Raw genomic sequence first — 144,179 nt, 5'->3', positions numbered from 1 at the left:
CGGCAACCGGATGCATCGTACCGGAACCAAACCAGACGAAGTTTTGCGAACTTTCCGGTTTGCCGCCCGGTTGACCGGATGCCACGCCAGCCGGCCCGGTCCCTGGCCCGGTTGACCGAATTCTAGATCGGATTTGTCTGAGTCTGTCTCGACCAGATCTATTCTGGGTCGGTTTTACTTGTATCTTTCGACCAGAACTCGTCCCGTATAAGTGCCTTGGACGACCCCCTAGCGGTTTTAGACCAAGTTCAAGATAAACCCTAGTTCATAGTTGTTTGCTAAGCAAAACTATTGTTTCCCAACTCTCCAATTCATTGCGATCTGGAGTTTTATGCTACTGAAAGTTTGTGTGATCTGCTGTTCCATTGGGGATTAGAAGATTGCAATCTACCGCTTCGTGGTCGGCGGCTACGTGCGCAAGTGTGTGGAGTTGCGAATATCTTGCGGGGTTGAGAGTCTGTTGCATTGGCATCAGGAATCAATCGAGAGACTTCGTCGGCGTCATACTAGTTATCCTCCTCATCATCATCGATTCCATCCGCTGCTACCATCGTGTGTTCATCACCACCCGTCGCTTACTGAGAAGATCGGGCCACCCCTTATCATCTTGGTATCAGATTTCCAGTTTTCCTCGGTAAGCCATCCACAATCCACCCCATAGTCGAGTTGTGAGTGTTTCCTATCCAGAAAAAGCCATAAAAAGTTAGGGTTAGGGTTTGCCATAGCCTTAGATTGCACTAATTTCGAGTTTTAGTTGCTTTTCGTAGTTGTTTTTGCGTATCTTTTCTTTCCATCTCGTATTTTAGGGGTTGAGTTTACTCTATTATCTTGTGTTTACTTTGTCGTCTAGTGTCAGTTTTTGTTTCTCCGAGTCCACATAGCGTACAGTGTGCTTGTTCCCAACCATAGACACAACCTATCGATATAAAGTGACTAGGAACTTCCCCAGAAGAGACTAGTTTTACCGCTCGACAGGCAGCTCGTTAGGTTATCGGTGCTTTGCATATTTCTGTTGGCCGTGTTATCAAGGAGTTGTGTCATCAAATAAAAAAAAATTTGAAAAGAAGCAAAAAGAGCTACATGGCTGCGTGTGTTATACAAAAAGAAAAATCCAAAATGAAAAGTGAAGTGCTAGTTGAATCAAGTGAATGCCTAAGTTTACTTTACTGCACCCGTAGTTGAGCAATCTTGTGCCTGTCTCGTTGAGCTTTGCTAGCGTCTCTCTAGTGCATTGCAACCGTTCCTACATATAGTTGCATTGCCCCATTATATCGCCTTGTGTGAGTATCATTGGTTGTCTACGGTCAGCGCTAGAGCTTGTTATTGGTGCAAATAGGTAGCCCACCTACAGCCCCACATATATCCTGCTTTGTCGTGTGATTTTTTCTTATACCCTTGATATTCGCTTCACTACATCCGTGCACTAGTCCGTCAATCCAAGTTGGTAAGCAATACTAATTCACTTTGGAGCGGTAAGATTTACCTTTCTTATCAGTTTTGAGTGAGTTGTGAGAGTACCACCAAAGATTTTTGTTTAGTGCACTAACCTACTAATCATTTCTATTGAGGATGTTGATGTGATGCAGAAGAAAGATGAGGCACTACGTGATCACCTACAACGTGAAATCCGTGTTGCCAATGACACGTTGGACAAGGATATTCGGAGTGTACACTTGAAGGTCGATGAGACTACTACAGCGGTTAATACCGTTCAAACATCGGTGACGACTCTTCAAGCATCCATACAAGCTTTGACAACCGCCGTTGGTGAGATACGTACAATGGTGCAGCAACAACCACCACCTGATGAAGATGGCAGTGTGCAAGGTGACAATGCTGATGCTGCTAATGCTCAAGGGCGTGGTGTTGGTCGTGGTCTTGGACGTGGCGTTGGTGATGCGTTCCGTGGTCGTGGTTTTGTCCCCGTCGGAGCCCAACGTGTTCTACAACAATAAGACGATGGTTTGGGTAAACCCAAGTTCTCAATTCCCAGATTTGAAGGAGGTACTGATGTTGAAGAATAACTTACATGGGAGCTGAAGATTGAGAGATTATGGCGTTTACATCCTGACTATACTGAAGATAGGAAGATCAAGCTTGCTTCCTCTGAATTTGATGGTTATGCATTGCGTTGGTGGGATGGACTTGTGAGTGCTCGAGAAGAAGATGGTTAGCTGCCTATTATTACATGGCGTGCTATGAAGGCGGCAATGAGAGCTCGTTTTGTGCCTACCAATTACTTGCGTTCCGTCTTTGACAAGTTGACCCAATTGAAGCAAGGAGTGTTGACGGTTGATGCTTACTACATGGAGATGGAGATGCTTATGCAGCTTGCCCGTGTCCGTGAGTCTCTTGAGATGACACTACATCGTTTTCTGAATGGTCTGCGGTTTAATATCAAGGGCATTGTGCGTCATCACAGCTACGCTACTATGAATGAGCTACTATATCATGCAAGAGAAGCTGAGTCACAGTTGGCTGAAGAACTGCAAATGAAGGGCCGTGCTACAGGCGCTGGGCGCTACACACCCCACGCGCCGCCCTCCATGGCGCCATCATTGCCCCTTGTGGATGTCTCTACTTCGTCTAGCAAGCCGGTCTCCAATGTGTCTAACACAAAGAAGCCCGTCCCTGCAGCAAGTGCAACTAGTTCTAATATGTCGACAACGCGCAACCGTGATATGCTTTGTCATACATGTGGTGGCAAGGATCACTTCAAGCGAGATTGTCCTAATCGCAAAGTTATGATAATTAATGAGGACAAAGAGTATGAAACTGGAGATGATGTTGATCCAAATGCTCCAGATGAGGATGATTATGATAGCGATGGTTATGATGCTTTTCCTTCTGAAGCTCAAACTATTGTTGTCTCGCAGCCTGTTCTTAATGTGCAGTCAAGTGCATCTACACAGTGCTGTAATTTGTTCCAAACAAAGGCACTAGTTGGTCACGACAAGGCTTGCAAGGTTATTATTGATGGCGGGAGTTGTCGCAATTTAGCAAGCAAAGAGTTATGTGCCAAGCTGAAGCTGAAGTATCTACCGCACCCGCATCCATATTATATTCAGTGGTTGAGCAATAATGGTGAGATGAAGGTGAGCCACATGGTGCGAGTTGATTTTGAGATTGGACCGTATAAGTATTCCATTGATTTTGAGGTGGTTCCTATGACGGTTTGTCACCTGCTGTTGGGCCGGCCATGGCTCTATGACCGTTCTTTGCAACACAATGGCCGCGCCAATACATATCACTTGGAGTTCAAGGGCAAGAAAATTAACTTACAGCCTATGTCACCGCAGCAAATTGTCAATGAGTCTCGTCAGAAGATTGAAGTAAACTTGGAGGATGCATCTATAGATAGGCGAGAGAATTGTAATGCCGTGAGTGATATAACGAAAAGTGAGAGAGTGAATTCCTTAGTCTCATTAGCCACCAAACAAGACATGAGAGAATTTTGTGAGGATCCTACAGCCATGCCTATTGTGCTCATGTACAAGGGTACGGTTTTGGTTTCAAACGACATGACCCCTCTTCCTCTTGGTGTTTCTAATGTTTTGCAGGAATTCCATGACGTGTTTCCGGAGGAGGTACCCGCGGGACTACCACCGTTACGTGGTATTGAGCATCAAATAGACTTGATCCCCGGCGCCTCGCTGCCCAATAGGGCGCCATATAGAACGAATCCCGGAGAGACGAAGGAGATACAGAAGCAAGTACAAGCGCTACTCGACAAAGGTTATATCCGCATAAGCCTTAGTCCTTGTGATGTTCCGGTTATTCTTGTTCCTAAGAAAGATGGTACATGGCGTATGTGCGTAGATTGTAGAGCGATAAACAACATTACTATTCGATATCGTCATCCTATTCCCCGTTTAGAGGATATGCTAGATGAATTGAGTGGTGCTTGCTTGTTTTCACTAAAATTGATTTGCGTAGTGGTTATCATCAAATTAGGATGAAATAAGGGGATGAGTGGAAAACCGCCTTTAAAACAAAATTTGGTTTATATGAGTGGTTAGTAATGCCTTTTGGTTTGACTAATGCACCTAGCACTTTCATGAGACCGATGAACCATGTTTTGCGTGATTTTATTGGCAAGTTTGTGGTTGTGTATTTTGATGACATATTAATCTACAGCCGCAATGAATCTGATCATACTATACATATTAGACATGTTTTGCAAGTGTTGCGTGATAGTAAACTCTATGGTAATCTTGAGAAGTGCACATTTTGCAAAGATAAGGTCATATTTCTGGGTTATGTTGTCTCTAAGCATGGAGTAGAAGTAGATGTGTCTAAAATTGAAGCTATTCAAAATTGGTCTACTCCCATGAATGTGAGTCAAGTAAGAAGTTTTCATGGTCTAGCTGGGTTTTATCGCCGTTTTGTGCCCAATTTTTCTACTATTGCTGCACCTTTGAATGAATTGACTAAAAAGGGTGTTGTCTTTGAGTGGGGCGTTGCCCAAGATCATGCTTTTGATGAACTGAAACGATTGTTAACTACGCACCGTTGCTTGCACTTCCTGATTTCAATAAGCAATTTGAGATTGAATGTGATGCTAGTGGTATTGGAATTGGTGGTGTGTTGATGCAAGAGGGTCGCCCAATTGCATATTTTTCGAGAAACTTTACGGTTGCTAAGTTGAACTATCCTATTTATGATAAAGAATTGTATGCTTTAATTAGAGTTCTTGAGGTTTGGCAACATTATTTGTGGCCAAAAGAATTTATCATACATTCGATCATGAAGCTTTGAAATATCTGAAAGCCCAATCTACTTTGCATAGGCGTCTTGCTAAGTGGGTTGAGTTCATTGAGTCTTTTCCGTACATTATTAAGCATAAGAAGGGAAAAGATAATATTGTTGCTTGATGCTCTATCTAGGAAGACTATCTTTGTTAACTCATCTTGATGTTAAAATTCCTGGACTAGAGGTGCTATGTGATTTATATGCGTCGATCATGATTTTGCTGAACCATACCGCTTGTGTGTTATTGGTAAATCATGGGAAAAATATCACATACACGATGGGTTCTTGTTTAGAGCTAACAAACTATGTGTTCCAGAATCGTCTGTGCGTTTGCTCTTATTGCAGGAATCTCATGCTGGAGGTTTGATGGGTCACTTTGGGCGTGAGAAGACTCTACTCATGCTCGCTGCTCACTTCTATTGGCCAAAAATGAGGCGGGACGTGGACAGGTATGTGAAGAGGTGCATTACTTGCAACAAGTCCAAGTCCAAGCTGAAGCCTCACGGTTTGTATACTCCGTTACCGGCACCTACTACACCTTGGGAAGATATTAGTATGGATTTTGTGTTGGGTTTTCCGCGTACTAAAAGAGGCCATGATTCTATATTTGTGGTAGTGGACAGATTTTCTAAAATGTCACACTTTATTGCACATACAAAAGCGACGATGCGTCGCATATTGCTAACTTGTTTTTCGGGGAGATTGTTCGACTACATGGAGTCCCGAAGACTATTGTTTCGATCGTGATGTGAAGTTCATGAGCTACTTACGGAAGACACTTTGGGGAAAGTTGGGGACAAAGCTACTATTCGGTACTACTTGTCATCCCCAAGCCGATGGTCAAGCCGAGGTGGTGAATCGAACCTTGTCACAACTGTTGAGATCCATGATCAAGAAGAACCTGAAGGAGTGGGAAGAGTGTTTGCCGCATGTAGAGTTTGCTTACAACAGGGCGGTACATTCTACCACGGAGCTGTGTCCTTTTGAGGTGGTGTCTGGTTTCAAAACCATTACTCCACTTGACTTGTTGCCTTTACCCATACATGAGAGAGTAAATATGGAGGCATCCAAGAGGGCAGATTTTGTGCGTAAGATCCATGTGAAGACTAAAGAGTTGATAGAGAAGAAAGGCAAGAGCAATGCTGCAAGGATGAACAAGAAGCGCAAAGAGATGTTGTTCAAGCACTGGTGATATGGTGCGGGTACATTTTCGCAAGGATAGGTTCCCGAAGCTGCGGAAGTCTAACTTGAAGCCTCGTGGTGCTTGGTCCTTACAAAGTGCTTGCCAAGATCAATGATAATGCATACTCGATAGATCTTCCGAGTTGATGAGTTTGGTGTCAGTAATTCTTTCAATGTTGCTGATTTGACACCATATGACGAAGAAGACCTTGGAGCGTCGAGGTCGACGCCTTTTGAAGGGGGGGGGGGAGATGATGAGGACATCCCTACTACACCACTACCTCCGTCATTGATAAATGAAGATGAACCTGCTGTGAAGCTCAAGTCCAATGAAGTTCGGATTGGACCAATTACAAGGGCTCGTGCGAAGCTACTTAAACAACGTGTGAACTTGTTTCTAAACGATACTTTGATTGATGAGAACTTTATACTGCCTAAGTCCTATTACTTATGTATCATCGGGTATCAAGAGGAGACGAGCATCGCACGAGGAGTAGAGGAGCAGCTGGACATGAAGACGGACGTCAAGATGGACGTGAAGCTGGACATGGAGCTGGACATGAAGATATCTCATGGACGCGCGAGGGAGGAGTGGGAGGCATGCGCGAGAGGAGAAGTCGACGTCCAGGCCGGTCCAGTGCCCGGTTAGACCGGCGTCCAGACCGGCCAGCCCGGTCCCTGGCCCGGTTAACCGGGCGGCAACCGGATGCATCGTACCGGAACCAAACCAGACGAAGTTTTGTGAACTTTCCGGTTTGCCGCCCGGTTGACCGGATGCCACGCCAGCCGGCCCGGTCCCTGGCCCGGTTGACCGGATTCCAGACCGGATTTGTCCGAGTCTATCTTGACCATATCTATTCTGGGTCGGTTTTACTTGTATCTTTCGACCAGAACTCGTCCCGTATAAGTGCCTTGGACGACCCCTAGCGGTTTTAGACCAAGTTTAAGATAAACCCTAGTTCATAGTTGTTTGCTAAGCAAAACTATTGTTTCCCAACTCTCCAATTCGTTGCGATCTGGAGTTTTATGCTACTGAAAGTTTGTGTGATCTGCTGTTCCATTGGGGATTAGAAGATTGCAATCTACCGCTTCGTGGTCGGCGGCTACGTGCACAAGTGTGTGGAGTTGCGAATATCTTGCGGGGTTGAGAGGCTGTTGCATTGGCATCAGGAATCAATCGAGAGACTTCGTCGGCGTCATACAAGTTATCCTCCTCATCATCATCGATTCCATCCGCTGCTACCATCGTGTGTTCATCACCACCCGTCGCTTACTGAGAAGATCGGGCCACCCCTTATCATGTAGTGTGTTGGGACAAAGCGAGCTTGCATCTCTTCCTTCATCTCTTCCCAAGTGTCAATTGGAGGTTCACCCTTTTCTTCTCTTAGAGCGAGGACTTGCTCCCACCAAGTGTTGGTGTAGTCTTCAAACTCAAGAGATGCCATGGCCACTTTCTTGGCACCGGAGTAGTTGTGGATGCGGAAGATCTTGTCAACCTTGAGTGCCCATGAGAGGTAGGCCTCGGCATCGTCTTCACCTTTGAACTTGGGCATGTTGAACTTGAGTTTGCCATACATGTTCTCTTCATCTTCCAAATTCCTTCGGCGAGGACGGATGCCTTCATCTCTTGCGGCTTGAGGTGGTAGAGGAGGTCTTCCACGGCCAACCATAGCATTGGGTTGGCGGTGGAGTTGAACACTAGCTTCACTTGGTTCACGTTGATGATGTTGTTGAGGATCTTGACGAGGTTGTTGTGGTTGTGGACGGTGTCCGAGTATGGCCCTCTCATCTTGATCATGTTGCGGTTCTCCTCTTCCCCGGTGGTCATGGCGAGGGTGATTTCGCGAGGTCACGCCTCGGTGGAACTTGATGACCTTGGTCTCGAGCGTCAACATGTGGTTCACGATGAGGTGTCGGGTCCATATTGTGGATGACGTTGTCGTGGGGTTGGTCGTCATGCCCATGGTGGGCATGGCGAGCCGCTTGATGACGATCTTGGTGAAGAACTTGTTCTTGTGGAGGACTTTCATGGGGACGAGCATGGCGATGGAATTCTCCTCGCCTTGAGTTGGAGCAAGAGTCTTCTTGACGAACATGCGGGCGACGAGGTCGATGATGGTCTCCATGCCTTGAGTCGGAGCTTGAGGACGTATGGCGATCATGAGAGTAGTAAGCTTGTGACGAGGTTGATGATGACGAGGAAGTAGAACGATGTCGATGGCGGCAGCCCAAGTTGTTGATGGCGCGCTCGAGACTATCCATGTGCCGCTCCATGTTTGCATCATTGGCCGTCACTTGGCCACGCAAGTTGTCCGTAGTTTCACGAAGTAGAGATATGTCTTGGTTCACTTGGGAGAAGTTGTGGGCCACTTCTTCATATTGCTCGTCGATGCGTGTCTCGAACAAGGTGAGTTGCTCCTTGAACTCTTGGCGTTGTGTCCATAGATTGTGTTGGGTAGCCAACCGCTCGGTGTTGCGTAAGACTTCATCCTCCCGAGCTTCGTCTCCGTGCCTATCCATGATAGCAAGACAAGAACTATGTGGTGGTGGTTAGTGGAGAAACGACCTTCGGGTCTTACCTTGAAGTGATGGAATTGGGTCAACTAACGATACCAAGAGCAAATCGATTTGTGTTGGGTTACACACACAAAAACACACGCAAAAGCTAGCAAATATGGTGGTGGGTGTGGTGGTGGAAAACCAAATGATGAAATCTGAGATCAAGTGTATTGTTAAAAGTGGGTAAGCTCCAAAAATCAAGTGTCGAAGTGGAGATCACTATAAACACGGAAAAGTTGTGGAACGCACACACGGGATAAGCGGGGTTAGTGCAACCAAAAAGTGAGCGGAAAAAGGAAAAAAGCAATGCTCGATGTCACACTAACACAAGAAGAGATCAAAGCTTGGTTGCAACTTGAGAGACAACAAGATTCACACGCGGCCTCTCTTCTCTTCTCTCTCGTTTGCTTTTCACTCTTTTTGTATACGGTGGCACTTGCACTCTTTTGTATGTATGGTGCTACTTGCACTCTTTTTGTATGTATGGTGCTACTTGCACTCTTTTTGTGTTTTTCTTTCTTTTTCTCGCACTATGTTAGCGTTAGCCTCGCTTTTACTCTTTTGCCACACGAGCTCGTGCTTATAAGCTTGACTCCACACTACACACACACCTCACAATCGGCGCCACGTGCAATGTCTCGCAACACTTGATAAGCAATGCTCAATAGGATAGATCGCAAAAGGAAGAGGGGTTACAAGGGAAATGCAAGTTATACCTAAGATGTATAGGCGGTGATGAACACACAACTTGCGATGATGGTGGTGGTGGTCGGCGGTGGTGTTAGCAGTCGTGCCCGGTCCTGTGGCCGGTCTGACCGGGCCTGGGGCTGGCGTCTCCGGTTTGACGCCCGGTCGGCCGGGTGCTGGGCCGGCGGGTCCGGTCAACCGGTTGCTCAACCGGTGTAATATCCCAGGTATTGGGGTTACAAAAATAGAGGAAACAGATGTGTGCATTGCATTCATGCATAGAAAATCTGGGGAATTTTCGCGCTTTAAAGTAAAACAAGTCACGATGGACCGAAGTTTCACTTGACCTTGGTGGAATTGAAGTAGCTCATCAAGTCAAGCGCTATAAACCTCAATGTGACTTTGTTAAAACCTTGTTTTGGGTAGAGATAATTTGATCTAAGGGATTATATCATATGGAAGTAAAATAAACATAAGAACTTATTAATCAAGGATCAATTATTTGATCTTATTAAAGATCACAACATGGTAATCCTTGTCATAGTATATGAACACCAATTCAATTGCAAATCAAGTAACAATATAATGGAGAACTATTCTAGACTTATCTTTCTCATGTCTTAAACTAATCCTTGATTCTACCATGAACCCCATGGTATTCATTTTACTTCATTCATGGAATCATGACAAGGAGATCAACCCTAGGAATATATATTCTTCTCTATCCCATATTATTATCCATCAAATCTAGAGAGGTGAGACTTCTATATTATTTGTTAGAGAAGCAAAGATAAACCTTAAGCTACAACTTGGATATACATCCATGTAATCAAATAACCATATTTAAAAGGAATCCTAGGGTATTATTCAAGCCTTCCCAAATGAGAGAGACCATTTACTATAAGCCTAGCTTTACCTATTAATGAACAAAGGACAACCTTTGAACTAAAGTATTAGGTTGCAAACCATTTCCTCTTGGAGTGGTGAGATAACCTAATATTAAGTGAAACAAGATTATCTCCATGAATTGATAAAGTAAGAATGAGATTAATCCAACTAAGTTAGATAAATGGAACCTTAACCTAGATACCTAAGGAGATATTAGGAGTACACCATAAACCCTAGAATAACTATTCTTAAATGAGAGAGCTCAACCTATAGTGTTATATTCAAGATAATGGAGACAAACATAACCATGCCCATTCAAGAAACTATATAGGAAAGTGCTATACCTTAATTGATCAAGGCAATGCTTGATCATGGAAGTGAGAAACCATCCATCCATATGACCAAAGTTAACTATAAAAATAACTATAACCAATGTAGTTACTTAAATGATAAATTGAGGTTAATAATAGAAGCCAATTGGTAGAAGATAAAACCAATTCTCAATATCATAGTAACTAGAGGAGAACATAAAATGTTAAGTAAACAACCACCTTATCATGGTTAGGGGAAATTAAACCCTAGCACATGCAATATGGTGTCATACCTTATCTACAACCTAGAATTAGATCTCAACCCTAGTTTGTGTATCACCTGGGTGATCACAACTAAAACTTAAGTCACAATTAAATTCCAGACCCTATGCCATTAAGTGAATATAAGTAGAACCTTATAATTGCGCACAAACTAAATCTTAGGCTTCAATTATTGAACCTAGGATTATCCTAGTGCTAAATACTATAATTAAAACCATATTTGTGATCAACCACTTATCCTTATAATTAAACCAAACCATGAGGAGAGTAGTACTTACTCTAGGTAATTTTAAAAGTGTTATTAAACCACAATTTTAATACTAAACTTGGAAGGAGTTTAAGCAGAGTTTCAAATGCAATAGCACATAGTTATGCTCATAAGATAATAGGCAAGTGACACAATCTTCTAATAGGGGTCAAATCCTTAGAGATATTTTGACACATGAACTCATGCCATTAATTCATCCCTTATTGAAATTCATTAATAAGTATTACCTTGAGAATGTTCTTGCCAAGTAATACCAACAAAACTCTATATATCACTAAGTAAGAAAACTATCATATGTAAAACAATTTGACATTCTTCAAGATAATATTCAAATTCAAATACCAATCATAATAATTAAACCAATGTTATGGTGCCATATTAAATTTGCAAATACACCACTCAACACCTTGCGGTATCTTGGGCTAATCCTTGAATTGCTCAAATAAGAAATACCTGCAAATAGAAAAGCATTCAAAATAGAATTAAAAAACAGAATACAAAAACGAGAAAATAAGAAGAAAAAGAAAACGGGGAAAAAAGCTGGAGAAGAGCCTTACACGGTCGAGCAGCCCACCGGCCACAGCCCAAGCTGCCGGCCCAACCGCACCAGCCCAGCACAGCCCATAGTGGCCAGAGTACCCCTTCGTCTAAAAAAATGAGAGGAGAGGGTCATCCTCATCCTCTCCAGTACGCATGCCGGCCAGCTCGACGCCGTGCCTCCCTTCTCTTCGTCGCTGGCGTCCTCTCCTTCACCGGTAGTGTGACGAGGCGCGCCCTAGCGCCATATAAAGGCCTGCGACGAACCCTAGTTCCCGGTTTCTTCCTCCTCTGCTCCATTTCTTCCCAGACGGAAAACCCTAGCTCGTCGGTCTCGTTCGTCGCCGTCGATTGGAGAACCACCGAGCCACACCGTGAAGCCCTGGAGCTCCGCCGGACCTCCCGACAACCTTCTCGCGGAGGCACGCTTGCCGGGAAGCCTCGTGGTCCTACAATTGCAATCTCAATTCCCCGCCGGTCATCTTCAATCGCCGCCATTCGCCGTCGACACAGACCTTTCCAGGCCTCGCCGACCTCACCAACGCGCTCCTGGTGAGCCTCTTGACCCCATAGCATACTTAGCCAGCTCGATTACCGCTCATAGAGTCGCCGCGTCGTTCACCTATTTCCGCCGCCACGGCACGTCGTCGCCGGTCACGTTCCGGTGACCTTTTTCTAGCGGCGCCGCCACCTAAGTGTTCATCTCACTCACGCGCGTCGATTGTGCTAGACCGCATCGTCTCTCACTCGCCAGAACGACGGATTCGCCCTCGACTGAGCGCCGGCGGTGAGCTCCAGCGCCAAGTCGTCGATTTTGACTTCGGTCAAAATACGCGTGGCAGGCTGATGTGGGCCACTGGCCCACCGGTTAGTGGCTAGGGGTAGCTTAGACCGGGTGTATTTAGTAGATGTCGGTTTTAATTCCAAATTCAACAAATTCTGAAACTTTCAAATAATTATGGAAAATTCATAAAAGCTCAGAAAAATACAAATAAGATATCAAAATTCTTAAAAAAGAAAAATCTATCCAATAAAAATATAAAATGAAAATTATATTTTTTAATAAAAATTCAATTATTTAATATTTGTTATTTAAGCCTTATTTATTAAATTCTAAATTCAAATAAAATTCAAAATTTAGGAAAAAGGTATAAAATAAATAAAAACCAGTAAATAAATAAAGAAATCATTAAAAGTAAATTATCTTTATTTATTATTTGTTAAATCCTTATTAGAAGGATTTAAACCCTGATTAATAAATACCTTAATTATTAATTGTTTAAAAGTAATAAAATAGCAAATCTTATATTGTTTTTATTTCCAAGTTACTAATAACTTCAACTTTACCATGAAGTTATTAATCATTGAACCATAGGGTAAATAGCAAACCCTAATTCCATATGGAATGATATTACAACCCTATCATTTCATTGGAAACCCTAAACCCTAAATTCATTTAGAATCTAGTTCCATTATTACATGTGAACCCTAATTTGCTTCTAACCTAAAACCAAGGTTAGAACAGGTGATCATGGTACTTTATTTCAAATAATAGAGCCATCATTAGCAACTAAAAGACAAACCTATGTCCACGCAAAATGTAGAAACCTATCACTAGCAATTTAGTATTACATGTATGTATATCACTAAACCTAGTTGATCAAGTAGGATCTACCAAGTTTAAACCCTAGCTTCTTCGACAAAACAATCATCCTTATTCATTCCTATTTAGCATCACACCATTGTGATGAACCCTAATAGCAACCATACCTACTATTTGACATTACATAACCACTGTCCACTAAACCCTATCGAGTATGAGATAATTACTAATCATCCTATTTAGGAAACCACCATTCTTTACTTAGTGAATCCAATAGCAACCCTAGACAACCTCAACCTTAATTGTAATACTTCTTATTAATTAAGAAGTATGTTCTTCAAAAGTTATTCTTTTGAAGAAAATAAGGAATCATCATCAACCCTGCTTATAAGGACCTATAAACCCTAGTCAGCTATCACTAGCAAGATAAACCAACCTTGACAACAACCATGTATAATGAATTGCTTAGGATACCTAGGATTATCTTAACCTTACAAGCCCTAGGTGTTAATGAATCCAACCTTGTTGGGATCCATCTACTACTTACTCCAGAAACCAATTAGAACCATAGAATACCATAGAACCCCATCAACCTAATTATCATACTTGTTCTTTATTAAAGAACATGTTCTTCAAAAGTTATTCTTTTGAAGCATATGATAATTAATCATTAACCATGCCATGTAGTGTTAAAACCAACCACTATTCATTACATGTTAAGATTATACCAAATGTTTTAGTTGTGTGCTATTAATCTTATTGTTATTATATATTGCAGCACATGTTCATGATACCATGTAACCACACCTGAATAAGAACCTTGTTTGCGAATCACTCTAAAAGTGCAACACACCCTAAACAAATCATTTCAATTCACTAATCCTAAATCATCGGGGTTAGGTCACGCTTAGAGCGATTGCATCTCATCCTTATGCATTATTGCATTCTTGCCAATCTTTTAAACATCGTCCTTACCGGACGATGATGCTATTTCAGAATTTGGAGTTATTGCGTATCGAAGACCTTGCCTGCATAATCTTGCAGTCAAGAAAGGCAAGTTCATCACTTGCTCATGTCATTTGAGTATTTCTATCAAATTACTTGCAAAGTATTATGGTTATCACTATTGCATAAAAATCAAAACCACTACTTTCATAACTATGAATATGACTATGTGGTGGGCAATGGAACCATGGATTGTGTTGATATGGTGGAGGTTCCATTGCACGGGTTTATATCCATCTAGGATTAAACAACAAATGTCGCTAGTGATTCTTGTGCCGTAATACCCGTGTTAACCATAAGATCCGGAGTGGGACGGAGTAGTCAAAAGTGTTTCCACCTCTCGTTCATCAACGGATGCGCTTTACCGTAGTACACTTGTAATCCAAGGGGCAAGCTGGTGAGGCTGGGGAGTCCTAAGTCCCCACGGCATAGTCCGTAGTACACTTGTCGCCCGAAGGAGCAAGATGGTGAGGTCGGGAGTCCTAAGTCCCCACGGTATTGCGGTCTAGGATGGGTTGCAGCTACCGGCGTAGGAGTGTATGGTAGAGCCCAAGCACCGTTGTCGTGGTCGGGGTCCACCTTGAAATCTACAGGAATAATGGGACCGACGTGGACCCAGGGTCGGGGCATGCAACAACGGGTGGGTGTTCGAGGTAGCGGAGGAACATGATTGGCTAGACCTTATACCGGGCCTCACACCAAAGGAAGTGTGGACGAGCACGCGGCTCGGTTGGCACCAAGGTTAAGATCTCTTATGGGTAAAGCAACACACCTCTCGCAGAGTGTAAAGAACCGTGACCTGTCACTCCCTGTTCCGGGATATGGAGCTCGCGAACGCGGCCGGAAAGGAACTCCATGAAGTTCTAGTAAACCGGTGAAGGCCGACGGACATAGCTCTTCCGAATAAAAGCAACCTCTTGAAGAAATGATTATGAAAACCTGCATTGGTATTAGACTTTCCGGTCTAATGCCGTAGCTAGTGCATTAAACACCTCTTTCCTATAATGAACTTGTTGAGTACGCTCGTACTCATCCCACTCTTAAATCCCCTGCTTAGATATGGAGGCATCGAAGGAGGATCTACCGTGCAACTCAAAGGCCGAGGAGTCAACAACTACTTCAAGAGAAAGGACCATGTCAGAAGAGTCAGATACCACATCCAACAAGGAGAAAACCTAGATTAGCAATAGAAGGGGACTAGCTCCCTAAACCTAGCTCCTATTTAGCTAGAATCTATTCATAACCTCTGTAGCTAGTTAATTACACTACAAATAGAGTTCGTGTTAGGATTAGACTACGAGTCGATCTTCTGGATTTTATTTGCAGTTTTACCTCATTGTAAAGTAGGAGGCTATGATGATCTTATGTAACAGAGTCGGTGTTGTAATTCTATAGACATGCCTTGGACCCGCATATGTTTCTGTTGTACCACTCTGAGCGATATAATACTAGTGGAACGGTGTTTCATTGGTGTTATATCAGACTTGCATACTACACCATGCAGTGGTATGCCGGGTCACCACAGTTGGTATTAGAGCAAATTTTTTGACCTTAGGATTAAAAACCCTTTAAAGGAGACCTATAGGATTGGTAGTGTCTATAGGAAGTTGTCTTAGGTAAACCAAATATTTCTTATGACTTGAGATGGATATTCACTTGAGAATAATCCTGACACACTTGAGTCAACATTTCCTACCATTTCCTAAGTAATGTTAGCTAGCTAATCTCAAATTATGTAGGATACTCTTAAGACCCTAAAATAATTATGAGTAGACCACAGTTGGTATACAATACATGGTAGTCCAAAGAGAGGATACAACCATAAGGAAGATATCCTAGTGGAAGATGTGTACTAACATATGTTATGATTAAGTAAGAATTATCCAGACTGGTAATAAGAGTTATATCAATTGATGAAGATAATTAAGATATCCTAATAGAATAGGTAGACCAAGTTAAGTAATGAGTAAGTAAAACTATCTAGACATGTGAAACAATTGATAGTAAGTGATAACTTTGAGTCATATGAGGTAGTATATACCATGATGAGTCAATCATGGAGGAAATAAAGAGGTATAGGAATAATGTATACCTACTTACATGGTAGAATTGTTAATCATAGATGATTCACTTGAGAGTCATTATGTGATGGACTAAAACATCATAAATAATTAAAATGAGTACAATAAGAAGCCAGTTGTTCAACAATAGTGCAAGAACTGTGTACTAAAAATATGGAAGTGTGCCAAGCACATCATGACCATATGCTTATAATAGAAACACTTGGAAGTATAGGAGTTATATCTTAATAAATATGTGTTCAGAGTAACCATATTAGAACTAGAGGTATCATACAAAATAGTCCTCAATAGCACTTATATATGGAATAATACTAAGTTAAGTAGTACTTCCAAAGAAAATTAGGTTAACCTTAACCATCCCAAACCACTTTGTTTCAAGTTTATCTCATTGCAAATGTGCAACTCAGGTAAAAGTTGAGACAAATAGTAGAATCCCATCTATTCGTGCTAAGTATCACGATATAAACCTATCTTATGTGGTGTTTTATACTACACATCTCAGCCTGATGTTTAGAGATGTCTTACTCAACAATCATATTCAGGCTTATTATGATGTGTATTATAAGCACAAAGCTGAATCTTCTTGGATTTTATTGGATTTTCATTGTTTGAATAGATCCATACATGAAGTTTGACTTTGATATGCAAATGCATGTTGCTATATCAAGTTCTTACTTAATGCTATAGATCTAGAGGGTAAGGGTATTCATGTGAGGAAGTGACGAATTCTGAAGATTCTGAAGACAAGATGAAGGTTCATCAGAAAAAGGAAGTAAAGTTGTGGGATTTAACCACAATACTCCGAATGAAGTACAATTAGAAACTCATGCTTACCTCAACAGAGGAGTACTTTTGTACGAAAGAAGCATGAAGGTGAGAAATATAATGATTATGGTGAAGCTGAAGCAGATCCATAGTTAATAAAAAAGAGGGAATGCATGGGAAATCACTCAGGATACTATATTCATAGTGACAGCTAGTGGTTTTCTTGCAAAATAAACCCTGAATGAAGGAAGGTGATATATGAAATCATAGCAGACATAAGAAGACCATAAGTCGATATCAGAAGACCACAATTGGTATAATATCAACACTACGAGATAGAGTAGAAGATGTCTCGTCCAGTTGATCAGAACCTATAATAGAAACCATTTTTAGATATCAAATAGCCACAGTTGGTATAATAACCACAGCTGGTATCAGTTGGTATTACAAATAGTCCACGATTTAATTATTTGTAACAAAAATTGTGAACAAATAAAATTTTGTTAGCCAAATAATTAAGATCTATAAACATTTAGTAGAAGGATCCACATGGGATGTCCACAATTGAGTGGATACACCACAAACATTCTTCGCGAGACCTTAGAAGGAGCACAAACCATAAGTTTGACCCAGACCAATATTCCAACCATAAGTCCAATAATTGGAAGAATAGGAGTTGAAGACCATAAGAAAACTCTAAGGGGTAGAGTAAAGATTGAGCTGGAAGTACCAAAAACTCAATATTTTGAGCAAGATAGATGAAGAAGGTCTGAACTAAGAGGAAGTTCGATCTTATTTTCATAAGATTATTGGAACACTACTTTCAGAAAGATGTCAGACCAGAAGCCGAGGTTTATACCTCGAGGAAGTAAGAAGTGGACTAAAACTTGAGAAAGTGAGTAGTATTTACTCGGAAGTACAAAAGCTCAAGAAAGTTAAGCATAAAGAAGTTGGACGAAGAAAATACCATAGACCAAATACAACTCAAAAAGGCCAAAGACTGAAGTAGATCGACCATACCAAAACTAAAGTCAATTTGAAAGATTCCTTTCATGGAACCTAAAGGAACCAAAATAGTTAGAGGTATCAACCATAAACCATGATTGGATGGACTAAATGAGTCTAATCCATTCCTAGGAAAATAAATCATCACAACCATTTCCATGGTAAGTGCCTTACCAAGTACCACTACTGCACTTTTGGTAGTAAGGGAAAAACAAAGACCTATTTTATCAAATAGGAGAATGTTATCCAATTAGTCCTCAATTAAGACTGTCAGTACAAGAAGAAGTCCCAATCATTGAATATTCAATGAGAAAGGAAACAAGCTTATAATATTGGAGGAAATCATGGAAGTAAAGGAAGTAATAGTTGTTTGATGTCAAACCCTAATGGATTCCAGGAAGAATCTGGACAAGGGATATATTCAATTATATCCTGTGAGATCACCAAGGAGTTTGAGAAAAGATGTAGTCTGCACAAGACAGATCCACCCTCCGAAACGTGAGAGATATCAAACTTCGAGGACGAAGTTTAGTTTAAGGGGTAGAGACTGTAATATCCCAGGTATTGGGGTTACAAAAATAGAGGAAACAGATGTGTGCATTGCATTCATGCATAGAAAATCTGGGGAATTTTCGCGCTTTAAAGTAAAACAGATCACGATGAATCGAAGTTTCACTTGACCTTGGTGGAATTGAAGTAGCTCATCAAGTCAAGCGCTATAAACCTCAATGTGACTTTGTTAAAACCTTGTTTTGGGTAGAGATAATTTGATCTAAGGGATTATATCATATGGAAGTAAAATAAACATAAGAACTTATTAATCAAGGATCAATTATTTGATCTTATTAAAGATCACAACATGGTAATCCTTGTCATAGTATATGAACACCAATTCAATTGCAAATCAAGTAACAATATAATGGAGAACTATTCTAGACTTATCTTTCTCATGTCTTAAACTAATCCTTGATTCTACCATGAACCCCATGGTATTCATTTTACTTCATTCATGGAATCATGACAAGGAGATCAACCCTAGGAATATATATTCTTCTCTATCCCATATTATTATCCATCAAATCTAGAGAGGTGAGACTTCTATATTATTTGTTAGAGAAGCAAAGATAAACCTTAAGCTACAACTTGGATATACATCCATGTAATCAAATAACCATCTTTAAAAGGAATCCTAGGGTATTATTCAAGCCTTCCCAAATGAGAGAGACCATTTACTATAAGCCTAGCTTTACCTATTAATGAACAAAGGACAACCTTTGAACTAAAGTATTAGGTTGCAAACCATTTCCTCTTGGAGTGGTGAGCTAACCTAATATTAAGTGAAACAAGATTATCTCCATGAATTGATAAAGTAAGAATGAGATTAATCCAACTAAGTTAGATAAATGGAACCTTAACCTAGATACCTAAGGAGATATTAGGAGTACACCATAAACCCTAGAATAACTATTCTTAAATGAGAGAGCTCAACCTATAGTGTTATATTCAAGATAATGGAGACAAACATAACCATGCCCATTAAAGAAACTATATAGGAAAGTGCTATACCTTAATTGATCAAGGCAATGCTTGATCATGGAAGTGAGAAACCATCCATCCATATGACCAAAGTTAACTATAAAAATAACTATAACCAATGTAGTTACTTAAATGATAAATTGAGGTTAATAATAGAAGCCAATTGGTAGAAGATAAAACCAATTCCCAATATCATAGTAACTAGAGGAGAACATAAAATGTTAAGTAAACAACCACCTTATCATGGTTAGGGTAAATTAAACCCTAGCACGTGCAATATGGTGTCATACCTTATCTACAACCTAGAATTAGATCTCAACCCTAGTTTGTGTATCACCTGGGTGATCACAACTAAAACTTAAGTCACAATTAAATTCCAGACCCTATGCCATTAAGTGAATATAAGTAGAACCTTATAATTGCGCACAAACTAAATCTTAGGCTTCAATTATTGAACCTAGGATTATCCTAGTGCTAAATACTATAATTAAAACCATATTTGTGATCAACCACTTATCCTTATAATTAAACCAAACCATGAGGAGAGTAGTACTTACTCTAGGTAATTTTAAAAGTGTTATTAAACCACAATTTTAATACTAAACTTGGAAGGAGTTTAAGCAGAGTTTCAAATGCAATAGCACATAGTTATGCTCATAAGATAATAGGCAAGTGACACAATCTTCTAATAGGGGTCAAATCCTTAGAGATATTTTGACACATGAACTCATGCCATTAATTCATCCCTTATTGAAATTCATTAATAAGTATTACGACCTTGAGAATGTTCTTGCCAAGTAATACCAACAAAACTCTATATATCACTAAGTAAGAAAACTATCATATGTAAAACAATTTGACATTCTTCAATATAATATTCAAATTCAAATACCAATCATAATAATTAAACCAATGTTATGGTGCCATATTAAATTTGCAAATACACCACTCAACACCTTGCAGTATCTTGGGCTAATCCTTGAATTGCTCAAATAAGAAATACCTGCAAATAGAAAAGCATTCAAAATAGAATTAAAAAACAGAATACAAAAACAGAAAATAAGAAGAAAAAGAAAACAGGGAAAAAACTGGAGAAGAGCCTTACCTGGTCGAGCAGACCCACCAGCCACATGCCCAAGCTGCTGGCCCAACCGCACCAGCCTAGCACAGCCCATAGTGGCCAGAGTACCCCTTCGTCTAAAAAAATGAGAGGAGAGGGTCATCCTCATCCTCTCCAGTACGCATGCCGGCCAGCTCGACGCCGTGCCTCCCTTCTCTTCGTCGCTGGCGTCCTCTCCTTCACCGGTAGTGTGACGAGGCGCGCCCTGGCGCCATATAAAGGCCTGCGACGAACCCTAGTTCCCGGTTTCTTCCTCCTCTGCTCCATTTCTTCCCAGACGGAAAACCCTAGCTCGTCGGTCTCGTTCGTCGTCGTCGATTGCAGAACCACCGAGCCACACCGTGAAGCCCTGGAGCTCCGCCAGACCTCCAGCAACCTTCTCGCGGAGGCACGCTTGCCGGGAAGCCTCGTGGTCCTACAATTGCAATCTCAATTCCCCGCCGGTCATCTTCAATCGCCGCCATTCGCCGTCGACACAGACCTTTCCAGGCCTCGCCGACCTCACCAACGCGCTCCTGGTGAGCCTCTCGACCCGATAGCAAACTTAGCCAGCTCGATTACCGCTCATAGAGTCGCCGCGTCGTTCACCTATTTCCGCCGCCACGGCACGTTGTCGCCGGTCACGTTCCGGTGACCTTTTTCCAGCGGCGCCGCCACCTAAGTGTTCATCTCACTCACGCGCGTCGATTGTGCTAGACCGCATCGTCTCTCACTCGCCAGAACGACGGATTCGCCCTCGACTGAGCGCCGGCGGTGAGCTCCAGCGCCAAGTCGTCGATTTTGACTTCGGTCAAAATACGCGTGGCAGCTGATGTGGGCCACTGGCCCACCAGTTAGTGGCTAGGGGTAGCTTAGACCGGGTGTATTTAGTAGATGTCAGTTTTAATTCCAAATTCAACAAATTCTGAAACTTTCAAATAATTATGGAAAATTCATAAAAGCTCAGAAAAATACAAATAAGATATCAAAATTCTTAAAAAAGAAAAATCTATCCAATAAAAATATAAAATGAAAAATATATTTTTTAATAAAAATTCAATTATTTAATATTTGTTATTTAAGCCTTATTTATTAAATTCTAAATTCAAATAAAATTCGAAATTTAGGAAAAAGGTATAAAATAAATAAAAACCAGTAAATAAATAAAGAAATCATTAAAAGTAAATTATCTTTATTTATTATTTGTTAAATCCTTATTAGAAGGATTTAAACCCTGATTAATAAATACCTTAATTATTAATTGTTTAAAAGTAATAAAATAGCAAATCTTATATTGTTTTTATTTCCAAGTTACTAATAACTTCAACTTTACCATGAAGTTATTAATCATTGAACCATAGGGTAAATAGCAAACCCTAATTCCATATGGAATGATATTACAACCCTATCATTTCATTGGAAACGCTAAACCCTAAATTCATTTAGAATCTAGTTCCATTATTACATGTGAACCCTAATTTGCTTCTAACCTAAAACCAAGGTTAGAACAGGTGATCATGGTACTTTATTTCAAATAATAGATCCATCATTAGCAACTAAAAGACAAACCTATGTCCACGTAAAATGTAGAAACCTATCACTAGCAATTTAGTATTACATGTATGTATATCACTAAACCTAGTTGATCAAGTAGGATCTACCAAGTTTAAACCCTAGCTTCTTCTGACAAAACAATCATCCTTATTCATTCCTATTTAGCATCACACCATTGTGATGAACCCTAATAGAAACCATACCTACTATTTGACATTACATAACCCTGTCCACTAAACCCTATCAGTATGAGATAATTACTAATCATCCTATTTAGGAAACCACCATTCTTTACTTAGTGAATCCAATAGCAACCCTAGACAACCTCAACCTTAATTGTAATACTTCTTATTAATTAAGAAGTATGTTCTTCAAAAGTTATTCTTTTGAAGAAAATAAGGAATCATCATCAACCACCGCTTATAAGGACCTATAAACCCTAGTCAGCTATCACTAGCAAGATAAACCAACCTTGACAACAACCATGTATAATGAATTGCTTAGGATACCTAGGATTATCTTAACCTTACAAGCCCTAGGTGTTAATGAATCCAACCTTGTTGGGATCCATCTACTACTTATTCCAGAAACCAATTAGAACCATAGAATACCATAGAACCCCATCAACCTAATTATCATACTTGTTCTTTATTAAAGAACATGTTCTTCAAAAGTTATTCTTTTGAAGCATATGATAATTAATCATTAACCATGCCATGTAGTGTTAAAACCAACCACTATTCATTACATGTTAAGATTATACCAAATGTTTTAGTTGTGTGCTATTAATCTTATTGTTATTATATATTGCAGCACATGTTCATGATACCATGTAACCACACCTGAATAAGAACCTTGTTTGCGAATCACTCTAAAAGTGCAACACACCCTAAACAAATCATTTCAATTCACTAATCCTAAATCATCGGGGTTAGGTCACGCTTAGAGCGATTGCATCTCATCCTTATGCATTATTGCATTCTTGCCAATCTTTTAAACATCGTCCTTACCGGACGATGATGCTATTTCAGAATTTGGAGTTATTGCGTATCGAAGACCTTGCCTGCATAATCTTGCAGTCAAGAAAGGCAAGTTCATCACTTGCTCATGTCATTTGAGTATTTCTATCAAATTACTTGCAAAGTATTATGGTTATCACTATTGCATAAAAATCAAAACCACTACTTTCATAACTATGAATATGACTATGTGGTGGGCAATGGAACCATGGATTGTGTTGATATGGTGGAGGTTCCATTGCACGGGTTTATATCCATCTAGGATTAAACAACAAATGTCGCCAGTGATTCTTGTGCCGTAATACCCGTGTTAACCATAAGATCCGGAGTGGGACGGAGTAGTCAAAAGTGTTTCCACCTCTCGTTCATCAACGGATGCGCTTTACCGTAGTACACTTGTAATCCAAGGGGGCAAGCTGGTGAGGCTGGGGAGTCCTAAGTCCCCACGGCATAGTCCGTAGTACACTTGTCGCCCGAAGGAGCAAGATGGTGAGGCTGGGGAGTCCTAAGTCCCCACGGTATTGCGGTCTAGGATGGGTTGCAGCTACCGGCGTAGGAGTGTATGGTAGAGCCCGAGACTTGTTGTCGTGGTCGGGGTCCACCTTGAAATCTACAGGAATAATGGGACCGACGTGGACCCAGGGTCGGGGCATGCAACAACGGGTGGGTGTTCGAGGTAGCGGAGGAACATGATTGGCTAGACCTTATACCGGGCCTCACACCAAAGGAAGTGTGGACGAGCACGCGGCTCGGTTGGCACCAAGGTTAAGATCTCTTATGGGTAAAGCAACACACCTCTGCGAGTGAAGAACCGTGACTGTCACTCCCTGTTCCGGGATATGGAGCTGCGAACGCGGCCGGAAAGGAACTCCATGAAGTTCTAGTAAACCGGTGAAGGGTCGACGGACATAGCTCTTCCGAATAAAAGCAACCTCTTGAAGAAATGATTATGAAAACCTGCATTGGTATTAGACTTTCACGGTCTAATGTCGTAGCTAGTGCATTAAACACCTCTTTCCTATAATGAACTTGTTGAGTACGCTCGTACTCATCCCACTCTTAAATCCTCGCTTAGATATGGAGGCATCGAAGGAGGATCTACCGTGCAACTCAAAGGCCGAGGAGTCAACAACTACTTCAAGAGAAAGGACCATGTCAGAAGAGTCAGATACCACATCCAACAAGGAGAAAACCTAGATTAGCAATAGAAGGGGACTAGCTCCCTAAACCTAGCTCGTATTTAGCTAGAATCTATTCATAACCTCTGTAGCTAGTTAATTACACTACAAATAGAGTTCGTGTTAGGATTAGACTACGAGTCGATCTTCTGGAGTTTATTTGCAGTTTTACCTCATTGTAAAGTAGGAGGCTATGATGATCTTATGTAACAGAGTCAGTGTTGTAATTCTATAGACATGCCTTGGACCCGCATATGTTTCTGTTGTACCACTCTGAGCGATATAATACTAGTGGAACGGTGTTTCATTGGTGTTATATCAGACTTGCATACTACACCATGCAGTGGTATGCCGGGTCACCACAACCGGCTGCTCGTGTTTCTCTCTCCTGTTCTTCCCCAAACCAAATCCAAGGGATCAAATCGAAGGGAAACGAAGGAATTGGAGCCTAAACGGTGGGGGAAATAGTAGATCAACACTAACAACACCAAATCCACGGATCAAAACCACCAAAAACTCAACAAAATCACAGATCTGACCAAAGGCAATTTAGGGCTATTTTTTGGGAAATTTTTTGGAAAAATTTTGGGGCGAAATTGGAGGGATGGAGGTCAAATCCGGGCTAACCAAGAGCTGCTGATACCATTTGATAAGGCCTAAGGGCTAGGGTATGCCCAGATCCCACGAATTTGACCAATAGGGTGGATGAATGAGGGGAAAGAGGGTGAAGAACACAAGATCCAAACAAGAACACACACACACAACCCAACACAAACCACTTTACTCCCTTGGTAGGTTAGACCAAGCCAATAGAACCACTTCTTAGAGAGACCCTTGGGTAGAATCTAAGAAGTGAGAGATTGGTGAGGAGATCCAACTATAACTTGGATGAAAGAGGTAGAAGCCTTGAATCATCCATGAAGAGTAGAAATCCACAAGAGTGCCTTGATACAAAGGAGAGAGAAACACGAGCAGCCAGTTGAGCAACCGGTTGACCGGCCCCCAGACCGGACCAGCCGGCCGCCAAACCGGAGACGCCGGCCCCAGGCCCGGCCAGACCGGCCTGTGGACCGGATAACACTACTAACACCACCACCACCACCACCATCATCGCAAGTTGCGTGTTCATCACCGCCTACACATCTTAGGTATAACTTGCATTTCCCTTGTAACCCCTCTTCCTTTTGCGATCTATCCTATCGAGCATTGCTTATCAAGTGTTGCGAGACATTGCACGTGGCCCCGATTGTGAGGTGTGTGTGTAGTGTGGAGTCAAGCTTATAAGCAAGAACTCGTGTGGCAAAAGAGTAAAAGCGAGGCTAATGCTAACATAGTGCGAGAAAAAGAAAGAAAAGCACAAAAAGAGTGCAAGTAGCACCATACATACAAAAGAGTGCAAGTGCCACCGTATACAAAAGAGTAAAAAGCTTTTAAGCAAAAGAGAGAGAAGAGAAGAGAGGCCACGTGTGAATCTTGTTGTCTCTCAAGTTGCAACCAAGCTTTGATCTCTTCTTGTGTTAGTGTGACACCGAGCACCACCTTGCATATAGTTTTTTGTTTTTCCGCTCATTCCTTGGTCGCACTAACCCCGCTTATCCCGTGTGTGCGTTCCACAACTTTTCCGTGTTTATAGTGATCTCCACTTTGACACTTGATTTTTGGACCTTACCCACTTTTAACAACATACTTAATTTTGGATTTCATCTTTTGGCTTTCCACCATACTCACCTAACACCATATTTGCTAGCTTTTGCGTGTGTCTTTGTGTGAGTGCCCGATACAATTGTCTTTGCTCTCGGTTTGTTGGATCACCCCGATATTATCATACCACGGTAAGGTTGCGAGGTAGTCTTCTTCCACTAACATACACAACATAGTTCTTGTCTTGCTATCATGGATAGGCACGGAGACGAAGCAAGGGAGGATGAAGTCCTACGCAACACCGAGAGGTTGGAGACCCAACACAACCTATGGGCACAACGCCAAGAGTTCAAGGAGCAACTCACCTTGTTTGAGACACGCATCGACGAGCAATATGAAGAAGTGGCGCACAACTTCTCCGTTGTGAACCAAGATATATCTCTACTTCGTGAAGCTACGGACAACTTGAATGGCCAAGTGGCGGCCAATGATGCAAACATGGAGCGACGCATGGATAGTCTCGAGTGCGCCATCAACAACTTGGGTCGCCGACATCGACATCGCTCTACTTCCTCATCATCATCAAGCTCGTCACAAGATTACTACTCTCATGATCGCCATACGTCCTCAAGCTCCAACTCAAGGCATGGAGACCATCATCGACCTCGTCGCCTGCATGCTCATCATGAAGACTCTCGCTCCAACTCAAGGCGAGGAGAATTCCATCGCCATGCTCGTCCCCATGAACGTCCTCCACAAGAACAAGTTCTACACCAAGATCGTCATCAAGTGGATCGCCATGCCCACCATGGGCGTGACGACCAACCCCACGACAATGTGATCCACAACATGGAACCGGCACCTCATCGTGAACCACATGTTGATGCTCAAGAACAAGGTCATCAAGATCCACCGAGGCGTGATCTCCGAAATCACCCTCGCCATGACCAACGTGGACGAGGAGAACCGCAACATGATCAAGATGAGAGGGCCATCTTTGGACGTCGTCAACAACCTCGTCAAGATCCTCAACAACATCATCAACGTGAACCAAGTGAAGCTAGGGTTCAACTTCAACACCAACCCATGTAGGGATTCGTTGCATAGAAAACAAAAAATTTGCTCGTGCAACCATCTATGCATAGACACGGCTCTGATACCACTGTAGGGATTCGTTGCATAGAAAACAAAAAAAATTCCTACCGCGAGAACGCAATCCAAGCCAAGATGCAATCTAGAAGACGGGAGCAACGAGGGGATGAACGAGACTCACCCTTGAAGATTTCCAAAGCCTACAAGATGAGGCTCTTGTTGCTGCGGTAGACGATCACTTGCCGCTTTCAAAAGCGCGTAGAAGATCTTGACGGTGCCACAATCGGGCAGCACCTCCGTACTCGGTCACACGTTCGGTTTTGATGAAGACGACGTCCTTCTCCCTGTTCCAGCGGGCAGCGGAAGTAGTAGCTCCTCCTTGAATCCGGCAGCACGACGACGTGGTGGCGGTGGCGATGGAGATCTCCGGCGGAGCTTCGCTAAGCGTTGCGGGAGAGGTGGAGGAGGTGGGGCGGCTAGGGTTTGGGAGAGGGGGTGGCCGGCCACTATGGGGTGTGGCCAAGCAATGGCTTTGTTGTGGCCGGCCCCCTCCCCTTGTCCCTCATTATATAGGTGGAACACCCAAGAGTTGGTCTACAAGTCTTCGAATAAGACCCCAAACCAAAACCTTCCATATGACATGAAACCTACCCAAGGTGGGATTCCCACTTGAGGTGGGATTCCCACCTTTCCTTGGGAGGGGTGGCCGGCCCCCTTGGTGGAGTCCACTTGATACTCCACCCCTCTAGGGTTGGCCGGCCATGGGTGGTGGAGTCCCTTCGGGACTCCGCCTTCCAAAGTGATTTCTTCCGGACTTTTCTAGAACCTTCCATAAATGCACCGGATCATTTTCAAACTTATAAAATGACTTCCTATATATGAATCTTATTCTCCGGACCATTCCGGAACTCCTCGTGATGTCCGGGATTCTATCTGAGACTTCGAACAATACTTCTAACTCCATTCCATATTCAAGTTCTACTAATACGACATCAAACCTTAAGTGTGTCACCCTACGGTTCGCGAACTATGTAGACATGGTTGAGAACTCTCTCCGACCAATAACCAATAGCGGGATCTGGAGATCCATAATGGCTCCCACATATTCAACGATGACTTAGTGATCGAATGAACCATTCACATACGATACCAATTCCCTTTGTCACGCGATATTTTACTTGTCCGAGGTTTGATCATCGGTATCTCTCTATACCTTGTTCAACCTCGTCTCTCGACAAGTACTCTTTACTCGTACCGTGGTATGTAGTCTCTTATGAACTTATTCATATGCTTGCAAGCTAATTAGACGATATTCCACCGAGAGGGCCCAGAGTATATCTATCCGTCATCGGGATGGACAAATCCCACTGTTGATCCATATGCCTCAACTCATACTTTCCGGATACTTAATCCCACCTTTATGTTTGATGTAATCAAAGTACCTTTCCGGTATAAGTGATTTACATGATCTCATGGTCGAAAGGACTAGGTAACTATGTATCGAAAGCTTATACCAAATAACTTAATGACGTGATCTTATGCTACGCTTAATAGGGTGTGTCCATTACATCATTCATATAATGATATAACCTTGTTATTAATAACATCCAATGTTCATGATTATGAAACTAATCATCTATTAATCAACAAGCTAGTTAAGAGGCTTACTAGGGACTCATTGTTGTTTACATAACACACATGTATCAATGTTTCGGTTAATACAATTATAGCATGGTATATAAACATTTATCATAAACATAAAGATATATAATAACCACTTTTATTATTGCCTCTTGGGCATATCTCCAACAACCCAATGCTATAGTTGGCCGTGGAAGACCTCCTGATAAGGGGTGGCCCGATCTTCTCAGTAAGCAACGGTGGTGATGAAGATCACGGGGTGATAGCAGCGGAGGAACACGACGATGAAGTGGATGATAACTTGTATGACGCAACGAGATCTCTCGATTGGTCCCTGTCGCCAATGCAACAGCTCTCAACCCTGCAAGATATTCGCAACTCCACACACTTGCGCACGTAGCCGCCGACCACGAAGCGGTAAGTTGCAACCTTCTAGTTCCCAATGGAACAGCAGATCACACAAGACTTTAACAGGATCTACACAATATCAAGCAATATGGTGTAGGGAATTCAATAGTTTTGCAGAGCAAACAACTAAGAACTAGGGTTTATCTTAAACGTGGTCTAAAGCAGCTAGGGGGCATCATATGGACTTATATAGGCGTCCAGGATGACTTCTGGTCAAAAAACTATGAGAATAACCGACCCAGAATAGATCTGGTCGAGACAGACTCGGACACGGCCGGTCTGGGGGCCGGTCGACCGGGCCTGGGACCGGGCTGGCCGGTTCAAACCGGACCAGGGACCGGGTGACAACCGGGCTCCGAAATTGTGGCGCAGTAACCCGCCCGGTTGCAGTCAGCGTGGCGCCCGGTTGGCGCCGGGGTGGATCCGGCCTGGCGGCCGGTTGGACCGGGCCAGAGACCGGGCGCGCCGGCGTGGCGGCCGGTTTGACCGGGTGCTGGGCCGGCCTGGACTTCATCTTCTCGTCTCGCGCATGCCTCCCGCTCCTCCCTCGTGCGTCCATGAGATATCTTCATGTCCAGCTCCTTGTCCAGCTCCACGTCCATCTTCACGTCCAGCTGCTCCTCTCCTCCTCGTGCGATGCTTGTCTCCTCTTCATACCTGATGATACATAAGTAATAGGACTTAGGTAGTATAAAGTTCTCATCAATCAAAGTATCGTTTAGGAACAAGTTCACCTGTTGTTTAAGTAGCTTCGCACGAGCTCGTGTCATTGGTCCAATCCGACTTCATTGGACTTGAGCTTCACGACGAGGTTCATCTTCAGTTGGTAATGACGGAGGTAGTAGTGAGGTAGGGATGTCCTCATCATCTCCCCACATTCAAAAGGCGTCGACCTCGACGCTCCAAGGTCTTCTCCGTCATATGGTGTCAAATCAGCAACATTGAAAGAATTACTGACACCAAACTCATCCTCTGGAAGATCTATCGAGTACGCATTATCATTGATCTTGGCAAGCACTTTGTAAGGACCAGCACCACGAGGCTTCAACTTAGACTTCCTCAGCTTCGGGAACCTATCCTTGCGAAAATGTACCCAGACCATATCACCTGGCTTGAACAACATCTCTTTGCGCTTCTTGTTCTTCCTTGCAGCATTGCTCTTGCCCTTTGTAACATCCCAAATTTCAAATAAAGGAAGAAGAACATTTCCAAGTATCCAAAATTCAGAACCAACAAAAACTTTTACTTTGCATATAGTACCCAGCATAGGACTTGTGCATTTTGAGTGATATGCCATGATGATTGTTACTTTGTGTTTGTGTTGAACTCCAAAACCCTAGAGTGATCTAGTGATCATTATAAACCAAACTCACCACAAAGAGAAAGAAATCAAATATTAGAAAAACCCTAAAAACTCTAACATATGGTTTATACCATTTTTGTAAATTTGATCCTAGACCCATTTGATCTTCACCAATAGTGGTGTTATGTTATTAAGGAGTATTTACAACTTTGAGAATCAAAGATTTACCTTTCAAACCAATTTCAAATTTGAAAATATGATCACATGAGATAATGGTCATTTCTGACTTTTATATTCTGGTCACCACTTTGAGCCTCTCTATTTCAAAATTTCTAAACCAAACCAATGCAAGTCTTTGCATGTCATCCAAGTACTCAACAAGGTGAACAACTTCTGTAAAGATCATCACCCCAAATTCATCTTGGATCAAAAGTTAGAAGCAAGCAAAGAGGAGACTTTGAAACATTTGGAAGATCCCCAATTTTCAAAATGTGATCAAACCAGGCCATCACTTGACCCTCACACACCCTAGCCATGAACAATGATCACTCCTACACCTAACCCAAGGAAGAGCACGCCATGGACACGACCAAAGCATGGCCAGCCATGGCCATGCCGGCCACGTTCCACCTCGACGCCCACCTCTCTCCCTCTGCTGCTCCAGCCCGAGCCACCTTGCCAAACACGTCGCCCATGATCTCAGGAGATCGCCCGTACCCACCGTTGAACGAGAGGAAGACGACACGACCCGGACGGAGTGCGCCCAGGACGCTCCAGGTGCGCCGCCAACGGCATGGCGACGTCACCTGTGCACGGACGCGCGCGACACGGGCACGCGTCGATCGCCGTACCCCGCCGTACCCCGACCACCTCCGCGCGCCACGGTACTCGCCTCGCCACGTGGAGCTCGCCGGACATGCTCGCGTCACCCCCTAGCGCCTACGGCCGCCGGAGAGGAAGCTTCCTTCCGCCACGGCCTCGACAGTACGCGCACGGCCCCGACCACCGTACGCCTCGCATTAACTCGCCATGGACGCTCGCGGATTCGCCGTACCCTCCCGATCGTCGCTGCGTCACCACCTAGCCCTCTAGCTCGCCGGAGACGCCGCGCCCACGATGACCCGCACCCTGCCCCGCAGCACATCCTCCCGCCTACAAATAGAGCACTCCCCGGACCAAACCAAGCACACCACCACCCTCCCCTCTTCTTCCTCGACCTTCCCAGCACCTCGCCATGCTCGATTAGCCACTGCCGCCGCCCAATCGACGCCTCACCGCCGCGGAAGCCCTGCGGCAATCGCCGGAGAAGGAGGCCGCCCACGACGACGCCGCTGCTACGAGGCTGCCTCGCCGTCGTCTACAACCTCGTCAAGCACACTGCCAACCCTAGGCTAGAGCCACCGTAAGCCCTCCGACCCCCTACTGCGCCGCCGGCGAGCTTCTCTCTCGCCGTCGACGACGACGCACCAGAGCCGTTAGATCGCGTTCTAATCCAACGCCCCACGCTAGTCCATACCGATTCGGCTTTTAAGAGTCGCTGACAGGTGGAGCCCATTGTCAGGCGGCCCGCGCGTGCACAGATGCGTGGTGGGCTGGCCTTGGGCCGTTTTTAAACGTTTGGGCCCAGTTAGCTTTCCCGCGTAGCCCAGTAATTCAAATTCGAATTATCCAAATCCATTTAATTTCAATACTGGTTCCAACTTTGAAAATCAATAGAATCTGTTTGGCTTGGCCAAATTTAACAAACTTTATATTGTTAGAAAGCTAAGTAAAAGTTCTACAATTTGCCACTGGTCTCACCTTGAGATCTGTTGTAGAATTAATGTGACAAAAATATCAAGCCAGAGACTTTTGCACATTCAATTAATTATTAAAAATCAACCAAAATAGATATTAAGTTAATTCCAACTCCTATAGCTCACATTTCACTTCCACTAATTGTTTCTGCAAGAAAATGGTGTGGTCACTTTGCATGATCATGCCCTAGTTTAATTAATGGACAATATGGCTAGTTTAGTAAGTGATATTGTCCAAAACTATTATGTAAATCTTATGAAGTATTTTTACTTCATTTAAATCTTTGTCTCAAATGAATTCATGTGATGTTTGGACCCCTGGTCCCAACTCTCTTATATGAATTACTTGAGATTTAAATCAAATGTAGTGTTATTTAAATAGTATGAGGTGGTCTACCTCATTTAAATCATTTTCTCCAATAATGATGATGAATGTTTGACTTAGGTCAATATGAATTCATGCATGATTATGGGTGAGAAATTAAATCTTAAGAAGATATCAATGAGAGGAAACAAATCCTCAAGCATCATATGAAAGTTAATTGTCACATATGAATGAGAGGAAAATATTTTCCCCAAGTCACCCCACCAATGCACCTACTTATGTTATGTGTGTGCTTAGTATAGATTGTGTGAATAATGATGTTTTTAGTATAGCCTTTGAGCTTGTTTGGTGATTATACTTCGTATTCCAAATTTAGACGCTAGCACCGGAGATTATCAAGAAGAAGGAGAATTCTACCCTGAAGAAGAAGGAGAAAACCTAGAGAACTACCAAGGCAAGATAATACTCTTGCAAAGTGCAAAGCTCTCCTTGAGCAAGGCACCATGTTTCTTACCTTTCTTTATACAAGCCTATCTTATGTGTACACCATACAAGTTATACTTGTTGTGTTTTCCAAGGATGGACTAAAATTGGTATAGAGAACAAGATTACTAGATGAGTAGAGATAGCAAAGCAAAGTAGCACCCCTCATGATTAGTGCTAGTGCTAAAATACTAAAATTTGACTATATTAGATGGGAGCATGTGAATGGTTGAATTTGAAACCTTGGAATGATGAAGCATTCCATTGAAGAGTTGGAAGTTGAATGTGAACAAGAGAAGATGGTGATTTTTGATAAAAACCTGATATTGGTTTGAATGCGATACCTTTCCAATTTTTGAGTACCCCCACAATACCTGATTATGGGTAGGGCTTAAGCTGGAAGTTTATAGATTTTAGTATGAGTTCCCTCTGAACACACATCATAGGGGTTATGCTTGAGGCTGCCTCCGTTGTTGAGAAAAGATGTGAATTGAGGTGAAATTGTACGGCCGAGCCCTGTGCAGTTCCCAGGTTAACAGTTGGTTTTCATTGGGAGGCCAAGCTCATGGGGAGAGGTGCTCATACTAGGATGTGTAAGTGAAAGGTTATGGTTGATGATCCGCGTACTGTGTTACGGTGACTCGGAGTTATTCCGACGGATGAAATCAAATGTTGTGGCACAAGTGTGCAACCTCTGCAGAGTGTTAAATCTATTCGAATAGCCGTGTCCACGGTTACGGACGGTTGGAAGGGCCATACGGTTTCCGGTGTCGGATTTTTGAAAGCTTTAGTAAATGTGAATGGTGACTTGGTGACTCTTTGGGTATTGAACCAATGATGTGGGAATGACACTAATGTTTCCACTTAAGATAGATAGTACATGATCCAAGCTTGTGAACTAAAATTTGGCTTACGCAAGTTAAATTAGAGCTTAGTATCTTTCTTTGGCATTTTACAATAGTATTAGTTTGCAAGTACTTGAAGTACTTACGGCTTTGTCCCTGGCTATTCAAATGGCCAGAGTACGAGGAGGAACAGAGCTATCACGAGGATGACCAGCAGGACGCCTACGACAACTAGGGGTTTCTGACGTCAAATGTTGGCCTGTGGATTAGAGAATCCCGTTACTATTACGCTTCCGCTATGTATGAACTTATGTATGTTGTTGATTGAGAGATCAACTATTTGTGTAATATGAATCCGGTGATTCAAGATTGTAAGACATTATGGCTTGTAATAAATAATGACTGTGATATTCAACTATTATGCCTCGCAACAACATTATCCTGGGATTGCGATGAATGACATAATAGGCATCTGGACTTAAAAATCCGGATGTTGACAAGTTGGTATCAGAGCCATTGTTTGACCTTAGAAGACCCTAGTTAGAATGGACGTTCATGAAAACTTAACTTTGAAATCAAATGAAGTGAATATTTATGAAAATTTACTCGCATTCTTGCCTTTGAGACTATTTCGAAGTTTGATGAATAATGTGCTCTTCTTAATTGAATCTACTTAAAATTTTTTCCACACGTGGTCACTCTCTAACTTACTCATCCATTTCACTTTCAGATGGAGCCAAATGAACCCATCAACGCGAAGTTCTATCAGCTCGGGAACGGTGGGAGCCTCGTGTTCGAACACGACCTCACCGCTATCTCAACCTTCCTTGGGCGACTTCCCCCTGAGTTCCATGGAATTCAGGTGAACGATCAGCCCGGGGGAGAACTCCAGTGGATCATTACTGCAGATGTGCGAGGCACGATGGAGTCTCCCAACCAGGAGAGGATCCTGTTTTCGTTCCGTGAGAGCAACTGGCTCGACGGACTGGCGAGAGCTCTTCAGGAGGCATTGGCACGCCTCTGCGGACAGAATGTGGTACGCCTGCTTGCGTCCCGCTTCGCTCACCTGGTGAGGCGTGATGCCTCAGGAGCACCCATGACTCTGCAGTCGCATCCAGAGCTGCGACACCACGCCGAGCACCTAGACTTTATGCTGTATCATACACAGCAGGATCTAGACAACGCTCGGGTGTACACGAACCAGACGCACCTCGCCCTGGCCACTCATGGCGATGCTATCAAGATGCTGTCCAGGGACCGCAACAAGCTTCGCCTGAGGTGCGCGAAGAAGGATGCCACCATCACACGCCTTCGCGCTCGGATAGCGTCACTTGAGGCCACGGTGAAGGCTCGGGAGGAGCAGATCCAGGAGATGGAAGAAGACGAAGCCGGTATCGATATTCAGGGAGGAGGAGCCTTCTTGAGTGACGATGACGACTTCGAGGAGGACGAGTTCACTGAGGAGGAGGACTACGCTTTTCTGGAGCCAGGACCTGATGACGTCGTTCCTATCGACGTTGAGGACGAGGGTAGCTGCACTTGAGTACTGATATAGGCATGAGTTGTATCCCGACCGTTGTATCGTAGTATGTGAAATGGTTCTTAAAACCATTGGAGTGTTGAAATACGAGATTGTAATATGTGATGTGGTATGAATGAATGAATGTTTGTGTGTGTCATCCAAAGCATTCAAGTTTTTACAAGTTTTTGAACTTATTCAAAATAAACCATAGAATTTCCATCTTACCTTATAATCTTATGTACATTCAGATGGCCCCTCCCAATCGCAACAACAACGATGCTATGATGCAAGCTGCTGCAAACCCTGACGGCAGACAAGGAGACTGAAAGAGCTGAACGTCAAGCCAACATCACCGCACTGCAAAACCTCGCAAACCAAGGCCATGGAAACCATGATCACCCGGGATCCAAGCTCAAGAACTTTCAGAATACCAACCCTCCGGTGTTCAGCAAGACGGAGGAACCCCTCGATGCCGATGAGCGGCTTCAGACCATGGAGAACAACTTGGAGGTAGGCTGGAGTGGAAGCCAACGAGATGGTCCTGTTTGCAACCCATTACCTCGTCTGGACTAGCCCGAGCCTGGTGGATTAGCACCCGTGCCATGAATGGAGGTCAGTTCATGACTTGGGCAGATTTCAAGCTCAAGTTCAGCAAGTACCACGTACCCCCGGGTCTTATCAAGAAGATGAGGGATGAGTTCCGTGAACTGAAGCAAGGTCGCATGACGGTGGTAGAATACCGCGACAGGTTCCTTACCCTGTCAAGGTACGCCCCCGATGAGACCGACACCACTGAGAAGAGGCAGGAGAGATTCCTGAACGGACTGCATGATGAGATGCAGACTGTCCTTGTCAACATTCCCTTCGCCGATCTTGAAGCCCTTGTTGACTCCGCCATCCAGATGGACGGCAAGCTGAACCAAGCCAACGAGAACCGCAAACGTCGCATGATGCACCAGAGTGGGCCTAGCAATGCCCCGAAGTATCGTCCCAGCTCAAGCGGAGGTTTCACTCCGAGGAATAACAACAAGCCACCGATGCAGAACTCGCGCCCCGGTTATCAGAACCGGAGTGGAGGAAACCCCAGGCCAGGAGGCCACAACAACAACTACAACCACAACAACAACAACTTCAACCACGCTCCGCCCAGAGCTCCCAATCCAAACAACAACAACAACACCAACACCGCTCCAAGGACTGGAAGCAACGCTATTCCTGTCGCAACCAAGGACAAGTCCACTATCACCTGCTATGAGTGCGGAGTGGTGGGACACTACTCCAACGAGTGCCCCAAGAGACTCGCCAAGCTCGCCGGCAACAACTGCTGCACCTGCTCAGCGGCAACGCCGCGTTTCCCTTTGGAAAGAAGTTCGCCCCCAACAACCCCAATAACCGCAACGGCCGTCTCTTCCACATGAACGCCGAAGAAGCTCGGGAAGCACCAGATGTTGTACTGGGTATGTTTCCTGTCAACTCAGTACCTGCCAGAGTGTTGTTTGATTCCGGAGCATCTCATTCTTTTGTCACCGAAGACTTTGCATCAACAAGGAAAATTCAACCTCTCAGTTTGAAACATGTCATGATAGTTCAAATCCCCGGATCAACCACTAAAGCCAGAAAATTTTGTAAAAATGTACCCATCGGAATACATGAAGTAGAGTTCTATGCCAACCTGATAATTTTGGGAACCAAAGGTTTGGAAGTAGTACTGGGAATGGATTGGATGGCAAAGCATCATGGAATGATTGACTGTGCCAAGAAAGCCATCACCATGACCAGTAGCACCGGTATCATAGTAGAACATGTCTCGAAACTGCTACCCAGAAAATTTACCTGCAACCAGAGCTTAGCCAAGCCAACTCTGGATCAAATCAGGGTCGTTTGTCGATATCCTGATGTGTTTCCGGATGGTTTACCCGGTATGCCCCCAGACCGGGATATTGAGTTTATCATCGAGTTAATTCCCGGAACCGGACCTATAGCCCAGAGAGCCTACAGCATGAACCCAGCAGAGCTTGTGGAGCTGAAGAAGCAAGCTTGGATGAGCTGTTAGCCAAAGGTCTAATTCGACCAAGTGCGTCACCTTGGAGATCCCCGTTTTGTTTGTGGATAAGAAGGATGGTGCCAGTCGTTTATGTACGGACTATCGTAAACTTAACGATGTCACCATCAAGAACAAATACCCCTTGCCAAAGATAGAAGATTTGTTTGACCAGCTGACCGGTGCCATAGTTTTCTCAAAGATTGACCTCAGGACTGGATATCACCAGCTGAAAATTCGTGCATCGGACATTCCCAAAACTGCCTTTACCACCAGATATGGATTGTACGAGTACAATGTCATGTCATTTGGATTGACCAATGCCCCCGCTTATTTCATGAATCTCATGAATAAGATCTTCATGAACTTTCTGGATAAGTTTGTTGTCGTTTTCATCGACGACATTCTAATCTACTCCAAGTCTGAGGAAGAGCATGAACAACACCTAGAAGCTGTCTTGGAGACCCTTAGGGAGCATAAGCTGTATGCTAAGTTCAGCAAATGTGAGTTTTGGTTAAAGGAAGTTGGATTCCTGGGACACATCTTGTCTGCAGGAGGAATTGCTGTAGATCCCGCCAAGATCAAGACTGTTGCCGAATGGAAAGCCCCAACCACCCGAGACCGAGGTCCGCGCTTTTCTTGGATTAGCCGGATATTACCGCAGATTTGTAGAAGGCTTTTCGAGTATCGCTCGACCAATGACCCAACTACTGAAGAAAGATAAGAAGTTCGAATGGACGGACAAATGTGAGGAGAGTTTCCAACAACTCAAGCTTAGACTGACCTCAGCCCCAATTCGATCATGCCGGACATCACCAAACCCTTTGATGTTTACTGCGATGCATCCAAGATTGGTCTCGGATGTGTGCTTATGCAAGAAGGCAAGGTGATCTCTTATCTGTCCCGGCAAGCTGAAGCGAGCATGAGCAGAACTACCCCACCCATGACCTCGAGCTCGCGGCCGTAGTTTTAGCACCGAAGGTGTGGCGTCATTACCTCATGGGTAATCGCTGCGAGATCTATTCGGATCACAAGAGCCTGAAGTATATCTTTACCCAGAAGGAGCTGAACATGAGGCAAAGAAGATGGTTAGAATTGATTAAGGATTATGATATGGAGATCCACTACCACCCCGGCAAGGCCAATGTGGTAGCGGATGCGTTGAGTAGACTGCCGTGTCAGTTGAACTCAATGATAGCAGAAGAACAACCCAGCTTGTACCAGGAGTTTGAACAGTTTAGAATGGAGTTAGTCAGTGAAGGATTCCTAGCCAGCATGGAGCTACAACCCACCTTGATTGGTCAGATCAAGGAAGCTCAGAAGGGAAATGCCAGCATTGACGGAATCAAGACCCAGATAGTCGCAGGAAAAGCACCAGGATTCACGGTAGATGAATCCGGAGTTCTTTGGTACAAAGAACGTCTCTGCGTACCATCGGACTCAGACCTGAAGCAAGTCATTCTGAAGGAAGCCCATGACACCCTATACTCTATTCACCCCGGAGGTACCAAGATGTACCAAGATTTGAAGGAACAATTTTGGTGGCATGGAATGAAGAGGGAGATCGGAAGCTACATCGCCAAGTGTGATATCTGTCAGCGAGTCAAGGCAGAACATCAGCGACCCGCAGGACTGCTGCAACCCTTACAGATTCCGGAATGGAAGTGGGACTCGGTAGGAATGGACTTTATCACAGGTTTGCCCAAATCCAGCAAAGGCAACGACTCTATATGGGTAGTGGTGGATAGATTGACCAAAGTAGCCCATTTCATCGCCGTCAAGACCACCTACCAAGGACCAAAGTTAGCTGAGCTGTACATCTCCAGAATAGTCGCCCTGCACGGAACCCCGAAGTCGATAGTGTCGGATAGAGGATCACAATTCACCTCACGATTCTGGCAGAAGGTGCATGAAGGATTAGGGACCCGTTTGAATTTCAGCACCGCCTATCACCCGCAGACCGATGGACAGACCGAGAGAGTCAATCAGATTTTGGAGGACATGTTGAGAGCATGCGTACTGGAGTACGGATCCAAGTGGGAAGATTGCCTGCCTTACGCAGAATTCTCCTACAACAACAGTTACCAAGCCAGCCTACAGATGGCCCCCTTTGAAGCTTTGTACGGAAGGAAGTGCCGAACCCCCCTGAACTGGTCGGAAGTCGGAGAAAGTCAAGTCTTTGGACCTAATGTTCTTCGTGAAGCCGAAGAGAAAGTGCACAAGATCCGCGAGTATCTCAAGACGGCACAATCACGGCGTTAGAGTTACGCCGACAAGAGACGCCGAGAGATGACCTTCGAGATCGGAGATTTTGTCTATCTCAAGGTGTCCCCCTTGAAAGGAATGCAGAGATTTCAGCTGAAAGGAAAGCTTGCACCTCGATATGTCGGACCCTTCAAAGTTCTCAGTCGCCGAGGTGAAGTGTCCTATCAATTGGAGTTACCTGAAGAAATGTCGGCGGTGCACGACGTATTTCACATCTCACTCCTTCGAAAGTGCCTGGAAGTCCCCGAGAAGACGGAAGTGTTCAAGAACATCGATCACCGTTCGGTGGATATCAACCAAGACCTGACATACCGCGAAGTGCCGATTCGCATCTTGGAAGAAGCATACAGAACCACCCGCACCCGAAGCATCAAGTTTACGAAGATACAGTGGAGCAATCATACCGAAGATGAAGCCACTTGGGAGCGAGAGGAAGATATGAAGAAGGAGTACCCAGATCTCTTTAGTATCTAATTTTCTTTAAGATCTCGGGACGAGATCTTTTGTAAGGGGGAAGGGTTTGTAACATCCCAAATTTCAAATAAAGGAAGAAGAACATTTCCAAGTATCCAAAATTCAGAACCAACAAAAACTTTTACTTTGCATATAGTACCCAGCATAGGACTTGTGCATTTTGAGTGATATGCCATGATGATTGTTACTTTGTGTTTGTGATGAACTCCAAAACCCTAGAGTGATCTAGTGATCATTATAAACCAAACTCACCACAAAGAGAAAGAAATCAAATATTAGAAAAACCCTAAAAACTCTAACATATGGTTTATACCATTTTTTTAAATTTGATCCTAGACCCATTTGATCTTCACCAATAGTGATGTTATGTTATTAAGGAGTATTTACAACTTTGAGAATCAAAGATTTACCTTTCAAACCAATTTCAAATTTGAAAATATGATCACATGAGATAATGGTCATTTCTGACTTTTATATTCTGGTCACCACTTTGAGCCTCTCTATTTCAAAATTTCTAAACCAAACCAATGCAAGTCTTTGCATGTCATCCAAGTACTCAACAAGGTGAACAACTTCTGTAAAGATCATCACCCCAAATTCATCTTGGATCAAAAGTTAGAAGCAAGCAAAGAGGAGACTTTGAAACATTTGGAAGATCCCCAATTTTCAAAATGTGATCAAACCAGGCCATCACTTGACCCTCACACACCCTAGCCATGACCAGTGATCACTCCTACACCTAACCCAAGCAAGAGCACGCCATGGACACGACCAAAGCATGGCCAGCCATGGCCATGCCGGCCACGTTCCACCTCGACGCCCACCTCTCTCCCTCTGCTGCTCCAGCCCGAGCCACCTTGCCAAACACGTCGCCCATGATCTCAGGAGATCGCCCGTACCCGCCGTTGAACGAGAGGACGACGACACGACCCGGACGGAGTGCGCCCAGGACGCTCCAGGTGCGCCGCCAACGGCATGGCGACGTCACCCGTGCACGGACGCGCGCGACACGGGCACGCGTCGATCGCCGTACCCCGCCGTACCCCGACCACCTCCGCGCGCCACGGTACTCGCCTCGCCACGTGGAGCTCGCCGGACATGCTCGCGTCACCCCCTAGCGCCTACCGCCGCCGGAGAGGAAGCTTCCTTCCGCCACGGCCTCGACAGTACGCGCACGGCCCCGACCACCGTACGCCTCGCATTAACTCGCCATGGACGCTCGCGGATTCGCCGTACCCTCCCGATCGTCGCTGCGTCACCACCTAGCCCTCTAGCTCGCCGGAGACGCCGCGCCCACGACGACCCGCACCCTGCCCCGCAGCACATCCTCCCGCCTATAAATAGAGCACTCCCCGGACCAAACCAAGCACACCACCACCCTCCCCTCTTCTTCCTCGACCTTCCCAGCACCTCGCCATGCTCGATTAGCCACCGCCGCCGCCCAATCGACGCCTCACCGCCGCGGAAGCCCTGCAGCAATCGCCGGAGAAGGAGGCCGCCCACGACGACGCCGCCGCTACGGGCTGCCTCGCCGTCGTCTACAACCTCGTCAAGCACACTACCAACCCTAGCTGGAGCCACCGTAAGCCCTCCGACCCCCTACCTGCGCCGCCGGCGAGCTTCTCTCTCGCCGTCGACGACGACGCACCAGAGCCGTTAGATCGCGTTCTAATCCAACGCCCCACGCTAGTCCATACCGATTCGGCTTTTAAGAGTCGCTGACAGGTGGAGCCCATTGTCAGGCGGCCCGCGCGTGCACAGATGCGTGGTGGGCTGGCCTTGGGCCGTTTTTAAACGTTTGGGCCCGAGTTAGCTTTCCCGCGTAGCCCGAGTAATTCAAATTCGAATTATCCAAATCCATTTAATTTCAATACTGGTTCCAACTTTGAAAATCAATAGAATCTGTTTGTCTTGGCCAAATTTAACAAACTTTATATTGTTAGAAAGCTAAGGAAAAGTTCTACAATTTGCCACTGGTCTCACCTTGAGATCTGTTGTAGAATTAATGTGACAAAAAGATCAAGCCAGACACTTTTGCACATTCAATTAATTATTAAAAATCAACCAAAATAGATATTAAGTTAATTCCAACTCCTATAGCTCACATTTCACTTCCAATAATTGTTTCTGCAAGAAAATGGTGTTGTCACTTTGCATGATCATGCCCTAGTTTAATTAATGGACAATATGGCTAGTTTAGTAAGTGATATTGTCCAAAACTATTATGTAAATCTTATGAAGTATTTTTACTTCATTTAAATCTTTGTCTCAAATGAATTCATGTGATGTTTGGACCCCTGGTCCCAACTCTCTTATATGAATTACTTGAGATTTAAATCAAATGTAGTGTTATTTAAATAGTATGAGGTGGTCTACCTCATTTAAATCATTTTCTCCAATAATGATGATGAATGTTTGACTTAGGTCAATATGAATTCATGCATGATTATGGGTGAGAAATTAAATCTTAAGAAGATATCAATGAGAGGAAACAAATCCTCAAGCATCATATGAAAGTTAATTGTCACATATGAATGAGAGGAAAATATTTTCCCCAAGTCACCCCACCAATGCACCTACTTATGTTATGTGTGTGCTTAGTATAGATTGTGTGAATAATGATGTGTTTAGTATAGCCTTTGAGCTTGTTTGGTGATTATACTTCGTATTCCAAATTTAGACGCTAGCACCGGAGATTATCAAGAAGAAGGAGAATTCTACCCTGAAGAAGAAGGAGAAAACCTAGAGAACTACCAAGGCAAGATAATACTCTTGCAAAGTGCAAAGCTCTCTTTGAGCAAGGCACCATGTTTCTTACCTTTCTTTATACAAGCCTATCTTATGTGTACACCATACAAGTTATACTTGTTGTGTTTTCCAAGGATGGACTAAAATTGGTATAGAGAACAAGATTAATAGATGAGTAGAGATAGCAAAGCAAAGTAGCACCCCTCATGATTAGTGCTAGTGCTAAAATACTAAAATTTGACTATATTAGATGGGAGCATGTGAATGGTTGAATTTGAAACCTTGGAATGATGAAGCATTCCATTGAAGAGTTGGAAGTTGAATGTGAACAAGAGAAGATGGTGATTTTTGATAAAAACCTGATATTGGTTTGAATGCGATACCTTTCCAATTTTTGAGTACCCCCACAATACCCGATTATGGGTAGGGCTTAACTGGAAGTTTATAGATTTTAGTATGAGTTCCCTCCGAACACACATCATAGGGGTTATGCTGAGGCTGCCTCCGTTGTTGAGAAAAGATGTGAATTGAGGTGAAATTGTACGGCCAAGCCCTGTGCGGTTCCCGAGTTAACAATTGGTTTTCACTCGGGAGGCCAAGCTCATGGGGAGAGGTGCTCATACTAGGATGTGTAAGTGAAAGGTTATGGTTGATGATCCGCGTACTGTGTTACGGTGACTCGGAGTTATTCCGACGGATGAAATCAAATGTTGTGGCACAAGTGTGCAACCTCTGCAGAGTGTTAAATCTATTCGAATAGCCGTGTCCACGGTTACGGACGGTTGGAAGGGCCATACAGTTTCCGGTGTCAGATTTTTGAAAGCTTTAGTAAATGTGAATGGTGACTTGGTGACTCTTTGGGTATTGAACCAATGATGTGGGAATGACACTAATGTTTCCACTTAAGATAGATAGTACATGATCCAAGCTTGTGAACTAAAATTTGGCTTACGCAAGTTAAATTAGAGCTTAGTATCTTTCTTTGGCATTTTACAATAGTATTAGTTTGCAAGTACTTGAAGTACTTACGGCTTTGTCCCTGGCTATTCAAATGGCCAGAGTACGAGGAGGAACAGAACTATCACGAGGATGACCAGCAGGACGCCTACGACAACTAGGGGTTTCTGACGTCAAATGTTGGCCTGTGGATTAGAGAATCCCGTTACTATTACGCTTCCGCTATGTATGAACTTATGTATGTTGTTGATTGAGAGATCAACTATTTGTGTAATATGAATCCGGTGATTCAAGATTGTAAGACATTATGGCTTGTAATAAATAATGACTGTGATATTCAACTATTATGCCTCGCAACAACATTATCCTGGGATTGCGATGAATGACATAATAGGCATCTGGACTTAAAAATCCGGGTGTTGACACCCTTCTTCTCGATCAACTCTTTAGTCTTCACATGAATTTTCTTCACAAATTCTGCCCTCTTGGATGCCTCCATATTGACTCTCTCATGTATGGGCAAAGGCAACAAGTCAAGTGGAGTAATGGGTTTGAAACCATACACCACCTCAAAAGGACATAGCTCCGTGGTAGAATGTACCGCCCTATTGTAAGCAAACTCCACATGCGGCAAACACTCTTCCCACTCCTTTAGGTTCTTTTTGATCATGGATCTCAACAGTTGTGACAAGGTTCGATTCACCACTTCAGTTTGACCATCAGTTTGGGGATGACAAGTAGTGCTGAAAAGCAGCTTTGTCCCCAGTTTTCTCCATAGCGTCTTCCAGAAGTAGCTCATAAACTTCACGTCACGATCAGAAACAATAGTCTTCGGGACTCCATGTAGACGTACAATCTCCCTGAAAAAAAGGTTAGCAATATGCGACGCATCGTCGCTCTTGTAGCGAGCAATAAAATGTGACATCTTAGAGAATCTATCCACTACCACAAATATAGAATCATGGCCTCTTTTAGTACGCGGCAAACCCAACACAAAATCCAAACTAATGTCTTCCCAAGGTGTAGTAGGTGCCGGTAAAGGAGTATACAAACCGTGAGGCTTCAGCTTGGACTTGGACTTGTTGCAAGTAATACATCTCTTCACATATCTATCCACGTCCCGCCTCATCTTTGGCCAATAAAAGTGGTCAGCTAGCATGAGTAGCGTCTTCTCACGCCCAAAGTGACCCATCAAACCTCCAGCATGTGATTCCTGCAATAAGAGCAAACGCACGGACGATTCTGGAACACAGAGTTTGTTAGCTCTAAACAAGAACCCATCATGTATGTGATATTTTTCCCATGCTTTACCAAGAGCACATACGCGATATGGTTCAGCAAAATCATGATCGATGGCATACAAATCACATAGTATCTCTAAACCAGGAATTTTAACATCAAGTTGAGTTAATAGCATATTCTTCCTAGATAGAGCATCAGCAACAATATTATCTTTTCCCTTCTTATGCTTAATAATGTATGGAAAAGACTCAATGAACTCAACCCACTTAGCTAGACGCTTATGCAAAGTAGATTGAGCTTTCAGATATTTTAAAGCTTCATGATCGGAATGTATGATAAATTCTTTTGGCCACAAATAATGTTGCCAAACCTCAAGAACTCTAATTAAAGCATACAATTCTTTATCATATATAGGATAGTTCAACTTAGCACCAGAAAGTTTCTCAGAAAAATATGCAATTGGACGACCATCTTGCATCAACACACCACCAATTCCAATACCACTAGCATCACATACAATCTCAAATTGCTTATTGAAATGAGGAAGTGCAAGTAACGGTGCAGAAGTTAACAATCTCTTTAGTTCATCAAAAGCATGATATTGGGCTGCGCCCCACTCAAATATTACACCCTTTTTAGTTAATTCATTCAAAGGTGCAGCAATAGTACTAAAGTTGGGCACAAATCTGCGATAAAACCCAGCTAGACCATGAAAACTTCTTACTTGACTCATATTCATGGGAGTAGGCCAATTTTGAATAGCTTCAATTTTAGACACATTTACTTCTACTCCATGCTTAGAGACAACATAGCCAAGAAATATAACCTTATCTTTGCAAAATGTGCACTTCTCAAGATTACCATAGAGTTTATTATCACGCAACACTTGCAAAACATGTCGAATATGTATAGTATGATCAGATTCACTGCGGCTGTAGATTAATATATCATCAAAGTACACAACCACAAATTTGCCAATAAATTCACGCAAAACATGGTTCATCAGTCTCATGAAAGTGCTAGGTGCATTAGTCAAACCAAAAGGCATTACTAACCACTCATATAAACCAAATTTTGTTTTAAAGGCAGTTTTCCATTCATCCCCTTCTTTCATCCTAATTTGATGATAACCACTACGCAAATCAATTTTAGAGAACACAGCAGCACCACTCAATTCATCTAGCATATCCTCTAAACGGGGAATAGGATGACGATAGCGAATAGTAATGTTGTTTATAGCCCTACAATCTACGCACATACGCCATGTACCATCTTTCTTAGGAACTAGAATAACAGGAACAACACAAGGACTAAGGCTTATGCGGATATAACCTTTGTCGAGTAGCGCTTGTAGTTGCTTCTGTATCTCCTTCGTCTCTTCGGGATTTGTTCTATATGGTACCCTATTGGGCAGCGAAGCTCCGGGAATCAAGTCAATTTGATGTTCAATACCTCGCAATGGTGGTAGTCCTGCGGGTACCTCTGCCGGAAACACGTCGCCAAATTCCTGCAAAACATTAGAAACACCAAGAGGAAGAGGGGTCATGTCGTTAGAAACCAAAATCGTACCCCTGTACAAAAGCACAAGAGGCATGTGATGGGGCCTAAGGCCACGTGGGTTGCCCGATCTCATGAATTGACCGAGGGAAAGGCGGGGGACAGAAAGAACACAAAGAACACGGCGATGAATACGATGAACACACGCAAACGCACACCAACCCGATACAATTCGGTTTAGTCCCGATAGCCCGAACCACTATCCCGATAGAATCTCTCAAGAGAAAGACACACGGTAGAATCCCCGAGAGGAAGATCGGTATACGATCGGTAGAATCACACGAGTGAGAGACCGGTGGTACAATCACAAGTGTGAGAGACTAATCATATAAGGTGTGCCTTGTACAATAGATTTGGGTAAATCTAAGGAGGCGGTTTCCCTAATCCCAAAGGGATGGTGGAGGCATGAGCCAAATTCTAGTTCATCAACTCTAGTCATGAAGGGGGGAGGGGAAGCCTATATATAAGGAGGGGTAGTTTAGGCATACAAGGAGATACATGGGCCTTGGGCCTATTTGACTTGTGGCAGGCGCCTTCTCTTCTTGGCGACCTCGGACGCTCTTCTTCCTTCTTCTCTTCCATGCCTCCGTGACCTCGGCCTTGAGTGTGGTTCTTGACGTTGACGCACATGATGAAGCAAAGACCGTAGGTCGGGCTGCATCATCTCCCCCCACTTGAAAAAGAGTCGTCCTCGACGATGAGTCTTCATGAATGTGTAGAGGAGGTAGATGAAACCAACGCTTGAATGTCCCTTCACTTGTCAAGAGCCCTATGAATAGCACAAGAAAAGCAAAGGAGCAATCAAAGCGTAGCCAAAGTTCAATGTATTTAGGAAGAGGACGCAAGTAGAAGGAGGTCACCTTATCAAAGTGTCGGTGTGCTCTCATTGAGAGATCTTGTGTAGTGGAAGTGTGCGGGCAAAACCACTCATTGGAGCTCACTTGTATCATGCTCTCAAGAGCTCTTTTTGTCAACTCGTGCTCAATCGAGGTTGACATTGGATTTTGGGTACCTATACACATGTTAGACAACAAGAACAACGTGTGTGCATGGTATATGAACACCATCATCCATCATGATGCGCCATTTCTTTTGCACATCACCATTAGCTGATACGGGGCGACTTTTGGTCTTCACCGCATCATGTGCTTCTTCGCCAAGATGGCACGCAAAGGTGAATCTTCTCCTTTATGCGTGCCTACAATCGCCTATGTGGAATGTTATACTACTTCATACTCCGTCACATCTTGATGATAGGAACTTAATGATGTCTACGGGTGCTTCTATTCTTGTAGACAGTGTTGGGCCTCCAAGAGCAGAGGTTTGTAGAACAGCAGCAAGTTTCCCTTAAGTGGATCACCCAAGGTTTATCGAACTCAGGGAGGAAGAGGTCAAAGATATCCCTCTCATGCAACCCCGCAACCACAAAGCAAGAAGTCTCTTGTGTCCCCAACACACCTAATAGGTGCACTAGTTCGGCGAAGAGATAGTGAAATACAAGTGGTATGAATGAATATGAGCGAGTAGTACGGTGCCGAGAAAAGTGCTTGCCGGCGTGCGGTTGATGGTAGTAATATTGCAGGAAGTAAAGATGCGAGTAAAACAAGTAAACAAGCAGCGATAGCGATATTTAGGAACAAGGCCTAGGGATCATACTTTCACTAGTGGACACTCTCAACATTGATGACATAACAGAATAAATAGATAGATGCTAGACTCTACACCCTCTTGTTGGATGATGAACACCACTAACCGTGTAGGATTACACGAACCCTCAATGCCGGAGTTAACAAGCTCCACAATATTCAATGTTCATATTTAAATAACCTTAGAGTGCATGACAGATCAACATAACCAAACCAAGTACTAACATAGCATGCACACTGTCACCTTCACACTACGAAAGGAGGAATAGATCACATCAATACCATCATAGCAATAGTTAACTTCATAATCTACAAGAGATCACAATCATAGCCTACGCCAAGTACTACACGATGCACACACTGTCACCATTACACCGTGCAGGAGGAATAAACTACTTTAATAACATCACTTGAGTAGCGCGCAGATAAATTGTGATACAAAACACATTGCAATCATAAAGGGATATAAATAAGCACTTCACTATGACATTCATAACAGTGAATAAGTATTCTGTGAAATATAGCCTAAGAGACCCACACGGTGCACACACCTGTCACCTTTACACACGTGGGACAAGGAGTCTCCGGAGATCACATAAGTAAAATCCACTTGACTAGCATAATGACATCTAGATTACAAGCATCATCATATGAATCTCAATCATATAAGGCAGCTCATGAGATTATTGTATTGAAGTACATAGGAGAGAGATGAACCACATAGCTACCGGTACAGCCCCGAGCCTCGATGGAGAACTACTCCCTCATGGGAGACAGCAGCGTTGATGAAGATGGCGGTGGTGTCGATGGAGAAGCCTTCCGGGGCACTTCCCGTCCCGACGGCGTGCCGGAACAGAGACTCCTGTCCCCCAGATCTTGGCTTCGCGATGGCGGAGGCTCTGGAAGGTTTTCTCTGGTTTCGTTCAACATGGTAGGGTTTTCGCAACGGAGACTTTAAGTAGGCGGAAGGGCAAGGTCGGTGGAGTCACGAGGGACCCACACAACAGGGCGCTGCGGGCCCTAGCCTGGCCGCGCCGCCTTAGTGTGGCGCCACCTCGTGGCCCCACTTCGTATCTCCTCCGGTCTTCTGGAAGCTTCGTGTGAAAATAGGACCCCGGGCGTTGATTTCGTCCAATTCCGAGAATATTTCCTTACTAGGATTTCGAAACCAAAAACAGCAGAAAACAGGAACTGGCACTTCGGCATCTCGTTAATAGGTTAGTGCCGGAAAATGCATAAATACGACATATAATGTGTATAAAACACGTAGATATCATCAATAATGTGGCATGGAACATAAGAAATTATCGATACGTCGGAGACGTATCAGCATCCCCAAGCTTAGTTCCTGCTCGTCCCGAGCAGGTAAACGATAAGAAAGATAATTTCTGGAGTGACATGCCATCATAACCTTGATCATACTATTGTAAGCATATGTAATGAATGCAGCGATCAAAACAATGGTAATGACATGAGTAAACAACTCGAATCATAAAGCAAAGACTTTTCATGAATAGTACTTTCAAGACAAGCATCAATAAGTCTTGCATAAGAGTTAACTCATAAAGCAATAAATCAAAGTAAAGGTATTGAAGCAACACAAAGGAAGATTAAGTTTCAGCGGTTGCTTTCACTTATAACATGTATATCTTATGGATAGTGTCAATGTAAGGTAATATAACAAGTGCAATATGCAAGTATGTAGGAATCAATGCACAATTCACACAAGTGTTTGCTTCTTGAGGTGGAGAGAGATAGGTGAACTGACTCAACATAAAAGTAAAAGAAAGGTCCTTCAAAGAGGAAAGCATCGATTGCTATATTTGTGCTAGAGCTTTTATTTTGAAGACATGAAACAATTTTGTCAACGGTAGTAATAAAGCATATGAGTTATGTAAATTATATCTTACAAGTTGCAAGCCTCATGCATAGTGTACTAATAGTGCCCGCACCTTGTCCTAATTAGCTTGGGTTAACACTGATCATCATTGCATAACATATGTTTCAACCAAGTGTCACAAAGGGGTACCTCTATGCCGCCTCGTACAAGGGTCTAAGGAGAAAGTTCGCATTGGATTTCTCGCTTTTGATCATTCTTCAACTTAGACACCCATACCGGGACAACATAGACAACGAGATAATGGACTCCTCTTTTAATGCTTAAGCATTCAACAACAGTTAATATTCTCATAAGAGATTGAGGTTTTATGTCCAAACTGAAACTTCCACCATGATTCATGGCTTTAGTTAGCGGCCCAATGTTCTTCTCTAACAGTATGCATACGCAAACCATTTGATTGTGAAAACCGCCCTTACTTCAGACAAGACGAACATGCATAGCAACTCACATGATATTCAACAAAGAGTTGATGGCGTCCCCAGGAACATGGTTATCGCACAACGAGCAACTTAATAAGAGATAAAGTGCATAAGTACATATTCAATACCACAATAGTTTTTAAGGCTATTTTGTCCCATGAGCTATATATTGCAAAGGCGAATGATGGAAATTTAAAGGTAGCACTCAAGAAATTTACTTTGGAATGGCGGAGAAATACCATGTAGTAGGTAGGTATGGTGGACACAAATGGCATAGTGGTTGGCTCAAGGATTTTGGATGCATGAGAAGTATTCCCTCTCGATACAAGGTTTAGGCTAGCAAGGTTATTTGAAACAAACACAAGGATGAACCGGTGCAAGCAAAACTCACATAAAAGACATATTGTAAACATTATAAGACTCTACACCGTCTTCCTTGTTGTTCAAACTCTTTACTAGAAATTATCTAGACCTTAGAGAGACCAATTATGCAAACCAAATTTTAGCCAGCTCTATGTATTTCTTCATTAATAGGTGCAAAGTATATGATGCAAGAGCTTAAACATGAGCACATCAATTGCCAAGTATCACATTATCCAAGACATTTTATCAAATACTACATGTAGCATTTCCCGTTTCCAACCATATAACAATTAACGAAGCAGTTTCAACCTTCGCCATGAACATTAAAAGCTAAGAACACATGTGTTCATATGAACCAGCGGAGCGTGTCTCTCTCCCACACAAGTATTTATTCAAACAAAAACAAAAACAAAAACAAACAGACGCTCCAAGTAAAGTACATAAGATGTGACCGAATAAAAATATAGTTTCAAGAGAAGAAACCTGATAAATTGTCGATGAAATATGCTTGAGTCTTCTTGAAATATGCAGGGATGAACCACGGGGGCATCCCCAAGCTTAGACTCTTCACTCTTCTTGATCATAGTATATCATCCTCCTCTCTTGACCCTTGAAAACTTCCTCCACACCAAACTTTAAGCAAACTCATTAGAGGGTTAGTGCACAATCAAAAATTCACATGTTCAGAGGTGACACAATCATTCTTAACACTTCTGGACATTGCACAAAACTTCTGAAAGTTAATGGAACAAAGAAACTCATTCAACTTAACAAAAGCGGCAATGCGAAAGAAAAGGCAGAATCTGTCAAAAACAGAACAGTCCGTAAAGACGAACCTGGAAGGGGCACTTAACTTGCTCAAATGGAAAAACTCAAAACTAATGAAAGTTGCGTACATATCTGAGGATCACACACGTAAATTTTCAGATTTTTTTGATTTTTTTACAGAGACTTCTGCGCGAATTCGTGACAGACAGCAATGCTGTTTCTGCGCAGCAATCCAAATCTAGCATCAACTTTACCATAGAGACTTTACTTGACACAAAAACATGATAATGAGAGGTTGCTACAGTAGTAAACAACTTCCAAGACTCAACAAAACAAAAATTGCTGTAGTAAAATAAACACATGGGTTATCTCCCAAGAAGTGCTTTCTTTATAGCCATTAAGATGGGCTCAGTAGTTTTAATGATGCACTCGCAAGAAATAGTAGTTGAAGCAAAAGAGAGCATCAAGAGGCAAATTCAAAACATATTTAAGTCTAACATGCTTCCTATGAAAAGGAATCTTGTAAATAAACAAGTTCATGAAGAGCAAAGTAACAAGCATAGGAAGATAGAACAAGAGTAACTTCAAAAATTTCAGCATATAGAGAGGTGTTTTAGTAACATGAAAATTTGTACAACCATATTTTCGTCTCTCATAATAATTTTCAGAGGCATCATGAACAAATTCAACGATGTAACTATCACATAAAGCATTCTTATTCACATGCATAAAAGTATCATTACTCTCCACATAAGCATAATCAATTTTATTAGTTGTAGTGGGAGCAAATTCAACAAAGTAGCTATCATTTTTATTCTCATCATGTGTAGGAGGCATAGTATTATCATCATAAAAATTACTCTCCATAGTAGGCAGCACTAAAAGACCAATATCATTATAATCATCATAAACAGGAGGCAAAGTATCGTCAAGGTAAATTTTCTCATCAATGCTTGGGGGACTAAAAATGTCATGCTCATCAAAGCCAGCTTCCCCAAGCTTAGAATTTTCCATATCATTAGCAACAATGGTGTTCAAAGCGTTCATACTAATGTGTTCCATAGGTTTTTTAATTTTCACATCAAACCATCCATGTCTTAAATCAGGAAATAGAATAAGAAGCTCATTGTTGTCCATTATGCCTAACTAGTGTAAACAAGAAACAAAAAGATGCAATTGCAGGATCTAAAGGAAATAGCTTCGAGCACTTACAACGGCAACAGAAACTTAGTTACCTGAGACCGGAGTATGAGTGCTTTTTACCTTTCTTCCCCGGCAACGGCGCCAGAAAAGTGCTTGATGTCTACGGGTGCTTCTATTCTTGTAGACGAGTGTTGGGCCTCCAAGAGCGAGAGGTTTGTAGAACAACGAGCAAGTTTCCCTTAAGTGGATCACCCAAGGTTTATCGAACTCGGGGAGGAAGAGGTCAAAGATATCCCTCTCATGCAACCCCTGCAACCACAAAGCAAGAAGTCTCTTGTGTCCCCAACACACCTAATAGGTGCACTAGTTCGGCGAAGAGATAGTGAAATACAAGTGGTATGAATGAATATGAGCGAGAGTACGGTGCCGGAAAAGTGCTTGTCGGCGTGCAGTTGATGGTAGTAATATTGCAGGAAGTAAAGATGCGAGTAAAACAGTAAACAAGCAGCGATAGCAGTATTTAGGAACAAGGCCTAGGCATCATACTTTCACTAGTGGACACTCTCAACATTGATGACATAACAGAATAAATAGATAGATGCTAGACTCTACACCCTCTTGTTGGATGATGAACACCACTAACTGTGTAGGATTACACGACCCCTCAATGCCGGAGTTAACAAGCTCCACAATATTCAATGTTCATATTTAAATAACCTTAGAGTGCATGACAGATCAACATAACCAAACCAAGTACTAACATAGCATGCACACTGTCACCTTCACACTACGAAAGGAGGAATAGATCACATCAATACCATCATAGCAATAGTTAACTTCATAATCTACAAGAGATCACAATCATAGCCTACGCCAAGTACTACACGATGCACACACTGTCACCATTACACCGTGCAGGAGGAATAAACTACTTTAATAACATCACTAGAGTAGCGCGCAGATAATTTGTGATACAAAACACATTGCAATCATAAAGGGATATAAATAAGCACTTCACTATGACATTCATAACAGTGAATAAGTATTCTGTGAAATATAGCCTAAGAGACCCACACGGTGCACACACTGTCACCTTTACACACGTGGGACAAGGAGTCTCCGGAGATCACATAAGTAAAATCCACTTGACTAGCATAATGACATCTAGATTACAAGCATCATCATATGAATCTCAATCATGTAAGGCAGCTCATGAGATTATTGTATTGAAGTACATAGGAGAGAGATGAACCACATAGCTACCGGTACAGCCCCGAGCCTCGATGGAGAACTACTCCCTCCTCATGGGAGACAGCAGCGTTGATGAAGATGGCGGTGGTGTCGATGGAGAAGCCTTCCGGGGGCACTTCCCCGTCCCGACGGCGTGCCGGAACAGAGACTCCTGTCCCCTAGATCTTGGCTTCGCGATGGCGGCGGCTCTGGAAGGTTTTCTCTGGTTTCGTCCAACGTGGTAGGGTTTTCGCAACGGAGACTTTAAGTAGGCGGAAGGGCAAGGTCGGTGGAGTCACGAGGGACCCACACAACAGGGCGGCGCGGGCCCTAGCCTGGCCGCGCCGCCTTAGTGTGGCGCCACCTCGTGGCCCCACTTCGTATCTCCTCCGGTCTTCTGGAAGCTTCGTGTGAAAATAGGACCCTGGGCGTTGATTTCGTCCAATTCCGAGAATATTTCCTTACTAGGATTTCGAAACCAAAAACAGCGAGAAAATAGGAACTGGCACTTCGGCATCTCGTTAATAGGTTAGTGCCGGAAAATGCATAAATACGACATATAATGTGTATAAAACATGTAGATATCATCAATAATGTGGCATGTAACATAAGAAATTATCGATACGTCGGAGACGTATCACTTAACGACAAGTACGGAGGGAAGGAAGGATGGCACGGAGACCCGAGGACGCAAGACCGTAGTTGTTTGGTGTGTTGACGGTTGATGCTTACTACATGGAGATGGAGATGCTTATGCAGCGTGCCCGTGTCCGTGAGTCTCTTGAGATGACCCTACAGCGTTTTCTGAATGGTCTACGGTTTAATATCAAGGGCATTGTGCGTCATCACAGCTACGCTACTATGAATGAGCTACTACATCATGCAAGAGAAGCTGAGTCACAGTTGGCTGAAGAACTGCAAATGAAGGGCCGTGCTACAGGCGCTGGGCGCTACACACCCCGCGCGCCGCCTTCCATGGCGCCATCATCGCGCCCTGCGGATGTTCCTACTTCATCTAGCAAGCCGGTCTCCAATGTGTCTAACACAAAGAATCCCATCCCTGCAGCAAGTGGAACTAGTTCTAATATGTCAACAGCGCGCAACCGTGATATGCTTTGTCATACATGTGGTGGCAAGTGATAGGGCAAAGGTGGCCGATCTTTCGATGAGACGAGGATAATTCGATTTGTTGGTGGAGTTCGTGCTTGACGATCCGACTACACGTGCAAAGCTCGTGCGCCAATGCAATCGCTAGGACAATCTCCGGGAGTTACTGATCTTGCGGAAGCATGATCAGCCTGACCAGCAAGGGTCTTAATTCCTACCTGAAATCGAGAACAAGTAAGAACTAAAGATGCAATCAGAATATTGCGAATAGAGATGAAAGCTTGATTGATAATGGTGGGATTCCGAATAGTCGGTCTTGTTCCGGGCGTTGGCCTCAAAAGAAGTACACGTAGTTGCGGCAATTGGCTAACTTTTAATCTAATAAAAATCCAAGTTCTAATGACGGCTACGAGAGGGATATATATGGGGGAAGTGAAGGGATTTTCGTCCAACCAGCTAGGGTTGGCCAAAAACACCCCTAAATGGGCCTTCCTCCACTTATATGGCCTCTTAAAATCCCCTAAAATACCTAATCCGAAAATACATGGGCCTGGCCCATTAAATAAGGTGACGCAGCACCAAAAATAACTCTTTGGACGAATTTTATGATGGAGTAACTTGTATAATTCATCCAAGCATCATTGCTTCACTATGGTGGCTTCAATGTTCTGAAATCCTCGCTTTCAACGCCATCCTGAATCCTTGCAGGTCTGCTGCCATCTCCATGCGCGTTCCTAATCCAATACTTGGCGTCCATGCTAGATCCATTCCTAAATAATATAAATACGTTTGATTTAGGCAGCATCATATTCTCATATATATTAGGAAGGATTCCTAGTAACGAATGTACCTGAGATGTGGTTGTAGGAGTATTGGTTGTATCTATCATAGTGATGTCCTCATCATCCTCCCCTTCTTGAATTGAAGTCGTCCTCGACGTAGTCTCATCTTTTTCACCAAAATATGCCTTCAAATCGCAGGTAATCAGGTCCTCATCATCCTCCCTTTCTTGAAAGAAAAACCGTCCTCGGCGATGTTTATTCTGTAAACATGCTAACAAAAGAGACAAGGTATATGCATGGTATATGTATATGTCATCCTTTTTAACAGCTCTGTCATGTCGCCCATTGAAGTTTGTACATATACCAGTATTGTAGTATCTTAGCAGATCATTAGTCCCCATTAAACATTCATGACAACTCAGTTTGCAGATATAAGTGAAGCACATATTAACTCCTTCCAAATTGTAATGCTCATCATTAAACCATCCTAAAGTTGGTAAGCCAAAATTTAATGTCTCAAATTTACTAGCTACGCCATGCGGATTTAAACAATTTTGCAGCAAGTTATTTGGCATAGAATGAATACCAACATTGGAGGTCATATCAAAATGAGAAAGCATATACACAAATTCAGTTTTATTGGAACTATAAGAATCATCACACATGATGCAAATCCTATGTACCATAAAAACATTGGTGCTGACATACTCCCCAACCAAATGAAAAGTAACATCAGGGGCGTAGACACTCTTTAAACAAGGAAGTTCATCAAGTTTGTGTCTAGCATGTGAAAAAGATATAGGTGGATCCATCGCAACAGAAAACAAAGAATTAGCATGAGAAATCTTAGCCAACACTTCATTGTTCATAACCAGTTTTATATGATCCATACTAGAGTCATCTTTCAAATCACAAGGTGCATTATCAGGAGCAAGAATTTCATTTTGTACACTCATATCAATAGAGGAGCGAAAAACAGCACATGGTACACACAAATCTGTAGGTCTCTCAAAACTAGAGTCAACCAAAAGATTGCTAGTCATATCAATGATAATTTCAGTGGTATGATCACATGGTACTTGCAAATCAGTAGTATGATCCTCTAATATAAGCGGTGTGGCCAAATCATCAGCGAACTCATCACATGGTATATTAATATCAACATTGCATTCATCAATCTCATGTGGAGGGATAAAATCAGTACCTTCATTTTTACCTTGTGACTCCAACGTAGAAGATGTTCGCAGCGACGTGTCACAAGTCTGTGGCTGGGCGACTCGCACTACAATATTCATGCGTGGCACGTTGGAAGAAACAACCGGTGCTAGTGTGCATGACTTGAAGGAGTTGAAATGGTCCACCGTGTTTTCCTGTATGTGTTTCTCAAAAGCACAAGCGCGAACATATATACCAATAGTAGAACGAGGAATATACTTAAACATAACCTTAATATCAGGGTTTAAGCCGTTGAAAAACATGTTTCTAGTACTTTCCTCAAATTCCTTTATATCACAACGGTACATGTAAAATTTAAATTCCTGATAGTAAACATGCACGGTGTTACTACCTTGTTCTAACCTTTTAAGTTTTCGGATCATTTCCCGTTCATGAGAAAGAGGCACAAATCTATGTCGCAAAGCAGATTTTAAATCTCCCCAAGTAGTAGGTTTCTTATCAACAATTTCTTTGTAAGTCATATCCCACCAAATGGAAGCAAAACCCGTAAAAACTCTAGCAGCAGTTCTTACTTTCTCATGTTCAGTAAAATCATGGCATCCAAAAATATTGTCAACTTCAAACTCCCAATCAAAATAAGCATCAGTATTATATCTACCCTCTTAAACTGGTAAAGAAATAACCTGAGCATGATCTCCTGTAAATGGTCGCACATGCATCTCCGTAGTCTTCATGGTCTTCGGGTCGGCGGATTGGTCCTCAATTCCTGGCATGGTTAGTACCCAAAAATCACAAGTGTATATGCCTACAAGCTACGCAAATATGGTGGTATCGCGCGCAATTCATCAAGCAAAATACAAATCTCTTACAAGTTCTTACCAAACAGGAGGCGGCGATCGGCAACCAACAGTATCAAGTAACTCCAAAGATTGAGCGAAGCGATTGCCAAGCACACGTATACCGCACGATGTAGAAATATGTATAGCTGTAGGTAGGCTCAAAGTATGTGGAACTACCACCACGATAATCAATGTAAAGCTGAAAATTCATTCAAAGTTGTCAATTGCTGCTCGTAGGCTAGACCGTACTAGAGACGCGAGCCTAAAACACAAATAATATATCACGCAGAAATAAGATATATGATGTGTGGACAGCGCGGGACTAGCGACCGGCCACTCGGCTTGGAAACCGATGCGAATCAACATCCCAGCTTAGCTTGGGTTCAACGCCCGTGCGTATGGCAGCAAAAGAAAATACGGAGTGTGCTTTGAACCTATCGAAAGGAAGGAGGCCAGATGATGTGACGAAAAAATAGCAGCTGCTTCCGGACCTGACCAACACAGCAACATGACCTGACCTGCCTAAGATGAGATGTCACAATAACCAAATTGATTCCTCTTTCCGAAGTATCCAACAGATCTGATCGGTCCTTTTTTTTCTTTCTATAAATCTCTCTCCACGTATCACTAACCAGATATGGAGCAAGTTCCAGACTTCCAAGCTAAGCTAGGAAAAGGTTCCAAACGAAGCAACCTGAAAGATCTATTTGTGTAGAGATTCAATGCACAACTCCCAAGAAGATATACAGGGAAAGAAAAGTTGATCAAACGACAAGATCGATCTGATCGGTTCTCTTTTTTTTTTACCGATCAGATATCTTTCCTTGATATGATTCAATTCTATCTCTCTTTTTGTTATAACGGACCAACTCCTCCGCATATATTCCAAACAGACTCGGTCTTCACAAGACGAAATATTGATACAGCCAAACCAAAACTAGCTTTTCGTTTCCTTTGATATCTCTCTACTCAACACGGATCAAGCTATGAGGTAATGATAAAAGCAAACTGATCCGAACAACCTTTCCACGATCTGCACTCCAGTCCGCGGGTTGTTTTTTTTCTCTTTTTATTTTGGATCTAATCTGCAGACGCTGGTACTATGGAAATTGGAGGCCAACAAAAGATGTGGAGAAGTGGTGGCGGCGGCGTGGATGCTCAATGGTTTGATGCGATGAGAAAAGCAGATGGTAACGACAGCGGTATATGGCGAGGCGGAAGGAAACACAAGATGGCTGGAAACAAAGACTCAACAATGTAACGTGGCTAGAACTCGAAACTCTAAAAGACTAGTAACTAGAAACCAGCAACTCGACACACGATGCAATGAAAATTCAACCAAACAAAAACAAAGTGGTGATAGCGAAAGGCTAAGACTGGTTTTAGGCGAGGATGAACTAATCTAACTTCTTTTTGTACGGCTTTTTCTGGGTTATAGGTAAACAAATCTACACTAGGAAAACTGTAAATCTCACCGAGCAACCTGAAATCTGATACCACTTGATAGGGAAAAGGTGGCCGATCTTTCGATGAGACGAGGATAATTCAATTTGTTGGTGGAGTTCGTGCTTGACGATCCGACTACACGTGCAAATCTCGTGCGCCAATGCAATCGCTAGGACAATCTCCAGGAGTTACTGATCTTGTGGAAGCACGATTAGCCTGACCAGCAAGGGTCTTAATTCCTACCTGAAATCGAGAACAAGTAAGAACTAAAGATGCAATCAGAATATTGCTAATAGAGATGAAAGCTTGATTGATAATGGTGGGATTCCGAATAGTCGGTCTTGTTCTGGGCGTTGACCGCAAAAGAAGTACACGTAGTTGCAGCAGTTGGCTAACTTTTAATCTAATCAAAATCCAAGTTCTAATGACGGCTACAGAGGGATATATATGGGGGAAGAGAAGGGATTTTCGTCCAACCAGCTAGGGTTGGCCAAAAACACCCCTAAATGGGCCTTCCTCCACTTATATGGCCTCTTAAAATCCCCTAAAATACCTAATCCGAAAATACATGGGCCTGGCCCATTAAATAAGGTGACGCAGCACCAAAAATAACTCTTTGGACGAATTTTATGATGGAGTAACTTGTATAATTCATCCAAGCATCGTTGCTTCACTATGGTGGCTTCAGTGTTCTGAAATCCTCGCTTTCAACGCCATCCTGAATCCTTGCAGGTCTGCTGCCATCTCCATGCGCGTTCCTAATCCAATGCTTGGCGTCCATGCTAGATACATTCCTAAATAATATAAATACATTTGATTTAGGCAGCATCATATTCTCATATATATTAGGAAGGATTCCTAGTAACGAATGTACCTGAGATGTGGTTGTAGGAGTATTGGTTGTATCTATCATAGTGATGTCCTCATCAGCAAGGGTCACTTCAAGCGAGATTGTCCTAACCGCAAAGTTATGATCATTAATGAGGACAATGAGTATGAAACTGGAGATGATGTTGATCCAAATGCTCCAGATGAGGATGATTATGACAGTGATGGGTTTGATGCTTTCCCTTCTGAAGCTCAAACTATTGTTGTCTCGCAGCGTGTTCTTAATGTGCAGTCAAGTGCATCTACACAGTGCTGTAATTTGTTCCAAACAAAGGCACTAGTTGGTCCTGACAAGGCTTGCAAGGTCATTATTGATGGCGGGAGTTGTCGCAATCCAGCAAGCAAAGAGTTATGTGCTAAGCTGAAACTGAAGTATGTACCGCACCCGCATCCATATTATATTCAGTGGTTGAGCAATAATGGTGAGATGAAGGTGAGCCACATGGTGCGAGTTGATTTTGAGATTGGACCGTATAAGGATTCCTTTGATTTTGATGTGGTTCCTATGACGGTTTGTCACCTGCTGTTGGGCCGGCCATGGCTCTATGACCGTTCTGTGCAACACAATGGTCGTGCCAATACATATCACTTGGAGTTCAAGGGAAAGAAAATTAACTTACATCCTAGGTCACCGCAGCAAATTGTCAATGAGTCTCGTCAGAAGATTGAAGTAAACTTGGAGGATGCATCCATAGATAGGCGAGAGAATTGTAATGCCGTGAGTGATATAACGAAAAGTGAGAGAGTGAATTCCTTAGTCTCATTAGCCACCAAACAAGATATGAGAGAATTTTGTGAGGATCCTACAGCCATGCCTCTAGCTTGTGCTCATGTACAGGGGTACGGTTTTGGTTTCTAACGACATGACCCCTCTTCCTCTTGGTGTTTCTAATGTTTTGCAGGAATTCCATGACGTGTTTCCGGAGGAGGTACCTGCGGGACTACCACCGTTGCGTGGTATTGAGCATCAAATAGACTTGATCCCCGGTGCCTCGCTGCCCAATAGGGCGCCATATAGAACGAATCCCGATGAGACGAAGGAGATACAGAAGCAAGTACAAGAGCTACTCGACAAGGTTATATCCGCATAAGCCTTAGTCCTTGTGCTGTTCCTGTTATTCTTGTTCCTAAGAAAGATGGTACATGGCGTATGTGCGTAGATTGTAGAGCGATAAACAACATTACTATTCGATATCGTCATCCTATTCCCCGTTTAGAGGATATGCTAGATGAATTGAGTGGTGCTTCTGTTTTCACTAAAATTGATTTGCGTAGTGGTTATCATCAAATTAGGATGAAAGAAGGGATGAGTGGAAAACCGCCTTTAAAACAAAATTTGGTTTATATGAGTGGTTAGTAATGCCTTTTGGTTTGACTAATGCACCTAGCACTTTCATGAGACTGATGAACCATGTTTTGCGTGATTTTATTGGCAAGTTTGTGGTTGTGTATTTTGATGACATATTAATCTACAACCGCAATGAATCTGATCATACTTGATAGGGCAAAGGTGTCCGATCTTTCGATGAGATGAAGATAAATCGATTTGTTGGTGGAGTTCGTGCTTGACGATCCGACTACACGTGCGAAGCTCGTGCGCCAATGCAATCGCTAGGACAATCTCCGGGAGTTACTGATCTTGCGGGAGCACGATCAGCCTGACCAGCAAGGGTCTTAATTCCTACCTGAAATCGAGAACAAGTAAGAACTAAAGATGCAATCAGAATATTGCGGATGAAAGATGAAAGCTTTATTGAATAAGGTGGGATTCCGAATAGTCGGTCTTGTTCTGGGCGTTGGCCTCAAAAGAAGTACACGAGAGTTGCAGCGATGGCTAACTTTTAATCTAATCAAAATCCGAGTCTAAACGTGACGGCTATGGGGGTATTTAAAGGAGGAAAAGGTGGGGTTTCGGCCAGCCATGCATATGGTGGCCGAACCAAACCCTAGAAGGCCTTTCCCCTTCAATACGGACTCTAAAAAGTGGCTGACTTAAATCCTGCGAAAATTACATGGGCCTGGCCCAAAACTAAAGGTGTCGCAGCACCATGAACTCATGTGGACGAAATTATGAAGTGGAGAACTCTATATTTCGTCCATGCCTTCATCTCCAATTATGGTGGCTTCAAAGTTATGAAATCTCCACTCGCAGCGTCTTCTTCAATCCTCATATGTTTGCTGCCATCTCCTCCATGTGTGATCATGCTCCAATGCTTGTCCTCCTCATCCATGCTTGGTCCATCATTCCTAAGAGTAACAAACATATCTGATTTAGGCAGCATCATATTCTCGTGTATGTGAGGAATAGTTCCAAGAAACGAAAGTACCTGATAGTTCAGTTGTTTGGCACGAGCTCGAGTGATTGGTCCTTGTATTTGTGTCGTTGTAGGTACAGCGGTTGTATCAAGAGATGGGATGTCCTCATCATGCCCCCCTTCTTGAATTGAAGTCGTCCTCGACGAAAACTCCTCTTCTTCACCAAAGTAAGGCTTCAAATCTGCAATGTTAAATGTAGGACTAACCGGACCCAATTATGCAGGAAGCTCAAGTTTATATGCATTATCATTTATTTTCTCTAACACCTTAAAAGGACCAGCAGCGCGTGGCATTAGTTTTGACTTGCGCAATTCAGGAAAACGATCTTTGCGCAAATGCAACCAAACAAGATCACCAACATCAAACACAACATGTTTTCTTCCTCTATCCCCAGCAATTTTATACTTAGTATTCATGCGTGCTATGTTGTCTTTAGTAGTCTCATGCAATTTTAGTATCAATTCAGCACGGTTTGTAGCATCCAAATTATGTTGCACAGAAGATGGTAAAGGCAACAAATCAATAGGTGCACGTGGTACAAAACCATAAACAATCTCAAATGGGCACATCTTAGTGGTAGAATGCAGCGAACGATTGTAAGCAAATTCAACATGAGGTAAACATTCTTCCCACAATTTTAAGTTCTTCTTCAAAACAGCCCGCAGCATAGTAGATAAAGTTCTATTTACTACTTCAGTTTGTCCATCGGTTTGGGGATGACATGTAGTACTAAACAGCAATTTAGTCCCCAACTTAGCCCATAAACATCTCCAAAAGTGGCTAAGAAACTTAGTATCACGATCAGAAACAATAGTATTTGGCACACCATGTAAACGCACAATTTCGCGAAAGAACAAATCAGCAACATGTGTAGCATCATCAGTTTTGTGACATGGAATAAAGTGTGCCATCTTAGAGAATCTATCCACAACAACAAAGATACTATCCCTCCCCTTCTGTGTACGAGGCAAACCCAAAACGAAATCCATAGAAATATCCTCCCAAGGTACACTAGGAACAGGAAGAGGCATATATAAACCATGTGGATTAAGTCGAGACTTAGCTTTTTGACATGTAGTGCAGCGTGCCACAAATCTCTCAACATCTCGACGCATACGTGGCCAAAAGAAGTGTGCAGCAAGTACATCTTCCGTCTTCTTCACACCAAAGTGTCCCATCAATCCTCCTCCATGCGCCTCCTGCAACAACAAAAGACGAACGGAACCATGCGGGATGCATAGCTTGTTAGCACGGAACACAAATCCATCATTGAGGACGAATTTGTTCCATGTTCTACCATCTTTACAATTCAGCAACACATCTCTAAAATCAGCATCATGCAAGTATTGTTCCTTTATAGTTTCTAATCCAAAAATCTTGAAGTCAAGTTGAGATAGCATAGTATAACGGCGCGACAAAGCATCAGCAATAACATTATCTTTACCCTTTTTGTGTTTTATAACATAAGGAAAAGACTCAATAAATTCAACCCACTTTGCATGGCGACGATTCAACTTAGCTTGACTACGAATATGCTTCAAAGATTCATGATCAGAATGTATAACAAATTCTTTAGGCCATAAATAATGTTGCCAAGTTTCTAATGTCCGAACCAGCGCATATAATTCTTTATCATAAGTAGAATAGTTCAGACTAGGCCCACTCAATTTTTCACTAAAATATGCAACAGGTTTGCCCTCTTGTAACAACACACCTCCCAAACCAATTCCACTAGCATCACATTCAAGCTCAAAAGTCTTATTGAAATCGGGAAGTTGGAGTAATGGAGCATGTGTTAACTTATCTTCCAGAATCATGAAGGCGTCTTGTTGTGCATCTCCCACACAAAGGGCACATCCTTCTTTGTAAGCTCATTCAGCGGCGCAGCAATGGATCCAAAATCTTTCACAAAGCTCCTATAGAAACCAGCGAGGCCAAGAAAACTCCTCACTTGTGTGACCGTCTTTGGCTGCGGCCAACTCTCAATTGCCTCAATCTTGGCTGGATCAACTTCAATTCCCTGCGCAGTAACAACATAGCCAAGAAACGCAACTCGATTGGTGCAAAAGGTGCACTTCTCAAGATTACCATACAAACGTGCATCACGTAAAGCATGGAAAACAGCACGTAAATGATCCAAATGTTCCTCCAAAGATTTGCTATAAATCAGAATATCATCAAAGTATACCACCACAAAACGTCCAATAAAAGCACGTAAAACTTCGTTCATCAGTCTCATGAAGGTACTAGGTGCATTAGTTAAACCAAAGGGCATTACTAACCACTCATATAAGCCGAACTTAGTTTTAAACGCTGTTTTCCATTCATCTCCTAATTTCATACGAATCTGGTGGTAACCACTACGCAAATCAACTTTAGAGAACATAACGAGAACCACTCAATTCATCAAGCATATCATCTAAACGAGGTATTGGATGACGGTATCGAATGGTAATATTATTAATAGTTCTACAATCAGTACACATGCGTGAAGAACCATCCTTCTTAGGTACCAAGATAATAGGAACAGCACATGGGCTAAGAGACTCACGAATGTAACCTTTATCTTGTAGAACCTGAATTTGTCGCTGAATCTCTTTCGTCTCTTCAGGATTGGTACGGTATGGTGCACGGTTGGGCAGCGACGCTCCTGGAATCAAGTCAATCTGGTGTTCTATACCACGGATAGGTGGTAGTCCAGGGGGAACATCTTGTGGGAACACATCAATGAATTCCTGCAAAAGGTTAGCAACCGCAGGTGGAAAAGAAGGAGGCATATCCTCAAATGAAAACAGAACTTCTTTGCAAATGATAGCATAGCATTGAGTAGTGTCCACATCAAGTTCAGCAATATCAGATTTGCTAGCAAGCAAACAAGGATTTTTCAAACGAATTTCAGTAGCATGGTTCGAATCAGATTTAGTATTAGTCTTAGGTGGAACAAAATCTGCAGCAACAATCTGATTCTCACTCTTAAGTTTCTCCTCGTTTTTTACTCTACTAGCTCTAGCAAGGTCATCTTTTAGTATTTGTTCAGGAGTCATAGGTTTGAGACCAATTTTCTTTCCATCATGCATAAGAGAATACTGATTAGTTTTACCATTATGAACAGATTCTCTATCAAATTGCCAAGGTCTACCAAGTAACAAAGAACAAGCTTGCATAGGTACAACATCACAATCCACAAAATCAGAATATGTACCAATGGTAAAATGCACACGTGTAGTTCTTGTTACCTTGAGCTTCCGAGAGCTCTCAAACCATTGTATGTAGTATGGATGTGTGCGCTGTCTTGTAGGAAGAGAAAGCTTCTCCACCATGTCAACGCTAGCCAGATTATTGCAGCTCCCTCCATCAATGATGATCCTTATAGCTCGCTCTTTTACAACGCCTCTTGTTTGGAACAGATTGTGGCGTTGATCATGCTCAGCTTTGCTCAATTGCACGCTCAACACACGCTGTGCAACTAAGCTCCTGTACTGATCAGCGGTGTCAGCTTCCATTACCTCCATCTCTCTCTCAGAATCAGAGTTGGCACCATCACGTGCAGCAATAAGGGCCAATGTATCTTCATCAAAGTCACTTGCTGAATCATATTCTCCATCTTCACGCACCAACATCACACGCTTGGTTCTGCATTCTCGCTCTATGTGACCAAATCCCAAGCATTTGCGACATTGAATGTCGCGCGTCTTCCCCGTGGAGGCCATGGAAGATGAACTCCGAGGAGGACCAGCCGATGGTGTTGGTGTAGTGGCAGGAGGTGCTCGTGATGCAGGCGCGGTGTACTTGGAGGTAGTAGGTGCTGGTGTAGTACCACGAGATTGTGGCGCTGATTGTCGCGGAGACCATGACGATGTACGACCTGCAGAAACATTAGTTCTTCTCCATGGTGGTTGGCGATCCTGCACTTCACGTTCAGCTTTGCAAGCAAGATGAAACAAGCGAGTAATAGTGTTGTACTCCTTATAATCTAAAATATGCTGAATCTCTTTATTCAAACCACCAAAGAAACGTGCAAGCATAGCCTCATTATCCTCTACAATACCACAACGAATCATGCCAGTTTGCAATTCTTGATAATAGTCTTCTACAGAATTTTTCCCTTGTTCTAAACGAGACAATTTTTTCAGCAAATCACGTTGATAATGTGGAGGAACAAAACGAGTACGCATAGCAAGTTTTAACCCAGTCCAAGTAGCAGGAATATTTGCTCGCATGTGTTCTACAATATTCGGACCACCAAATAGATGCAAAATCTGTGAACTCACAAGTAGCGAGCACTAACACGCAAGTGATCGGGGTATTTTAAACATGCAAAGCGTTGTTCTACTTCCAATTCCCATGTAAGATATGCATCGGGATTATATCTACCCTCAAATGGCGGAATATTCAGCTTCAGTTTAGCAACATGATCATCATCATTACGTACCGGGCGTGGAGGTGGTCGAGCGTGGCGGTTCAGCTGCCGTGGACGACCAGGTGCAGGTTGTTGGACTTCCTCGTCCTCCAGTACGTTCTCATCTACCTGCTCGTCCGCGTCCCCTTCATAATCTTCGTAGCCTTCATCAGAAGGCGCGTCATGTGCGGCTGCTGCGGCAGGAGCGGTACCTGCAGGAATGTCCGCACGAGGAACGCGGCGTGCGCGGCGTTGCACGTTGGCGCGAGGCGGCGGTAACCGAGTCAACAGCTCCTCGGAACTTGGCGTCGAGCTTGGTGTTGAAAGCTGCCTCGAGGCCATCCAGCTTGTCCGGCGCGTCGGTGAGTTTGGCATCTACGTCACCAATGCGCGCCTCGGTGTCGCGTGCATGCCCACCCAAAGGTGGGTGAAGTGAGCATGCAACTCCTCACTCGTCATCTTGGCCGGGTCAACAGCAGCCGGTGTAGGTCCTGACATGGTTAGTACTCAAAAAGCACAAATGTATATGCCTAGAAACTACGGAATATGGTGGTTCACGCGCGATTCGTCAAGCAAAATACAAAGCTCTTACAAGTTCTTACCAAACAGGAGGAAGGTGATACGGCAACCAACAAAGATCGGCTTCTCCAAAGATTGCCAAAACGATTACTCGGGGTCGACACGGTGCACGTGGAGACAATATGTGGAGTCGTAGGATGGCTTATATATGGTAGCAAAAACGGCAATTGTCAAAACAGCGATGCGGTATTGAAAGTATGCTCAACAACGATGCTGTGTCTGGTCCTAGGCTAGACCGTACTAGAGACGCGAGCCTAGAACACTAACGAGGTCACGGCGCGGCACACAAGCAACTAGCAGCGATGAGGTGGCGATGATGTGGCGACGCGAGGTGCAAAAAATCACTATGATAGCAAGTGTCTCAAACTGATCCCCAAGGTCTAAAAACAGTGTAGCCTCAAAAAAAATTTTGTCGAAATTTCTGGAAAGTGCTCTGAAAAGCGCGCAGGCGCCAAAAAAATGTCGCTATAACGGCCAGTGGCGAAAAGTGATCGCCAAGTTGAAAAACCAATGTAGCCAGAAATTTTTTTTTTTTTTTTTTTTTTTTTTTTTTTTTTTTTGCTCTCCTTCCAATTCTTTACTGGCGGCCGAAACTTATCTCACGGAAATTTTTCTGCAGCGCAAGATGATATTAGAAGGTAACAACTAAGTAGGAAACCTAATTCTACACGGGCTCTGTCGCGGCAGAGAAACAGCACGAATCCGTGTCGCGGTAGGATACAGGGTATATGGCAGATGTATATGACTGTGGCGGGAACAATCTGGTGGGAGTATATGGTGGTGGCGGAAGTAGCTGGTGGGTGTATAAGGCGATGGCGGAAGTAGATGGTGGGTGTATATGGTAGTGGCGGAAGAATATAGTGGGTGTATATGGTAGTGGCGGAAGTATATGGTGGGTGTATATGGCGGTGGTCTGCGTATGGTGCGAGTGGGCGGCGGCGGCGTGACTAATATGACCAGAACTCGAAACTCTAAGGAACTAGACGCTAAGACCAGCAACTCGACACGAAGATGCAGACACAAATTCAACTATGCGAAACTGAAAAGACAATGCAAGGCGTGGCAGGGGGTTTATGGGACGATATGATCTAAAAACCCTAACAGTATGTTTGGCTTTTTCGTGGTTTATGGGTATGATGGCAGATGCAATCTACACTAGGAAAACAGTAAATCTCACCGAGCAACCTGAAATCTGATACCACTTGATAGGGCAAAGGTGTCCGATCTTTCGATGAGATGAAGATAAATCGATTTGTTGGTGGAGTTCGTGCTTGACGATCCGACTACACGTGCGAAGCTCGTGCGCCAATGCAATCGCTAGGACAATCTCCGGGAGTTACTGATCTTGCGGGAGCACGATCAGCTCGACCGAACAAGGGTCTTAATTCCTACCGAAATCGAGAACAAGTAAGAACTAAAGATGCAATCAGAATATTGCGGATGAAAGATGAAAGCTTTATTGAATAAGGTGGGATTCCGAATAGTCGGTCTTGTTACGGGAGTTGGCCTCAAAAGAAGTACACGAGAGTTGCAGCGATGGCTAACTTTTAATCTAATCAAAATCCGAGTCTAAACGTGACGGCTATGGGGGTATTTAAAGGAGGAAAAGGTGGGGTTTCGGCCAGCCATGCATATGGTGGCCGAACCAAACCCTAGAAGGCCTTTCCCCCTTCAATACGGACTCTAAAAAGTGGCTGACTTAAATCCTGCGAAAATTACATGGGCCTGGCCCAAAACTAAAGGTGTCGCAGCACCATGAACTCATGTGGACGAAATTATGAAGTGGAGAACTCTATATTTCGTCCATGCCTTCATCTCCAATTATGGTGGCTTCAAAGTTCGAAATCTCCACTCGCAGCGTCTTCTTCAATCCTCATATGTTTGCTGCCATCTCCTCCATGTGTGATCATGCTCCAATGCTTGTCCTCCTCATCCATGCTTGGTCCATCATTCCTAAGAGTAACAAACATATCTGATTTAGGCAGCATCATATTCTCGTGTATGTGAGGAATAGTTCCAAGAAACGAAAGTACCTGATAGTTCAGTTGTTTGGCACGAGCTCGAGTGATTGGTCCTTGTATTTGTGTCGTTGTAGGTACAGCGGTTGTATCAAGAGATGGGATGTCCTCATCAATACTATACATATTAGACATATTTTGCAAGTGTTGCGTGATAGTAAACTCTATGGTAATCTTGAGAAGTGCACATTTTGCAAAGATAAGGTCATATTTCTGGGTTATGTTGTCTCTAAGCATGGAGTAGAAGTAGATGTGTCTAAAATTGAAGCTATTCAAAATTGGCCTACTCCCATGAATGTGAGTCAAGTAAGAAGTTTTCATGGTCTAGCTGGGTTTTATCGCCGTTTTGTGCCTAATTTTAGTACTATTGCTGCACCTTTGAATGAATTGACTAAAAAGGGTGTTGTTTTTGAGTGGGGCGTTGCCCAAGATCATGCTTTTGATGAACTGAAACGATTGTTAACTTCTGCACCGTTGCTTGCACTTCCTGATTTCAATAAGCAATTTGAGATTGAATGTGATGCTAGTGGTATTGGAATTGGTGGCGTGTTGATGCAAGAGGGTCGCCAATTGCATATTTTTCTGAGAAACTTTCTGGTGCTAAGTTGAAATATCCTATTTATGATAAAGAATTGTATGCTTTAATTAGAGTTCTTGAGGTTTGGAAACATTATTTCTGGCCAAAAGAATTTATCATACATTCTGATCATGAAGCTTTAAAATATCTGAAAGCCCAATCTACTTTGCATAGGCGTCTTGCTAAGTGGGTTGAGTTCATTGAGTCTTTTCCGTACATTATTAAGCATAAGAAGGGAAAAGATAATATTGTTGCTGATGCTCTATCTAGGAAGACTATGCTTGTTAACTCATCTTGATGTTAAAATTCCTGGATTAGAGGTGCTATGTGATTTATATGCGACTGATCATGATTTTGTTGAACCATACCGCTTGTGTGTTATTGGTAAAGCATGGGAAAAATATCACATACACGATGGGTTCTTGTTTTGAGCTAACAAACTATGTGTTCCAGAATCGTCTGTGCGTTTGCTCTTATTGCAGGAATCTCATGATGGAGGTTTGATGGGTCACTTTGGGCGTGAGAAGACGTTACTCATGCTCGCTGATCACTTTTATTGGCCAAAGATGAGGCGGGCCGTGGACAGGTATGTGAAGAGGTGCATTACTTGCAACAAGTCCAAGTCCAAGCTGAAGCCTCACGGTTTGTATACTCCGCTACCGGCACCTACTACACCTTGGGAAGATATTAGTATGGATTTTGTGTTGGGTTTGCCGCGTACTAAAAGAGGCCATGATTCTATATTTGTGGTAGTGGACAGATTTTCTAAAATGTCACACTTTATTGCCTGCCACAAAAGCGACGATGCGTTGCATATTGCTAACCTGTTTTTCAGGGAGATTGTTCGACTACATGGAGTCCCGAAGACTATTGTTTCTGATCGTGATGTGAAGTTCATGAGCTACTTCTGGAAGACACTTTGGGGAAAGCTGGGGACAAAGGTACTGTTCAGTACTACTTGTCATCCCCAAACTGATGGCCAAACTGAGGTGGTGAATCGAACCTTGTCACAATTGTTGAGATCCATGATCAAGAAGAACCTGAAGGAGTGGGAAGAGTGTTTGCCGCATGTGGAGTTTGCTTACAACAGGGCGGTACATTCTACCACGGAGCTGTGTCCTTTTGAGGTGGTGTATGGTTTCAAAGCCATTACTCCACTTGACTTGTTGCCTTTGCCAATACATGAGAGAGTTAATATGGAGGCATCCAAGAGGGCAGATTTTGTGCGAAAAATCCATGTGAAGACTAAAGAGTTGATAGAGAAGAAAGGCAAGAGCAATGCTGCAAGGATGAACAAGAAGCGCAAAGAGATGTTGTTCAAGCCTGGTGATATGGTCTCGGGTACATTTTCGCAAGGATAGGTTCCCGAAGCTGCGGAAGTCTAAGTTGAAGCCTCGTGGTGCTGGTCCTTACAAAGTGCTTGCCAAGATCAATGATAATGCATACTCGATAGATCTTCCAGTTGATGAGTTTGGTGTCAGTAATTCTTTCAATGTTGCTGATTTGACACCATATGACGGAGAAGACCTTGGAGCGTCGAGGTCGACGCCTTTTGAAGGGGGGGGGGAGATGATGAGGACATCCCTACTACACCACTACCTCCGTCATTGACAAATGAAGATTGATAGGGCAAAGGTGGCCGATCTTTCGATGAGACGAGGATAATTCGATTTGTTGGTGGAGTTCGTGCTTGACGATCCGACTACACGTGCAAAGCTCGTGCGCCAATGCAATCGCTAGGACAATCTCCGGGAGTTACCGATCTTGCGGGAGCACGATCGGCCCGACCGACGAGGGTCTTAATTCCTACCTGAAATCGAGAACAAGTAAGAACTAATAATGCAATCAGAATATTGCGGATATAGATGAAAGCTTTATTGAAGAGGTGGGATTCCGAATAGTCGGTCTTGTTCGGGCGTTGGCCTCAAAAGAAGTACACGAGAGTTGCAGCAATGGCTAACTTTTAGTCTAATCAAAATCCAAGTTCTAATGACGGCTAGAGAGGGATATATATGGGGGAAGTCAAGGGATTTTCGTCCAACCAGCTAGGGTTGGCCAAAAACACCCCTAAATGGGCCTTCCTCCACTTATATGGCCTCTTAAAATCCCCTAAAATACCTAATCCGAAAATACATGGGCCTGGCCCATTAAATAAGGTGACGCAGAGCACCATAAATAACTCTTTGGACGAATTTTATGATGGAGTAACTTGTATAATTCATCCAAGCATCATTGCTTCACTATGGTGGCTTCAATGTTCTGAAATCCTCGCTTACAACGCCATCCCGAATCCTTGCAGGTCTGCTGCCATCTCCATGCACGTTCCTAATCCAATGCTTGACGTCCATGCTAGATCCATTCCTAAATAATATAAATACATTTGATTTAGGCAGCATCATATTCTCATATATATCGGGAAGGATTCCTAGTAACGAATGTACCGAGATGTGGTTGTAGGAGTATTGGTTGTATCTATCATAGAGATGTCCTCATCATCCTCCCCTACTTGAATTGAAGTCGTCCTCGACGTAGTCTCATCTTTTTCACCAAGATAGGCCTTCAAATCGCAGGTAATCATGTCCTCATCATCCTCCCTTTCTTGAAAGAAAAGCCGTCCTCGGCGATGTTTATTCCGTAAACATGCTAACAAAAGAGACAAGGTATATGCATGGTATATGTATATGTCATCCGTTTTAACGGATCTCTCATGTTTCCCATTTAAGTTTGTACATATTCCGAGTATTGTAGTAGCGTAGAAGCTTATTAGTCCCCATTAAACATTTATCACAACTCAATTTGCAGATATAAGTGAAGCACATATTAACTCCTTTCAAATTATAATGCTCATCATTAAACCATCCCAAAGTTGGTAACCCAAAACGTAAGGTCTCAAATTTACTAGCCACGTCATGTTGAATTAAACAATTTTGCAGCAAGTTATTTGGCATAGAATGAATACCAACATTGGAGGTCATATCAAAATGAGAAAGCATATACACAAATTCAGTTTTATTGGAACTATAAGAATCATCACACATGATGCAAATCCTATGTACCATAAAAATATTGGTGCTGACATACTCCCCAACCAAATGAAAAGTAACATCAGGGGCGTAGACACTCTTTAAACAAGGAAGTTCATCAATTTGATGTCTAGCATGTGACAAGGATATAGGTGGATCCATCACAACAGAAAACAAAGAATTAGCATGAGAAATCTTAGCCAACACTTCATTATTCATAACCAGTTTTATATGATCCATACTAGAGTCATCTTTCAAGTCACAAGGTGCGATATCACGAGCAAGAATTTCAGTTTGTGCACTCAGAGATATGGAAGAATGAACTTGTACAGTAGGTGTGTTTAACATAGTTGGTATATCAGTTACACAAGTTCCTAACACATGATCATCCTTGGAAACAAAAGTCTCCGTTGGTACACTCATATCAATGCATGAATTAGAATCAACAATAGGTGCACTTAAACCATCATCTATCTGAGTTGTTTGATCACATAACATCAAATTAGCAGCACAATCCTCTAATATAGGTGGTGTGACCAAATTATTTTCTACCTCATCACATGGTATATTTAAGATAACCTTGCATTCACCAATCTCATGTGGAGGGACAACATCAGTACCTTCATTTTTACCTTGTGACTCCAACGTAGAAGATGTTCGCAGCGACGTGTCACAAGTCTGTGGCTGGGCGACTCGCACAACAATATTCATGCGTGGAACGTTGGAAGAAACAACCGGTGCTAGTGTGCATGACTTGAAGGAGTTGGAATGGTCCAACGTTTTCTCCTGTATGTGTTTCTCAAAAGCACAAGCTCGAACATATATACCAATAGTAGAATGAGGAATATACTTAAACATAACCTTAATATCAGGGTTTAAGCCGTTGAAAAACATGTTTCTAGTACTTTCCTCAAATTCCTTTATATCACAACGGTACATGTAAAATTGAAATTCCTGATAGTAAACGTGTACGGTGTTACTACCTTGTTCTAACCGTTTAAGTTTGCGGAGCGATTCACGTTGATGAGAAAGAGGCACAAATTTACGTCTCAAAACAGATGTTAAATCTACCCAAGTAGTAGGTGTATTATCAACATTTTCTTTATAATTCCAGTCCCACCAAATGGAAGCCAAACCCGTAAAAACTCTAACAGCAGTTCTTACTTTCTCATGTTCAGTAAAATCATGGCATCCAAAAATATTGTCAACCTCAAACTCCCAATCAAAATAAGAATCTGTATTATATCTATCCTCATAAACTGGTAAGGATATAACCTGATCATGATCTCCTGTAAATGGTTGCACATGCATCTCCGAAGTCGTCATGGTACTCGGGTCGATGGCGTGGTCCTCAATTCCTGTCATGGTTAGTACCCAAAAAGCACAAATGCATATGCCTACAAACTACGGACTATGGTGGTTCACGCGCAATTCGTCAAGCAAAATACAAAGCTCTTACAAGTTCTTACCAAACAGGAGGAAGGTGATATGGCAACCAACAAGGATCAGCTTCTCCCCGAGATTGCACAAAGCGATTACCAGGTGTCGACACAAAGCACGTGGAGAAATCTGTGGAGCTCTGGGAAGGCAAAAGTATAGTGATATGGTGGCACAGTAATTAAATCAGAGATGCAAATTGAGTAAATGCTCAACGAAGGTACTGTGCTGGTCCTAGGCTAGATCGTATTAGAGACGCGAGCCTAAATCACCAACGAGGTCACAATGCGGCACAAGATGCAAGAGGCAGCGAAACTGGTGCTGGAGGATAGAGGTACCTACGGGAAGGCGGCAAGTGTTTTTTTACTTGGCGCTAGACCCTAGAGGTCTCTATGGTAGGGCGCCCAGTTTTTTTTTTTTTTTTTTTTTTTTTTGGATCAACCTTGGCGCATGACCATAGAGGTCTCTATGGTAGGGCGCCCAGAATTTTTTTTTTTTTTTTTTTTTTAGGATCAGACTTGGCGCATGACCATAGAGGTCTCTATGGTAGGGCGCCCAGAAATTTTCGGATTTTTTTTTTTTTTAGGATCAGACTTGGCGCATGACCATAGAGGTCTCTATGGTAGGGCGCCCAGAAATTTTCGGAAATTTTTTTTTTTTTTTGCAGCTAGACTGCTATCGGAATTCCGACGGAAAACACGAATTTGACCAAGAAAACGGATCTAAAACCCGGAAAAACTCAGAAACAAAGATCAAGAAAGACCCTACGATGATGGGAATCAAAGGGGAACAACAAAGAGTTGATGGCAGATGTGGCGGAAGTATATGGTGGCGGTGATATGGTGAGGACTGCAAGCGGAGATGGCGCGGCGGCGACGTGACTACTATGATCAGAACTCGAAACTCTAACGACTCTAGACGCTAAGACCAGCACGCGACACAACGATTGCAGACAAAGACTCAAAAAGCAAAAACTGAAAAGATCATGCAATGGCTTGGCGGGGGCTATGGGACGGATGATCTAAACCTAATATATTTTTGTGGGGCTTTTTCGGGTTATAGGTAAAAACAAATCTACACTAGGAAAACCGTAAATCTCACCGAGCAACCTGAAATCGATACCACTTGATAGGGCAAAGGTGGCCGATCTTTCGATGAGACGAGGATAATTCGATTTGTTGGTGGAGTTCGTGCTTGACGATCCGACTACACGTGCAAAGCTCGTGCGCCAATGCAATCGCTAGGACAATCTCCGGGAGTTACTGATCTTGCGGGAGCACGATCAGCCTACCGACGAGGGTCTTAATTCCTACCTGAAATCGAGAACAAGTAAGAACTAATAATGCAATCAGAATATTGCGGATATAGATGAAAGCTTTATTGAAGAGGTGGGATTCCGAATAGTCGGTCTTGTTCGGGCGTTGGCCTCAAAAGAAGTACACGAGAGTTGCAGCAATGGCTAACTTTTAGTCTAATCAAAATCCAAGTTCTAATGACGGCTACGAGAGGGATATATATGGGGAAGTCAAGGGATTTTCGTCCAACCAGCTAGGGTTGGCCAAAAACACCCCTAAATGGGCCTTCCTCCACTTATATGGCCTCTTAAAATCCCCTAAAATACCTAATCCGAAAATACATGGGCCTGGCCCATTAAATAAGGTGACGCAGCACCATAAATAACTCTTTGGACGAATTTTATGATGGAGTAACTTGTATAATTCATCCAAGCATCATTGCTTCACTATGGTGGCTTCAATGTTCTGAAATCCTCGCTTACAACGCCATCCTGAATCCTTGCAGGTCTGCTGCCATCTCCATGCACGTTCCTAATCCAATGCTTGATGTCCATGCTAGATCCATTCCTAAATAATATAAATACATTTGATTTAGGCAGCATCATATTCTCATATATATCAGGAAGGATTCCTAGTAACGAATGTACCTGAGATGTGGTTGTAGGAGTATTGGTTGTATCTATCATAGAGATGTCCTCATCAAAGATGAACCTGCTGTGAAGCTCAAGTCCGATGGAGTTCGGATTGGACCAATTACAAGAGCTCGTGCGAAGCTACTTAAACAACAGGTGAACTTGTTTCTAAACGATAATTTGATTGATGAGAACTTTATACTGCCTAAGTCCTATCACTTATGTATCATCAGGTATCAAGAGGAGACGAGCATCGCACGAGGAGTTGAGGAGCAGCTGGACATGAAGACGGACGTCAAGATGGACGTGAAGCTGGACATGGAGCTGGACATGAAGATATCTCATGGACGCGCGAGGGAGGAGCGGGAGGCATGCGCAAGAGGAGAAGTCGACGTGCAGGCCGGTCCAGCGCCCGGTTAGACCGGCCTCCAGACCGGCCGGCCCGGTCCCAGGCCCGGTTGACCGGGCGGCAACCGGATGCATCGTACCGGGGCCAAACCGGACGAAGTTTTGCGAACTTTCCGGTTTGCCGCCCGGTTGACCGGATTCCACGCCGGCCGGCCCAGTCCCTGGCCCGGTTGACCGGATTCCAGACCGGATTTGTCCGAGTCTGTCTCGACTAGATCTAATCTGGGTCGGTTTTACTTGTATCTTTCGACCAGAACTCGTCCCGGACGCCTATATAAGTGCCTTGGACGACCCCCTAGCTGCTTTAGACCACGTTTAAGATAAACCCTAGTTCATAGTTGTTTGCTAAGCAAAACTATTGTTCCCCAACTCTCCAATTCGTTGCGATCTGGAGTTTTATGCTACTGAAAGTTTGTGTGATCTGTTGTTCCATTGGGGATTAGAAGATTGCAATCTACCGCTTCGTGGTCGGCGACTACGTGCGCAAGTGTGTGGAGTTGCGAATATCTTGCAGGGTTGAGAGCTGTTGCATTGGCATCAGGAATCAATCGAGAGACTTCGTCGGCGTCATACAAGTTATCCTCCTCATCTTCACCGATTTCATCCGCTGCTACCATCGTGTGTTCATCACCACCCGTCGCTTACTGAGAATATCGGGCAACCCCTTATCATACTGCCTAAGTCATCTTACTTATGTATGATCAGGTATGAAGAAGGAGCAAGCATCGCACGAGGAGGAGAGGAGCAGCTGGACAAGAAGATGGACAAGAAGCTGGACATGGAGTTGGACATGAAGACATCCCTTGGACGCGCGAGGGAGGAGCGGGAGGCATGCGCGAGAGGAGGAGATGTTCAGGCCGGCGCCCAGCCCGGTCAACCGGCCGTGCCGCCGGGTCGCCCGGCCCCAGGCCCGGTGATGCGGGGTGGCCTTCGGACACCTCCACCTCAAGACCGTCAAGTGCAGCCCCGCCTATCGTCGACGCTACACCATGGCCAAGGAGTCCCACAAGTGGACCAACAACACAAACCCCCGCTATATATGTCAAGGTGAACCCTTTCCTCTCTATGGTCGACCTCAACACCAACGTGAATGGTATGCTACCTCATGCCTATCATCATTGTGTCTATAGGTGCCGACATCGACAAGGACCAAGAGAGAAGGAACTCCCATGGTGCAAGGAAGAGGAGAAGAAGAAGGAAAGAAGAGAAGAAGGAAGAGGAAGAAGAGGCGGGAGGAAGAGGCCCAGCCTGGCCGGTCCGAGGACCCGGTCGAGACCGGACCCACAGCCGGGCCGTCCGGTCCCGAGCCCGGTCAGCCGGGCGCCCAACCGGGCGCAGCTCCCTCGTACGGGCGAAGACCGGAAACCTCGCGAGTTCCCGGTTTCCAACCGGTCGACCGGACCCACGACCGGACAGCCGGTCACGAGGCCCGGTCGGACCGGACCCTTGACCGGACAGCCCGGTCACGAGCCCGGTCAGACCGGACCCCAAACCGGATCTGACGGGAATGACCCACCAAACTGCCTTAACTTATCCATTCGCGTACCTGTTCGCCCTTGCTGGCCTTGTATGCCTATATATAGACCCAAGGCACCCCCCTTACCTCTTTAGACAAGATTTAGGCTTAGACATGGATTTGAGCTTTGTCTCCCTAGGGTTTCATCCCCTTTGTATCAAGGCTACCCTTGTTGGATGATTGGATTTGTGAGTGTGAGATTCTAGTGCTACCCACTCTCTCTCCCACTCCTAGATTCATCTCCCTCACCGATCTCTCACTCCGGGATTCTACCGCGCGTCTCTCCCGGGTTGATTCTATTGGCGTGGTCCATCGAGCCACGGGGGTAAGTATCGATTGTATCGGGTTGGTGTGCGTGCGTGAGTTCTTCGTGTTCTTCGTGTTCATCGTGTTCTTCGCGCTCTCCCTCTCTCCCTCCTTGGATTTCGGGTCAACCGCAAGATCGGGCCACACACGGGGTCTTAGACCTCATCATATGGTATCAGCAGCCTTTGGTTTCCGCGGATTTGACCCTCCACCCATCCAATTTCGTCTCTAAAATTTTTCCCCAAAAATCCCCAAAAATAGCCCTAATTTGCCTTTGGACCGATCTGTGATTTGGTTGCGTTTTGAGTGGTTTTGGTCCATGGATTTGGTGTTGGAGTGCTTGATCTACTATCTCCCCAACTTTTAGCCCCCAATTCCATCGTTTCCCCTCCGATTTGGTCGTTTTGGCTTGGTTTTCGTGAAGAACAGGAGAGAGAAACTGCGTCCCGGTTGAGAATCCGGTCAACCGGGCTGCAGACCGGCCGGGCCAGCCCAGATCCCGGTCGACCGGCCATGTGACCGGCCAGGCCGGTCCCAGGTCCGGTCCAACCGGCCCCTGAACCGGGCGCCACCCTTCCACCTCCACCGCCAACCACCGCCACTCATCTCCTCCGCCGGCAAGCACCGCCATCATCCCCAACCACCGGCAAACACCACCGCGGCCCCAACAAACACCGCCGCATCCGCAAGAGCATCGACACCACCACCACCGGCATACCACCGCCACCACCGCCAAGCTACTTTGACCGTTTTCTTCCGCTAACTTGTGTTTGCTTGTTCCGGTTTGAGTGCCTTGTGTGTGAAACTAACCCGCAGCTCCGAAGCAAGCGACGACATCCTCGGCACCCCGGACTTGCAACCGTACTCTTGACATCACCGCCAGCATCGCAAGTTGTGTGTTCATCACCGCCTAACATCTTAGGTATAACTTGCATTCCCCTTGTAACCCCTCTTCTTTTGCGATCTATCCATCGAGCATTGCTTATTGAGTGTTGTGAGACATTGCACGTGGCCCCGATTGTGAGGTGTGTGTGTAGTGTGGAGTCAAGCTTCTAAGCAAAACTCGTGTGGCAAGATAGCAAGAGCGAGCTAACGCTAACATAGAGCGTGAAAAAGAAAGAAAAGCACAAAAAGAGTGCAAGTGCAATCATACATACAAAAGAGTGCAAGTGCCACCATAGATACAAAAGAGTGCAAGTGCCACCATATACAAAAGAGAAAAAGCTTTTAAGAAAAGAGAGATACGAGAAGAGAGGTCACGTGTGAATCTAGTTGTCTCTTCCTTTGTAACCAAAGCTTTGACTCTCCTTGTGTTAGTGTGACACCGAGCATCCGCACATACAATTTTCCGCTCACTTTTGGTTGCACTAACCCCGCTTATCTCGTGTGTGTGTTCCACATCCTTTTTCCGTGTTTATAGTGATCTTCGCATCAACTTTTGGATTTTTGGACCTTACCCACTTTTAACAACATACTCGATCTTGGATTTGTCTTTTGGCTTTCCACAACACTCGCCTAACACCATATTTGCTAGCTTTTGCGTGTGGTTTTGCGTGTGTCCCCGATACACTTGATCTTGCTTTCGGCTTGGTGGATTGCCTCAATACTATCTTACCTTGGTAAGAGTGCGAGGTAGTCTCCTTCCACTAACATACACCATATAGATACCATCGTGCTAACATGGATAGCGAAGATGAAGATACGGAGGAGTACATGGAGCACTTCGAGGAAGATACCTCCTCAAGCACCACGGATGTGGAGGAACATGTGGAGCTCTACTCCGACTATGGCTCCCCAAGCATCACCGACATCTCCGACATCGAGGAGCTCGACAACGACCATGGCTCCCCAAGCATCACCGACATCTCCGACATCGAGGAGCTCGACAACGACCATGGCTCCCCAAGCATCCTCGACATGGACGGCATGGTGGAGCACCACTTTGAGGACGACTTCGACGAGCTCTACATCCACAATGGCTCATCAAGCATGGACGACATGGTGGAGCAACGCCACGCCTACGACATCGACACCATGGCGGAGCCTCACCTAGTCACCTACTTGGCCAATGGAGCTACATATGAAGATAGAGGACCTCAACGATGGCACCATCATATGGATCATCAAGAGCGTCCCCAACATGATCGCCATCGACACACTTCTTCGAGCTCCACGAGGCGCCACCATGAGAGTGCTTATGCACATGATCATCTACGGCGAGTTCATCATATGGAGCATCAAGAGCGTCCTCATCATGATCGTCATCGACACTCGTCTACGAGCTCCACAAGGCGCCACCATGAGAGTGCTTATGCACAAGATCGTCGACTTCAAGTACACCATATGGAGCATCAAGAGCGTCCCCATCATGAGCGTCATCGACACTCTTCTCCAAGCTCCACAAGGCGCCGCAAGCAACATGCCAAGTCGCATGAGCCATCATCTCGGCATGGCAAGGACCGTCATCGACTCACACCATCTCATGATAGTCGTCGACCACTACCACCTTATGGTCTACATCGACATACGTCACCACATGAGCCTCGCCGCCACAAGCCACTTCATGAGCGCCATCGACCAACACCTTCCACGGATCTTCGACGACACTCATCAAGACATGGTGATGATGCACGAAGACGAGAGCCTCGACATGAAGGCGACAAACACCATGATAGGGTGCCTACCACTCCAAGGATGGCAAGTGCACATCGAGCATGCCTTCCTCATAAGGCGACTTCCACCTCTTGTGCCACCACCACAATGGCCTCTACCTCGTCACGTGCCTATGGACTCCGATGCTACAAGTGCAAGCAACAAGGCCACCCTCCACGGGAATGTCCCAATCTCCTATGTGAGGTGTGCAAGGCCAAGGGTCACGTGGCATGGCAATGCACAACGCCAAGTGCCAAGACGCTCTACTTCGACAAGCTACAAGCACAAGTCCCCAAGATGCCTATTGCGCCAACACTTCAAGATGAAGATCGCCAAGGTGAACTCAAGGGCGAAGTTGAGCCGAGCCTAGCTCTCATCAACACCATGGCGCCACCGCTTGAGGATGACTTGGGAGGCGATGGAGTTGAGCATGGTGAGCATGGGATTCTCCCTTCACCTAAGGAGGCGCATGGAGTTGAGATGGTTGAGCATGGGAACTTCCCTTCAACCAAGGAGGCGCATGGAGATGAGAAAGTCGAGCCTACTCCTATATGCTTGATTGATGAGTTGGTACCAATCCCATGTGAGCATGAGAGCCACTTAGCCCACTTGAGTGAGAGTGATAGTGAGTTGAGTGATTCCCACCCCATATGTGAGTTTGAGTGCTTCCAATTGGAGGACATGAGTGATACACAAAGTGAGTTGAGAGAGGTAGATGATAGGTCCATGGAGGACATCGCTTTTGCTAACACATTAACCTCTCCCTCGTTTGTGTCTTCTTCTGTTGCACTAGGTTCCACGGAGGACGAGTTCCCGCTCATGGAGACGATGTACATGGTGCATGAAGATGAGGATATCTCACCATGCTTGCTCCAAGATGGACATGTCGACCACATGGATCCTCCTACTTCCACAACACCTACTTCAAATGAGTCGGCCAACAAAGGTAACAACATAGGTGTTGATGATGCCATGATCCCACTAGTGGACATGATGACTTATGAGCGCATGCATGATCTTGATGATCCATTTGCTACTTCACATGCTACTTTCACTTTCCCATGTGATGCTTTGCTTGATACCATTGTTGATCATGTGGACTTGATTGCTTGTGATACCATGACCATGCCATGCTATGAGAGTTTCACTTTTTCCCCGCTTGCTTGCCATAATGATCATGCTTGTGTTGTGACACCCTTGATGAACACTAGCTCTTTCCATAGGGTTGTCGACAACGATGATAACATGTTCCGCATGCTTTGCCCCAAATGTTTACACCATTCCATGATCCTTGCATCCAAGATTGTGAACAATTGCTCTTTCTTATGCTTGGTATGCAAAAATGCTTATTTCATTGTCCATGAGATGGCCCCCATAGCCTTCTCTATTTTTGATGATCATGAGTTACCACATGCCATGAATACACCTTCTTGCCATATGCACCATCGCCATGCATTTCATACTATCTTGATTGACACTAATGGTGATGTGCACAAGTCATGGAACATCATGATGGATGATGTGTTCCTCTACCATGCACACACGCTCTTTGTTCTCTCTATTGTGTGTATAGGTACCCGCACGACAACTTCCACCGCTACGGAGCATGAGCTCACGAAACGCGCAATTGAGAGCTACCCCATCAAGGATCCAACCCATGGGAATCACACCAAAGAGTATGTTCCCACAAGCCTTCGCCCACATGTATTTCCGGTTTGCCTTGTCGAGTTTCCGGTTTGGTCCAATTCCTCGTCATCTCTTTTGCCTCTTATGCAACATATCTTGACACATCTTGTTGGCACAATGGTTGTTGTATGTATTGATGTTATCATCATACACTCCGAGAATCTCAAGGACCATGTCATACATGTGAGAGACACCTTATGCATCTTGTGCCACATGTCACTCATAAAGTTGCTCTTCTTTGGATTTCTCATTTCATCTTTGGCATTTGCAATGGATTCTTTCACACTTGCGGACACTCATACCCGGCTTAAGCCAACCATACTCTCCCAAGTTCGAAGTCTCCATCGCTTTGCCATTGCACATAACAATTTTGCCCCAAATTTTGCCGCCGACACTTGCCATTTGTTTGTTCCATTTGCTTGGGACAAGGCTACACCACACATTTTTGACACCATACAACTCTTACATGCACAAATTTTCGCCCTTCCACATGTTGGATACACCCACACTATTTTGGTTCCCATTTTTGCCAAATGCCTCTTGGAGCTTTCCCTTCGCAAGTGGTTTTTCTCCAAGTTCTTCTTCGACTGCGACTACCCAACTCTACATGGGACAACCGTCATGGACTACCTCTTCGATGAGGAGGAACAAGAGTCGAGGACGACTCTTCCCCAAGGGGGAGATGATGCGGGGTGGCCTTCGGACACCTCCACCTCAAGACCGTCAAGTGCAGCCCCGCCTATCGTCGACGCTACACCATGGCCAAGGAGTCCCACAAGTGGACCAACAACACAAACCCCCGCTATATATGTCAAGGTGAACCCTTTCCTCTCTATGGTCGACCTCAACACCAACGTGAATGGTATGCTACCTCATGCCTATCATCATTGTGTCTATAGGTGCCGACATCGACAAGGACCAAGAGAGAAGGAACTCCCATGGTGCAAGGAAGAGGAGAAGAAGAAGGAAAGAAGAGAAGAAGGAAGAGGAAGAAGAGGCGGGAGGAAGAGGCCCAGCTCGGCCGGTCCAGGACCCGGTCGGACCGGACCCACAACCGGGCCGTCCGGTCCCAGGCCCGGTCAACCGGGCGCCCAACCGGCGCGGCTCCCTCGTACGGGCGAAGACCGAAACCTCGCGAGCTTCCCGGTTTCCAACCGGTCGACCGGACCCCGACCGGACAGCCCGGCCACAGGCCCGGTCGACCGGACCCTTGACCGGACAGCCCGGTCACGAGCCCGGTCGGACCGGACCCCAAACCGGATCCGACGGGAATGACCCACCAAACTGCCTTAACTTATCCATTCGCGTACTGTTCGCCCTTGCCGGCCTTGTATGCCTATATATAGACCCAAGGCACCCCCTTACCTCTTTAGACAAGATTTAGGCTTAGACATGGATTTGAGCTTTGTCTCCCTAGGGTTTCATCCCCTTTGTATCAAGGCTACCCTTGTTGGATGATTGGATTTGTGAGTGTGAGATTCTAGTGCTACCCACTCTCTCTCCCACTCCTAGATTCATCTCCCTCACCGATCTCTCACTCCGGGATTCTACCGCGCGTCTCTCCCGGGTTGATTCTATTGGCGTGGTCCATCGAGCCACGGGGGTAAGTATCGATTGTATCGGGTTGGTGTGCGTGCGTGAGTTCTTCGTGTTCTTCGTGTTCATCGTGTTCTTCGCGCTCTCCCTCTCTCCCTCCTTGGATTTCGGGTCAACCGCAAGATCGGGCCACACACGGGGTCTTAGACCTCATCACCCGGTCCGACTGGTCCCATGCCGGACCAGCCCGGTCGAAACCGGGTCCCACGCCTGTGCCAGCCGGGGGGTATCCAGTAAGCCTGGACGCCCGCCCGTTCGCCATCCGGTCCCTAGCCCGGTCCAAACCGGACCGGCCGGTCCCAGGCCCGGTCGACCGGCCCCCAGGACGGCCGAGTCCGAGTCTGTCTCGACCAGATCTATTCTGGGTCGGTTATTTTCGTAGTTTTTCGACCTGAGGTCGTCCTGAACCCCTATATAAGTGCCCAGGACCCCCAAGTAGCTGGAGACGACGATTAAGATAAACCCTAGTTCTTAGTTGTTTGTGATGCAAAACTATTGAATCCCAACTCTCCAATTCGTTTCGATCTGGAGTTTTATGCGACTGAAAGTTTGTGTGATCTGCTGTTCCATTGGGGATTAGAAGATTGCAATCTACCGCTTCGTGGTCGGCGGCTACGTGCGCAAGTGTGTGGAGTTGCGAATATCTTGCAGGGTTGAGAGCTATTGCATTGGCGATAGGAATCAATCGAGAGACTTCGTCGGCGTCATACAATTTATCTACATCATATCATCGATTCCATCCGCTGCATACATTGTGTGTTCATCACCACCTGTCGCTTACTGAGAAGATCGGGCAACCCCTTATCATCTTGGTATCAGATTCTCGGGTTTCCTAGGTAAGCCATCCACAATCCACCCCATAGTTGAGTTGTGAGTGTTTCCTATCAAAAAAAGCCAAAAATATTAGGGTTCGGGTTTGCCATAGCCTTAGATTGCACTAATTTTGAGTTTTCGTTGCTTTTCGTAGTTGTTTTTGCGTCTGTTTTTCTTGCATCTTGTATTGTTAGGGTTTGGGTTTCCGCTTTCATCTAGAGTCAGTTTTTGTTTACTCCGAGTCCACATAGCATACAGTGTGTTTTTCCAAACCATAGCCACAGCCTTTCGATATACGTGACTAGGAACTTTCCTAGAAGAGACTAGTTTTACCGCTCGACAGGCTGTTCATTAGGGTTTTTGGTGTTTTGCATTTACTGTTGACCGTGTTATCAAGGAGTTGAGTCATAACATAAAAAAAGGTAAATAGAAAAGAAGCAAAAAGAGCTACATCGCTTCGTGTGTTAGAAAAAAGAAAATACAAAAAGAAAAAGTGTGAAGTGCTAGTAAGATCAAGTGAAGGCCTAGTTTACTTTTCTGCACCTGTAGTTGAGCAATCTTGTGCCTGTTTTGTTGAGCTTTGCTAGTGTCTCTCCAGTGGATTGCAACCTTTCAATCATATAGTTGCATTTCCACATTTATCGCCTTGTGTGAGTATCATTGGTTGTCTACGGTCAGCGCTAGAGCTTGGTATTGGTGCAAATAGTTAGCCTACCTACATCCCCACATATATCCTGCTTTGTCGTGTGATTGTTCTTATACCCTTGATATCCGCTTCGCTACATCCGTGCACTAGTCCGTCAATCCAAGTTGGTAAGCAATACTAATTCACTTTGGAGCGGTAAGATTTACCTTTTCTTATCAGTTTTGAGTGAGTTGTGAGAGTACCACCAAAGATTTTTGTTTAGTGCACTAACCTACTAATCATGTCTTCTTCTGAGTTTCATGTCATGCAGAAAAAGGATCCAGCCTCACCGGTTACTTGGATGGAGTATGAGGCACTTCGTGATCATCTGCAACGTGAAATCCGTGTTGCTACCGAGACATTCGACACGGATATTCAAGGTGTCAACTTGAAGGTCGATGAGGCTACTACGGCTATTAACACCGTTCAAACATCGATGACGACTCTTCAAGCATCTATACAAAATTTGACTCAAGCCGTCGGTGAGATACGTACAATGGTACAACAACCACAACAACCACTTGATGAAGATGGCAGCGTCCAAGGTGACAATGCAGAAGTTGCTGCTGCTCAGGGCGTTCGACGTGGTATTGGTCGTGGTCTTGGACATGGTGTTGGGCGTGGTTTTTTCGAACTTGGAGCTCGTCGTGTTCCTCCACAGCCGCAAGATGATGGTTTGGGTAAACCCAAGTTCTCAATTCCCAGATTTGAAGGAGGTACTGATGTTGAAGAATATCTCACATGGGAGCTGAAAATTGAGAGATTATGGCGTCTACATGACTATACTGAAGATAGGAAAATGAAACTTGCTTCCTCTGAATTTGATGGCTATGCATTGTGATACGTCTCAAATGTATCTATAATTTCTTATGTTCCATGCTTGTTTTATGACAATACTCACATGTTTTATATACACTTTACATCATTTTGATGCATTTTCCGGTACTAACCTATTAACAAGATGCCGAAGCGCCAGTTCCTGTTTTCTGCTGTTTTTGGTATCAGAAATCCTACACAGGAAATATTCTCGGAATTGGACGAAACAAAAGCCCACGGTCTTATTTTCCACGGAGCCTTCCAAAACACCGAAGAGGAGACGAAGAGGGGCCACGAGGCGGCCACACCATAGGGGGGAGCGGCCCCACCCCTAGCCGCGCCGCCATATGTGGTGGGCCCCTCGGGCGTCCCCCGACTCTGCCCCTTTGCCTATATAATCCTTCCGTCGCGAAAGCCCTTGTACCGAGAGCCACGATACGAGAAAAGTTACTGAGACGCCGCCACCGTCAACCCTACCTCGGGGGGTTCTGAAGATCGCCTCCGGCACCCTGCCGGAGAGGGGAATCATCACCGGAGGGCTCTACATCACCATGCCCGCCTCCGGAATGATGCGTGAGTAGTTCATCCTTGGACTATGGGTCCATAGCAGTAGCTAGATGGTTGTCTTCTCCTCTTGTGCTATCATGTTTAGATCTTGTGAGCTGCCTATCATGATCAAGATCATCTATTTGTAATGCTACATGTTGTGTTTGTTGGGATCCGATGAATATGGAATACTATGTCAAGTTGATTATCGATCTATCATATATGTGTTGTTTATGATCTTGCATGCTCTCCGTTGCTAGTTGAGGCTCTGGCCAAGTTGATACTTGTGACTCCAAGAGGGAGTATTTATGCTCGATAGTGGGTTCATGCCTCCATTGAATGCGGGACGATGTGACGTAAAGTTCTAAGGTTGTGGATGTGATGTTGCCACTAGGGATAACACATCAATGCTTTGTCTAAGGATATTTGTATTGTTTACATTACGCACAGTACTTAATGCAATTGTCTGTTGTTTGCAACTTAATACTGAAAGGGGTGCGGATGCTAACCCGAAGGTGGACTTTTTAGGCATAGATGCATGCTGGATATCGGTCTATGTTTTTTGTCGTAATGCCCTAAGTAAATCTCATAGTAGTCGTCATGATATGTATGTGCATTGTTATGCCCTCTCTATTTGTCAATTGCCCAACTGTAATTTGTTCACCCAACATGTTATTTATCTTATTGGAGAGACACCACTAGTGAACTGTGGACCCCGGTCCATTCTTTTACATCTGAAATACAACCTACTGCAATCATTGTTCTATGTTGTTCTTTGCAAGCAAACATCATTCTCCACACCATACGTTTAATCCTTTGTTTACAGCAAGCCGGTGAGATTGACAACCTCACTGTTAAGTTGGGGCAAAGTATTTTGATTGTGTTGTGCAGGTTCCACGTTGGCGCCGGAATCCCTGGTGTTGCGCCGCACTACACTCCTTCACCAATAACCTTCACGTGGACTTCATCTCCTACTGGTTCGATAACCTTGGTTTCTTACTAAGGGAAAACTTGCTGCTGTACGCATTACACCTTCCTCTTGGGGTTCCCAACGGACGTGTGCTTCACGCGCCATCAAGCATATTTTCTGGCGCCGTTGCCTGGGAGATCAAGACACGCTGCAAGGGGAGTCTCTCACATCCAATCTCTTACTTTGTTTATTGTCTTGCTTTATTTTATTTTCTGTCTTGTTTGCTTTCTTTATATCAAAAACACAAAAAAATTAGTTACTTGTTTTACTTTACTTAATTCGGTTTTGCTTTACTTATTTTTTATTATTGTTAAAATGAATACTCCTGAGAACACTAAGTTGTGTGATTTCACTAGCACCAATAATAATGATTTCATATGCACTCCTATTGCTCCACCTGCTACTACAGCAGAATTTTATGAAATTAAACCTGCTTTACTAAATCTTGTTATGAGAGAGCAATTTTCTGGTGTTAGTACTAATGATGCTGCTGCCCATCTTAATAATTTTGTTGAACTTTGTGAACTGCAAAAGTATAAGGATGTAGATGGGGTGATGAGGTCTAAGACCCCGTTTGTGGCCCGATCTTGCGGTTGACCCGAAATCCAAAGGGGAAAGGGAGGGAGAGCGCGAAGAACACGAAGAACACGAAGAACACGAGGAACTCACTCACGCACACCAAACCGATACAATCGATACTTACCCCCATGGCTCGATGGACCACGCCAATAGAATCAACCCGGAAGAGACGCGCGGTAGAATTCCGAGGTGAGAGATCCGTGAAGGAGATGAATCTAGGAGTGGGAGAGAGAGTGGTAGCACTAGAATCTCACACACCAAATCCAATCATCCAACAAGGGTAGCCTTGATACAAAGGGGATGAAACCCTAGGGAGACAAAGCTCAAATCCATGTCTAAGCCTAAAATCTTGCCTAAGGGGTAAAGGGGATGACCTAGGTGCTTATATAGAGGTACAAGGCGACCTGGGTCGAAAAGGTACGCGGTTGGTCGACTCGGGCCGTTTCCGGTCGAGTCTGTCCCGTGAAATCCGGTCAACCGGGTTTCAACCGGGCTGTAGACCGGGCAGCCTGGTGCAGGGGCCGGTCAACCGGCCGCCAACCGGGAAGTTCGCAAAAGTTTCCCGGTTTGGCGTCGGTACGACGCCGGGGTGGATCCGGTCCGGGGCCCGGTCTGACCGGCCCTGGGACCGGCCTGGGCCCCGGTTGGTCGGCCTCTGGACCGGCTGGGCCTCTTCCTCCCGCCTCTTCTTCCTCTTCCTCTTCTTCTCTCTTCCCTGCACCATGGGAGTTCCTTCTCTCCGGTTCCTCGATGACTCTTGTACCTAATGACATGTAACACACCGACATGAGGTAGCATTCCATCCAAGGTATTGACGAGGTCGAGTGTCGAGAGGAAGGAGTTCACCTTGACATATATGGCGGGGGTTTGTGTTGTTGGTCCACTTGGGGGACTCCTTGACCATGGTGTAGCGTCGACGATAGGCGGGGCTGCATCATCTCCCCCCCCTTGGGGAAGAGTCGTCCTCGACTCTTGTTCCTCCTCACCGATGATGTAGACGTTGATCCTTGTAGCTTGGTGAAGGACTTGTATCGGTGCCCTTGTGTCCTTATGGATGCTCGTCGTAGTGCGGGCGTCTCTGTTGTAGTCCATAATGGGTCTCCCATGTAGTGGTGGTGGGACAAAGTCTCGGTCGAAGAAGAACATGTGGTAAAACAACTTGCGAAAGGAAAGCTTGTGGATGCCAATGTGGTGACCGGCGAACAAGAGGCTCTCAATCAAATACAAAGCATCAAGTCGTTTCTCCAAGAGGCATTTGGCAAAAATGGAAATCAAAAGAGTGTCGATGTATCCAAAATGTGGTAGGGCAAAAATTTGTGCATGTAAAAGTTTGCTTTGGGAGGTGTCAAAAATGTTGTGTCTAGTATTGTCCCACACAAATGGAACAATCAAAAGGCAAGTATCGGCGGCAAAATTTGGGGAAAAATTGTTATGTGCAATGGCAAAGAGATGGAAACTTCTAGCTTGGGAACGTATGGTTGGCGTGAGCCTAGTATGAGTATCCTCAAGTGTCAAAGAATCCATTGCAAGTGCCAAAGATGAAATGAGAAATCCAAAGGAGAGCAACTTTTGGTGTGACATGTGGCACAAGGTGCATAAGGTATCTCTCACATGTATAACATGATCCTTGAGATTCTCGGAGTGTACGATGATATCATCAATACATACAACAACCATTGTGCCAACAAGATGTTTCAAGATATGTTGCAAAAGAGGCAAAAGAGGTGACGAGGAATTGGACCAAACCGGAAACTCGACAAACCAAGTCGGAAATACATGATGGCGAAGGCTTGTGGGAACATACCCTTTGGTGTGATTCCCGCGGGTTAGGTCCTTGATGGGGTAGCTCTCAATTGCGCGTTTCGTGAGCTCATGCTCCGTAGCGGTGGAAGTAGTCATTCGGGTACCTATACACACAATAGCGAGGACAAAAAGCGTGTGTGCATGGTAGATGAAAACATCATCCATCATGATGTTCCATGACTTGTGCACATCACCATTAGTGTCAAGCAAGATAGTATGGAATGCATGGCGATGGTGCAAACGGCAAGAAGGTGCATTCATGGCATGTGGTAACTCATGATCATCAAAAAGTGAGAAGGTTATGGGGGCCGTCTCGTGGACAATGAAATAAGCATTCTTGCATACCAAGCATAAGAAAGAGCTATTGTTCGCAATCTTGGATGCAAGGATCATGGAAGAGTGTAAACATTTGGAAGCTAATGTCATCCTTGTAATTATCATTGCAAGCAATACATGGAAAAGAGCAAGTGGTCGACATATTGCAAGCAATGGTAGAAAAATTGAAGCTCTCATAGCATGGCATGGTCATGGTATCACAAGCATTCACTTCCACATGTTCAACAATGTTATCAAGCAAAGCATCGCATGGGAATATGAAAGAAGCATGTGACGTAGCAAATGTATCATCAAGATCATGCATGCACTCATAAGTCATCATGTCCACTAGTGGGATCATGGCATCATCAACACCTATGTTGTTACCTTTGAAGGCCGACTCAGTTGATGTAGGTGTTGTGGAAGTAGGAGGATCCATGTGGTCGACATGTCCGTCTTGAAGCAAGCATGGTGGGATATCATCATCTTCATGCACCATGTACATCTTCTCCATGATCGGTAACTCGTCCTCCGTGGAACCTAGTGCAACATAAGAAGACACAAACGAGGGAGAGGTTAATGTGTTAGCAAATGCGATGTCCTCCATGGACCTATCATCTACCTCTCTCAACTCACTTTGTGTATCACTCATGTCCTCCAAATGGAAGGACTCAAACTCACATATGGGGTGGAAGTCACTCAACTCACTATCACTCTCGCTCAAGTGGGCTAAGTGGCTCTCACGCTCACATGGGGTTGGTACAAACTCATCAATCAAGCATGTAGGAGTAGGTTCGACTTGCTCATCTCCATGCGCCTCCGTGGTTGAAGGGAACTTCCCATGCTCAACCATCTCAACTCCATGCGCCTCCGTAGGTGAAGGGAGAATCCCATGCTCACCATGCTCAACTCCCTCGCCTCCTAAGTCGTCCTCAAGTGGTGGCATCTTGGAGGCTTGTGCATTGAGCTCGTCGAAGTAGAGCTTCTTGGCGCTTGGCGTTGTGCATTGCCATGCCATGTGACCCTTTGCCTTGCACACCTCACATAGGAGATTGGGACATTCCCGTGGAGGGTGGCCTTGTTGCTTGCACTTGTAGCATCGGAGTCCATAGGCATATGACGAGGTAGGGGCCATTGTGGTGGTGGCACAAGAGGTAGAAGTCACCTTATGAGGAAGGTCTTCATGTCGAGGCTCTCGTCTTCTTGCCTCATCACCATAGCTTGAGTGGTGTCGTCGAAGATCATGTGTGGACGGATGTCGATGTAGACCATGAGGTGGTGGTGGTCGACGACGATCATGAGATGGTGTGAGTCGATGACGGTCCTTGCCATGCCTAGATGATGGCTCGTGCGACTTGGCATGTTGCTTGTTGTGCCTTGTGGAGCTTGGAGAAGCGTGTCGATGGCGATCATGTTGGGGGCGCTCTTGATGCTCCATATGATGTCCTTGATGTCGATGATCTTGTGCATAAGCACTCTCGTGATGGCGCCTTGGGGAGCTCGGAGACCAATGTCGAAGACGATCATGTTGGGGACGCTCTTGATGATCCATGAGATGGTGCCATCGTGGAGGTCCTCGATCTTCATATGTAGCTCCATTGGCCAAGTATGGGTATGTGGGCGCCTCGGCGTTGTTCAAGGTGGAGTCGAGGTGAGGCTCCGCCATGGTGTCGATGTCGTAGTCGTGGCGTTGCTCCACCATGACGTCCATGCTTGATGAACCATTGTCGATGTAGAGCTCGTCGATGTCGTCCTCAAGGTGGTGCTCCACCATGTCGTCCATGTTGGCGATGCTCGCGGAGCCATAGTCGGTGTCGAGCTCCTCGATGTCGGTCATGTTGGCGATGCTCGCGGAGCCATAGTCGGTGTAGAGCTCCACATGTTCCTCCACATCCGCGGTGCTTGAAGAGGTATCCTCCTTGAAGTGCTCCGTGTACTCCTCCGTATCTTCATCTTCGCTATCCATGTTAGCACGATGGTATCTATATGGTGTATGTTAGTGGAAGAACACTACCTCGCAATCTTACCGTGGTATGACAAGATTGGGGTGATCCAACAAACCGAGAGTTAGAACAATTGTATCGGGCACTCACACAAAGACACACGCAAAAGCTAGCAAATATGGTGGTAGGTTAGTGTGGTGGAAAGCCAAAAGACGAAATCCGAAATCAAGTGTATTGTCAAGAGTGGTTGAAATCCAAATGTCAAATGTCAAAGCGATGATCACTATAAACACGGAAAAGATATGGAACGCACACACGAGATGAACGGGGTTAGTGCGACCAAGGAATGAGCGGAAAAGTGTAAGAAGCCCTTAATCAAGGGTGCTCGGTGTCACACTAACACAAGAAGAGATCAAAGCTTTGGTTGCAAACGAAGAGACAACAAGATTCACATGCGGCCTCTCTTCTCTTTTCTCTCTTTTGCTTAAAAGCTTTTTCTCTTGTATTTGGTGGCACTTGCACTCTTTTGTATCTATGGTGGCCCTTTGTACACTTTGATATGTATGATGGCACTTGCACTCTTTTTGTGCTTTTCTTTCTTTTTCTCGCTCTATGTTAGCGTTAGCTCGCTTTTGCTATTTTGCCACACGAGTCCTTGCTTATAAGCTTGACTCCACACTACACACACACCTCACAATCGGGGCCACGTGCAATGTCTCGCAACTTTCAATAAGCAATGCTCGATAGGATAGATCGCAAAAGAAGAGGGATTACAAGGGAATGCAAGTTATACCTAAGATGTTAGGCTGTGATGAACACACAACTTGCGATGATGGCGGTGATGTCAATAGTACGGTTGCAAGCTCGGGGTACCTCGGATGTCGTCGCTTGCGTCGGAGCTGCGGGTTAGTATCACAAACAAGGCACTCAAACCGGAACAAGCAAACACAAGTTAGCGGAAGAAAAAGGGTCAAAGTAGCTTGGCGGTGGTAAGCCGGTGGTGGTGGTGTCGATGCTCTTGCGGTTGCGGCGGTGTTTATGGGGCCGCGGTGGTGTTTACCGGTGGTCTGCGGGGGTGACGGAGCTTGCCGGCGGATTAGAGGGGTGGTGGTGGTCGGCGGTGGTGGTGGAAGTGGTGGCGCCCGGTCTGGGGGCCGGTCTGGCCGGGTCTGGGGCCGGCTGCCCCGGTCTGGAGGCCGGTTGACCGGCTCCTGGACCGGCCTGCCCGGTTGGCGACCGGTTGACCGGGTTCTGGGCCGGCCTGGCCGGTCTGCCGCCCGGTCGACCGGATTTATCAACCGACCTGTCGTGTTCTTGAGCCAAACTCGTCCAAATCGACCCAAATCGAAGGAAAACGATGGAATTGGGGGCTAGAAGTTGGGGAAATAGTAGATCAAGCTCCAATACATCAAATCCATGGACCAAAACCACTCAAAACGCAACCAAATCGCAGATCCGTCAAAAGGCAAATTAGGGCTATTTTTTGGGGATTTTTGGGGAAAATTTTTCAGAGATGAAATTGGGTGGGTGGGGGGTCAAATCCGCGGAAACCAAAGGCTGTTGATACCATATGATGAGGTCTAAGACCCCGTTTGTGGCCCGATCTTGCGGTTGACCCGAAATCCAAAGGGGAAAGGGAGGGAGAGCGCGAAGAACACGAAGAACACGAAGAACACGAGGAACTCACTCACGCACACCAACCCGATACAATCGATACTTACCCCCGTGGCTCGATGGACCACGCCAATAGAATCAACCCGGAAGAGACGCGCGATAGAATTCCGAGGTGAGAGATCGGTGAAGGAGATGAATCAAGGAGTGGGAGAGAGAGTGGTAGCACTAGAATCTCACACACCAAATCCAATCATCCAACAAGGGTAGCCTTGATACAAAGGGGATGAAACCCTAGGGAGACAAAGCTCAAATCCATGTCTAAGCCTAAAATCTTGTCTAAGGGGTAAAGGGGATGACCTAGGTGCTTATATAGAGGTACAAGGCGACTTGGGTCGAAAAGGTACGCGGTTGGTCGACTAAGGCCGTTTCCGGTCGAGTCTGTCCCGTGAAATCCGGTCAACCAGGTGTCAACCGGGCTGTAGACCGGCAGCCTGGTGCAGGGGCCGGTCAACCGGCCGCCAACCGGGAAGTTCGCAAAAGTTTCCCGGTTTGGCGTCGGTACGACGCCGGGGTGGATCCGGTCTGGGGCCCGGTCTGACCGGCCTTGGGACCGGCCTGGCCGGCCTGGGGCCCGGTTGGCCGGCCTTTGGACCAGCTGGGCCTCTTCCTCCCGCCTCTTCTTCCTCTTCCTTTTCTTCTCTCTTCCTTGCACCATGGGAGTTCCTTCTCTCCGGTTCCTCGATGACTCTTGTACCTAATGACATGTAACACACCGACATGAGGTAGCATTCCATCCAAGGTATTGACGAGGTCGAGTGTCGAGAGGAAGGAGTTCACCTTGACATATATGGCGGGGGTTTGTGTTGTTGGTCCACTTGGGGGACTCCTTGACCATGGTGTAGCGTCGACGATAGGCGGGGCTGCATCATGGGGATATTATAAAACTGAAATTGTTTCCTTTCTCCTTAAGAGGAAGAGCTAAAGATTGGTTGCTATCTTTGCCTAAGAATAGTATTGATTCATGGACTAAATGTAAAGATGCTTTCATTGGAAGATATTATCCTCCTGCTAAAATTATATCTTTGGGAAGTAGCATTATGAATTTTAAGCAATTGGATAATGAACATGTTTCCCAAGCATGGGAGAGAATGAAATCTTTGGTAAAGAATTGCCCTACCCATTGACTAACTACTTGGATGATCATCCAAACCTTTTATGCAGGATTGAATTTTTCTTCAAGGAACCTATTGGATTCAGTCGTTGGAGGTACTTTTATGTCCATCACTTTGGGTGCTGCAACAAAGCTTCTTGATGATATGATGATCAACTACTCTGAATGGCACACTGGAAGGACTCCTCAAGGTAAGAAGGTAAATTCTGTTGAAGAAACCTCCTCCTTGAGTGATAAGATTGATGTTATTATGTCTATGCTTGTTAATGGTAGATCTAATGTTGATCCTAATAATGTTCCTTTAGCTTCATTGGTTGCTCAAGAAGAGCATGTTGATGTGAACTTCATTAAAAGTAATAATTTCAACAACAATTCTTATAGGAATAATTTTGGTAACAACTGTTATGTATACAGTTCACGATCCCATTAAAAGTAATAATTTCAACCCCGGACTAGCTGTCCAAAATCCCTGTTATGTATACAGTTCACGATCCCATGATCAGTGCATCGTGAACACATAACCGAACTGATATCAAATTACACCATCCATTACAAAGCGGAATAAGAAAATTACAATGAGGTCACATGACCATTACTTACATAATAGCCTCGAAGGGCCTTACTAAACATCATAGTAGCAACATCACTTTAGCAGCGCAGTAGTCATTTGCCATAACCCTACAGGCAACTGACTGGGAAGACGTTCCTAGCTCGCATAGACGTCGCCAACTCCTTCTTCATCCGTCGTGTTCCTCCAAGTCTGGCCAAGTAAATAGCCAGTGACAAAGCCGTGAGTACATTTGGAATTGTACTCGCAAACCATCAAGAAAGATGCTAACAGAGGTAACTAAAAGAGACAAGAGAGGAAGAATAGTTTCTCTTGTGGATATAGCATGTGAAAGAGAATCAGTTTCTCTTGTGGATATAGCATGTGAAAGAGAATCAGTTTCTCTTGTGGATATAGCATCCCGACATCGCAATTGATGGGGACACTAAAGTGGTACTATGACACCTCTTTATCTTTATTGAAGAAGATACTTCAAAAGATAGCTATGGCATATCTATATCTTTATTGAATAAGAGTTAGCATACCGCCATCGCAGGTGATGGGGATACTAGGGAAGTCCTATGACATCTCTATATCTTTGTTAAAGAAGAGTTCCTCTACATGAAACATTAGGAAAGAGTTCCCCACTTGGTCTTATTTTTCCACGACCATCTCCATATGGTCGACACACGCCCTTTTTCCGTACCCTTCCGGTACATCCAACACAACACTTTCTTTGCAAAGCATTTATCAAAACAAAACTCAAGCCCAGGTTAAGTTAGGCCTTTGCAACCCGTCCATGACCGCGGACGCGGCTATTCGAATAGATTTGACTCTGCAGAGTTTGCACACTTTCCCCACAACTATCCGGATACCTATCGTGTGGGCATCATCCCCGCATAACAACGTATGCCACGACGGATACCCGAACATAACCTTTCGCTTATCTCCACCGACATGAGTCCTTCCCTCCGGGCTTAACCCTTCCCGGCACCCCGGCAGCATACCTCCTTTTTGAGCGTATCTCCGGCGCCACGACAGAAGACCCTCAGTAATCGTCCGGCTATAGGCAACTACAGTGTATTGCCTCCTCCAGAGCGCAACCCTGCGTCAGAGGTCGTCGTGACCTTCCCTAGAAAGTTGCGAAGGTGTCTCATGCCAGCTTCAACAAACTAGGGCTAATCCCCGTGCCCACGTTGGGGTATAGTGGTTGCGCGATAAAAAGTTGGGCTGGCGTACACTTATACGCAGTGCTCCTTTAAAAACATTTCACCCACACTTCCTTTGTTTGCCAACAACCAACCATATTCCTCCGAACAACCTTGTTCAAAACATTTGCTTTTCCAAAAACATACACTTGGGTAGAGTTAACTTACCCAAGGTTTTCATAAGCATTTACAACAAGGTAAGCCTTGAGGGGTTCCCAACCTATAGTTTCACTATGGCCGAGATGAGAGTCATCTTGCCATAGATGGTTTAAAAGAGTAATGGGTGGATCATACTCGCTTAAGGTAAGCATGTATGATGACAACACAAAGAGGAATATAATCTCAGATTTGTGGTACTAACTATACAATGTGGATAGTGGAGAATCACTATCCAACCAACTCTCCAATAGGGTACACGGCATACTCCTCTCAAGTTGAGAATTACACCAAGACCTTGACATTGATACCTCTAAATTACAAAAGTGGTGAGTGTGGTGTAAGTTACTATCTTGAGAGGGAAGATGCTCAAGTTGAGCATACAAGATGACCAAGTGGAATAGCACGGCCATGATACCATGCATCCCATAATCACAAAGACAATAGTGGAGTATCACCACTAGGGAGTACTCCACTAGCAACCAAATACAGATGACAATATTAAGGAGAACAACACACATAGAACCAAGGTGCTTTGAACATCAACAAATGACATCCAACTAGACACCGAATGAGAGATCAAAAGATGGCTTGCCTTGGCTTATTTGTCCCTGGACTTCTTCAACTCCATCCAATAAGAATCCCAACAATATAAATAATCTCCTCATCCGATTCACTTCTTCTTCTTCTCCGGAATTGTTCGCATCTATCGCCGGAAAATATAAAAGGAACACAATCAATCACATTGCTTCAACAAAACAACATACAACAATCAACAACTAACTTCTCAACCAAGGGATAACATACTAAGGACTTATAGATACTACAAAACAACTTTAAGAATTTTTAATTTAGAAAACCCCGTTTTATTTACCTAGTAAAGGTATGAGAGTATCACAACTTAGCAATTGCCTCTCTCGGTATCACCATGGCACAAGCTAAGTATCCCCTGGTAGATAACATCATAAAGAGGACAAGAGCATTAGTTTGACATCAAATACATTCACAAAACAATTTCAAACATTTTTGGAAAAGTAGAAATCAGTTTTCCCAATTTAATTTGTTCCCATAACACTACATCTAAAAAAAAGGAAGCAAACCATATTCCATATCATTTGAAAACTTAAGCAAAACAATAGGGCTAATGTTAAGTTGCAGAGGTTTTGTTTTGCAAGCATAAAACAAAGGTTGCCCATTTCTAATAAAAAGAGTTGGTCAAGGGTTTTAAATAAACCAACAAGTTTTGGTCCAACAATGCATGTCACACATATACCTTACTAACAGTAACCAATATGCATGAACAGAGACTAATAATATTTTTCCTAGATGGCCAGTACTAATACAAGACTAACCCAATTGGAATCACCCAAAAATATTAAACCTACAATTTTAGGAATTTCTTTGAATCTGACTGTACAGAAAACAAGATCTGTAAGCCATAAATCGCAGAAATATCCTGAAAATATGAGACCACTGGCATTTGAAAGATATTTAAACAGAGATGCATACACAATTGGATTTGGGTTCAAATTGTTTCTGAAACTCCCACAAATGGATTAACAAGGTTACTGCATGTCTTTACCATTTGCTTTATCTCTGGATTTACATAATAGAGAAATGTTTGAAACTTGTTTGAGATGATTAAGAAAACATTCAGTAGTCCTACAAAATTGGAATCACTCAATTAGGTTCAAATATGGATTTTTGGTGATTTAAAAGCTAACAACCATGTCAGCAGAACACTCAGAATAAGTTTAATTCACCAAAAATTGTACATAATTCATAAAAATATGAGGTCAGTGGCATCTGAAAGCTATTGTAAAGCTGGTTCTTACCCAGTTTGTTTCATTCGAAAATTCGTTCCCGAGCTGCTGGTTTAATTCGACAAAGCCAGATCTGTCCAGATCTTGATCTGTGAACCATTTCAGTTTTATGAGGTCATTGGATGTGAAACCAACACCAAAATGAAGATATTGAAGAGTGCTTTCACCCGCAGTCGAGTTTGCTCAAAAAGGTTTTGTAAAACTGGACAAATCTAACAAACAGTGAATCTGCATGTTTATAGAACTTTATTTACCAAGCAAAATCTGTGACGTATTTGAGGATGAGACCAACGCCAAGTTGTATATCTTTTCGATATATATCTGTGGAACTTTGAATCACTCGATTTGGATCTGCACACGTGATTTGGTGGATTTTACAAGTTCGTACCAGAATCTGAAACAGCAAGATTACAGAAATTACTGCAGGGATTTGGACGAACTTTGCTCAAGAACTTCAGATCTAAGGATTGCTCAAGCTTCTCCATGCTTGGACCAACATGCACCTGCATCAAGATCCAATCTTAGCAATGGAGGAAGAAGAAGAGGAGAGAAAACCATCTAGGGTTGGGGAGAAGAAGAAGAGGGATGCTCTCATGGTGAGGAGGAGCTTGAGGGAGGAGGGGAGTTGCTCCTTGGATGGTTTCCATGGCCATGGCCGGCCATGGGAGAAAGGGGCAGAAGCATTTCGTGTTGAAGATGTAGGAGAAGGATAGGAGAGAGTGGAGGAAGGAGTGGGAAGCCAAAAATGAGAAGCAAAGTAGAGGAGGTGGCCGGCCAAGCCTCTTTTATAGAGGAAGGATGGTTGGCTGCCTCCTTTTTGATTGGCTATGGTGGGTGGCTGCCCATTTAATGATTTGGTTAGGTGGGAGGGCAAGGCTTGTAAGAGAAGAAAGTGGGGATGAAGATATTTCAGCTCATGCATGCCAAGAGCTTGGCATGGCCGGCTACTTCTTGATATTCCAAGAGGACAAGCAAAGTGCAATGCCATTTCATGCATGTCGGCCAAGTTGAGTGTTGGGAATGATTAGCCAAAAGTGGCTTGGTGATGTATTCAAATTTGGGAGAGAGGTGATAATAAACATTGGTGCCTATGTTGAAGAATAAAGTACTTTGATCAAAATGTCAATTTGGCCAAGAGATGATGGTGGTGATGGTGGTTTAGACAATGGTAGAGCAAGGCTAAGAGAGATGGTGAGTGAAGTAGCCATATACTCACAAGGATGAATATGGTGACATAAATCTTCAATTCATGAGGTCAAGGTGATGATGGAAAATAATAGAGAATTGAGATGAGTATGATGGACTATAAGTTGCTCTTCAAATAAGAGGTCAATTTGTAGTGGTTTGAAATACTCTCTGAGTCTAGGGTTTAGTTGAAGGGAGTCCAATAGAAAGTATCAAGGGATCATCTACTTGATCAAGAATTGGAGGATGAAGGAACATTATGGGGTACATCAGAGATGTACACAAGATGTGCAAGTGTTGCCATATGAAAAAGGATTCATTTGAAAAGTATTTAAAACACCTCAATTGTCTAGGGACAATTGGGAATGAACTCAAGTGGAATGGAATTTGAAAATGATGAAAGAAAACTAGTTGGAACATAGGAGTTCAAAATATTCTACTTACTTTGATGTAGCCCCCCTCACCGACGACACTACATCAAGACCAACAAGTCCCCCAAGTGGACCAATGACGCGGGCTCGAGTTAAAGCTCTACATGATAAGGTGAACTCGCTCCTCACCACCCTTGATCCCGGTACACCTTTGGATGGAATGCTACCTCATGCCGATGTGCTTTGTGTCATTAGGTACAAGGAGCATCAAGATCCCGGAGGGGAGGACGCACCATGGTCAAGGGAAGGAGAGGAACAGCGGGACATGAAGATGGGCACGAAGCTGGACCCGACGTCACTCGAAGCGCTCGAAGGGAGAGAAGACGCTGGCCGGTCCAGGACCCGGTCGACCGGCCCCACGACCGGACAGGCCGGTCCCAGGCCCGGTCAACCGGGCGCCCAACCGGATTCCTCGGTCGTGACCGGGCGTCGTACCGGGGGCCAACCGGACAGAAATCTGCGACGTTTCCGGTTGGCGACCGGTTGACCGGCCCCACGACCGGACCCTCCGGTCACCAGCCCGGTCTGACCGGCCCCAGACCGGATTCGACGGGATTGCTCCACCAAACTGCCTAAGTTATCCACTTTTGTACCTTTTCGCCTTGCTGGCCATGTATGCCTATATAAGGACCCAGGACCCCTCCTTTACCCCGTAGACCTAATTTTGAGCTTAAACCAACTTTGAGCTTAGTCTCCCTAGGGTTAGCATCCATCTTGGACAAGCATCCCTCTGTAATCAAGGCATCCTTGTTGTTGATTTGGATATTGTTGAGTGAGATTCTAGTACAAGCTACTCTCTCTCCCTCACCACTCTCTTCTTCTCCAACACCAATCTCTCACCGGGAATTATGCCGCGTGCCTCTTCCGGGTGATTCTATTGGCATGGTCCATCGAGCCACGGGGGTAAGTATCGGGTGTATCGGGTTGGTGTGCGTGCGTGAGTACCGGTGTTCTTCGTGTTCTTCATGTTCCTCGCGCTCTCCCACCTTTTCCCCTTGGATCTTGGGTCAAATCGCGAGATCGGGCCAACCCCTAGATCTCAGATCTCATCATATGGTATCAGTAGCTCTTGGTTACCGTGATTTTGACCCTCCACCCACCCGATTTCGTTTCTAGAAAATTTTCCAAAAAATAGCCCCAAATTGCCTTGGGACGGATCTGCGATTTTGTTGCGTTTTGAGTGGTTTTGGTCCGTGGATTCGGTGTTGTTGTGCTTGATCTACTATTTCCCCTACCTTTTAGCCTCCAATCCCTTCGTTTCCCTTCGATTTGGTCATTTGGTCTTGGTTTGGGGGAAGAACAGGAGAGAGAAACGTGCGACCCGGTTGAGCACCGGTCGACCGGCCCCACAACCGGGCCGGCCAGCTCAGAAACTGGTTGACCGGTCCCCAGACCGGACCGGACGGCCCAGGACCCGGTCCAACCGGCCTGTCGACCGGACGCCACTCCGACACCGCCCGACTTCGTTTTCGACGACCACCACCACCACCACCACCATCATCGTAGGTATAACTTGCAGCTTTCCCTTGTAGCCCTCTTCCTTTTGCGATCTATCCTATCGAGCATTGCTTGCTTAGTGTTGCGAGACATTGCACGTGGCCCCGATTGTGAGGTGTGTGTGTAGTGTGGAGTAAAGCTTCCAAGAAAACACTCGTGTGGCAAGATAGCAAAAGCAAGGCTAACGCTAACATAGTGCGTGAAAAAAGCCCCCAAAACACAAAAAGAGTATAAGTCGCACCATACATACAAAAAGTGAAAGTGCCACCATAGATACAAAAGAGTGCAAGTGCCACCGTATACAAAAGAGTCATAAGCTTTTAAGCAAAAGAGAGAAGAGAAGAGAGGCCGCGTGTGAATCTTGTTGTCTCTCCGTTGCAACCAAAGCTTTGGCTCTCCTTGTGTTAGTGTGACACCGAGCACCTTTACATACATTTTTCCGCTCACTTTTGGTTGCACTAACCCCGCTTATCTCGTGTGTGTGTTCCACAACTTTTCCGTGTTCATAGTGATCGCCACTTTGACATTTGGATTTTGGACCTCACCCACTTTTAACAACATACTTGATTTCGGAATTCGTCTTTTTGGCTTTCCACCATACTCACCTAAAGCCATATTTGCTAGCTTTTGCGTGTGGTTTTGCGTGTGTGCCCGATACACTTGGTCTTGCTTTTGGCTTGGTTGATTGCCTCAATACTATCTTACCTCGGTAAGAGTGCGAGGTAGTCTCCTTCCACTAACACAAACAACATAGTTCTTGTCTTTCCATCATGGATAGGAACGGAGATGAACCAAGGGATGGAGATGTCCTCCGGAACACCGAGAGGTTGGCTACTCAACACAACCTATGGACCCAACGCCAAGAGTTCAAGGAGCAACTCACACTCTTCTAGACTCGCATCGACGAGCAATACGACGAGGTGGCACACAACTTCTCCGCGGTGAACCAAGACTTGGCTCTACTCCGTGAAGCTACGGACAACTTGAATGGCCAAATGGCGGCCAATGATGCGAACATGGAGCGGCGCATGGATAGCCTCGAGCGCGCCATCACCAACTTGGGTCGTCATCGCCGACACCGCTCCACTTCATCATCATCAAGCTCGTCACAAGATTACTACTCTCATGGTCACCGTTCGTCCTCAAGCTCCTCCTCAAGGCATGAAGACCATCATCGACCTCATCGCCCACATGATCGTCATGAAGACTCTCGCTCCAACTCTAGGCGAGGAGAAATTCATCGCCATGCTCGACCACATGAACGTCCTCCACAAGATCGTCCTCAACCGGATCGCCATGCCCACCATGGGCGTGACGACCAACCCCACGACAACGTCTTCCACAACATGGCGCCACATGGTGATACTCACGCCCAAGGTCATCAAGAGAAACCAAGGCGTGATCTCCGAAATCATCCTCGCCATGACCAACGTGGAAGAGGAGACCCGCAACATGATCAAGATGAGAGGGCCATCCTTGGACATCGCCAACATCCTCGTCAAGATCCTCAACAACATCATCAACGTGAACCAAGTGAAGCTATTGTTCAACTCCACCGCCAACCCAATGCTATGGTTGGCCGTGGAAGACCTCCTCTACCACCTCAAGGCGCAAGAGATGAAGGCATCCGTCCTCGCCGTAGGAATTTGGAAGATGAAGAGAACATGTATGGCAAACTCAAGTTCAACATGCCCAAGTTCAAAGGCGAAGACGATGCCGACGCCTACCTCTCATGGGCACTCAAGGTTGACAAGATCTTCCGCATCCACAACTACTCCGGTGCCAAGAAAGTGGCCATGGCATCTCTTGAGTTTGAAGACTACGCCAACACTTGGTGGGAGCAAGTCCTCACTCTAAGAGAGGAAAAGGGTGAACCTCCAATTGACACTTGGGAAGAGATGAAGGAAGAGATGCAACCTCGCTTTGTTCCCACACACTACATGACCGACCTCTTCAACAAACTTCAAAAATTGAAGCAAGGCACCAAAACCGTTGAGGAGTTCTTCAAGGAGATGGAGTTAACTATGATGCGAGCTAACATTCAAGAGTCCGAGAACCAAACCATCGGTAGATTCTTCAATGGACTCAACTACCCCATCAAGAGAATTGTGGAGTTCCAACCTTATTCCAACATGGTTGAGTTGGTGCACCAAGCCTCCAAGGCCGAGCGCCAAGTGATTGAGGACATCAAGTATTCCAAGTCCAAGTCATACTTCACTTCCAAGCTCGCTACAACACCTCCTTCCTCAAGTGTCAAGCCCGCCGTATCCTCTACACCATCCAAGCAACCGACTATCCAAAGTCGCTTAAAGCAAATGGTGTCCTCCACCGCCTCCTCAAAGGCCTCTACGGGACCATCTAATGTCACTTGTTTCAAGTGTGGCACACAAGGCCACAAATCCTTTGAGTGCAAGAATACCAAGGTCATGATCACCATGGAGAATGGCGACATAGAGACGCTAAGTGAAGATGAGTATGAAGCTATGGTACAAGCCGCCGTCGCAAATGAAGAAGCTTATGATGAAGATAGTGGAGAAGACCCTCTCTTATGTGTGCATGACCCCAACCCTTCACTTGTGGTCACAAGGGTGCTAACTACTCAACCTCAAGCTATGGAAGATCAACGTTGCAACATCTTCCAAACCCGTGCCGGAATTGGTGGCAAGTCAATCAAGGTCATCATCGACGGGGGAAGTTGTCACAACCTCGCAAGCACCGAGTTGTGTGAGAAGCTCAATCTCACGCTTCGCAAGCATCCTCACCCTTACCATATCCAATGGTTGAGCGACAAGGGCAATGTCAAGATACAACATACCGTCACCGTCAACTTCAAGATCGGCCCCTATGAAGATACCATTGAGTGTGACGTGGTGCCCATGAAGGTGTGCCACATGTTGCTTGGCCGCCCATGGCAATTTGACAAGAAGGCTATACATGACGGACACACCAATGCATACACCTTCAAGGTCAAGGATAAGAAGTTCGAGCTTCGCCCAATGACTCCTAGCCAAATCATCGCCGACAATGCGAAGGCTTTAGCGAGGGCACAACAACACAACCACCATAGTGAGTTGAGAGCAGAGGGAGCGACCCACCAAAAGGAGAGTGAGCGCCACAAGCCCTATATGAGTGAGAGAAAGAGCGTCCTCCTAGCCACCAAAAGCGAGTGGAAAGAAGTGCAAGAAAACCCATCCACCACATTGCACTTTGTGCTAATTTGCAAGGGCCCGTCATCGGAGACTAACGACTTAACCAACATTCCTTTGTCTTTGTTGTCTCTTTTGAAGGAGTTCCAAGACGTCTTCCCCGACGAGCTACCTCATGGACTTCCACCGCTTCAGGGCATCGAGCACCGCATCGACCTCATACCCGGCGCTCCCCTTCCAAACCGTGCCGCCTACCGCACCAACCCCGAAGACACAAAGGAGATTCAACGCCAAATACAAGATCTCCTCGCTAAAGGGTACGTGCGAGAAAACCTTAGCCCTTGTGCCGTTCCCGTGATTCTTGTTCCTAAACCGGATGAGACGCAACGAATGTGTATGGATTGCCGCCCCATCAATGCCATTACCGTTCGTTACCGCCATCCCATTCCGCGTTTAGATGACATGCTTGATGAATTGAGCGGCACTATTTTCTCTTAAGTCGATTTGCGTAGTGGCTACCATCAAATCCGCATGGCAATTGGTGATTAATGGAAGACGGCATTCAAAACCAAACTTGGTCTCTATGAATGGCTTGTCATGCCATTTGGTCTTTCAAATGCTGCATCAACTTTCATGCGTCTCATGAATCACATCTTGCGTCCTCTCAATGGCAAGAGTGTGGTTGTCTATTTCGATGATATTCTCATTTATAGCCAAAATCTCGAGGACCATGTGCAACATGTGAGAGAAGTCTTATGCATCTTGCATCATGAGAACCTTTATGCCAATCTTCCCAAATGCACTTTTGCCCAAAACAAATTGGTTTTCCTTGGTTTTGTGATTTCCGCCAATGGCATTGAAGTGGACTCTTCGAAGGTTGACACCATACATAATTGGCCCACGCCGACCACCGTTGGTCAAGTTCGAAGTTTCCATGGACTCGCCGGTTTCTACCGCCGCTTTGTTTAAGATTTTAGCACCATTGCTTGCCCTTTGAACGAGCTTACCAAAAAGAATGTTCCGTTTGTGTGGGGCAAGGCCCAACAAAATGCTTTTGATGAGTTGAAGAAACGCCTTACCGAAGCTCCCCTTCTCGTCCTTCCAAATTTTGCAAAAACTTTTGAAATTGAGTGCGATGCGAGTGGACTTGGTATTGGTGGAGTCCTTATGCAAGATGGTAAACCCGTGGCATATTATAGTGAGAAGTTGGATGGCGCACGCCTCAACTATCCTATATATGACAAGGAACTTTATGCTTTGGTTCGTGTTCTTGAGGTTTGGCAACACTATCTTTGGCCGAAAGAGTTTGTTATCCATTCCGACCATGAGTCTTTGAAGTATTTGAAAAGCCAACACAATTTGAACAAACGACATGCAAAATGGGTTGAGTTCATTGAGTCCTTCCCGTATTTAATCAAATACAAGAAGGGCAAGGACAATGTAGTAGCGGATGCACTTTCCCGCAAACTCACCCTTTTACTCACTCGTTTGGAGTTTCATGTCTTGGGACTTGAGGAGATCAAAGAACTCTATTCTTCCGATTCTTTCTTTGCACCAATCTTTGAGAAGTGTTCCGCTCATCGAGGAGTTGATGATTTCTATTTGCATGATGGATACTTGTTCAAAGCCAAAAAAAATTGCATTCCCGAGTCTTCTCTTCGCAAGTTGCTTTTACAAGAGTCACATGGAGGTGGTCTCATGGGCCATTTCGGACGTGACAAGACACTTGCGATGCTATCCACTCATTACTATTGGCCGAAGATGAAGCGAGATGTGGAGCGCCTATGCAACCGTTGCACTACATGCCTTCAAGCTAAGTCCACCACCAACCCTTATGGTCTTTACATGCCTTTACCAATTCCTCATTCTCCTTGGTCGGATATAAGCATAGATTTTGTACTAGGCTTACCACGAACAAAGCATGGGCATGATTCGATCTTTGTGGTAGTGGATAGGTTCTCTAAAATGGCTCATTTCATACCATGTCATAAGAGCGATGATGCTTCACACATTGCTTCATTGTTTTTCAGTGGAAGTGGTTCGCCTACACGGAATACCGGCAAGCATTGTGTCGGATCGGGACGTCAAGTTTATGACTTATCTATGGAAGTCGCTCATGGCAAAGTTTGGAGTGAAGCTCTTGTTCTCATCGTCCTCACACCCTCAAACCGATGGACAAACGGAAGTGGTCAATCGAAGCCTCTCAACCCTTCTACGCATCCTAGTGAAGAAAAATTTGAAGTCATGGGAAGAGTGTCTACCACACGCGGAGTTCGCCTACAATCGAGCCAAGCACTCCACAACATCACGGAGTCCGTTCATGGTCGTATATGGTTTCGAACCACACACGGCGCTCGACCTCCTCCCACTACCTCTTCATGACAGAACCAACATGGACTTCGACAAGCACACCACCGCCATGAAGAAACTACATGAAGACACAAGAGCAACCATACAAGAGCATGTACTTCACCAAGCTAACCGCCTCAACGCCAAGAAGAAGGAACAAGTGTTTGAGGAAGGAGACCTCGTTTGGCTACACCTTCGGAAAGAAAGGTTCCCTCATGAACGCAATTCCAAGCTCAAGCCAAGAGGAGATGGGCCTTTCAAGGTCCTCAAGCGCATCAACAACAACGCTTACGTCATCGACATACCAACCTGTTGCGGTCAGAAACCCACCGGTGGACAGCGACTGGCAACACCGTAGAGCCGGGAACAACTAGGGCTGCGGCTGGCCCCAGTCCCTCAGAGCGACGGCCCGCAAAGCCTTCTGGTCACACGTCCGATGCTGTCGCAAGGGCGTGCCACCTGACCTATACCGGTCGGGAAGGTGTTGGATGATGCCTCGCTTAGTTTCCTGCATGGCATACACGTAAACATTAAATACGAGCCTCGATCGGCTCTCGGGTTATCCCTGTGAATCGGCTCAAAGAGCCGATCCACCCATGATTCGTACGAGGTGCACGAATATATGGTGGTCCTGCTTGATCAAGATAAAGCTAATGCGATCTACGACGATTTAGGGTTTTCACCGCATAATCGGATCATCCTACTCACGATTGGGCCTCGCGCTCGCGCACGGTGATCGTAAGTCGATCCTAGACAGGGCCTAAAAACCAACACGAGGTTGATCCCCGGAACATCATGTCTAGGGCTAGCAAATTACACCCTACACGCCGCTGGATCCTCCAACCCTTTGTAAGGCCTAACTATTGCGGATGTTAAACTAATCCTTGAAGAACAAGGAGCAACCGTAACGGATCGGATCTACTAAATTATGATCAAGCGGGGTGCCGCCCCTACACCTAAGATAGGTGTAAGGGCGGCTAGATGTATAAGGGTTGCACTACGACAGCATATGATACGAAGAACAATGCTAACCCTAACACATCTAAGATAACTACGTTGCTCGCCATCAAAAAGGCTTCAGCACGAGCAACGCATGAACAACGTAGGTAGGCTTGTGCTGCCTAGATCGCAACATGCGATCTAGGCAGCATGGTGCTTACCGGAGAAACCCTCGAGACGAAGGAGTTGGCGATGCGCCGAGATTGATTTGTGTTGAACGTTGGTTGTTGTTTATTCCATAAACCCTAGATACATATTTATAGTCCAAGGGACTTTCTAATTCAGGTGTGCAACTAACCGTGCACGGGTAAAACTCTATCCTCTAATCTAAGATACGACCTATTATAATACAGATACACGGGCATGCTAGCCCAAACTTTGCATATAAGGCCGATTCACGTATTTCTTCCGTATATAATCTTTAAGCCCATCTTGATCACGGCCCACCTCTGACCTGGTCAAATTCCGGTGATAACACATGCCCCCCTGGTTTTGGAATTGATAATTCCAAAATCAATCTGCTTTTCTTCGTCGGGTCATGTCATGGCAGAGCAGTAACCGTCGCAGCATTTCTCATCATGATGCCCTGTCTTCTCAACTATTCCGCGTGATTTGACCGCTGTCTTTGGGCACCGCCTCCTCGGAAACTGCTGTGGCATTGAATTTCTACCATAGCCCCTTTATTTAAACGCCCTGAGCAGTTTGCCACTTCATCTCTTTGCTCTGTTCTGGCCATCGGCACCCAAAAAAACCCCAATCTCCCATAGCCATGTCTTCCTCTTCTTCCTCCTCCACCTCATCGGTCTTCTCTGACTCTTCCTCCTCTCGCGAGCCGACGCCGGAGTGGGGCTCGTTGGCGGCGCACGACATTCTCGCCCCGACATCGTGGGACAAAGAGGAACATGATTCCTCCATCTGGTCTGAGGATGAAAAATCCCTGACCGATGGAGAGGGCGACCTTCAATTCCTCGTCGAAGGGGAAGAGGAGGCGGAGAGCGAGGACGACCGCTTCTCCTGGGACGATTTCACCTCCTCCGAGGAAGAAGCGGAAGAGGACGACGATGACTCCCTTGAAGGTTACCCACCAGCAAAGCGCCTCCGCACCTGGTGGGACGATGACAGCGATGACGATGATGAGGAATATGAGGCTCCCGTAGAAGGCTACGGAAGCTCCGATGAAGAGCCTATCAGCAGTTGCGCCGGAGGCAGCGACGACGAGGGCAGCAATGGCCCCTAGATTAGGGATCAGTAGTAGTAGTTGGCTTTTGCCCTCTTCTTCCCTGAGCAATCGGCTCTTTCTTTGTAAGAAATCCCTCTATTAATGAAGAAAACATTCCTCAATTAATTTCGCCTCCTTGTTGGCTTTGCCGATCGTCGAATGGGGTCGCCGTACGAAGAGCCGATAGCAGGACATCGGCTCGCATCGCGATCTGGGGCCAAGCTGTTGCTTAACCACACGGTCCAACAGGTCTTACTAGGCCTAATCCTCGTCCAAACCATCAGCTTGAACTCCTCATCAATCTCACATTATGACCTCTGGTCTGAACCGATTCCAACTTGCTAATTTGAGCTTATTCCTCCAGAGTCGATATCAGCGTATCGGCTTTGTTATTCTGAAGTCGATGTCTGTGCATCGGCTGTATCTTCATACTGTTATCTCCGTATGTTTTCTCAAGTCGATGTCTGCGCATCGGCTGTGATTTTTTTTACTGGCCGATTTAAAATCGGCCTCCATACCTATCGCCCATCATCCCACATGCTTGGGAAATACTTCTTGAGGTGTTAACCATTGACGGCTACTGGGAACTTCTGTCCATCCAACTCTTCCAACATGTATGCATTACCCTTCAAGGCCTGGACGACTTTGTACGGACCGTGCCAATTAGGAGACCACTTGCCATATGCCTTGTCCCTGGTTCCTAACGGCAACACAACTTCCCATACTAGATCACCAACTTGAAACTCCTTTGGTCTAACCTTCTTATTGTAGGCACGAGCTACCACGGCTTTGTTCTCCTTAATCTTCTCCAATGACCAAAGCCTAAGTTCTGTTGCGTCCTCAATAGTGTCACTCATCAAAGCTGCATATTCTTCCGACTGTCGGATCATTCTGAAACGTGACACGTCTTGATCCAGCCGTAATTTCCCAAGGTAATACGGCTCCTGTCCATAGACAAGCTGGTACGGCGAAGTCTTTATAGCTCCATGGCACGACATGCGGTAGGCCCATAATGCTTCTGATAACTTCTCATGCCAATCCCTAGGGTTCTCGTCAATCTTTCTCTTGATCAGCTTGATTAAGCTCTGATTGGACGCTTCAGCTTGCCCATTAGCCTGAGCATAGTACGGAGACGATCGGATCAGTTTAATCCCCATGTCATCGCAGAATTTCTTGAATTCTTTAGAAACAAAGACCGAACCTCCATCGGTCGTGATAGTTTGGGGAATCCCGAACCTATGAATCACGTGTTCTTTCACAAACTTGATCACATCTTCTGATTTCACCTTCTTCATAGGGACAGCTTCCACCCACTTGGTGAAGTAATGCGTGATGGCCAAAATCCATTCATGTTTTTTACTCGACGCCGGATGGATTTTGCCGATCATGTCCATGCCCCACCCTCGGAACGGCCAAGGCTTGATGATAGGGTTCATCGCCGATGCTTGGTACCATCCGAATCTTCCCAAACATCCGGCATGCTTGGCACCCCTTGTAGTAATTGAAGCAATCTTCAAGCATGGTGGGCCAATAAAACCCCGAGCGCTCGATTAGCCACTTCATCTTGTGAGCCGACCGATGAGTTCCACGAGCGCCTTCGTGCACCTCATGTAAGAGCCGATTAGACTCGGTTGGTCCCGAGCACTTGAGTAGTAACCCTTCCAACGTCCTCGTAGAACATATCGTCTCCTATGAGGACATACTTCATGGCTTTGTATCTTATCCGTTTAGGTGCCCCCGAGCCGAATCTTTTAAGTAATTGAAGATTTCGGCTCTCCAATCATCCTGTTCCAGGAATTGCACTCGAACTTCCGACCCTTCAGGTATATCTATGTAGCTCGACGCCATTTGTGCGAGATTGTTGGCCTCGGTGTTTTGGGATCTTGGGACCCAATTAAAGTTGATGTACCGAAGCTGTGTCATCAACTCACGGCATTCCATCCAATATGGGAAAAGCGATTCACTCTCGCACTTGTATTCATCCGTGAGCTGGTTAATCACCAACTTGGAGTCTCCAAAAAGCTCTACTGCCTCTGCCCCGGCTTCCAATAGCAACTCCATCCCCTTACGTACCGCCTCATACTCTGCTACGTTGTTGGTGCAAGGGGTAGATAATCTGATGGAGAAGGAGTACTCTGCCCCCCAAGGCGACACGAGCAGAATGCCGATGCCACAACCATCGTCGCAAGCCGATCCATCGAAGAACATAGCCCATGCACGTATAGATAGTGCTGCTATATTGGTACTGATTCGCTCAGCTATGAGATCGGCCAACGCTTGCCCTTTGACTGCTTTCGCAGGCTGATACCGGAGATCGAACTCCAACAACGCAAACATCCACTTACCCAGTCGACCCTTCAATACAGGGGCCGACAGCATGTGCTTGACAACGTCTGACTTGCATATGACGAAGATCTCTGCCGTCAAAAGGATGTGATGCAGCTTGGTGCGAGTAAAGAACGAGCGGAGGCACGGTTTCTCGACCTCAGGATACCTTGTTTCTGCGTCCAACATCCTTCTGCTGAGGTAGAAAACGACCTTTTCAACACCCTCGTAGAGTTGCACCACTACCGAGGCGATGGACGTGTCAGCTACTGACAAGTAGATGTAGAACGGCCTGTCTTGCTGGGGCGGAACTAGCACAGGCGGCGTCGTCAGATACCGTTTAATTTCATCAAACGCCTGCTGCCGTTGCTGCCCCCGGTGAAATTCGTCATCAGATTTAGTCTTCACCAACGCCATGAACGGCTCGATCCGTCCCGACGGGGTTAGAGATGAATCGGCGGACGAAGTTGATCTTGCCGATAAGACGTTGGAGTTCCTTCTTCGTGGTGGGCGGCTGCATGGTACGCACTGCCTCCTGACTTTTCAGGCCGATCTCAATTCCTCGTTCATGAACCAAAAATCCTAGGAACTGACCGGCCGTCACACCAAAGGCACACTTCTTTGGGTTCATTCTCGGTCCAGAACTTCCTAGTTCGGTCTAGGACGCGTCGCAAATCTCCCAAGTGTCCCTCCATGGAGACAGACTTGACTACCACATCATCGATGTAGATTTCCACCAACTTGCCGATCAGATCGTGAAATATATAATTCATGGCTCTTTGATATGTTGCACCAGACATTCTTCAACCCGAAGGTCATGACCACATATTCAAACAAGCCTACCGCCCTCGGTAGTCCGAATGCGGTCTTGTGTATATCTTCCGGAGCCATGAAGATCTGGTTATAGCCGGCGTTGCCATCCATGAAGCTTAAAACCTTGTGGCCAGCAGCTGCATTGATCAATGTTTCCGCCACAGGCATCGGATACTCATCTTTTGGAGTGGCTCTGTTAAGATCTCGGAAATCGATAGCCACACGCACCGGCCGTCCTTCTTTTCTACAGGAACGATACTGGAGATCCATTCAGCATACCTGCATGGCCTGATGAACCCGGCGGCCAACATCTTCTCGATCTCTTTCTTGACCTCTTCCAGGATTTCGGCCTTCATCTGACGTGCTCGTTGTTGGAACGGCCGAAACCCTTTCTTAAGGGGAGCCGATGTTCAATGATGCTCCTGTCTAACCCGGGCATCTCTGTGTAGTCCCATGCAAAGCAATCTGGGTATTCTTTCAATAGAGCAATCATCTGACTCCTGAGCTGTGGATCTAACTTCCTGCTGATAAAAGTTGGCCGAGGCTTATCCCCAGGGCCGATGTCGACTTCCTCTAGCTCATCAGCCGAGGTGAACCCATACCCTAGTTTTCCGTCACCTGTGAGGTCGACGCCGAATACTGGGAGAGCCGGTGGTGCGTATAATACGGTCCGATCGCTGGAATCGGCCTCCATCTTGATCATCACCAGGATCTTGTGGCGAGTGTCGGGGCCGATCGCGTGGACCAGCTCCCTCTTCATCCTTGCTATGAGAGCAGCTGCTCTCATCACTACCCTTACCGAGGCGGTACCCAAGTTCTACCATGTTGATGCTGATGCCATGGGAGCGGGTTCTGTGGAAAGAGCCGATGAGTTCAGCTTCGAGGACCTGCCTTGATCTCGTCATGCTTCTTCTTGAGCTCGTCGAGCGGATCCTCGTACTTGACCGGAGTGCTTTCCGTCATCTCGGATGCGGATGGCGATGCGGTGGATGTCGAAGATTGTCCCACTCGGGCGTGCCGGAATGTGTTGCGGTCGAGAAACCCACCGGCGGGCAGCGACCGGCAACACCGTAGAGCCGGGAACAACTAGGGCTGCGGCTGGCCCCGGTCCCTCGGAGCGACGGCCCGCAAAGCCTTCGGTCACACGTCCGATGCTGTCGCAAGGGCGTGCCACCTGACCTATACCGGTCGGGAAGGTGTTGGATGATGCCTCGCTTAGTTTCCTGCATGGCATACACGTAAACATTAAATACGAGCCTCGATCGGCTCTCGGGTTATCTCGTGAATCGGCTCAAAGAGCCGATCCACCCATGATTCGTACGAGGTGTCCGAATATATGGTGGTCCTGCTTTATCAAGATAAAGCTAATGCGATCTACGACGATTTAGGGTTTTCACCGCATAATCGGATCATCCTACTCACGATTGGGCCTCGCGCTCGCGTACGGTGATCGTAAGCCGATCCTAGACAGGGCCTAAAAACCAACACGAGGTTGATCCCCCGAACATCCTGTCTAGGGCTAGCAAACTACACCCTACACGCCGCTGGATCCTCCAACCCTTTGTAAGGCCTAACTATTGCGGATGTTAAACTAATCCTTGAAGAACAAGGAGCAACCGTAACGGATCGGATCTACTAAACTATGATCAAGCGGGGTGCCGCCCCTACACCTAAGATAGGTGTAAGGGTGGCCAGATGTATAAGGGTTGCACTACGATAGCATATGATACGAAGAACAATGCTAACCCTAACACATCTAAGATAACTACGTTGCTCGCCATCAAAAAGGCTTCAGCACGAGCAACGCATGAACAACGTGGGTAGGCTTGTGCTGCCTAGATCGCAAGATGCGATCTAGGCAGCATGGTGCTTACCGGAGAAACCCTCGAGACGAAGGAGTTGGCGATGCGCCGAGATTTGTTTGTGTTGAACGTTGGTTGTTGTTTATTCCATAAACCCTAGATACATATTTATAGTCCAAGGGACTTTCTAATTCAGGCGTGCAACTAACCGTGCACGGGTAAAACTCTATCCTCTAATCTAAGATACGACCTATTATAATACAGATACACGGGCATACTAGCCCAAACTTTGCATATAAGACCGATTCACGTATTTCTTCCGTATATAATCTTTAAGCCCATCTTGATCACGGCCCACCTCTGACCTGGTCAAATTCCGGTGATAACAACATCAACAAATGACATCCAACTAGACACCGAATGAGAGATCAAAAGATGGCTTGCCTTGGCTTATTTGTCCCTGGACTTCTTCAACTCCATCCAATAAGAATCCCAACAATATAAATAATCTCCTCATCCGATTCACTTCTTCTTCTTCTTCTCTGGAATTGTTCGCATCTATCGCCGGAAAATATAAAAGGAACACAATCAATCACATTGCTTCAACAAAAAAACATACAACAATCAACAACTAACTTCTCAACCAAGGGATAACATACTAAGGACTTATAGATACTACAAAACAACTTTAAGAATTTTTAATTTAGAAAACCCCATTTTATTTACCTAGTAAAGGTATGAGAGTATCACAACTTAGCAATTGCCTCTCTCGGTGTCACCATGGCACAATCTAAGTATCCCCTAGTAGATAACATCATAAACAGGACAAGAGCATTAGTTTGACATCAAATACATTCACAAAACATTTTCAAACATTTTTGGAAAAGTAGAAATCAGTTTTCCCAATTTAATTTGTTCCCATAACACTACATCTAAAAAAAGGAAGCAAACCATATTCCACATCATTTGAAAACTTAAGAAAAACAATAGGGCTAATGTTAAGTTGCAAAGGTTTTGTTTTGCAAGCATAAAACAAAGGTTGCCCATTTCTAATAAAAAGAGTTGGTCAAGGGTTTTAAATAAACCAACAAGTTTTGGTCCAACAATGCATGTCACACATATACCTTACTAACAGTAACCAATATGCATGAACAGAGACTAATAATATTTTTCCTTGATGGCCAGTACTAATACAAGACTAACCCAACTGGAATAACCCAAAAATATTAAACCTACAATTTTAGGAATTTCTTTGAATCTGACTGTACAGAAAACAAGATCTGTAAGCCATAAATCGTAGAAAAATCCTAAAAATATGGGACCACTGGCATTTGAAAGATATTAAACAGAGATGCATACACAATTGGATTTGGGTTCAAATTGTTTCTGAAACTCTCACAAATGGATTAACAAAGTTACTGCATGTCTTTACCATTTGCTTTATCTCTGGATTTACATAACAGAGAAATTAGGTTCAAATATGGATTTTTGGTGATTTAAAAGCTAACAGCCATGTCAGCAGAACACTCAGAACAAGTTTAATTCACCAAAACTTGTACATAATTCATGAAAATATGAGGACAGTGGCATCTGAAAGCTATTGTAAAGCTGGTTCTTACCCAACTTGTTTCATTCGAAAATTCGTTCCCAAGCTCCTGGTTTAATTCGACAAAGCCAGATCTGTCCAGATCTTGATCTGTGAACCATTTCAGTTTTAGGAGGTCATTCGATGTGAAACCAACGCCAAAATGAAGGTATTGAAGAGAGCTTTAACCCGCAGTGGAGTTTGCTCAAAAAGGTTTTGTAAAACTGGACAAATCTAACAAACAGTGAATCTGCATGTTTATAGAACTTTATTTACCAAGGAAAATCTGTGGCGAATTTGAGGATGAGACCAACGCCAAGTTGTAGATCTTTTCAATATCTATCTGCGGAACTTTGAATCACTCGATTTAGATCTGCACACGAGATTTGGTGGATTTTACAATTTCATACCAGAATCTGAAACAGCAAGATTACAAAAATTACTGCAGGGATTTGGACGAACTTTGCTCAAGAACTTCAGATCTGAGGATTGCTCAAGCTTCTCCATGCTTGGACCAACATGCACCTGCATCAAGATCCAATCTTAGCAATGGAGGAAGAAGAAGAGGAGAGAAAACCATCTAGGGTTGGGGAGAAGAAGTAGAGGGATGCTCTCATGGTGAGGAGGAGCTTGAGGGAGGAGGGGAGTTGCTCCTTGGATGGTTTCCATGGCCATGGCCGGCCATGGGAGCAACGGGCAGCAGCATTTCGTGTTGAAGAGGTAGGAGAAGGATAGGAGAGAGTGGAGGAAGGAGTGGGAAGCCAAAAATGAGAAGCAAAGGAGAGGAGGTGGCCGACCAAGCCTCTTTTATAGAGGAAGGATGGTTGGCTGCCTCCTTTTTGATTGGCTATGGTGGGTAGCTGCCCATTAAATTATTTGGTTAGGTGGGAGGGCAAGGCTTGTAAGAGAAGAAAGTGGGGATGAAGAAATTTCAGCTCATGCATGCCAAGAGCTTGGCATGGCCGGCTACTTCTTGATATTCCAAGAGGACAAGCAAAGTGCAATGCCATTTCATGCATGTCGGCCAAGTTGAGTGTTGGGAATGATTAGCCAAAAGTGGCTTGGAGATGTATTCAACTTTGGGAGAGAGGTGATAATAAACATTGGTGCCTATGTTGAAGAATAAAGTACTTTGATCAAAATGTCAATTTGGCCAAGAGATGATGGTGGTGATAGTGGTTTAGACAATGGTAGAGCAAGGCTAAGAGAGATGGTGAGTGAAGTAGCCATATACTCACAAGGATGAATATGGTGACATAAATCTTCAATTCATGAGGTCAAGGTGATGATGGAAAATAATAGAGAATTGAGATGAGTATGATGGACTATAAGTTGCTCTTCAAATAAGAGGTCAATTTGGAGTGGTTTGAAATACTCTCTGAGTCTAGGGTTTAGTTGAAGGGAGTCCAATAGAAAGTATCAAGGGATCATCTACTTGATCAAGAATTGGAGGATGAAGGAACATTATGGGGAAGATCAGAGATGTACACAAGATGTGCAAGTGTTGCCATATGAAAAAGGATTCATTTGAAAAGTATTTAAAACACCTCAATTGTCTAGGGACAATTGGGAATGAACTCAAGTGGAATGGAATTTGAAAATGTTGAAAGGAAACTAGTTGGAACATAGGAGTTCAAAATATTCTACTTACTTTCTCAAGTAAGGTAGAGTTTTTCTCAAATGTAAAATAAGCAAGAGGAAAACAAGGAATGGTATAAGTACCATAAACAAGCCTTTTGTTAAAAAGAAGGCAAGAAAGAAAATAATGTTTTAGAAATCAGTACTTGGTAGAAATGGGATGAGAAACAAAACCCATTTCAGTTTCTTGTTTTCTTTGAAGAAATATCTTGAAAAGATTTAATAAAACTAGAGGTAGTTTTGTGATCAAAACTAGAGAAGGAAAACAATAGGGTTTTTTGAGGAGGAAAACTAATTTAGGGAGGAGTGTTCGTCTCAAGGGTAGATGGTGGCTACAAAATGTACCCATCATTCCCACTCTTGGTTTTGTGAAGATTAAACTTTGAATAAAAACAAGAGGTAAATGTGAAGGAGGTGATCTAGTGTTGAATCATTGGATAGGGTATACGATCAAGTTGGATATATGTGCTGCAAGGATAGTCTGAGACATGCAAGACGTGGAGGTTGAAGAGGGTATTGCACAGATGAGATCCATGCATTGAGGTCAGCAATAACAGTTGTGGTTGCTTAGAGATTAACTGCCAAAGTTTGAATATCTTAAGCCTACCAAAAACAGAATGTCGACTTGGTCTCAAAACAGACAAGGATAAAAGAGTATAAAGGGATTCGGTTCAAGGGAAGGGCATGGTTGAGAATTGCTCATGACAAGGTAGGTCTAGGACCAAGTGCATTGCCTTAGATGGCAAGGGAAAGATACAATAAGGAGCAGATGATTCCAAGTTTTGATTTAAGGATGATTTGGGGCTAGATTAACACAAGAGGAAAAATCAAGATGGCACACTCATGTTGCCATCAGGAGAAGGGTTTCATGCAGTAAAAAGGAAAACAACTTTTCCTAAGTCACAAATGTGTTTTATTAGGTGAGTTGTTTGTCTGACCACTAGAGGTGTTGTTCTATGAGGTGGCTCAAGACAAAACTCAACAAGAAATGAAGACAATACATCTATCAACATATCAATGCAATTCATCACAACAAACAGATCAAGGCAATTCATCTACTAAACCTATAGGAAAAGTTTTTGTTCCCCCTAATTTTTGCAATAAGGACAATTAATCAAGGTTGCAAAAGTTGGGGTGTTACAGTAATTCTTATGGTAATTCTTACAACAATAGTAGGAGTGCACCCTCTGGTCTTGAAGTCATGCTTAAAGTATTTATTAGTACACAAACTGCTTTTAACAAATCTGTTGAAGAAAAGCTTGGTAAAATTGATGTTCTTGCTTCTAAGGTTGATAGTCTTGCTGCTGATGTTGATCTTTTAAAATTGAAAGTTATTCCTAATGAAGATAAAGATATTAAGTCATTTGCTACAGCAAACGCTATCCAAGTTCGAATTAATGATAATATTAGAATGATGGCTGAATTGCATGCTAGGTCGGAAAGAGAAGAAAAACTTGCTAAAGAGAATAAAGTTTGGACTATTACCACCACTAGTAATGTTGATGCTTCACATGTTGCTAAACCTCCTACTATCAACGGTAAAATAATTGGTGTTGGCAATGTTTCTACTTCTAATACAAAGCATGTAAAATTGCCTGAAACTGCAGAAACTGTTTGTGATAAAAGTGCTAAATTTTTTCAGAGTATTGGGGACAATGATCCCATTGCTTTAGATCATAATGGTTTTGATTTTGATAATTTTTATATCTCTGAAGTTATTAAGTTCTTGCAAAAACTTGCTAGAAGTCCTAATGCTAGTGCTATAAACTTGGCCTTTACAAAACATATTACAAATGCTCTCATTAAAGCTAGAGAAGAGGAATTAAAACTTGAAGCTTCTATTCCTAGGAAGTTAGAAGATGGTTGGGAGCCCATCATTAAAATGAAGGTCAATGATTTTGATTGTAATTCTTTATGTGATCTTGGTGCAAGTATTTCGTTATGCCTAAGAAACTCTATGATATGCTTGACTTGCCACCATTTAAATATTGTTATTTGGATGTTAATCTTGCTGATAATTCTATAAAGAAACCTTTGGGGAGGATTGACAATGTTCACATTACGGTTAACAATAACCTTGTCCCCGTTGATTTTGTTGTCTTGGATATTGAATGCAATGCATCTTGTCCTATTATTTTGGGAAGACCCTTTCTTCGAACTGTTGGTGCTATTATTGATATGAAAGAAGGAAATATTAAATATCAATTCCCTCTTAAGAAAGGTATGGAACACTTCCCTAGAAAGAGAATGAAGTTGCCTTTTGATTCTATTGTTAGAACAAATTATGATGTTGATGCTTCTTCTCTTGATATTACTTGATTTGCACTTTCTGCGCCTAGCTGAAAGGCGTTAAAGAAAAGCACTTCTTGGGAGATAACCCATGTTTTTATTTTGCTACTGTTTTGTTGTGTCTTGGAAGTTGTTACTACTGTAGCAACCTCTCCTTATCATGTTTATTTCGTTTTTGTGCCAAGTAAAGTCTTTGATAGTAAAGTTGATACTAGATTTGGATTCCTGCGTAGAAACAGATTTTTAGCTGTCACGAATTTGAGTTGATCTCTCTGTAGAAAACTCGTAAAATCTTGAAAAAATTCATGCGTGATCCCCAGATATGTACGCAACTTTCATTCAATTTGAGCTTCTTCATCTGAGCCTGTTAAGTGCCTCGGAAAAATTCGTCTTTACGGACTGTTCTATTTTGACAGATTCTGCCTTTTATTTCGCATTGCCTCTTTTACTGTGTTGAGTGGATTTCTTTGCTCCATTAAATTTCAGTAGCCTTGGGTAATGTCCAGAAGTGTTGGGAATGATTGTGTCCTCGCTGAACATGTGAATTTTTGATTATGCACTAACCCTCTAATGAGATTGTTTTGAGTCTGGTGTGAAGGAAGTTTTCAAGGGTCAAGAGAGGAGGATGATATAATATGATCAAGAGGAGTGAAAAGTCTAAGCTTGGGGATGCCCCCGTTGTTCATCCCTGCATATTTCAAGAAGACTCAAGCGTCTAAGCTTGGGGATGCCCAAGGCATCCCCTTCTTCATCAACAACTTATCAGGTCACCTCTAGTGAAACTATATTTTTATTCCGTCACATCTTATGTACTTTACTTGGAGCGTCTGTTTATTTTTATTTTTGTTTATGTTTGAATAAAATCGGATCCTAGCATTCATTGTGTGGGATAAAGACACGCTCCGCCTTTTCATATTGAACACTGGTGTTCTTAGTTTTACTTTTAATGTTCATGGCGAAAGTTGAAAGTCGCTTCATTTATTGCTATTTGGTTGGAAACAGAAAATGCTTCATGTGGTAATTGGTATATTGTCTTGAATAATTTGATACTTGGCAATTGTTTTGAGCTCTCAAGTAGATCATGTTTAAGCTCTTGCATCATGTGGTTTAAACCTATTAGAACTACCGTAGAGCTTGTTGAAATTTGGTTTGCATGACTAGTCTCTCTAAAGTCTAGATATTTTCTGGTAAAAGTGTTTGAGCAACAAGGAAGACAGTGTAGAGTCTTATAATGCTTACAATATGTTCTTATGTAAGTTTTGCTGTACCGGTTCATACTTGTGTTTGCTTCAAACAACCTTGCTAGCCAAAGCCTTGTACCGAGAGGGAATGCTTCTCGTGCATCCAAAACCTTGAGCCAAAACTTATGCCATTTGTGTCCACCATAACTACCTACTATGTGGTATTTTTCTGCCATTCCAAAGTAAATTGCTTGCGTGCTACCTTTAAAAATTTTCATTCCTTGTCTTTGCAATACATAGCTCATGGGAAAGTAGCCTAAAAAACTATTGTGGTAAAGAATATGTCGCTTATGTATCTTAGTTCTTATAAGTTGCTTGTTGAGCGGTAACCATGTTTCTGGGGACGCCATCAACCTGTTACACCTTTGTTGAATATCATGTGAGTTTCTATGCATGTTCGTCTTGTCTGAAGTAAGGGAGATTTCTCAAGATTAAATGGTTTGAGTATGTATATTGTTAGAGAAGAACATTGGGCCGCCAACCAAAGCCATGTATCATGGTGGAAGCTTCAGCTTGGACATTAATCCTCAAATCTCTTATGAGAATATTATCTGTTGTTGAATGCTTAAAGCATAAAATAGGAGTCCATTATCTGTTCTCTATGCTGTCCCGGTATGCATGTCCTCAAGTTGAGATCTATCAAAATTGAGAAATCAAATGCGATCTATCTCCTTGGACCTTTGTACAGGTGTCATAGAGGTACCCCTTTGTGACACTTGGTTGAAACATATGTAATGCAATGATAATCCATGGAAGTCCGAGCTAATTAGGACAAGGTGCGGGCACTATTAGTATTCGATGCATGAGGCTTGCAACTTATAAGAGGTTTTATGCATAACACATATGAATTATTACTACCGTTGACAAAATTGTTTCCATGTTTTCAAAATAAAAAGCTCTAGCACATGAGTAATCCCTGCTTCCCTCTGTGAAGGGCCTTTCTTTTACTTTATGTTGAGTCAGTTTACCTACTTCTTTCTATCTTAGAAGCAAACACTTGTGTCAACTGTGTGCATTCATTCTTACATACTTGCTTATTTGCACTCATCATATTACTTTGTGTTGACAATTATCCATGAGATATACATGTTGAAAGTTGAAAGCAACTGCTGAAACTTAAATCTTCCTTTGTGTTGCTTCAAAACCTTATATTAAGAATCTATTGCTTTATGAGTTAACTCTTATGCAAGACTTATTGATGCTTGTCTTGAAATAACTATTCATGAAAAGTCTTTGCTATATGATTCAGTTGTTTAGTCATTATCTATTTGTTAACAAACTATAGACCATTGCTTTGAATCACTTCATTCATCTCATATGCTTTACAATAGTATTGATCAAGATTATGATAGTAGCATGTCACTTCGGAATTATCATTGTTATCGTTTACCTACTCGAGGGCGAGTAGGAACTAAGCTTGGGGATGCTTGATACGTCTCAAACGTATCTATAATTTCTTATGTTCCATGCTAGTTTTATGACAATACTCACATGTTTTATATGCACTTTACATCATTTTGATGCATTTTCCGGTACTAACCTATTAACAAGATGCCGAAGCGCCAGTTCCTGTTTTTTGCTGTTTTTGGTTTCAGAAATCCTACACAGGCAATATTCTCGGAATTGGACGAAACAAAAGCACACGGTCTTATTTTCCACGGAGCCTTCCAGAACACCGAAGAGGAGACGAAGAGGTGCCACGAGGCGGCCACACCATAGGGGCGCCCCTCGGGCGTCCCCCCGACACTGCCCCTTCGCCTATATAATCCTTCCGTCGCGAAAGCCCTAGTACCGAGAGACACGATACGAGAAAAGTTACTGAGACGCCGCCGCCGTCAACCCTACCACGGGGGGTTCTAAAGATCGCCTCCGGCACCCTGCCGGAGAGGGGAATCATCACCGGAGGGCTCTACATCACCATGCCCGCCTCCGGACTGATGCGTGAGTAGTTCATCCTTTGACTATGGGTCCATAGCAGTAGCTAGATGGTTGTCTTCTACTCTTGTGCTATCATGTTTAGATCTTGTGAGCTGCCTATCATGATCAAGATCATCTATTTGTAATGCTACATGTTGTGTTTGTTGGGATCCGATGAATATGGAATACTATGTCAAGTTGATTATCGATCTATCATATATGTGTTGTTTATGATCTTGCATGCTCTCCGTTGCTAGTAGAGACTCTGGCCAAGTTGATACTTGTGACTCCAAGAGGGATTATTTATGCTCGATAGTGGGTTCATGCCTCCATTGAATCCGGGACAGGTGACGTAAAGTTCAAAGGTTGTGGATGTGCTGTTGCCACTAGGGATAAAACATCAATGCTTTGTCTAAGGATATTTGTATTGTTTACATTACGCACATTACTTAATGCAATTGTCTGTTGTTTGCAACTTACGACTGGAAGGGGTGCGGATGCTAACCCGAAGGTGGACTTTTTAGGCATAGATGCATGCTGGATAGCGGTCTATGTTCTTTGTCGTAATGCCCTAAGTAAATCTCATCGTAGTCATCATGATATGTATGTGCATTGTTATGCCCTCTCTATTTGTCAATTGCCCAACTGTAATTTGTTCACCCAACATGTTATTTATCTTATTGGAGGGACACCACTAGTGAACTGTGGACCCCGGTCCATTCTTTTACATCTGAAATACAACCTGCTGCAATCATTGTTCTATGTTGTTGTTTGCAAGCAAACATCATTCTCCACACCATACGTTTAATCCTTTGTTTACAGCAAGCCGGTGAGATTGACAACCTCACTATTATGTTGGGGCAAAGTATTTTGATTGTGTTGTGCAGGTTCCACGTTGGCGCCGGAATCCCTGGTGTTGCGCCGCACTACACTCCTTCACCAACAACCTTCACGTGGCCTTCATCTCCTACTGGTTTGATAACCTTGGTTTCTTACTGAGGGAAAACTTGTTGCTGTACGCATCACACCTTCGTCTTGGGGTTCCCAACGGACGTGTGCTTCACGCGCCATCACATTGCGTTGGTGGGATGGACTTGTTCGTGCTCGTGAAGAAGATGGTGAGCTGCCTATTATCACATGGCGTGCTATGAAGGCGGCAATGCGAGCTCGTTTTGTTCCTACCAATTATTTGCGATCAGTTTTTGACAAGTTGACCCAATTGAAGCAAGGTATGATGACGGTTGACGCTTACTACATGGAGTTGGAGATGCTTATGCAGCGTGCCCGTGTCCGTGAGTCTCTAGAGATGACACTACAACGTTTTCTTAATGGCCTCAAGTTTAACATCAAAGGCATTGTTCGTCATCACAATTACACCACAATGAATGAGCTACTACATCATGCAAGAGAAGCTGAGTCACAGTTGGCTGAAGAAGCGCAATTGAAGGGTCGTGCTACGGGAGCTGGGCGCTACACGCCTAGGACGCCCTCCTTCACGGCGCCATCTTCGCGCCCTGCGGATGTTTCTACTTCGTCTAGCAAATCGGTCTCCAATGTGTCACACACAAAGAAGCCTGTTCCTGCAGCAAGTGGGACTAGTTCTAACATGTCAATGGCGCGCAACCACGATATGGCTTGTCATACATGTGGTGGCAAGGGTCACTTCAAGAGAGATTGTCCTAACCGCAAAGTTATGATTATTAATGAGGACAATGAGTATGAAACTGGAGACGATGTTGATCTGGATGCTCCAGAAGATGATGATTATGACAGTGATGGTTTTGATGCTTATCCTTCTGAAGCTCAAACTATTGTTCTCTCACAGCATGTTCTCAATGTGCAGTCAAGTGCATCTACTCAACACTGTAATTTGTTCCAAAAGAAGGCAGTAGTTGGTCCTGATAAAGCTTGCAAGGTCATTATTGATGGCGGGAGTTGTCACAATTTAGCAAGCAAAGAGTTATGTGCCAAGCTGAAACTGAAGTATCTACCGCACCCGCATCCATATTATATTCAGTGGTTGAGCAATAATGGTGAGATGAAGGTGAGCCACATGGTGCGTGTTGACTTTGAGATTGGACCGTATAAGGATTCGATTGATTTTGTCGTGGTTCCTATGACGGTGTGTCACCTACTGTTGGGCCGGCCATGGCTCTATGACCGTTCTGTGCAACACAATTGCCGTGCCAATACATATCACTTGGATTACAAGGGCAAGAAAATCAACTTACAGCCTATGTCACCACAGCAAATTGTCAATGAATCTCGTCATAAAGTTGAAGTAAACTTGGAGGATGCACCTATAGATAGGCGAGAGAATTGTAATGCCGTGAGTGATATAACGAAAAGTGAGAGAGTGAATTCCTTAGTACTTTTAGCCACCAAAGAAGATATGAGAGAATTTAGTGAGGATCCTACAACCATGCCTCTTGTGCTCATGTACAGGGGTATGGTTTTGGTTTCTAACGACATGACCCCTATTCCTCTTGGTGTTTCTAATGTTTTGCAGGAATTCAGCGACGTGTTTCCGGAGGAGGTACCCACAGGACTACCACCATTGCGTGGTATTGAGCATCAAATTGACTTGATCACAGGAGCTTCGCTGCCCAATAGGGCGCCATATAGGACGAACCCCGAAGAGACGAAGGAGATACAGAAGCAAGTACAAGCGCTACTCGACAAAGGTTATATCCGCATAAGCCTTAGTCCTTGTGCTGTTCCTGTTATTCTAGTTCCTAACAAAGATGGTACATGGCGCATGTGTGTAGATTGTAGAGCGATAAACAACATTACTATTCGATATCGTCATCCTATTCCCCGTTTAGAGGATATGCTAGATGAATTGAGCGGTGCTGCTGTTTTCTCTAAAATTGATTTGCGTAGTGGTTATCATCAAATTAGGATGAAAGAGGGGGATGAATGGAAAACAACCTTTAAAACAAAATTTGGTTTATATGAGTGGTTAGTAATGCCTTTTGGTTTAACTAATGCACCTAGCTCTTTCATGAGACTGATGAACCATGTTTTGCGTGATTTTATTGGCAAGTTTGTGGTTGTGTACTTTGATGACATATTAATCTACAACCGCAATGAATCTTATCATACTATACATATTCGACATGTTTTGCAAGTGTTGCGTGATAATAAACTCTATGGTAATCTTGAGAAGTGCACATTTTGCAAAGATAAGGTCATATTTATGGGTTATGTTGTCTCTAAGCATGGAGTAGAAGTAGATGTGTCTAAAATTGAAGCTATTCAAAATTGGCCTACTCCCATGAATGTGAGTCAAGTAAGAAGTTTTCATGGTCTAGTTGGGTTTTATAGAAGATTTGTGCCCAACTTTAGTACTATTGCTGCACCTTTGAATGATTTGACTAAAAAGGGTGTTGTCTTTGAGTGGGGCGCAGCCCAAGATCATGCTTTTGATGAACTGAAACGATTGTTAACTTCTGCACCGTTGCTTGCACTTCCTGATTTCAATAAACATATTGAGATTGAATGTGATGCTAGTGGTATTGGAATTGGTGGTGTGTTGATGCAAGAGGGTCGCCCAATTGCATATTTTTCTAAGAAACTTTCTGGTGCTAAGTTGAACTATCCTATCTATGATAAAGAATTGTATGCTTTAATTAGAATTCTTGAGGTTTGCAGCATTACTTATGGCCAAAAGAATTTATCATACATTTTGATCATGAAGCTTTAAAATATCTGAAAGCTCAATCTACTTTGCATAAGCGTCTTGCTAAGTGGGTTGAGTTCATTGAGTCTTTTCCATACATTATTAAGCATAAGAAGGGAAAAGATAATATTGTTGTTGATGCTCTATGTAGGAAGAATATGCTCTCAACTCAACTTGATGTTAAAATTCCTGGCTTAGAGATACTATGTGATTTGTATGCTACTGATCATGATTTTGCTGAACCATATCGCTTGTGTGCTATTGGTAAAGCATGGGAAAAATATCACATACATGATGGGTTCTTGTTTAGAGCTAACAAACTATGTGTTCCAGAATCGTCTGTGTGTTTGCTCTTATTGCAGGAATCACATGCTGGAGGTTTGATGGGTCACTTTGGGCGGGATGTGGACAGGTATGTGAAGAGATGCATTACTTGCAACAAGTCCAAGTCCAAGCTGAAGCCTCACGGTTTGTATACTCCTTTACCGGCACCTACTACACCTTGGGAGGATATTAGTATGGATTTTGTGTTGGGTTTGCCGCTTAGTAAGAGAGGCCATGATTCAATATTTGTGGTAGTGTATAGATTCTCTAAGATGTCCCACTTTATTGCCTGCCACAAGAGCGAAAATGCGTCGCACATTGCTAACCTTTTTTTCAGGGAGATTGTACATCTACATGGAGTCCCGAAGACTATTGTTTCTGATCGTGATGTGAAGTTTATGAGCTACTTCTAGAAGACGCTGTGGAGAAAGCTGGGCACGAAGCTGCTTTTCAGCACCACTTGTCATCCCCAAACTGATGATCAAACTGAAGTGGTGAATAGAACATTGTCACAACTGTTGAGATCCATGATCAAGAAGAACCTGAAGGAGTGGGAAGATTGTTTGTCGCATGTGGAGTTTGCTTACAACAGGGCGGTACATTCTACCACAAAGCTATGTCCCTTTGAGGTGGTGTATGGTTTCAAACCCATTACTCCGCTTGATTTGTTGCCTCTACCCATACATGAGAGAGTCAATATGGAGGCATCTAAGAGGGCAGATTTTGTGCGAAAGATTCATGTGAAGACTAAAGAGTTGATAGAGAAGAAAGGCAAGAGCAATGCTGCAAGGATGAATAAGAAGCGCAAGGAGATATTGTTCAAGCCTGGTAATATGGTCTGTGTACATTTTCGCAAGGATAGGTTCCCAAAGCTGCGGAAGTCCAAATTGCTTTCTCGTGGTGCTGGTCCTTACAAAGTGCTTTCCAAGATCAATGATAATGCATACTCGATAGATCTACCAGTTGATGAGTTTGGTGTCAGTAATTCTTTCAATGTTGCTGATTTGACACCATATGACGGAGAAGACCTTGGAGCGTCGAGGTCGACGTCTTTTGAAGGGGGGGGGGGAGATGATGAGGACATCCTTACCACACTACTAATTCCGTCATTACAAGTTGAAGATGATCCTGCTGTGAAGCTCAAGTCCAATGAAGTTAGGATTGCACCAATGACACGAGCTCGTGCGAAGCTACTTAAACAACAGGTGAACTTGTTCCTAAGTGATACTTTGATCGATGAGAACTTTATAATGCCTAAGTCGTATTACTTATGTATGATCATGTATGAAGAGGAGCAAGCATCGCACGAGGAGGAGAGGAGCAGCTGGACAAGAAGATGGACAAGAAGCCGTACATGGAGTTGGACATGAAGACATCCCATGGATGCGCGAGGGAGGAGCGGGAGGCATGCGCGAGAGGAGGAGATGTTCAGGCTGGCGCCCAGCCCGGTCAACCGACCGTGCTGCCGGGACGCCCGGCCCCAGGCCCGGTCCGACCGGCTCCCACGCCAGACCAGCCCGGTCCAAACCGGGTCCACGCCTGTGCCAGCCGGGGCGTATCCAGTAAGCCTGGATGCCCGCCCGGTCGGCATCCGGTCCCTGGCCCGGTCCAAACCGGACCGGCCGGTCCCAGGCCCGGTCGACCGGCCCCCAGGCCGGCCGAGTCCGAGTCTTTCTCGACCAGATCTATTCTGGGTCGGTTATTTTCGTACTTTTTCTACCTGAGGTCGTCCTGAACCCCTATATAAGTGCCCAGGACGCCCCCAAGTAGCTGGAGACGACGTTTAAGATAAACCCTAGTTCTTAGTTGTTTGCTATGCAAAACTATTGAATCCCAGCTCTCCAATTCGTTTTGATCTGATGCCACTGAAAGTTTGTGTGATCTGCTATTCCATTGGGGATTAGAAGATTGCAATCTACCGCTTCGTGGTCGGCGGCTACGTGCGCAAGTGTGTGGAGTTGCAAATATCTTGCAGGGTTGAGAGCTGTTGTATTGGCGACAGGAATCAATCGAGAGACTTCGTCGGCGTCATACAATTTATCTACATCATATCATCGATTCCATCCACTGCATACATTGTGTGTTGATCACCACCCGTCGCTCACTGAGAAGATCGGGCAACCCCTTATCAATACCGAGATCATGTCCAGGGACTTGATCTTGAAGTAGGTTTTTGCGGGATTGCCACAAGAGCAGTTAACTGGTACCTGATGCATCAGATGAACCAGCCCCAACTACCATTATCCCTGTACAATATATGATTATTTTATGAAAGTTATTTAGTGACTCGAAGAAATCAGGTGTTAATTGTAATGATGGAGATTTTCCTTGATTCTTCGATTCAAGCAAAATCTCGGGGTCTACTGACATAGGCATCCCCAATGGGCCTGCGAAGATGGTACCCGGGGTTTACTGAAGGCCCATGACCCGAAGAATATGAAGCCCGGAAGCCCAATTAAGCGTCGGTTTGGAAAGATAGAGTTGTATTAGGAATAATGACTTGTAACTATTACGGGACGAACTCAAAGAGTATCCCAATGTTTGTAACTTGTACATCACGAAACCCTCGGCTCCGCCTCCTATATAAGGGGGAGTCGAGGGAGAAAGAGAGAATCAATTCATTGTCAACATAACCATAGTTTTCTAGCAGTCGAGTACTTTTCCGGCTAAAACCCTCGAGATCTACTTGCCCTCTACTTTCCACGAAACCCTAGTCTACAACTTGTAGGCATTGACAAGTCGATACCTTGTGACCCATAGCCTTCTCAATTTTTGAAGATTCAAAGTTACCACATGCCACAAATGCACCATCATGCCATATGCACACTCGCCATGCATTTTACAAAACCTTGATTGACACTAATGGTGATGTGCACAAGACATGGCACATCATGATGGATGATGTGTTCATATACCATGCACACACACTCTTTCTTTTTCCTATTGTGTGTATAGGACATTTGCCCGTGCATTGCACCGGTCAGGACATGTCAACATATAACATGTGAAAATTCACGTGACATAGACTTCAAAGGTTAGTTACATAAAATTCTCACTTGAAGAGATAAAACCTATATTTAAATGCCCTATGAATATAATTCAAGAATCCAACTAATAATCTCTAATTAAACCTAGTGAATAATCTTACCAGGATTGGAGTGCTTTGTTGCGACAATGATATCTTTGTTTAGCTTCATGATTTTCAAGATTAGTGTGTAGACTATCATGGCGTAATCTTGTAAGGCTCGCCCCTTGTTTATAAAGCATGTATCAAGTTAATATGAGAATATGAAACTCAACATTATGTGCGAAAATGCCGGCCATATAAATTTTGCGCATGATCAAATAAATTATCTTGTTGCTTGCTGATAATATATCTTTTGTAGCACTCAATCATATATGCTTGATACTAAAAGGTAACCAAATAAAAGTAACTCATCTCCCACTTCTGAACCAATGGCTATAGCCCTGTCGGCAAATAAAACCAATGTTCCTGACCAAGGATAGAAAAGAGTCGTCCTTTTGCTGCATCCCTGATTGCGTTGGTAGTATGGCTATCACGGTCGCATGAAAAAGGTTTGTTCTGAGCTTTAGATCTCATCAGTACAACAACAATCGCGTGATCTACATACACTCTTGAATTCTCTTCCTCTCGATGCTCTCCAGGGACAACACGGCAGAAGGTAGGCCTCTGTGTGACTGTATCGAAATATAGCTCACACCATGCCAGCGCCTACAGCTCTAGATCAAACTCCACCCAGCGGCAGCAGATGAGAGAACGCATCAACGCGGAGAGGGCACACGTCAAGTTCAGAGACAAAGCATAAAGCAGCGTGTCTGGCACACGCACGAAGCAGTGCACACCTCCAGGAAATGATGCAGTCATCTCAGGCGGGTATCTTCTCTTATTCCATCTCACACGTCATGTTCTTCTCTTATTCAGGCGGGTATCCCGGAAACGATGCATCCACATTGATGTAGCACGCCCACCCACGAAACACCTCGCGCCGCAATGGAGTCAGTATCGGGCGCATGCGCTCCGTGATAGGCTAGAGCGTGGCCGAGACATACATGAGCGACATGGAGTCGGCCTAGCTTTCCCGATCCGAAACTCAATTTGTCTGTAATTCTCAACCGAATCCTTTCTCAGGTCTGAAAAAATAGGAACATCTTGTGCAGCGGATTTTTCTTTAGCGCTTCCTCGTTGATCTCCCCAAGTTCTCCGCGGGTTGGATGGGAATCAATGCATGTTTAATTCCTCCTATTTGTGACATCAGTTTGTGATGCTTTCTAGTCCATCTTGATTATGGAGACATCGGGGCAGGCAGGTCGCCGTCGGCTTTCCAAGGCTGCCGTTGATTCCGAGTTACGCCTTCGTCGTACCATGTCGCCTCCCTGTCATAGCGGTGGAGTCAGAGTATCCCGCCGCGCCCAGCAACCGCCGCCCCCACAACTGGCCCGATTTCGGCGGACGACCTGCTCGGCCTTATCCAGGCCACCGCCAAGGACATGAAGAATCGAAATGTGTTTTGCGGGTTCGCGCTCCGTTTATTTATGGGCTCGTTCCTGTGCACCTATAGAAGTTCACTGGAACTCTGAAAGTAGAAGTAGCAGGCCCAACTTCAGAATTCTAGCGCTTCTTCTGCAGATAGATGGACAACGCGCAGGGGGCATGGAAACTTCCTGACGTTGAAGAAGGCCAAGGATAACATCAGCCCCTCCACGTGCGGCTGCTAGGTCGCGTCCATGTCGTCGTCGTGGCCGCCGAGAGGCGCGTGCGCCGAGGCGGCTCCGGCTCCTAAAGCATGGCACCACGGCCGCTGACGAGCCGTCGGGGGCCACAATACTACCAGTCGACCCCGAGTCAATCGGCCATGGCAATTTAGTGGTAGGCGGACAGCGCCGGTGAAGATGGACCCATACTGCAAGTCTGCAACCGCAAGGCCTAGCCATCGACGTAGACAAGCCTCGCTGGCGCGGGCTGGATCGAACTGCCGGCGTATGGACTCATCGCAGAGGAACTTGTAAGAAGTCGGCGTCGTCAAATCGAGCTGAGGGGGTCGCGGGTGATGTCAACGCCGCGAGAGGAAGCCTTGCGTCCGCGCTGAGCTTATTTATTGAAGGGACAGAGGCTTGGTGATGGACTCGGTGCAGAACAAACATTCAGCCCGAACGAACGACGACCAAGAGTCCAAGCTATCAGGAAAGAGCCCAGGACGTATGAGTTACGACAGGTTCGTGGAGTACGTGTGCAACTACGGAACGAGTCGAGCGACGGACGAAAAAAGTAAGCCGGACGGACCAACGGACCGAACCAGGGAAACGCTTCTCCCTTTATTATTAGGTATAGATAGGTACAAGAATGGCAATCTCAACCTCTACGGAGCATGAGCTAACGACGCGAGCACTAGAGAGCTACACCAACAAGGATTTCAATAAGAAGATCTAACACCACACCATACTCATACTAACCGGTCACCACACCAAACCCGATATATGGCAAGGACGAGATGCATCATCCAACTCATGATATTCATGCCAACGGGTATGTTCATAAAAGCCTTCACCCATGTGTGTTTCCGACAATTCTTGGCATGTTTGCGGTTTGATGAGGTCTACGACCTAGATTGTGGCCCGATCTCGCGATTGACCCAAATCCAAAGGGGAAAAAGAGGGAGAGGAGGAAGAACACGAAGAACAAACACACTCACGCCAACCCGATACAATCGAATTCTTACTCTCGTGGCTCGATGGACCACGCCAATAGAATCAACCGGAAGAGACACGAGGTTGAATTCCGGATGAGAGATCGGGGTTGGAGACGAAGACCGGCAAGAGAGAGAGAGTGGAGAACACTAGAATCTCACTCACAAGTATCCAAATCCTCAACAAGAGTAGCCTTGATTACAAAGGGGATCTAACCCCAGGGAGACAAAGCTCAAAAGTAGTTTTAAGCTCAGAATATGTCTAAAGAGGTAAAGGTGGCGTCCTGGGTCCTTATATAGGCCTACAAGGCGACACATGGCGAAAAGGTACGGAGTACACGACTTAAGCAGTTTTGACAAGGCGATTCGATGAATCCGGTCAGGAGCCCAGTCAGACCGGCCCTGGTACCGGGGCGTCCGGTCCAGACCGGGTCCTAGACCGGAGGACGACCGGAGGGGGTCCTGGAGGCACAGTAACGCGCCCGGTTGCCATCATCGGAGAGTCCGGTTTGGACCGGGGGGGGCCCGGTCAGGGATCTGGTCAGACCGGGCCCTGGACCGGCTGGCTCCTGTGCTTCCTTTGCGCGCTTCGGATGACGTTGGGTCCAGCTCCAGGTGCATCTTCTCATCCAGCTGCTCCTCTCCTCCTCTTGACCATGGTGTGTCCTCCTCTCCGCGGTCTTGATGCACCTTGTACCTAATAACACAAAGCGTGTCGGCATGAGGTAGCAATCCATCCAATGGGGTACCGAGATCGAGGGTAGTGAGGAGCGAGTTCACCTTATCATGTAGCGCTTTAACTCGAGCCCGTGTCATCGGTCCACTTGGGGGACTTGTTGGTGTTGGTGAGGAGGTGTCCAAAGGCCACCCCGCATCATCTCCCCCCCCCTTGGGAGAGAGTCGTCCTCGACTCTTGTTCCTCCTCATCTCCATGATAGGGTGATAGGTCGGAGATGTTGAACGTGTTGCTCACCGAGTACTTGGAGGTTGGTATGTCGATGACGTAGGCGTTGTTGTTGATGCGCTTGAGGACCTTGAAAGGCCCATCTCCTCTTGGCTTGAGCTTGGAGTTGCGTTCATGAGGGAACCTTTCTTTCCGAAGGTGAATCCAAACGAGGTCTCCTTCTTCAAACACTCGTTCCTTCTTCTTGGCGTTGAGGCGAGTAGCTTGGCGAAGTACATGCTCTTGTATGGTTGCTCTTGTGTCTTCATGTAGTTTCTTCATGGCGGTGGTGCGCTTGTCGAAGTCCATGTTTGTCCTTTCATGAAGAGGTAGTGGAAGGAGATCGAGCGCCGTGTGCGGTTCGAAGCCATATACGACCATGAACGGACTCCGTGATGTTGTGGAGTGCTTGGATCGAATGTAGGCGAACTCCGCGTGGGGTAGACACTCTTCCCATGACTTCAAATTTTCTTCACTAGTGTTCGTAGGAGAGTAGAGAGGCTTCGATTGACCACTTCCGTTTGTCCATCGGTTTGAGGGTGCGAGGACGATGAGAATAAGAGCTTCACTCCAAACTTTGCGATGAGCGACTTCCATAGATAACTCATAAACTTGACATCTCGATCCGACACAATGCTTGCCGGTATTCCGTGTAGGCGAACCACTTCCCTGAAAAACAATGAAGCAATGTGTGAAGCATTATCGGTCTTATGGCATGGTATGAAATGAGCCATTTTAGAGAACCTATCCACTACCACAAAGATCGAATCATGCCCATGTTTTGTGCGTGGTAAGCCTAGTACAAAGTCCATGCTTATATCCGACCAAGGAGCATGAGGAATAGGTAACGGTGTATAAAGACCATAAGGGTTGGAAGTGGACTTAGCTTGTAAGCATGTTGTACACCGTCGGCAAAGGCGTTCCACGTCACGGTACATTCTTGGCCAATAGTAGTGGGTTGAGAGCATGGCATATGTCTTCTCTCTTCCGAAGTGTCCCATAAGACCACCACCATGCGATTCTTGTAAGAGCAAAAGGCGAAGCGACGACATAGGGATACAAAGTTTGTTGCCCTTGAACAAGAATCCTTGGTGCAAATAGAAATCATCGATGCCCTTTTCACTAGAACACTTTGCAAAAATTGGGCCAAAGAAAGCATCGGAGGCATATAGTTCTTTGATTTCATCAAGACCCAACACATGGAAATCCAAACGAGAGAGGAAAAGGGTGAGCTTGCGGGAAAGAGCATCCGCCACTACATTGTCCTTGCCCTTCTTGTATTTGATTACATATGGGAAGGACTCAATGAACTCAACCCATTTTGCGTGTCTTTTGTTCAAATTGTGTTGGCTTTTCAAATACTTCAAAGACTCATGGTCGGAATGAATAATAAACTCTTTTGGCCAAAGATAGTGTTGCCAAACTTCAAGAACACGAACCAAAGCGTAAAGTTCCTTGTCATATATAGGATAGTTGAGGCGTGCGCCATCCAACTTCTCACTATAATATGCCACAGGTTTACCATCTTGCATAAGAACTCCACCAATACCAAGTCCACTCGCATCACACTCAATCTCGAAAGTTTTTGCAAAATTTGGAAGGACGAGAAGGGGAGCTTCGGTAAGGAGTTTCTTCAACTCATCAAAAGCGTTTTGTTGGGCCTTGCCCCACACAAACGGAACATTCTTTTTGGTAAGCTCATTCAAAGGGAAAGGAATGGTGCTAAAATCTATCACAAAGCGGCGGTAGAAACTGGCGAGTCCATGGAAACTTCGAACTTGACCAACGGTGGTTGGCGTGGGCCAATTATGTATGGCGTCAACCTTCGAAGAGTCCACTTCAATGCCATTGGCGGAAATCACAAAACAAAGGAAAACCAATTTGTTTTGGCCGAAAGTGCATTTGGGAGGATTGGCATAAACTTCTCATGACGCAAGATGCATAAGACTTCTCTCACATTTTGCACATGGTCCTCGAGATCTTTGCTATAAATGAGAATATCATCGAAATAGACAACCACACTCTTGCCAATGAGAGGACGCAAGATGTGATTCATGAGACGCATGAAAGTTGATGGAGCATTTGAAAGACCAAATGGCATGACAAGCCATTCATAGAGACCAAGTTTGGTCTTGAATGACGTCTTCCATTCATCACCAATTGCCATGCGGATTTGGTGGTAGCCACTACGCAAATCGACTTTAGAGAAAATCGTGGCACCACTCAACTCATCAAGCATGTCATATAAACGCAGAATGGTATGGCGATAACGAACGGTAATGGCATTGATGGGTCGACAATCCATACACATTCGTTGCGTCTCATCCGGTTTAGGAACAAGAATCACCGGAACGGCACAAGGGCTAAGGCTTTCTCGCACGTACCCTTTAGCGAGGAGATCTTGTATTTGGCGTTGAATCTCCTTTGTGTCTTCGGGGTTGGTGCGGTAGGCGGCACGGTTTGGAAGGGGAGCGTCGGGTATGAGGTCGATGCGGTGCTCGATGCCCCGAAGCGGTGGAAGTCCATGATGTAGCTCGTCGGGGAAGACGTCTTGAAACTCCTTCAAAAGAGACAACAAAGACGAAGGAATGTTGGTTAAGTCGTTAGTCTCCGATGACGGTCCCTTGCAAATAAGCACATAGTGCAAGGTGCTAGATGGGTTTTCTTGCACTTCTCTTCACTCGCTTATGGTGGCTAGGAGGACGCTCTTTCGCTCACTCACATATGGCTTGTGGCGCTCACTCTCCTTTTGGTGGGTCGCTCCCTGATGTAGCCCCGGTCACCGACGTCGCTACACCAAGACCATCAAGTGCAGCCCCGCCTATCGTCGACGCTACACCATGGCCAAAGAGTCCCCCAAATGGACCTTCAACCCTCACCCACGCTACACGCGACAAGGTGAACTCCTTCCTCTCGATACTCGACCTCGTAGACACCTTGAATGGAATGCTACCTCATGTCGACATGTTATATGTCCTTATGTACAAGAGTCATCGAGGACCGGAGAGGAGGAACACCCATGGTGCAAGGAAGCAAGGGAAGGGAAGAGGAGCCATTCATCATGGTGCAAGGAAGAAGGAAGAAGAAGAAGCAAGAGGAAGAAGAGGCGAGAGGAGGAAGGCCGCCGGTCCACGGGCCCGGTCCGGCCGGGCTCCTGACCGGACCACCCGGTCACGAGCCCGGTCCGGCCGGGCTCCCGGCCGGCCTGGCCGGTTTTCGACCGGAACGTCGACCGGTGCCATCCGGAAGCAATCACGGGGCTCCGAAGCCCCGCCCGGTCACCGTCCGGTCCCGGGATCCGGTTGTGGACCGGATGGGCCGGTCCCGAGGCCCGGTCCAACCGGCCCGTGACCGGATTTCTCGGGTTTGACCCACCAACTCGTACCTTTTCGACCCAGGTCGCCTTGTATGCCTATATAAGCCCCCAGGTCGCCCCCTTACCTCTTTAGACAAGATTTAGGCTTAGACATGGATTTGAGCTTTGTCTCCCTAGGGTTTCATCCCCTTTGTATCAAGGCTACCCTTGTTGGATGATTGGATTTGTGAGTGTGAGATTCTAGTGCTACCCACTCTCTCTCCCACTCCTAGATTCATCTCCCTCACCGATCTCTCACTCGGGATTCTACCGCGCGTCTCTCCCGGGTTGATTCTATTGGCGTGGTCCATCGAGCCACGGGGGTAAGTATCGATTGTATCGGGTTGGTGTGCGTGCGTGAGTTCTTCGTGTTCTTCGTGTTCATCGTGTTCTTCGCGCTCTCCCTCTCTCCCTCCTTGGATTTCGGGTCAACCGCAAGATCGGGCCACAAACGGGGTCTTAGACCTCATCATATGGTATCAGCAGCCTTTGGTTTCCGCGGATTTGACCCCCACCCATCCAATTTCGTCTCTAAAATTTTTCCCCAAAAATCCCCAAAAATAGCCCTAATTTGCCTTTGGACCGATCTGTGATTTGGTTGCGTTTTGAGTGGTTTTGGTCCATGGATTTGGTGTTGGAGTGCTTGATCTACTATCTCCCCAACTTTTAGCCCCCAATTCCATCATTTCCCCTCCGATTTGGTCAATTTGGTCGATTTTCGTGAAGAACAGGAGAGAGAAACTGCGTCCCGGTTGAGAAATCCGGTCAACCGGGCTGCAGACCGGCCGGGCCAGCCCAGAACCCGGTCGACCGGCCGTGTGACCGGCCAGGCCGGCCCCAGGTCCGGTCCAACCGGCCCCTGGACCGGGCGCCACCCCTCCACCTCCACCGCCGACCACCGCCACTCCTCCCCTCCGCCGGCAAGCACCGCCATCATCCCCAACCACCGGCAAACAACACCGCGGCCCCAACAAACACCGCCGCATCCGCAAGAGCATCGACACCACCACCACCGGCATACCACCGCCACCACCGCCAAGCTACTTTGACCGTTTTCTTCCGCTAACTTGTGTTTGCTTGTTCCGGTTTGAGTGCCTTGTTTGTGAAACTAACCCACAGCTCCGAAGCAAGCGACGACATCCTCGGCACCCCGGACTTGCAAACGTACTCTTGACATCACCGCCATCATCGCAAGTTGTGTGTTCATCACCGCCTAACATCTTAGGTATAACTTGCATTCCCCACCTTGTAACCCCTCTTCTTTTGCGATCTATCCTATCGAGCATTGCTTATTGAGTGTTGCGAGACATTGCACGTGGCCCCGATTGTGAGGTGTGTGTGTAGTGTGGAGTCAAGCTTCTAAGCAAAACTCGTGTGGCAAGATAGCAAGAGCGAGCTAACTCTAACATAGAGCGTGAAAAAGAAAGAAAAGCACAAAAAGAGTGCAAGTGCAATCATACATACAACAGAGTGCAAGTGCCACCATAGATACAAAAGAGTGCAAGTGCCACCATATACAAAAGAGAAAAAGCTTTTAAGCAAAGAGAGAGAAGAGAAGAGAGGCCACGTGTGAATCTAGTTGTCTCTCCTTTTGCAACCAAAGCTTTGGCTCTCCTTGTGTTAGTGTGACACCGAGCACTTATACATACAATTTTCCGCTCACTTTTGGTTGCACTAACCCCGCTTATCTCGTGTGTGTGTTCCACATCTTTTCCGTGTTTATAGTGATCATCGCTTTGACATTTGAATTTTTGGATTTCCACCACTCTTGACAATACACTTGATTTCGGATTTCGTCTTTTGGCTTTCCACAACACTCGCCTAACACCATATTTGCTAGCTTTTGCGTGTGGTTTTGCGTGTGTCCCCGATACACTTGATTTTACTTTTGACTTGGTGGATGGCCTCAATACTATCTTACCTTGGTAAGAGTGCGAGGTAGTCTCCTTCCACTAACATACACCATATAGATACCATCGTGCTAACATGGATAGCGAAGATGAAGATACGGAGGAGTACACGGAGCACTTCGAGGAGGATTCCTCTTCAAGCACCGCGGATGTGGAGGAACATGTGGAGCTCTACTCCGACTATGGCTCCCCAAGAATCACCGACATCTCCGACATCGAGGAGCTCGACAACGACCATGGCTCCCCAAGCATCACCGACATCTCCGACATCGAGGAGCTCGACAACGACCATGGCTCCCCAAGTATCATCGACATGGACGACATGGTGGAGCACCACCTTGAGGACGACCTCGCCGAGCTCTACATCGACAATGGTTCATCAAGCATGGACGACATGGTGGAGCAACGCCACACCTACGACATCGACACCATGGTGGAGCCTCACCTAGTCACCAACTTGGCCAATGGAGCTACATATGAAGATAGAGGACCTCCACGATGGCACCATCATATGGATCATCAAGAGCGTCCCCATCATGAGCGTCATCGACACACTTCTCGAAGCTCCACAAGGCGCCACCATGAGTGTGCTTATGCACATGATCATCTACGGCGAGTTCATCATATGGAGCATCAAGAGCGTCCCCAACATGATCGTCATCGACACTCTTCTCCAAGCTCCACAAGGCGCCACAAGTACTATGCCAAGCCGCATGAGCCATCATCTAGGCACGTCAAGGATCGTCATCGACATACACCTTCCCACGATCGTCGTCGACCACCACCGTCGCATGGCTCCCATCGACATACGTCACCCCGTGATCATCGCCGACACAAGCCACCCCATGAGCGCCATCGACCAACACCTTCCACGGATCTTCGACGACACCACTCAAGCCATGGTGATGATGCACGAAGACGAGATCCTCAACATGAAGACGACGAACACCATCATTCGGTGTCTACCATTCCAAGGATGGCAAGTGCACATCGAGCATACCTTCCTCATAAGGCGACTTCCACCTCTTGTGCCACCACCACAATGGCCTCTACCTCGTCACGTGCCTATGGACTCCGATGCTACAAGTGCAAGCAACAAGGCCACCCTCCACGGGAATGTCCCAATCTCCTATGTGAGGTGTGCAAGGCCAAGGGTCACGTGGCATGGCAATGCACAACGCCAAGTGCCAAGACGCTCTACTTCGACAAGCTACAGGCACAAGTCCCCAAAATGCCTATTGCGCCCACACTTCAAGATGAAGAACTCCAAGGCCATCGCAAGGAGGATGTGGATCCGAGCCTAGCTCTCCTCATCACTACGGCGCCACCGCTTGAGGATGACTTGGGAGGCGATGGAGTTGAGCATGGTGAGCATGGGATTCTCCCTTCACCTACGGAGGCGCATGGAGTTGAGATGGTTGAGCATGGGATTTTCCCTTCAACCAAGGAGGCGCATGGAGATGAGTTAGTCGAGCCTACTCCTATATGCTTGATTGATGAGTTGGTACCAATCCCATGTGAGAATGAGAGCCACTTAGCCCACTTGAGTGAGAGTGATAGTGAGTTGAGTGACTTCCACCCCATATGTGAGTTTGAGTGCTTCCATTTGGAGGACATGAGTGATACACAAAGTGAGTTGCGAGAGGTAAATGATAGGTCCATGGAGGACATCGCTTTTGCTAACACATTAACCTCTCCCTCGTTCGTGTCTTCTTATGTTGCACTAGGTTCCACGGAGGATGAGTTCCCGATTATGGAGACGATGTACATGGTGCATGAAGATGATGATATCTCACCATGCTTGCTCCAAGATGGACATGTCGACCACATGGATCCTCCTACTTCCACAACACCTACTTCAAATGAGTCGGCCAACAAAGGTAACAACATAGGTGTTGATGATGCCATGATCCCACTAGTGGACATGATGACTTATGAGCGCATGCATGATCTTGATGATCCATTTGCTACTTCACATGCTACTTTCACTTTCCCATGTGATGCTTTGCTTGATAACATTGTTGATCATGTGGACTTGATTGCTTGTGATACCATGACCATGCCATGCTATGAGAGTTTCACTTTTTCCCCGCTTGCTTGCCATAATGATCATGCTTGTGTTGTGACACCCTTGATGAACACTAGCTCTTTCCATAGGGTTGTCGACAACGATGATAACATGTTCCGCATGCTTTGCCCCAAATGTTTACACCATTCCATGATCCTTACATCCAAGATTGTGAACAATTGCTCTTTATTATGCTTGGTATGCAAAAATGCTTATTTCATTGTCCATGAGATGGCCCCCATAGCCTTCTCTATTTTTGATGATCATGAGTTACCACATGCCATGAATACACCTTCTTGCCATATGCACCATCGCCATGCATTTCATACTATCTTGATTGACACTAATGGTGATGTGCACAAGAGATGGAACATCATGATGGATGATGTGTTCCTCTACCATGCACACACGCTTTTTGTTTTCTCTTTTGTGTGTATAGGTACCCGAATGACTACTTCCACCGCTACGGAGCATGAGCTCACGAAACGCGCAATTGAGAGCTACCCCAACAAGGACCTAACACGCGGGAATCACACCAAAGGGTATGTTCCCACAAGCCTTCGCCCTCATGTGTTTCCGACTTGCCTTGTCGAGTTTCCGGTTTGGTCCAATGCCTCGTCACCTCTTTTGCTTCTTATGCAACATATCTTGACACATCTTGTTGGCACAATGGTTGTTGTATGTCTTGATGTTATCATCATACACTCCAAGAATCTCAAGGACCATGTCATACATGTGAGAGACACCTTATGCATCTTGTGCCAAATGTCACTCATAAAGTTGCTCTTCTTTGGATTTCTCATTTCAACTTTGGCAATTGAAATGGATTCTTTGACACTTGAGGATACCCATACTTGGCTCACGCCAACCATACTTTCCCAAGCTAGAAGTTTCCACCTCTTTGCCATTGCACATAACAATTTTGCCCACAATTTTGCCGCCAATACTTGCCTTTTGATTGTTCCATTTGTGTGGGACAATGCTACACATCACATTTTTGACACCTTACAACTCTTACATGCACAAATTTTTGCCCTTCCAAATTTTGGATACATCGACACACTTTTGTTTCCCATTTTTGACAAATGCCTCTTGGAGAAACGACTTGATGCTTCGTATTTGATTGAGAGCCTCTTGTTCGCCGATCACAAAATTGGCATCCACAAGCTTTCCATTTGCAAGTTGTTTTTCCCCAAGCTCTTCTTCGACCGCGACTTTATCCCTCTACCACAACATGGGACACCCATCATGGACTACACCGTCGGTGAGGAGGAACAAGAGTCGAGGACGACTCTTCCCCAAGGGGGGGAGATGATGTAGCCCCGGTCAACGACGTCGCTACACCAAGACCATCAAGTGCAGCCCCGCCTATCGTCGACGCTACACCATGGCCAAAGAGTCCCCCAAATGGACCTTCAACCCTCACCCACGCTACACGCGACAAGGTGAACTCCTTCCTCTCGATACTCGACCTCGTAGACACCTTGAATGGAATGCTACCTCATGTCGACATGTTATATGTCCTTAGGTACAAGAGTCATCGAGGACCGGAGAGGAGGAACACCCATGGTGCAAGGAAGCAAGGGAAGGGAAGAGGAGCCATTCATCATGGTGCAAGGAAGAAAGAAGAAGAAGAAGGAAGAGGAAGAAGAGGCGAGAGGAGGAAGGCCGCCCGGTCACAGGCCCGGTCTGACCGGGCTCTCGACCGGACCACCCGGTCACGAGCCCGGTCCGACCGGGCTCCCGACCGGCCTGGCCGGTTTTCGACCGGAACGTCGACCGGTGCCATCCGGAAGCAATCCCGGGGCTCCCGAAGCCCCGCCCGGTCACCGTCCGGTCCAGGATCCGGTTGTGGACCGGATGGGCCGGTCCCAGGCCCGGTCCAACCGGCCCTGTGACCGGATTTCTCGGGTTTGACCCACCAACTCGTACCTTTTCGACCCAGGTCGCCTTGTATGCCTATATAAGC

Source organism: Lolium rigidum, chromosome 3 (assembly GCF_022539505.1).
Source record: "Lolium rigidum isolate FL_2022 chromosome 3, APGP_CSIRO_Lrig_0.1, whole genome shotgun sequence".
In the NCBI taxonomy this organism is placed as follows: Eukaryota; Viridiplantae; Streptophyta; class Magnoliopsida; order Poales; family Poaceae; genus Lolium; species Lolium rigidum.
Note: the sequence above shows the minus strand (reverse complement) of the source record.